The following is a 144,179-nucleotide window of genomic DNA, read 5'->3' as shown; positions in this document are numbered from 1 at the left end:
TCTAGAAGAGCAGGAAGAAAGCAGGCTTTCAAAAATCATAATGGTGTAAGCTTTTGGAGGAAAAGGAAGGAGCCAAAGCTGGTGTCACTGCTGCCTCAGGTAGGGTGCTTCTCTCTAATTATCAGAGAAACTGTTATCAAATGCAATCAGTCATATTTATGCGTTGATGCTCTAGATGAGTGAGATGCCCTCCTTTCTGGACAGTTTAAAAGTCAGATTGTATCTTCACAAGAATATAAATGTCTAAGAAGATGTTTCCCAAACAGCAGACATGACTAAAACCTAAGAAAAGCCTTTAGTAAAACAAAGCTTCATCGAATGTACAGCATTCAGAGCCAACAGTGGCCCGCGACAATGACTGCAGCTGCTCAGGAGATTCCCAGTGTCTGAGATTCACTCATGGTTCATATTTGAGATTCTCCTGTGGATAACACTGGTTTAGGATTGAGCTAGCTGCAGAGCAAAAGAACAAAACAAATCACATCACTTTGTGAGCGACTGAAACCAAATCCTTCGAGTACTGCCCATCGTTTGAACTCTCTCACCACAGAGTTCTTCAGCAAACAGCTTTTGTTGCTAAAGTCACAGTTAAGTAGTGTTCCTATTTGTCATTTACACTTCATAGATGTAAAGGAGCGTAGATAAAAATCTGTTAGTACTGTATGGCACCCAATCTCCATTCACTGGCAGTAATTAAATCCTGTTGCAAAACTGCTACAAATGCTTCTCAAAAGCAGGAACAGATGTTTTTTTGCAACCAAGCAGTGACGAAAATCTGACAAGCTCTATAAACCAAAGACAGGGGCACTTCAGAGGAAACTTCCTCCATGATTTTGCTACCACGCTGTCTCCATTTGCCAGCAATATTGCAGAGATAAAACACAACCATTTTCTGATATTATTATTATTTGTCTTTAGTAACACAGTAAGTGTCAGAGGAACTGTAGAGGGGGAAAAAAAAGATATAATAATTGTAATAATGAAGCACAAGGCTTACAAATTGAAATTTCTGTTTCCAAAGCATAATAAATCAGCACAATCACTCAGACTTAGTTACGATTCACAAATCAGATCCTCACGTGGCTTTTCTAAACTATGATTGTCTAATTAATGTTGGTTCTTAGAAACCTCTTCTGGTTATTCAGTGCTACCATTAGTCTTTCTGGGGGGCGGGGAGGGGTGTGTGAGTATAGGGTAGGTATTGAATTCAATTACAGCACAAGATGTTCGCAACAGTGCCCAACCTGTGAGGTGTGTTGAGGGCTGCATTTTGCATTTTCCTGTTCGGGTTTGCAGCAAAGACAACCTTGGCCTTTAACACAATCCCATAACAGTGAGAGCTGGAAAGGATCTCAGGTTTGGAATGTCTTCAGAGAAGGAGACTCCATAGCATCTCTCATAGCCTCTCTCAGCATCCAGGACCAGTGTTCTGACATTCACAGGAAGGAACATTTTCCTTATGTTCAGGTGGAACTTCTTGAGTTCCAGTTTGTGCCCACTACTTCTTGCCCTCTCACTGAACAACACAGTGAAAAGAGTCTGGCACCATCCTCTTAACCCTCCTCCAGACACACACCTTAGCTATAGATATGCACTGAGAAAATTTCCCCTCAGTCTTGTCTTCTCCAGGCTATACAGACCCAGATCGACCAACCTTTCCTCATCAGAGAGATGCTCCAGTCCCCTCACCATCTTTGTAGCCTCCACTGTACTCTTTTCAGTAGTTCCCTGTCTCTCTTGAAGTGGGGAGCCCAAGAACTGGACTCAGTAGTCCAGATGTGGCCTCACTAAGGCAGAGCACATTGCTGGCTCATTGCTGACTTGCTGTGCAACAGCACTCCCAGGTCCTTCTCCACAGATCTGCTTTCCATCAAATCAACACCTAACCTGTACTGGTGCAGGGTGCTATTCCTGCCCAGGTGCAGGACTCCACACTTGCCCTTCCTGAACTTCATGAGTTCAAAACACGTTACTAAGCCGCCCTGACAAATTGCTTTCCCATAAAGCAAACCTCCCGTCCAATTCCAGAGTGCATATATTCACCAGGGAGTTGTCAGGATAGTTTGTCAGCAGGGTGAGATGAAGAGAGATGTTTGCTCTGCAAGGACGTAAACTGATAGCAGAGATACCATGTTCCATCAAGAGTCACACAAGCAACTGGAAAGCGAAATTCTCATCTCCGCTGGCTTCAAGCCAGTGAAATGCAGCTTAAACAATGAGGGACAAGACAGCAAATAGATTTGAGAGAATGCTCAGCACCTCCAACTGGGCTAATATTTTTAAAGAAACATCTCAGCTCCGAGACAGACACCTGCACAAACAAAGGGCTCTGCTCAGTGTCAGGGATTCATGAAAACTGGGCCACTTGGTCTAAATGTCTTCACAGCAGCTGAGCTGCCTAGAAAATCTGACACATAAATTACCCAGAAAATATAGAGTCTGCATAGGTTCTTTATTGAAAAGCATGATGACACCAGCTACCACTTATTTAAACTCATGCATTTCATTATGTCAGGGCAATTGCTACCCTGGTGCATATCTTATTAGCACTTATTTATTATCAGTGTTAAGGAGGTTAACTGCACTGTTATTTCCTCTGCTACTGGGCTTTATTGCATGTCTGAGGCAGAGAGTTCTGACTAAGCTCAGGCAGCAAAGGAAATAGCAGAGGCCGTGGCTTAACAATAAATATCCTCTAAAGGAATAGAGCAATCAGGTAGGGAAAAACAAAGCAAATTTCTTCTGAGGAATATCAAGAGAGGAAACCCGGAGCACCCGCCCTGATGAGAGCTAGATGAATAACCCACAAAGGTCATTTAGCCAAGAAATTGGATCTTTTCTAGTATTATTTTTTTTCTGTTGCAAAATATCTGTACAGAGTGTGATCTTCACTCGTTTGGCAAATTCCCAGTATTCTTTGATTTAACATAATGGGTCGATTCCTATCAGTTGTTATGGAAAGTCATTTCTCATTGTACAAGAAGCAGTAATGAGTTGATGCCTGGTCAGAAAAGTTACCTTGCACGACTGCTGATCTGTCATTGTGTGACCTCAAAAACATTTCCACTACCAATACTCACAGTCAGTTTGAGCATTCACTTGTTTAAAAGCTTTCCCAGCACACCTTCAAACACTTGTCAATGTGATTACAAAGGAAGGTGATATCTGTAGGAGTCTGTGTCTCAGAAGAAATCAGTACAGAAAAGAAGTGTGTTGCATTAATAGTAGTATTTTGGTGTTATCAAGCCCATTAAGAGGAGCTCTGGTACAGGAAAACACCAAAGTTACTTGCACACAAGTAGAGCTACATTAAATAGACCATAGAACTTTGAAAACATTAAGGAGAATAGCTACAATGTTAACCAAGCAGTAAAGCAACAGCTGTAATTTTCTGTGCGTTTCCAAAGGGTTAATTGTGAATGCTATCTACTAAATTCCTTTACTTACTATTGAAGTTAGACTAAACACATAATTTTTTGGAAAAAAACAATAAATCAAATACAGTCTTCAAGAGATAGGAAAACATGGATTCACCAGTTCACAAAATAAGCCTCCTGTTTATTACACAAGATGCTGTTTATTCACATGAGCAGGCTCCTCCCCACACAGACAAACAGCAATCCCTTCCCTGGTCACTGGAGTCCCTGAAATATCTGAGCCAGGAGCTAGGTCTGCCAATGACAGAAAAATCCCAGTTCTGAATAATATTTGCTGCTTGTATTAAGACAGATACCTTGCAGCTTTCTGTGTTTGCTGAGACAGAAGCAAATACAGGACACAGAGATGGGAAATGGGAGAGGCCACCTTAGCTGCTGCCTGTGGTTCCTGTCTAAATAGACATTTTCCTTCACAATAACATTGGGAACACTGAAGCCCAAAGCACGTATCAACCAGCAACTGATACAATGACTGCTTTAGCAGTTGATTTTCACCTAGCATAACATTTGGGAATATAGTTGTTGGATTTACTGCTACACATTCAGAAAACACTTTTTCGCTACACACCTCTCAGCGTGACTCCCTTAAATACACACCCCCCTATGTCCACAGACACAGTTTGTATGCATGCCTGTAAAACAGCCCTTCACTTTCAGCTCTGCTCTCATCAAATCCTAAGAGAAATATAAGCAAGAGAAAGTCCTCTGGCCTGAGGAGAGTTACCCACTGCTGGGAAAAACCTGGCAGGGGGAGATGGAGACCCCCAGAGGGGCCTGTGGGTCCATGGCAGCCCATGCACCCATTCAGAAAAAAACAGCTGAAGTAGAGGCTTGTAGGCAGCATTGGTAGGGACAGATAGAGGCACACACTGTACTCCTAAGCAGATTTCTGTCACTTTTCCTCTCATTGCTCCTTCCCTTGCAAAAGACATTGCTCCACTTTGCTCGCTCCTGCCTTGATGAACCTCTTAGAAGAGCACAATATTTGTACTTTCTGCTCTTCTCCCCTCAAAATGCTTCTTCTCTTAGCCCTTTTCCCTTTGCCATCTGGCAGACTCGGTATTTCACTGATGGCCTGGTTACCGCCTGCACTGGAGATGTTGCTGCTGCTTTTGCACTTTCATCTGCATAACCCAGAGATGGTAGAGACTAAAAAAGCCTGCACCAGTTATTCAGCAGTCCCTCCAGGAGAGATAAGATTGCAATCTACTGCAGATTTATTAGTTCTTTAATTAATACCTATAGGATCAATTCTCAAGAATCCCCCACAACATCATCTGGGTTGTTATTTGAAAGGCTAAAGGCAGACCAGAATATTTTCCCTAATATTCAAATCAGCTTTTTCTTTCTATGTTCATTCTGCTGCTCCTAATCACAACATTGCTTCTACACTGTGGCTGAGTCCTTGGGTTTCATCTATATGCATCAATGGCATTATTTTACATCATTTTGCTCCATAACTGCTATCCTGCTAAGCATGTAATATTTACCAGAACACTTAATGTTTGTCTCCATACAGCAATCCTTCCATTCCACTTTATTTCTCTCTTATCAGTATTTTTCAGGTCTCTGATATCTTTCCAAGATATCCCAAACATAAGCGCAGGAGGACGCATGCAGAGATATCAAGGCCCCAAGATACCACTACGAAAGACTGAAGGCAGCTAATCTGAGGAAAAATAGATGGCATTAAACCCTCAAGGAGTTAAAGCAAGACCCAGCTTGTGATTTATTTTCTCCAGGACATGTTCCAATGAATGTTTTTCCCCCTGTTATATCATTATTATATCACACTGCAGATCAAAGCTAATTTTATTAATCAATCCCGAGTCTTTTTGCTACATCTTTTCTTGTTATATCCCTCCCAATTTGAAGCACACTGGGGAAAGGTTTTGTTCTCATATATATTAGTTTACATTTTTTTCCACAGTGTATTTCATTTTGTTTTCAGCTCAAGAGTCAAATCTACCTGTGCCACGTAACAGTTTTCACTAGATAAATTAGATTTTATCTGTAGGCAGATGTGGAGTGGAGTGGCTAACGCAAAAAGAATGCAAAAGCTCTGAAGAAATAAAGACATCTTGTAAGAGCATTCATTAAAATTTAAACACAAATATGTTTTATTTTAATAACCACCCATGGTACCTTTGCTTTCTACAAATATCCTCAAAAATGAGTTTTCTAAGATTTTCACTGAATATTTGAGAAGGCAAATCTTAACTTTCTGTACATGACCCTTAACACAGGAATCTGATTAGGAGGATTATGTTCACCTACTTAAGAAGTAAAAATAATATCATACACATGGGGGAAATCTGTGCTGTAGAGCCCTGTAAAGTAAAGCATAGAAATCAGTTCCTTTGACTACAGGACTGAATAGAAAGGCAACAAACAGCATGAAAGGGACTGCTGAGTATGGAAATAGTTAACTAAATTGCAAGTTAAATTCATGAAACACTTAATCAAACCATCTTAAAATATGACTGAGCTTTAAAAATAATCAGAGGCTGTATCCAAACACTGTGGAGGGGAGAAAAAAAGCAAAACAACAACAAAACCCTGAAAACAAACAACAAAAACCCAAACAAACATTGGGAAGGTAATGTTCTTGGAGATTCAAACAACTTCTTCTGTGGGAGAGTAAGCTGAGCTACACAGTGTAAGACAAAAATCAGGTAAGAAGACTTCTGAGAGGAAAGAATAGGACTGGGGAATAATAATTTGAGCTACTTGATCTGGATGAAAAGCATGAGAAGAAATAAATGAGAGGAAAATCCTGGTGGAAGTCTGGACAAGAAGTTCCACAGGGAGTTTTCTAACCACAAGAGGTGACCAACCAAGACTCCAAGGAGCACAAAGATGCGAGGGAGTTAATTTGTCCTTGCTGGCATTGCCAGAGATCGTGCAAGCAAACCCCTCCCTTGCTTCCTGCCTGGATATAGGGAACAGCTGTGAGCCCTGCTCTGGATGAAGGCAGATCAAACTCATTTCTAGATGCAGGGCCCAGACTTCCAAATTTCTTGTCTTGAGGACACCTGTGCTCTGCTTGCCCCAACAGGCTTATGGACTTCATAGCTTGTGTGCTGCACCCAGCTGCAATGCAGTAGTTGAAATCCAGTTTTAAAGCAACAACTCTTTCTGGGATTGTGTAATAGGAGAATAAATTTGGAAGCAAATTCTCCTGTCCACTTCCAGGCTTTTCTTTCAATAGAAACAGCCCAGCATATGGATAGTGTGATCATGTTCTCCTATTGTTCCCCTTCCCTATTTCAGTGGACACTGGATACAGAGAATGTATCTCTCAAGCCACTATGGATACTATATGCTGTAATAGGATACTACTCCCATAACATCTCAAGAGCACACCATCATTAAATAATGTGACCATCATTAAATAATGCACAGACAAATGGGTGGATTGCCATACAAGGGGCAAAAATATTCTTGTTCCATAACTTCCAGAGTTACTTCAGTGAAACACTCAAAGAAACATTCAATTGCTTTTAGAAAGTGTCTGAACATGCCCAGCCAAGGAAAGAATAAACTGGTGTCATCTGGAAAAGAAGCTCCTGAGATAGGGTAATCTTGAATATTATTCAAGATGTGTCCTGCATTTTTCTGTCTTGCCAGCCTAGTGGGAATGCATTGCATTGCAACACAGGTGATTCCAGCTTTGATTTTCATTTCTGCTTCCCCATGTCAGATGAAGGTGCCAAATCTGCTTGAAGATAGTAATCGAAAGCACGTCCTCACTTCCAACCACATTCTCAGCTCATTCAGCTTGCAAAGACCAGTGCACCTCACTATGAGGTCAGATTGGCAAAGGCTTTAGGAAAAGGCCTGACAGGATGAGAAACACCCTGCTCGTAACAATCCAGAATCAGCCAGTTACTGGAGTCAAAGAAAAGCCCAGGAAAACCAAAGCAACTCACAACTGGTTTGGGGATGTGCCTTGCTCTGTGCAATACCGAGCTGAGGAAATCCTTGCTGGAAGCCCAGCTGATAGCACATAGGTTAATCACAAGGGTATGCAGAAAATAAGTAGGTGCATAAATTCTTCAGCTATATCCTGCATTTCCCAGTGCAGCCTTCCTTCACTTGAACGTTGACAAGCTGTTGATTTTTTTATTTTTAATTATGAACTGCAATCCCTTTTGCTATCAGTTATAAATATAACAAACAGTCTGCTGTTTCATTTCAAATTCCATATCACTCATGCAAGTTGTAAGTTTAGTCAGCTTAGTATCTATGAAATAAAATATTTGCCAGCAAGAAAAGGAAAGGTTATCTCATATTAAATAAATACATAGCGATAGGACTTGCTAGTGAAAATTCCAGCCAGATGACTCCTGTTGATCTTGTAATACCATTAAACAACTCCACATTCATAAGGGATTTCTCAGCCCATATGAAATGGTACAAATGCAGAAGGAATGATATCTTGTGATTAAAGAACAAGTTTGTGATGCTAAAAATTGTACTTCTGTTCCTGGCTTTGTCACATACTGTCTGGGTGACCTTTAATAAAACAACTACCTCTCAATGTGCCTCAATTCCTGCTTTGAAAACTGGGGATATTAAAACATTCTCATTTTATAAATAGACCAGAGCATCTTTGTTAAAGAGACCATAACTGACATGTTTAAATAACACAAGGGGAGGACCCAAGACTGAGACCTTCTGACATCTTACACAAATAGTAACAAAATTATCACTGTTTTCATCTAGGACAGGGGGTTGTTAACTGTGGAAGTTAGGAAGCTGCTAAATGACTTTTTATTTCATGCATTCCCAAACATCAGCCTCGGACAGAGTGATGCACTCTACAGCTGTGGTGTTTGCTTCTGCCCTGCTCTGAGAGCCAGCACTCCTCCTCCTCCTCCTCCTTTCCCTGCCCTCCCCTCAGGTCCTTTACCTCTGTCTCCTGCCTACGTCTCCTTTACTCTATTCTCAAGACTGTCAAAGTTACCAGAGGTTCACGTCTGAACTTCTGACGCACTTAGAAGCCATAAACTGAGGATGCCTGCCCTGTGCAGAGAGGCAGGTAATCTGTCTTTTTTTTCCTAGGACAGCAGTTTTAGAAGAACTTGGTTTAACACACCTCGTCAGCTGCAGGGATCAACCAATCCGTGAGAGGGAAATGCTGTTACAAAAAACATCTTTGAAAATCTGACTGGCCTCTTTTTTTCTTTTCCCTTTTTTTCCCCCCTCCTTAATTTAAGGAGGAGGAACAGAAAGTCTAGCCAAATGCTTTGGTAACTTAACAGGCGTGCCGTAGGATAGAGAAAATGGTTCCAAAAGTGAAGCTCTGCCGAAAGGCAGTACTCACAACGGCGGCGAGTGGCGATAGGCAGCGTGCAGGGAGGCAAGCTTCTCTGGAGCTCATGCATCGACAAACTGGTTTTTTGTAATAATTATGAATCATCATAAACTTCAACCTTCTAAGTCATTATATATTATTAACTGCTAATTCAGCTTTTCTCCTTCTTGTCTTTTGTCTCTTGGGAGAAATGGGAAAGGCGTTTCAGAGCTTCCTCGGAACCTGTGCCTTACAATTGATTACTCCAGTGCTATCCCCAGGAGTGTTCAGTAACCGCCTGAAACAGCGTCATTACTCTAATTTAGAATGGTATTAACAATTATGTTAATCCATCGATGTGTCCAGAGAGTAACTGCTCATGCTAATACAGAAGTTTTTCTAGCAGAAATCTGCTTTCACATACATCATTCTGTTCCGAGCTTTCGAGGGCGGGTGAAAGCCTGGCTTTATTATAGTCCTGACACAGGAAATAAAATATTTACTAAGCAAAGGTAAGGCTTCCTGGGAATTCACATTGTTAATCATCAAACCTCACCCTCACTCTAGAAAAATCCATGCCACAGAGCAGCTGAAGTTCTGTTTCAGTGACAGCAAGGCACAACCAGGTTTATGAGGTCTCCTGTAGCCTCAGAAGTGCCTACAATCTGTAGCATCATCTAAGAAAGCAAAATGTACAAAGACAAGGAAAGAAAAGCTATTATTTCCACTACAAGTGAATGCATTTTCTTTAGAGAATAATTACTTACAAAGTTAAGTAACTCCATGACTTTTGTATTTTAAAAGACTTCTTACAACAGGTATGCTAAGGAAAGACCATTTCCTGCCAGTGAAATCTAGCAGTAAAAAAAATGTGTTTTGGCAACTTCAGAGAAAGGAAGCAAGACCCAAGACCCAGATCTTACATTGATTTAAGCATCTAACTCCCAAAAGTCTGAAACTCAGGTGGGGTTCTTACAACACCTGAAGTGTTCACAGATCTAACCCAACAGCTTTCTGATGAGAGAAATCATTTAGGTTCTTTCACTATCTGTATTGCTTTGTAATACCTTGATAACATTAATTGTTCTTGGTGTAGATCTGCTTGGAGATGGAGCTGGAAAGAGCCTCTTGGACATGATATCTTTGGATCTTGAGTGGAAGAATACAACTCTCACAAATAGGCTGTTTAGAAAATTATTAAACTTAGTTGCAATCCTTTACCCTGCCCTTTTAAAATGAGCAGCAGAATATAGCATTCAAATCCCCCAACCAAAAAAAATAGTAAGTCAAAGCCCCCCCAACACCTCTTTAGTTTCTAGAGACCACTGTGCAAAGTATCTCAAGAAAATGCAGAGAGTAAAACTTCATTTCCCAACCCTGTCTGTATTTATCTGAACCTAAAAATATCCCTGGGAAAAAGCAGTTCTGAAGGTCTGCAACAAAGCATTACACTTCTATTAAAGCTGGGTGAAAACAGCAGAAATGAAGCTAGCTTATCCCATTATCAATGTGTGCTTCAAGAGTATAAGGTCAGAGCCCTGCCCACCTGTACCAACACTTCTGTAATTGATGCCTACAAGTCCTCACGTGCTTCCAGGTCCATTTAAATGCAGATGGGGACTAATGGAAGGGCTGCACATTTCTGAGCAGAAACTCGGGGAACTTACCACTTGCCTGTTCAGCCATCTGAAGGCTTTGATTCTTTTCCTTCACAGCCTTCATTTTGTTGTGTGCATTTCTAAGTTTATTATTTTTTTAAATTTAAACATGCTCTCTTAAAAGAGGAAAGGGGGGGGGGGAAAGCTAATTATATCTGAACTGAAGTGTAACCATGGCCCTATTAAATAGGTAGCAGTTATGGGCTATTGATCGCAGTTCACAGGAAAAGCTTGTCATGTAGTGTCAAGAGGTTAATGTAATTACAAGAGCGGGCAGCAGGATCAGCTGTGTCCTCGAATAGGCGAATAACTAAAAGCTGCTTTAGAGACACATAATGTTGTCAAAGCATAAATAATTCATCCCAGCATTCGAGAAGAAATTACTGCTCTGTTCCAGCGTATTATTCAGCCATTAAAATCCTGCCCTTGTAAAGTCTTTTGATGTAGTCATATTTTCAGTCCTAAGAGCAGTTTTGGAGCGTTCAGCTTTTATTAAGCCTTATATTGTGCAGTTTTCAAAGTATTAAAAAGGATATGAAATAGACTTACAATTTGTTTAATAACTGCATTGTGACTCAGATAAGAAGGAGAGACGAGTGGATTTATGGAGTGCCTGTGCAGCGTGAAGAGGAAGCTGTGGTGTGATGTGATGGAATTTTTAACTCCCCTAAGCTGGCCAGAATTAAATGGGCTTCAGCTATTTACTAGCATCGATAGCTGCGGCAGCCTTCGCAGCATTTGGTGACCCACTTCAAAAGAGCCAGCTAAAAGAGCCATGGGAAGTATCAGTGTGCCCAGCTCTTCTCCTGTTACAGCTTCCTGAATCCAGCTTTTTGCTCATCCTTGTCAAAATCTGTGGCAATTTGATAAGTGAATGTAGCCAGAACTGCTTATCGACATTGGTTGCAATGTCTACAGTTGCCCACGTTTTCTGTCAGGGGTTATGGTGCTGATTTATCCTAAACTACAAGAAGAAGATGCTAAGTAATTGGGTTTTTTTCCCCAGCCTGTGGCTAGTCCTGTGCAGCTGGGGACTTTGGTGGAACAGGAAAAAGTGAGGAAGGATGGGCTGTTACAAGGAACTGCTTTCTCCTTCACCCTCCCATCCCCATACCGAGCTAATCTGATGCTCAGACACTTCTGTTAGCCAAAAGCCCTTCACTAACAACTCCTAAATGCAATTCCCAATTAACATTTGAAAATGAGAGATTTGGGATCTCAACTTGTCTGCTCACAAATTAAGGGTTTCTGTGACTTTGACACCCCCCCCTCCTTGTATAGTAATATCCAAGCACAGAAACAATTGCTTGTCTGAGAACAGCCTAACAGCTAAGAACTTTAAGGAAAAGCCACGTGGCATCACAGAGAAAATAGGCTTGCATTTGGTTTTGTCCATAAAGAGGCTTGGACAATAGCAAAACTTTCTTCAGTGAAAGGGTTGTCAAAGCCTGGAATAGGATGTCCAGGGAAGTGGTTGAATCATTATCCATTAAGTTAGTTAAAAGACATGTAGATGTGTTGCTGAAGTACATGGTTTAGCTCCAGACTCAGAAATGTTGGGTCAACAGTTAGATGCTATGATCATAAAGATCACTTCCAGCATAAATGATTCTATGGTTCTGTGATTTTAAGTTGACTAAAAGTTCTCCTCTGCAACCAAGCTCTCTTCATCATAATTGCTCATCAGCAATTCAAGAGAGAGAGTGGGCTACTGGAAAGAGTCCAATGGAGAGCTGCAAGGACGACTGGGGGACTTGAACATCTCTCCTTTGAAGAAAGGCTGAGAGAACTGGGGCTATTTAGTCCCAAGAAGAAAAGGCTTGGAGGGAGTCTTATTCATGTCTATAAACACCTGAGGGGTGGATATCAAGATGAAGGCACCAGTCTCTTTCTGGTGGTGCTCAGTTACAGGACAAGGAACAACAGGTACAATCTGGAACACAGAAGGTTCCATCTCAATGTAAGGAGAAACTTCCTTTCGGTGAGGGTGATGGAGCACTGGAACAGGCTGCCCAGAGAGGTTGTGGAGTCTCCTGTTCTGGAGACTTTCAAAACCTGCCTGGATGCATTCCTGTGTGGCTTGCCCTAGGTGATCCTGCTTTGGCAGGGGGCTTGGACTGAATGATTCCTAGAGGTCCCTTCCAACCCCCAACATGATCTTACTCTTCTGCTAGAGCTTAGTTCTAATTATTCCTCTACTCACAAACATGGAAAGCTACAGCTGGACATACAAACCTTATGCTCCGCTCTGCCAGTATCTCTTCTGCAACAACACTTATATTAGGATGCCTGACATGGGCTCTCACGTACTGATGTCTGTGAATCACTGTTCATTGCTCATCAAACAAACAATCAGGCTATATTTGCTATAGAATTACAGAAAACAATTACAGAGCAGGTGCTGATCTCACAGGTAATTAGTGATAGAACAAGAGGGAATGGCCTCAAGCTGTGGTAGGATAGGTTTAGGCTAGACATCAAGAAAAGGTTTTCACTGAAAGAGTAGTCAAGCATTAAAACAGGCTACTGAAGGAGGTGGTTGAGTCACCATCCCTAGATGTGTTTGAAGGTCATTTAGATGTGGCACTTAGTGATATGGTTTAGTGGTGAACTTGGTAGAGAGACCTGATGATCTCAAGGGTCTTTTCCAACCTGAATGATTCTATGATTCTGGCCATCTGATACTACAGTGATTGGCAGCAATCTGACAGAGAGAGGAATAGAAATGTGCTTATAAAGCCAGGACAGGAAAGACAGAAAATAAAATAAACTGAAGGTAAAGCTGAGGTCACAATTGCATGAAGTAGAAGCTTAGAAGTTACTTCAGGGGAATGGTTCACCAGCAGAAAAGAAACACACAGAAAACACAAAGAAACCAAAAAAATAAAGATTCTCCATTATCTTTTGCCTTATGAAAGCTCTTAGAGCATCACTATTCTGGCATAGCAGTTACTCTTCTGGCTTATTTTCAAGAAATAGAAACCAAGTGAAGTCCTGCCAAAAACTGCTTTTCTAATTTTAAACTAGCTTTTGAACAAGACATCCCCAAAAGTCTGACATTTTGCCAACAGCACCTAAGGAACCCATATTTCTATGAGAAAGAAGAACTAGCTTTTATCCAGACATTTCTTTTCAACAACAAAACAACAAACAAATTTCCATGGAAAAAAAAAGGCTCAGAGCAAGCAAGCTGGTCCTCACCATGAATGTTCTTGTCTGGAGGCATGTATATCCTGCTTTTCTGTGCACTAGGGTACAGATGTTTGCTGTGTTGTGAGGGGAGTTTGTCTTGGCTTTGCGTGTATCTCTGTAGTGTTGACAGTGGGATTTTGGTGTTTCTTGCACTATTTCATTCAGAGCCTAAGGAACAGAGCCAAGCCTATTCCTAAGGGAAGTTGAATTTACTATCTTAAATTCACCATACATGAGTAAGATAATTAGGAATGTGTCAATATCCTGTATACACAGCTTACAGCTTCACATAGTTAAACAGAAGAGGAGGCAATGCTGGGGACTGCAATAACAAGCCTGAATAGCAACATAAATGCAGCTTTCTGATGGTTCAAAAGTAACCAGCTGTGGGGGAAAAAAAAACTATACAAGATGCAAAATTAGGAGCTTTATGCTGTTTCCCTGTCCCCGAGGGTTTGCATGACATTTGGCAGCTCTGAGATCACACCAGTGGGCACAGGAACAGCAAAAGCCTGGTCCCACAATGATTCCATGATGTGGAGGTTTAGTCCAAGTGAGGAGTGTGTTTTTTGTCATTCTTTTCTCTAATCCTCATCCAGCCCAGTCAGCTGGCCTGGTTCACACCTTACAGCGCTGTTTGGCTTCCTTTAACTTATCCTGTGATAAGCAAAGCTCAACACTTGCTTCCCCTGCATGCCACATAGTAAAAATGAAATCTCTGCCTGTGCTCCTGTGTTTGGTTAAGAGTAGCTCAGTCATCTAGCAAGGCTGTGTGAAAACATGTTATGGTAGGAGTGACTGACACACTGTCAGGCTGTGCTACCACTCGTTCAGACCTGCACAAGCTGGAGAGTTGGGGGCAGGGGAACCTCATGAAGTTCAACAAGGGCAAGTGGCCCTGCACCTGGAGAGGAATAACCCCATGTACCAACACAAGTTAGAAGCTGACTTGCTGGAACGCGGCTCTGAGGAGAAAGACTTGGGAATGATGTTGGACAACAAGTTCAACATGACCCAGCAATATGCCTTCATGGCCAAGAATGCAAATAATCTCCTGTGGTGCATTAAGAAGAGTATGGCCAAAAGGATCAAGGGAGGTTCTCCTTCTCCTCTACTCTGCCTTAGTGAGGCCACACCTGCAGTAGTGTATGCAGGTCAATGCTCCCTTGTTCAAGAGAGACAGGGAACTACTGGAAAGAATCTAGGATCTGAGGAGACTGGAGCACCTCTCTGATGGGGAAAGGCTGAGAAACCTGGGGCTATTTAGCCTGGAGAACATAGAGAGAGGGATCTTATCAATGCGTAGCAACATCTAAAGGGCAGGGGGCAGGAGAATGTGGCCAGGCTCTTTTCAGTGGTGCCCAGTTACAGGTCAAGGGATAATGGGAACAAAGGAGAACCCAGGAGAGTCCATCTGAACATGAGCAAAAACTTCTTTTCTGTGAGGGTGCTGGATCCCTAGAATAGGCAGCCCAGAGAAGTTGTGGAATCTCCTTCTCTGGAGAAATTCCTAACCTGCATGGGCACTGTGATCCTGGGCAAGCTGATCTGGGCAGCCCTACTTTAGCAGGGGAGTTGGATTAGATGATTTCCAGATGTCCCTTCCAAACCCCACTACGCTGGGATTCTGTGTGATTGCTGTAGGATGGACATAAACCCAAACTCTTCTCAAGAAACAAGCCAAGTCCTGATGTTTTCACCTGGATTGAATTTGAAATTGGGTCAGTTCAGCAGTTTTGAATACTATCTGTGGAAGAAACACAAACCACTAAAATTAGACAGTTTAGGCTCGTTCAGAAGTTTTTATGGCAATCTCTCCAGAAAGCTAGTTCCACGTTTCTAGCTCACAAAGCTGTCTGAACCCTGTCCTTCATGCAGGGCAGCACTGGCTGAGCAGAGCTCTTTTACTGCTAAGATATTCACTAGGTGACAATAAAATAACACACAGGTTAAAATCTTTCTTCTTTTGAAGACAAGGATAAAACTCCCAGTAGGGCTGGGATTTAACGTGAGGATTACAGCTGCGGCAAATCAATCCTCTACCAACTTTAGAAGAGTTAGGCCAATTAACACCAGCCAAAGGCACAGCCCTTTTATTCTACCCAGAAAGCAATAATATCCATTATTGTTTTTCCCAGCCAGCACTCTGCCATTCTTTTTCATCACAATTTCCCTTCCATCCCTCACCTTTTCTCATTTCCTTGCCCTGACATTTGACTTCCAGAGCCCTCTGAACCCTTAAAAAATATTTGTTCTCTGAAAAGCAATAGAAGGAAAACTGGATTTTTTGCTTTGTCAGGAATCTGCTTTACTCATGTCCAATTAAAACAAAGATAAAAAGCAATCTCCTCATCCTCAGCAAGGAAGGAGCAGGGACTTTTCAAATATACAAGTCATGTGGAATAACAGCACAGGCTGCCAGCTCCAAATCAGATGTGCATGGAGAGATGGACGCAACGCATTCCGAACATCCCTGCTACATCCAAGGACGTCTCAGATCTGTTGTCCGTGTTCTGAACCCTTTAACACTCAGACTTTGTGTTCTTAGATTATCTTTTGCAAATATAGTTATCTGTTTCTGTTCATCAGCCTGAACATTGTTAATTTGTGCCTGAAAAAAATTATCAGAACTTCTTTGAGAAATCTTTGTGATGTGCTCTTTCTCATGGTTTTGTGTTGCAAGTTTTCCTTTTCCTCCTTTGCCCCTCCTTATTCCTGGCTTCCCTTTTGTTTCTCAGCCTGGCTGCAGCTCTGCCCCAGCCACCTCCTTCTCCTTTCAGACAAGCTTTTCACAGCCTGGAGCCCAGTCTGAGGCAAACATAACCTCCTAACTCATCAGAGCTGCACAGATTTATACCTGCTTACAATGTTTGGTCAGAACTCAAGTGCTGTAAGACAAACTGCTCTAACTCTGTGCTCTTTCACGCCAGGAAACCCCCAGCTGAATTCCAAAGACATCTTTGAGGTTCCTTTACTCTTCTAGAAGTCTGGGCTTTAGAATATGAATGGGGTTTTTCAGGTTTGTGTGTTTTGCTTTGAAATTACAGTTTCTCACTGAGAAAATTTGGTTGATTCAGGCAGCATAAAATAATCCCACATAACTCAGTTGCCCAGTCACACAATGAATTTCAAAGAGCCATGAATCAAAGAGAAGTTCAGGAGCTGAGTGCTTGGCTCTGCTCTTCAGAAAAGCCACTAAAACTATCCAGTTTGGTTTACAAAAGAACACAGAAACAAAAAGAGCAACACGATATATATATAAAATATGATACACAATGAGCACACAGCTGAAATGCAGCTGCTTTAACCGGGTTACGCTAGAAGCAAAGCCCCAGAATGTAACAATGAGGCCAGAGAGGATGGGAAAAGCTGGAAAATAAACAAAGTAAGATCAACAGCTTCAATGCCACCTGTTCAATGCTGCCCTAGGTAAATACTCAACTGCAAGTCACCTCATCTACAGGGCTAAATGCTAGTTCATGCAGTTACCTATGGAAGAGATATGCTTTACAGACTTTGCAACGATCACAATTTCCTCACAAAGAAGACCTCCAGTTGCTCAGTTTAAGATTCCATATGCTTTTCCTGCTGCTAATGAGATATTTAAGATTATGAGCTAAACCAACAAGACATTCTGATTCACAAAGGTAAGCTCATAAATCCGTGCAAATCCCTTTTTAATACGAGCAGAAAAGGCTTAGCATTGGTACAAGTTTGTTCAATACTTAATAAAAATTAGAACCAGTAAGGAGCAGGGTGGATGAAGAAAAGATTGAGATTCCAGCACAAAAGTAAGACTTAGTGCAATAACAATCACCTGGTGACTTGTGCAATGCTCAGAAGCTGTTCATGTGATGTGACCACTTGGAACTGCCCAGGCAGTCCTGTGCCTGTCGACAGTATCAGATACAACACGCAAGGGGCAGCCATCCTCAGATTATGAAGGACATATATATGAACATGGATGATATTTAACAACTGCTTCCCTTGTAAACAAAGTGAGAAAGTTTTACAGTGCATTGTCTTTATTTCCCCAGTTTAAGGAGAGCTGCTTTTCATTCATTCCTGAAATATATTTGTATGTGCTAGATGCTGTAGCCGTGCTCTCTGGATGCATGTCACCGTGACAAGCACAAGGATCTCCAGGCCTGTAACCAGAATGGGGCTGCCAGGAAATCTCAGTGTGTCCAGGACTTGGGGAAAATGAAAATCCTCACTGGCAGCTATCTTAAGAGTGAGAGACTCATGAGTCTTAATGATGGGAAAGAAAAAAACCTGACATAAATGGGAGCTGGAGAATAGGAAATATGAACAATGTGGGATGGCCATAGGAAGGAAGCAATCAAAAAAGCCAATAAGCCAAGACTCCATCAGACAGACTTCGACTGGAAATTGTCTGCATCAAGAGTGAGTGCACTGAGAAACTGATGAGCCAAGGACAGCTGAGGAAGCCCAGTGCTGGCACTGTGGATAGCAGTGTGGGGAGAAATGACCAGTTCGTCTAATTTTTCAAATGGAAACGTGCAGGTATCTGAGAGAGAATTTCAGGTGAAACTTGCCAAGTATCCCTAGGGATTCTGCTGAAAGCCCAGCCTAGGCCCTTGCTTTATTTATTGCCCTGTCTGGTTTCTTTAATCAACGCAATACAAGTCTGAGCTCAGGCCCAGAACTGGCCATATGCACTTCTGGAACACAAACCAATTCCGTGAAGCTTTTCTTCTTCCTCCACTGTGAATAAAGAATTCAGTTGGCTCAGAGCTTGACAACAATTAACTTTGGGAGAAGGGAATGGAGACCACATCATTTTTCATCAAACTATAAAACTATAACCTAAAAAACCCCCAAAAAAGTAGTTTTGAGTTAACTGCTTTAGTTAAAGCACATACACATACAAACCCAGCATGAATTTGAAGGTGATTGTGATTTAAGCCACACTTTGTTGTTTGTTTCTTTCTCCCTCCCTTCAAAAAGCAAATGACAAGCTAAAGATTTGCTATGATACAAAACAAACCACAATACCCTCTACAAGACATCAGCTCTGTTGCTCCCCAGCCTCTGAAACCAGAAAAGGCTGAGCCACTTAATGCCACCTTTGCCTCAGTTTTTAATAGTTGGAGCCAATATGGTCAAGGTATTTGGCCTCCTGATAGGGATGGAGAGCAGCATCAACTGCCCATAACCCAGGAAGAACCACCTAATAATTTGTTATGCCACCTGGATGCTCACAAGGCTACAGGACCCGGTGGGATTCACCCAAGAGTTCTGAGGGAGCTGGTGGAGGAGCTTGGCAAGTGGTTCTCCATCATCTATCAGCGGTCCAGCTGCCAGGCAAGTGTAGGCTTGCCAACACAACACCCATCTACAAAAATGGCCAAAAGGAGGATGCAGGCAGCTCCAGGCCTGTCAGCCTGACCTTGTCACCAGGGAAGATTATGGAGCGGTTCGACTTGGGTGCACTCACACAGCAAGTGCAGGACAATGGTGGGAGCAGGCCCAGCCAGCATGGGTTCATGAAAGACAAGTCCTGCTTGGTCAAACTCATCTCCTTCTATGGCCAGGTGATCCTCCTAGTGGATGGGGAAAGGCTGTAGATATTGTTTACCTGGACTTCAGTAAAGCCTTTGATACCATCTCCCTCAGCATGCTCCTCAAGAGCAGCCCATGGCATAGCCAGGTCAACTCGGGATTTCAAACTGGCTGCACAGCCAGGACCAAAGAGTTGTGATAAAGGGGGTGATACCCAGCTGGTGGCTGGTCACAAGTGCTGTCTCCCAGGACTTGGTACTGGGGCTAGTCCTGTGTAGTATCTTTGTTAATGATTTGGATGAGGGGATCCAGGATACCATCATCAAGTTTGAATATGACACTAAACTGAGGAGAAGTGTTGATCTGCTCGAGGGTAGGAGGGCACTGCAGAAAGGTCTGGACAGGTTACATTGATGGGCTGAGGTCAACGGACTGAAGTCTAACAAGACCAAGTGCCAGGTCCTGCATTTTGGTTACAACAACCCCAAGCAATGCTACAGACCTGGGGAAGAGCAGCTGGAGAGCAACCTGGTGGAAAAGGATCTGTGGGTGCTGGTGGAAGGCCAGCTGAATGTGAGCCAGCAGTGTGCCCAGGAGCCCAAGAAGGCCAACAGCATCCTGGCCAGAATCAAGACCAACATATCCAGCACGAGTAGGGAAGAGATTGTGCCCTTGTACCTGGCCCTGGTGATGCCACAGCTTGAGTACTGTGTTCAGTTCTGGGCACCACTTTATAGGAAAGACATTGAAGTTCTGGAGCATGTCCAGAGAAGAGTAAAGAGGCTGATGAGGGTCTGGAGGGCAAGTCATATGAGGGAGCAGGGGTTGTTTAGTCTGGAGAGGAGAAGGCTAAGGGGAGATCTTACTGCTCTCTACAACCACCTGAAAGGAGGTTGGAGCAAGGCTGGTGTTGGTTCTCCCAAGGAACTAGCTATAGGATGAGAGGAAATGGGTTTAAGTTGTGCCAGAGGAGGTTCAGATTGGACATTAGGAGAAAAGTCTTTACTGAGGAAGTGGTCAGGTATTGGAAAAAGCTGCAAAGGGAGGTGGTGGAGTCACCATTTTTAGAGATACTAAAGAAATATGCAGATGTGGTGGATCAGGCTATAGTTTAGGGGTCATGGTAGTTGGGTTATGGTTGGACTCGATCTTGGAGGTCTTTTCTAGCCTCTATGATTCTATGAAATTCTGTCCCTTGGGATGCCCCAGAAAGCACAAGGCTCAGGTGAGTGAGTCCCTGGCTGAGCCTGGAAGCACTCTGTGGTCAGGAAGGGCTTGTACCACTTCCACATTTAATTCACACGGAGCCAACATTTTCCTCTCCTGATACCATAACGATTCCCAGCCCTGCTACCCAGCCCAGCAATATAAAAATGACCTTGTATCCTCAGGGAACTGACTCCTTCTGAGCTCCTTCTCCCTTTCCAAGAGCATGGGAGCACTGGTATTGTGGCTTGCACTTAAGAGATACCTGGCTGCTGGGAAAAACTGGGGTTAGTTTCCACAGGTGGCAAACACCAGCTACACATTGACCTTGCAAAGGTCCTGCTGAAAACAACCAGTTGCATTTCACCCCATGTGGAAACAAAAACACCATAGCTCAAGTCAGCACAGCAAAAAGATGAAATGTTAGCAGTGTATTTGTCATTTCTCTTTAGGCAGACTATGCACATGTGAAAAGGGGCTCCAGAGAAAGAATTTTACGAACCACATCTCCGTCATTTCAAAACCATCACCGCTGCTACTCAAACCCTTAAGTAACGCACCAGAACAGATTGGTTTGACTTACCTGTGGTCTTTTACACAAAGGAAGAGTTTCTTTCCTTTATTAGAATGTGCCCAAGGTACTTCTTATTGTTATTCATGAGGCTGAACTAGGAAGAAGCCTGTGCTTTATGGGAAAGGAGATTGCTCCCAGGAATTGCTTGTGGCAAAAATTCCCACAGCATCAGAAGCATTTCTAAAACGGTCTCCATGGACCCCACAAGATCTCTGGTCCCAGCTAGGCACATCTGAAAACTGAGACTGAGGGGTGAGTCCTGCTGAATGAAGACTTGTACTTTTGTTTGGAGCTGACGGGTTCTCTACATCATACTAAAAGCATCCCTGCATATTATGCACCTTCATTGCCAGCTGGAGTTGTCTTATTGTGTTGAAAATAAACAATAATGACATTCCTGATTTGCCCTGCAACACACACTGGCAGCAGCACTGCTGAGGAAATCTCACTTCAGCATTTGACAGGTTCAGTTTCAATTGTGCAAGTAAAAGTAATTGCCAGCAAAGTAAAAGTAAAACCTGACACTGGTATTACAAAGTCTGTCTGAATTGTCTCCTAAGGGTGGTCCCGTATTCACAGGTTATGTCTCCACAGAGAGGTTTTATACTACCTTGTTGAGATGAAAGACACCTGTCTCTGAAAAAAAATCATCACTGGATGCTACTTGGCAATACAATAGCAACTTTTTGCAAACTCTTTCCAAAGGATCTATAAACTTATTTCTCCTACTATTAAACCTGATACAAGGCAAGAGAAAAAACCCACCCACTCTAATCTAGCACAGCTCTTGCACACCCAGCTGTATAGTTTGCTTATAATCCTCAGTACTACTGAATTCAAACACAGGTTTAACACATAACTTACAAATTATTCCCAGAATTGAAACAGTTGTGTAGACTTCCTTGGGCTTCAGAATAGCTCCTTCAGAGAAATGCCACAGTCAATCAATTAAGCAAGCTAAAAGTAATCAGTCACCCACGGTTGATTGGATTTAGCAGTTGGTGAATGCTTTTTGTTCCTGGATCAACTACACCCACTTCCAAAGCTGATTAAAAAATTTTTGATGATCTCTTCCACCTGTTCTGGATGATGAACTGGCTCCAAAACTAATAAGCTCCAAAACTAATGAACTCTAAAACTAATCACCTCCAAACCCATGGGTAAATCAAGAGTAGCTCTTAACAGGCTGCAGCCTGGTGTAAAGACAAAAGTAGGTGAAAAGTGAAGCAACATTTGCAAAGTTTCTAGACACCCATTTTTGAAGGCAGTGGCACTGAGGAAAGTAGCATCTCTGGGCAAGGCAGGAGCAGAGACTCTGCCTGCACATTCTCAGTAGCTACCACTGGCTGGAGCTTACCTCACCCAGGGCAGCAGGAATCCACTGCAGAAGTGAGCATGGTGTAGAACAGCATCGTTGTGGGTGAACATACAAAAGCTGAACCAACAGAAATTGCACTGCTGGTACTTCTAGAGAAGTAACAGCCATACTATCAGGTTGCTTCCCCTCTAGGAAGGACCAGCAAAGTCAAACAACCCTGAATCCTACTTCTGCCATTTCCTGCAGGTGAAGCTAAGCAGCTGCTACCCATTTGGACTGGCGGATGATTGGGAGCAGCTCATATCCATGTGTGCCTACCCAAGCCTAAAGCTCATTTAATGGCAGAGTGGGCAGTTTCATTCTCCATTTCTTTCCTCCATCTGTGGATACCAGAGATCAGAAGTTGGTGAATGAGACAGAGTTTTCCTGCCTCTTCCACAACCACAGTGGAGCACTCAGAGTCTGCAGAAATGACAATAAAGGTCTCTAAGGACACCCTGCTGCAATCCTAACCATTTGGCCAAGCAAAACCCATATGCCATCATAATATGAATCTGAAAACAAAGCTAACAAAGAGGAGCTGTGGCTCCCTGGGAAACCTCCCTGTCTGTTGTTGGATACCAATATTTTGTCTCGTTAAACATCTACTTCAAATATTTGCACGAATAATGGCCACATAAAAAACCACAACAGGCAAAAAGACCAACCCGAATGTGCTATTGCAGCTTGAGTCACTGCCAAAACACACTTTAAAGTGTATTTTCTGCTGAAGAATATACACACAAAAACTGCCTGAAGTTTTATGTAGCTGAAGAGCACATCCTCAAGCCGATGCAAGTCAGGGCAATCCAGGTGAAATCAGTTCACCTGTGAGACTAAATCAACTCATTTATCCTTATTGTCATCTTACTATTAGCATCACCCTACCTAGACCTTTCCTATTATGCTGCTTCAATCAACTCAGCAGCCTCTTTAAGTGTGGAAAAACTCATCAACCTCACTCCCCGCCCCCCCCAGAAGCATTTTTTACTCCAGTAGAGTTTTAACCACTTTTTCAGACAGGTGAAAGTAAGTGTCATACATTACCAGTGTACTGGATGGAAAGTCCCAGGCAAGCGCTCAGGCAAAGCTTAATCCGGTAAAATGATGGCTGGGCATTCCTTTGCTTCCCTCCGGATTCTAGTGCTGGATTTCTAAGTGCTGAAATTTCCAGGCACCCCCATAGGCATGTGGCAATGAGATGGCACTGAGCTCCACAGTCTTTCTGAAAATTTGAGGCCAGAGTTTTAGAGAATTTTTGCATTTAAACCTACTGAAAACTCTCTCTCTGATGCTCACTCACCTCCCAGATGTTTGCATGTTCAAAGCATGCATGACCTGGCCAGCCACAAGCAATGAACAGCCTAAATGATGACACTGTCTCAGAGCAAATGACCTTTCCCCAGCCCTCAAATGAGCAGCAGCTCAGAGAGCATTTCCCAGGAGAGAGGGCATCTACCCATCCCCTCACTCGCTTGCTTAAGGACCTTCATATAACTTTGACCCTGCTCAGGCCAGGCAACAGGATGCCAAGGTCAGTCCACCATTGCTGATGAGGAGGAAGCAAGACAACACGTTTTGTGAAAGACACCATCCCAGTAATATTTTTATTGTCAAGACTGATTGTGAAGGCCATGAGAGACAGGAAAGAAAGAGCACTTGCAAGGGCAGGATCTGCCTTGACAGCTCTCACGGCAAAGTTTTCAGCAGGCTCTGAGGCATGAGAGGCATCAGAGCAGCTCAGCGGACCCCTCCATAGCCTCCCAACCTGCTTATATGGCTTTTTTGCTGGGATGGCTGGCTTCTGAAAAATCCCTTCCCCAGGTGATTATGATGGAGACTTTTGGGGAGCTTCATGAGCAAGGCTTAATGCAAAGCTGAAAATCCAGCCAGGAAGCAGGAGATCATTACGTGAGCTGTTGCACCCCTCAGCTAAGCAGCTCCAAAGCATCACTACAAGTTGGCAGTAGGCACCTACCTGCACCTGTAATTGCCCAACAGCCCCAACTGCCTAGCCCTGAGAGTTTCATTATTGACCCCAGGGGAGGCAGGTTACCTCGGCAGAAATGAGAAGCGAGCCAGGGTGTTGGTTGTGTTGTGCTGACCAACAACTTCTCCTTTTACTCAAAAAATGAATGCCAAAATGCCCCAGCCCATTTAATTCCTTACAAGATTTTATAGGCAGAATCATGAGTACCTTCAAGAGCACTATAAAAACAAGGATTTCATTATCTTTTGTTGGGCTGGTTACAGGCTAATAAACCACAGCAGATCACTGGAATATAATTGCCTTATATATATGTACATGTATATATGTATAAAAGTAACCTAGTGTAACATATTCCTGTGGTGACTCTCTCCATCCACCCATGGAGAATACATTTTCCTAAGCTGATTGCAATGGAATGCTTTAGGTTTTAGTTTTATTTCTTAAAGAGAACGGCTACATATTCACGCAACTTTCTTGGAGGCTCCTGTAAACAATGAATTATGTTCAGGGCCACTGCTAGAAATAAGATATGTCAGAGGTCTGTAACCCATTCAACAGACAATCAGTCAATGGCCCAAGGGTACTTCCTTGCAAAGGAAAGGGTAAAATAACTGAGGTCAAGGCCTCAAACGCAGCTCTAGTTCTAATCATGTTGTTGATTTAGAGCGTAACATGCTTTTCTTTCCCCTCCCAATTGTCAAAACCTATTTTCTTTTCCTTGACATGTCTAGAACAGCTCCAATGTCTCTAGATAAACCATGTCTGCTCTTTGCACTACTCCATAGGCAGCTATGAACGTTGTCACCCAGACGCAAATAGATCAGCTTTAAAGTAAATAGGCTCACTTGCCCCATGCTACTGCATAAATATGTGGAAAGAGTGAGGGGCAGAGAGAGAATGTATGTCTTCTTGGTAAGGAAATATGTCAGTAGTATGATATACTTGGAAGAATTAAGCATTGGGGTAAAATATTTTAATAGGATGATTTCTTAGATTTAGGAGCTAAAAGGGGAAAAGAGCAGAGAATCAGAGAGAAGGGAAAGCACCCAAGTGTCCTGTCACCACTGGCCATCTCATTGTTTCTTGAAAAGGTTTTGCTTTCACTTCACTAAAAACTAAGCAATTAGTAAGACTTCTTTGTGTGTGAACCACAAAATTGTTTTGGTTGGAAGATCTAAGATCATGAAGTCCAACCATTAACTGATCACTGCCAGAACACCACTAAGTGGTGTCCTTTTGGCCCCACATCAACCTGTCTTTTAAATATCTGCAAGGCTGATAATTCCACCACTTCCCTGAGCAGCCTGTTACAGATCTTGATAAATAATCTGGGGAAGAAATTGTGCCTAATGTCCAACCCAAACCTCCCCTGGTGCAACCTGGGGGCAGAAATGGAATCTGTATTACCACCCATGATACATTTTCTCTTAATACATCAACCAGCTGGGTAAAGGCACCAGCAAACTCCTCTTTGGCCGAGTTGCTCTCTCAAGCACACGAGGAACCAGCTTTCAAAACACAGTAAAGAACTCAGTGCCACTGTTGGGACTTTCTTGTTACCAACTCTATACAAGTTGGTCACTGCCATCACCAGAACCTTTCCCTAGAAGAATTTGGTTCAAAATGTCTTTCAAATAGTTGTCAAAAGCTTAAGAATCTTTCTAGAGGAGTCACCATCCTTTCTGCGGCACCTGTGAACTGTGTACCTATGTAATTCTGCTGGTCAAAGTGCCAGGAAGCCTCTGTGTACTACACCAACCAGCAGCATTGTAAAGAAGCTATGGTTATGGCACTCCTGGCACTCAGACCATGCAGCACACCCACACGTCACCATTACGCTGCAAGATCCTTTGCACAGCATCCACTCTGGTTTGAAGCCCTTGTCATAGAAACTGTCCTTCTCCATGCTCTGATGCCTCTGGTTTGCATTTAATTCCTCAGCTTCTTCCCCTCTGGCCATGGTTCTCCAGCACAAACCCACTAATCCACACAAATTCAGCCCATGAGCAGCGTAGCAAGTGCGGTAACTCAGCAGCAAGGACACAATTCCCATGAAAGGCAAAACCTTGGCCCAAAGGAAGGTGAGAAAATGGTAGGGTTTCTGCCAAGGTGACATCTAGCCCCAGGGAAGGTTCAGACAGGAGGATATAGGGGAAAGAGACCATTCCCAGATCATCCTAGCAAAGAAAATATAACATTATGATCCTGCTCCTCTGCTCTGCTGAGACCCTCACCTGCAGTGATGGGTCCAGTTCTGGACCCTCAGAACAGGGGAGAGACATGGACCTGTTGCAGTGGGTCTAGAGAAGACCACAAAAATGATCCTCTACTGTAAGGACAGGCTGAGGGTTGGAGCTGTTCAGCCTAAAGAATAGAAGGTCTGGGGAGACCTTACTGTGGCCTTTCAGTACTTCAAGTGGGCTAGAAGAAATCTGGGGACAGACCTTTTTAGCAGGCTCTGTTGTGAAGGCACAAGGGGTGATGGGTGTAAACTGAGGGAGTTTACAAAGGCTAGACAGAACAAAGAATTTCCTCATTGAGGGTGAAGAGACACTGTCTCTGGTTGACCAGAATGAGGTCTGTCCCATCCCTGGAGACATTCCAGGTTATTGTCAGGGCGCTCTATGATGCTATGATCCTGCAGGTTTGTTCCAGGCGTAGTGCCCACAGATACTACCTGGTCTCCAAGGAAAAATCTCTGAGACCATTACCAAGATCAGCCTGACTGCAGCATCCTGCCCACATCACAAACAGCCACAAGGTCAGGGACGGTAGCCTGAAGAGGCAACGGTGCTTTAAGGTACATGTGAGAGCCATGCAGTTTAAATGAACTTCAGGAGCACGTTCCTCTGAAAGCTACTGAGGAGAATTAATCCCTCTGGGACACCAGGACTATTACCCTGAGTTCTGTGGTGGGTAAACACCCAGCTAATACAACATCAATAACAGAAACAGCCTGCTTCAGGTTTGTACAGCAACTACTTTATTATTTTCAAATGCAAAGGTTTGCATTGTTTGCTATTTTACAATTTTACAAACTAGGTATAAAAGACCATAAATAAATGACATAAGTTATGTGTACCTAAAATTCATGGAAAGGGGGGTGGGGGAGGGGTGGGGGTGGGGTGGAAATTACAAATTAAAACAAAAATAGAAAAAAAAAATCTATTTATCTAACCCAGAGATCATTCAAATGCACGAACCAAGAAATGCTGTTAGAGGGGTTTTTTTCTCAGTATGAACTAAGGTATAATATGCCTCATACATTCTAGTTTTAACCACAGTCCTTGCATATTCCAACATACTTGCAGTGATACAAAAAAATAAATGCACTCTCTCTTTATTTGTCAGATTAGTATTTCAGAATTTCTTTTTTTTTGTCTTTTTCTTTTTTTTTCTCTTCTGGTTATGAAAATGTCACGTGAAAGAAAAATACTGCTTCTCAAGTCCTGCTTCCTGGTTACTTACCAGCTTTTTGTATTGTACACATATATATTTTTAATACATCAGGTCCATCACAAAATCGGTACAGCGAGAAACCCAGACAAACATCAAGCAGTGGTGTGTGAACAGGACAACTGCTTAACAAACAGAGGTGTGAGGAGCTCCTGGTGATGACCTCTTCCCAAATAGGAAGCAGCACTGTAGCGTTCACTTCCCTTCCATCTCTGGCTCCATCTGGAGCAGCCATCATTGTTGGCACCTCACTCGCCTTGGCCAACAGTGTGGTTGTCCTCACGTCCCTTCAACTGACCCTGCCAGCGTGCGCAGGAGTATGGTTAACGATGGGCTTGGAGGGTCAGTGAGGAAAGACAAGAGGACGAAGTAGGAGCACCTTTGGGACACCACTTCACAGCTCTCTCTGAATGCATCCAGTCTCCCCAGGTCTGGAGGAGCTGTCCTGTGGGAGTTTGCTGCAGTGGGTAGCATGGCCAATGCCAGGCCCCATGGCCAGGAAGAAAGCAGGGAGCCTGACCAGCCCCCTCGAAATACCCAGCACCATATGTTCCCTGGGCTCTAGCACGCAGCTACACTCAAACCAGCTTATGCTACATTAACAGGGAATTCTCCAATCATAGAAAGCTTTTCTGGATAGTACCAGGAAGTTCCAGCACTGCTCCTTGGGTCACGGAAGAAAGTGTCTCCTACAGCACTTCACCAGCTCCTCATTACCCACATGAGGAACAGGACATACCTCATAACCCTCTCACTGACTACTGTAACCTTGCAGGTCTCATTGCATTTTTGTTCCTTATCTGTGCTGGGAGCAAACCAAGCGTTTGGGTTATTACAGGTTAATCACAGCTTGCACAGAACGAGGTGCTTCTGCAAATGGCAGAATTGCATATATTTGTTCTCATTCAACAAGTCTTCAAAAAAAGGCTACTGAAGAATTCAGTTTGGGGTTACCAGGGGATGGATGCGCAGGTGTTGTCTCCATCACCTTGCCATTGAGGACCTGGTCGCTTATGATCGTGAACAGGGTATCAGGATGAATAAATGCTCCTTGGGAAAGTCTTTAGCACCCTTATGAATCCCCCAATCCACAACTCCAAAACTAACTGAAATTGCCCATCTCAGGCTGCAGAACCACTCATTAAGGTTAGTGTGACAGCTAAAAAGTACACTTCCAGGTCCAGAAATTTAAACATCTTTTAAGGTGTATGTTCTGGCTACTGTTGCAGACATGAGCTACTGGCCTGCTCTCACGTGAGAGGGGACTCCTGCACTTCCAGGGATGTTCTCAGCACATTCAGAGGCAGTTCTGCACAGGAGCTGAATGGCAGGCAAACACATGCACGCAAGCACAGGTACACACCCTTCCGAGGAGACAATCAGCCATTACCCATTCACAGGAAAAACCAAACCATTCATATCACTGCAATGGCAGGTTTTGTGTGTAAAGCCACTTCAGCAAGGGGTACAGGCAGTTCACAGGACCTGGGTTCTTTGCTGCGGCACCTGGCCTGGCGTCCATGGCAAGATGCGCAGTGCTCCGTCACCTGCATTCATCCGAGACACAGCAGTGACAGCAGGATGAGGAAAGAAAAGAACAAAAGATATAAATAAAACCCAAAGTAGGAAGAGAAAGCAGAAGGGGAAGAAAAAAACTCAATCCAGAAGTCTGCAGGGCTTTGACACAGTACATTCCTCAAATGACAGCTGGGTGCTGAGTCTCAACAAGTTCATTATCTCACAATGAAGAAAAAAAATGGAGTGGTGGCACACAAAAAAAAAGTACAAGTCACTTTCTCTTCAGGGACTGGTGAGTGTTCAGTCTGTGGTTTCCAGAATCAGTGCTATGGAAGACACAACTGTGGATCCAGAAGGCTTTATATCTAGTCTGTGTTCCTTCATGGTCAATATGGTCAATAGGATGGGCCATGAAATCAAAATCCAATTTCCCTGCACAGAAAGAAAACACAAACACATTAAACAACGAGCAGCCAGCCAGACACACATCTTTCTGAAGGGCTACCCTTGGAAGTCCCAGCAGAAATGCTGCTGGGTGTAGCCAGCCCCTTCTTGGCTGGTGCAATTGTTGTTTCACATGAAAATGAAAAGCTTGAATTCATCTCTGCACCAGTGAGGAAGTGACATGGCAGCAGCTTCATGGAATTAAACCTTTCCCCACAGAATAGAGGAAGACTTCCTAAAGCTACAGGAGCTGGCTTGGGACAGGGAGACAAACACAACCAGCAGCTGTCAACAAGTGAGAACATGTTGGCCTTCCTTGCCCCTTTTCCTTCTTTTCTTTCCCTCACTCTATTTCAAAGTCTTGCTCCCATTCCTATAAACGAATATGTAGCCTACATATCTGTACTAAGGGACCCAGGGCAGCCCAGACTGGAGAGAAGGAGGCTTAGGGGAAGACCTCCTCGCTTTCTAAAACTGCCTGAAAAGAGATTGGAGCAAGATGAAGGTCAGAATCCTCTCCCAAGGAACAAGCAATAGAACAAGAGGAAATGGCCTCAAGCTGGGCCAGAGGAGGTTTAGGTTGGACATTAGGAACAATTTCTTTACTGAAAGGCTTGTCAAGCCCTGGAACAGACTGCCCAGGAGAGTGGTGGGATCTCCATCCACGGGTGGATTTAAAAGCCATACAGATGTGGTGTTGAGGGACACAGTTTAGCAGTGAACTTGTCAGAGTTGGGTTAATGATTGGATTTGATGGATCTTAAAGGTCTCTTCCAACCAAAAAGATTCTATGATTTCTATGTGCCACCTGCTCTCCCCTAGCAAACATCCCACTCCGGTGGCTGTCCCCTCACTGGCCATATTTTACCACAGGGAACACAACCATCAACAGAAGTTCTGAGAACCTGCTGTCAGAGCTGCCATCATCACCTTCACTCTATAGGGATCCAGTTTTCCATTTTGCATGGAGTTTTGAAGTACTGTTACTAGGCTCCAAGAAAGGCATTGACAGACTGGCCAGAAAACTGACTGGTTGATTTTCGTGTCAAAAGGCGATCTCCACAGAACACAACAGATTTATGGGAAGAGGAAACCTGAATTATCTCTGCCCTTAAGAAGCAAAATAATTTTTGCTGCTGAAAGTCCAAGTGTCAGGTCTTTAAAATGAATGACTGCTTCTGATGTTGCCTGGCAAAATGACACTAAAACCTGCTGGTTTAAGGAGTTTTTCAAAAGAAATCTTAAATTTCATGAAATGGAAAAGCTTTTATAAGTAATGCTGCAGAACAGCTTTTACTGAGCTGTCACGACTTGACAGGAGCCAAATTTAGCATCTCATATTCTGAACAAAACTTGTTTGCTGAGAAAGTTGGGGGTGAGGGAGAGTTAGTGGTTAAACTCAGCAACTTATTGTTAAAAGTGACAAAGAGTGACATGAGTGACAACAAAGTAACTGTGACTTGTCTAACTGAGTGAGCTGGCTTGGATTTAGAACAAACCCAATTATTATTGACATGTAAAGCCACCAAATCGTTTCTGAATTTGCTGTCAGGCACAAAGTGGGACCCAAATATTACAGATCAAAGAGTCAGCCTTAGCACCATCCAAACACAAATGTCATCTTTCTGATGCTGTGCCTGGCTCAGCTAAAACATAATGTCTGTTCTACAGGATGTGTCATGAAAATCCTCCTCCTACCCAGCACAGCACAAGTGGGCCTGATGCTGTCTCTTTTCTAAGGTCATCTCACCACTTTGGTCCTTGAAACGCCTCCAAAAGGAATCCAATTTATAGACTGTTCAAAAGGCACGATAAGTCTTCAAAATCATACAATCATAGAATCACTTTGGTTGGAAGAGACCTTTAAGATTAACGCTGGGTTAGCAGCATTGTCAGGTCATCACTAAACCATGTCCCTCAGCACCACATCTGCAAGGCTTTTAAATCCCACCAGGGCTGGGGACTCCAACATTTCCACGGGCAGCCCGTTCTAGGCTATGAGAACCCTTTTGGGGAAGAAATTATTCCTGATGTCCAATCTAAATCTCCCCTGGCACAACTCAAAACTATTTCCTCTTTCCCTACTGCTTGCTACTTGGGAGAAGAGACTGACTTCCACCTGACTCCAACCTCCTTTCAGGGAGTTGTGGAGAACAAGGTGGTCTTTTCTCAGCCTCCTCCTCTCTAGGCTGACCAACTCCAGCTTCCTCAGGCACTCCTCACAGGACTTGTTTTCTAGACCCTTTACTAGCTTCATTGCCCTTCTTTGGACACGGGACATGCTTCAGCACTTACATCCCTGTCCTTCAAGCCTAAATGTGTTCAGAGATTTATTACATGAAGCTTCACCCTAAGTAACTTAATGAGGACAACCACATTTTGCAACAGTCATCTCCACTCAGTGGATGCTTTCACTTACTCAACTTTCCATCCATTTCTCAAAGGAGTTGGAGGGCAGCTTTTTAGGCACCTTGTGTGCCACACATGCAAGGGGGTGCTTAGACCTTTGCCAAGCAGGCTACACCTGGTCCTCACACCCTGATAATCCAGTGTGTGGGGCTGGTTTCAGAAGTCAACTTGGTTCCCACAGCTGATGAGGCTGGATTACTGTGTCTGAGGCATAGCACTGCTGCATAACAGATCCATCACCACGCCTGAGACTGATATTGGGCCAAACCAACAAGGCGCCATGCACAATCCCACTTCAGTCTGCTCCCCTTCCCATAAAACCCCTGACAGCCACTGACACTGATCCTTCCAAAACACAGATAGAGGTTTGTCTGTTGTTCATGAGAGGACAGGAAAAGTTCCTTGTTCTTCTTGGTGTATTTATGACTATCTGCACTTTACAAGGTTATTCTCAGTTTCTATGGGATCCGTATATGGGGTTTTTTACCCCAAAAATAAGGGCCTTCCTCCTACTCTCAGTGTGAAGTACCTCCAAGCACTTAGGTCAAGCTCTATGCACTGAATGGAGTGAGCCACAAGACATACTCCTACAACTGCTCTATGCACTGAATGGAGTGAGCCACAAGACATACTCCTACAACTTGAGAGCAAAACCAGGTTTTGAAATAGTGCAATTTTTACTGTCATCAAATAGAGCAAACAATGTGAAACACCAAACAATTAGTATGGAAAACCAGCACAGGTTCACAGAAACCAACTAGGAACTCAAAATCCTACACAAACTGCACTTTTGGGGTTTTCTTACCTCAATGGTGATGAAATCCCAGCACAGTTTAAGGAATAAAGCACCATGAACATGTTGGGCTCTGTACTTCCACTGACCTTCTTCATGTGGCAAAGGGAACCTCTTCTTGAAAGAGAAAATAAGTCTGAAGGCTCCACAGCCACGATTGTCACCGCTGACTACTGCCAAGATGTTCACAATGTGTCTTTAAGCAGTAGGCTTCAGCACAGCACACCACCAGCCAACAAGCTCCCCAGAAGTCCAGTTTTGCCCAGTAATCCACAAGGTGGGTCCTTTCATTTCTCAAGCCCAAAAGTGGGTACATCACTAATCGGCAGGCACTGATGAGCCACACAACGTTCTCGTTCTCACTGAGGTTTCTGCAAGGTATCAGTGATGCATCGAGTCTGCAAATAATATCCTAGGGCAAATTCTTCATTCCAGTGAACGATGCACAACGGTGGTTTCACCCACAAAGAAAACACTATGGTTGTAATCCTACAGGTCACAGGGAGAAGGGAAGTCATTCTGGTTTGGGGGGGGGTTGTTTTTTTTGTGTTTTTTTTTTAAGCACAGTATCTGGCAGCAAACATAGCATCAAAACTCGAACGTGACTTTATATTTATATAGATACACGTATTTTACATATCGTCGATCAACAGAGAAGCGTGTTCCAAGAAACAATTTGTTCCAGGTCTGGTTGAAAATGACAGCTTGTCATTTTCTGGAGGCCCCCCGCTCCCGACACACATGCTCGCTTTCCCACAATCTGTACATCAAGCAACGCTGCAGATCTCGATTCCGACGGGCGAGGAGACGAAGTAAGAAAAGTGCAGTTCTTCAATTAAAGTGCATGGATGAGGTAAACTAATTTCAAGAGTTTTGAGTTTATTCAGTGCTGGCTCAGACGGGAACCATCCTGCCATGCATCTGTTGCATTTGGGTGCGCATCGCTTGAACGCTGCTCAGGATCTTGTTCTGGTGCGCGATGGCAGCGATGCCGATCCTTGCCAGGTCTCTGTGGAAAGCAAGAGAAACGGCAGGGGGCTGAGAAACGTGGATCAGACACTGGTGTGGAGAAAAATGTTAAGTCAGCCACAAGCAACACAGCAAAAGCAAGGCAGATGCACAGAAATGTTTAATTAAATAAGCAAAGGCATTGTGGAGGCATTTGAAAGCTCTCCTCCGTCCAAATGAAAGGCATTCCAATCCTTTAATGAGTGCAACGATATGCAGCACAAAGCGAAAGAGGCTGATTAAATCCAGATTTACCAGTTTTTTGTTATATCGCTGAGTACTTACTCCTGGTTCATGTGCACCACAGCCTCTAGGGTGGTATAGCCGGCAGCTGTGAAGTTATCCTTGTATCGCTCCATTTTGATGGCTTGGAGCCAGTCACCAACAGAAACAACCGCCGAGAACTCTGGGGAGCTGGGATCCAGGAGGGCTGTGCTGGGTCTGGGTGTCAAACAGGAAAAGGAGAGAAAAATGGTGTCAGCTGGATCAGGAGTCACAAATCAATGTTTGGTTGTTGCAACAACTATCCTCAATGATTAGGCAACACAGAGGTGAGATGTTGTGCCCAGTGAAACTGGTGGCTCAGCACAGCAGCGCAGATCACTGCAACAAACTAAATAAAACCACAGAATCCCAGAATGATGGGGGTTGGAAGTGACAGCAGTCAACCAGAGCAGCTTGCCCAGGATTGCAAGGTCCAGACAAGCTGGGAATCTCTCCAGAGAATGAGACTCCACAACCTCTCTGGGCAGCCCTGTTCCAGATTGTGTCTGTTGCCCCTTGTCCTGTTTTTGGGCACCACTGAAAAGGGGCTGGCTCCATCCTCTGGACCCCTACCCTTTAGATATTGATAAGCATTGAGATGCCCCCCAATCTCCCCTTCTCCAGGGTAAAGATGCCTAGGTCTCTCAGCCCTTCCTCATCAAAGAGATGCTTAACACCCCTCAGCATCTTCATAGGATCCACCAGACTCTCTACCATTTCCCTGTCTCTCTTGAACTGGGGAACCCAAGAACAGGATTCAGTACTCCAGACATGGCCTTACTAGGGCAGAGTAGAGGGGGAGGAGAGCCTCCCCCAAATACCAAGTAATAGACCAATTTCTGCTAAGAATTAATTTGACCTTAGGTTTCTCTTTTTGCTTTCAGATCTAATTTGAACCACAATGCTGCTTACAATTTCCACCTCAGACAGAACCAAGTTCACAGAAAGCTCTTTTACTTCATGAGACAAAGAGGATGGCAGCACTGGAAGGCGTTCAGCCAGCTGGGTCTGTATCTCACCGGCAGCAATGCAAGACCTTGCCAATCCCGCATGTGTCAGACCTCAGCTCAGCAGCTATAGAAACACCACTGAAGCCTGTGCCAAGGAGCTGGGAGCTCACAACCTGCCAGACTGGTTTGGAGGGCAAAACTCAGGGCGGGTTCAGATAAATCCTGTTTCTAGCCAGGTTTGCAGGCGAGCTCAGTACATTTAATCAAACCCAGGACAGCAGGGAGTTAATCCTCTCTTTAATCAATCCATTCCTGACCCGTGCATGTGCCAGGAGTGGCAGGAATCAGGCGAGCTTTGATCTTTGTTTGCACCATGGAATGTGCTTCTCATTTTCCCTTACACAGATCTGCGAATAATTATTTGCACAGAATTTGCTCCTCTTATTAATATCTCAGTTTATGATTTCATGTATATTGTAAATCACAGGTGCATGAAACCATTGTAAATCACTACTGCCTAACCAAACCAATTATCATTTAGCAATTTATTTGGGAGCGCACATCATCAAAGATTAGGTGTGCAACAGCATCGTTATGTCTTGCCTAAGGCATGGAGTACGTGCTGCTAATACTTGGTACAGCTCTTTCACTGTGTTATCTAACGCAAGACCAATGATGGCAACCTAATTATAGACAATTATGCTTCACCTATAAAGTCACATAATGCATTCATAATGCTATAAGCAGATTTGAAATTCATATTCCAAAGAGAAGAAAAATAAAGATCTATAAATACCCATGAACGTGAAATGACCTTGAACAGGCTATTAACTCACACACAGACACACAGAGAGAGAAAAATGACCTTGGAAAGGCTATCAACTTCTGTAAAATCTATGTATTTTAAAAGAACACCTGTAAATTGGAAATAAAGCAAGATGGAGGACTTCATACTGTGATCCTGAAATCAAATTATCACAGCAGATCCCATTGTGATTCTCACCATGTAAATTATTTAAGCCTCAAGGGTAGATACATTTTTGCCAGGCTATCAGTGTGATTAAGGCAATCTAGGAGATACCACAGAATTCCAGCATTTGTGGGGGTTGGAAGGGACCTCCAGAGATCATCTAGTCCAAGTGCCCTGCTAAAACAGGGTCACCCACAGTAGATTGCCCAGGATCACATTCAGGTAGGTTTGGAATCTCTTCAGAGAAGGCAGCCTGGTTCAGGGCTCTAGCACACTGACAGGAAAGTTTTTCCTCATGTTCAGACGGAACTTCTGGCATCCCAGTTTGTGCATGTTGCCCCTTGTCCTGTTGCTGGGTACCACTGAAAAGAGTCTGGCTCTTGCCCCCCACCCCTTAAATATTGATAAGCAATGAGAAGATCCATTCTCAGTCTTCTCTTCTCCAGGCCAAACAACCTCAGGGCTCTCCTTTCTTCCTTGTCAGAGAGATGCTCCACCTCCCTCATCATCTTTGTAGGATACACTGGACACTGTCCAGTAGTTCCCTGTCTGAACTGGGGAGCCCAGAACTAGACACAATAGTCCATATATGGCCTTCTAGGGAAGAGTAAAGGAGGAACCTTGTCCCTTCCCTTTTCTTGAAATATAATTTCCCATTATCTTCCCTTTGTTTCTTTTCTTTTCATCTTTTTTCCATATTCACTGTAAGCAAATGTACCTGACAAAGCAAAGTACGCTTGGAAAAACCCGAGCAAACCTGGTGTGAATTAGTAAGGCTCCTCTTACTTCAGCAGTGTTTCACCACCTGAAACAAACCGCTGATCTGTCCCAACACAGACAGCTCGGTTTTACCCTGCAACTCTGGGAGTTTCCTTCCTACCACACTTCTTTTGCACGTACCAGGTACACCACACTCAGCAAACAAAACAAAACACAGATGTAATGCAGGATCGGTGGAGACATGAACCTGGCTTTCCACAAAATTAAATTCAAATTCACATAAAAATTAATCCACACCTCCCCAATGCCTGCCAGGCATTGGCTCTAATCCCGTAACGCTCATTTGCAAATCCTACACAAATCTCGTGTTTATAAAACCTGATGATGTACTTTTCCTGCAGTAAACCACACCACTCCTGTTAGCCACACTGCACCAAGGCTGCCCGTTCAAGCCCTTTCACGAGGGGAGAGAGGGAAAAGAGGCAGCAAACTTTGCCTTCTAACAGAGCTTGCCTGCAGCAGAACTTCTTTGGGATGTGCTTAAGGCCATGCTGTAAAGGTGCTCGGCATTGGTGTGCTACAGTAACAGCTCTGATTGTTCAGTTTTGCTTTCTCACAGAGCCAGGAGAGCCTGGGGGGGGTTGAGTACTGTCCCAGCATGACCCCATTGCTCTCCTGTACAGTGCAATATCTGCTGTGTGACCTGGCTCTGCAAGCTTTAATCCCACTGCCACAGAGCTTTAGGTGACTTGCAGCTCTTCCTGTCACCTCCACTGCACTCCCTCATACATCACCATTACAGAAGCCCAGCTGACCTGGAGCTCTCGCTGCCTGTCCTCTTCAAGCTGTTGGGGTTGCGGATGAGTTTGTCCAGCATGTTGACGATCTGTCCAAATTTGGGCCTGTCACTGCGCTCCTTCTGCCAGCAGTCTAACATCAGCTGGTGGAGAGCGATGGGGCAGTCCATTGGAGGTGGCAGCCGGTACCCTTCCTCGATGGCTTTAATAACCTATAAATGGCACAATTAGGAAGGCATTAGAGAACACTGGACACTACTCACATCTACCATCTGAGTATCATTTATCCTAGGGCGATCCAAAGTATGGAAACAAATCCACAATTAAGTGAAACAACATGGAAAATTGCACTCAGACTCAGGCAGCTGGTGGTCTCAGAAGTGTCATTTCTCCTCAGCAATTCAAAAGTGAAAGGGTACGGCGTCCAAAGCCAGCATCAGACACAGCAGGGCAATGCATCACAAAAGAACGCATGGGATACAGGGATGGCAAAATAGCCCAGGCTAGAATTAAGCAGCTCTTCTTGCTAGACTGAGGGTTAGAGAAACAATAGCTCCAACAGCAGTAGAGCCAGCCTTTAATACCTGTCAGTCTGGGAGGCGATATCTGGAAGCTGAATTTTTATCTGTTGTTTTTAGGGTACAGCCGATCATCTCCAGCTGGCCTAGCTCATCTCCGGCAGTACTGACGGCTTTGTAGAGAACCTGCTCTTTTACCATCGTATGCTCTGAACTAAGAAATGCAGCAATGGGAACACTTCTCTGCAGCTTTTTATCAAGGAAGTTACAGAAGTCCAGCACATCAGCTTAAGTATGAATTTCATATTTAACAGAAACCAGCAAAATTCATAAGCTAAAGCCATTTCAAGCCCACCAAGAAGGGCTCCAGAGCTGTGATGATTTCTTAGCGCTCTCAGGAGAACAGGACATGGCCAGGACTCAACTCTGATATGACAGGGACATGACCCAGAAGACTTCAGATCTTAATTAATCGATATGACTTTGCTGGCAGGATTCACGATGAGACTAGAGACCAGGAGTGCACAGAGACTGAATTGTGCTAAATTCCCCCATTCTGGTCTTGTCCAATTAGTGGCTAAAATCCCCTGGGATGACAGGGCAAGGGATATGCTTGTGCTATTCAGTGGCTCTCACCACTCCAGAAAGTAAGAACCACCTTTTGTTTCTTTTGGTTTAATAGACACTGAGAATAATCTGAACTCCACTTCTGATGCACTGTGAAAAGCACTGCTCTTAACATCGCTAAAGTGGAGAAAATGCTTTGTCTATGCCATGTACTAAAGAGAGGCTGCAGAGAGAGAGATGTCAGCTTTCACTGTCCAGTTCAAGTCAGCTTTGAGATGGTCCAGCACCAGACATCAGCAGTATACACAGGCCCAATATGCACTCTCTGCATTCATTGCACTGAGCTCTGCTGTGCTGTGTAGACACGTCTGATATAACTGAGACACATCTGGTGTTTTATTTTCTTGCAAAGTCTTGATGACTTCCTGCTAGCAGAGGAAGGCAAGACTGGGTGCCAGAAGAGACATTTCACATCAGAAGGAAATTAAAATTACATCCCTCACTTAGATTAAATGCCATCCACATCCAGACAGTCTTTGAAAACATTCAGCTCCACATAAGGAAGCAGATGACTTGTAAAATGACTTAACCACTCCCATGACCATATATTCAGATTCACATTTTCTTCTTGCTTTATGTTTGCCAATCCCCTGGGAAAAGAATTATGGATAATCTATGTCTCATTTTCACTATAATTCTTTTTTTTCCCCCATTTAATAAAAATTCTATTAGCAAAAGCTCTTATTAGCATTATTATTAAATACTCTTCTGGAAGAGCAGCCATTGTGCATGCTCCCTCTTGGAATCCACCGAAGTAGTCCAGATGGTACGGTTAAACAGGACATGCATAATTTAAGAATGGTCATTTAGCAAAGCTGCTTTTTAATATCCTCAGGAGGCAGCAATGCAATTGTCACTAGGATGCTCTGACTGGTACACAGAATTGGATTTCACATAGAATCATAGAACCATTTACGCTGGAAAAGACCTTCAAGACCATCAAGTCTAATCATTAACCTGACACTACCAAGTCCGCTGCAAAACCATGTCCCTCAGCACCACATCTTTTAAATCCCTCCAGGCATGGCAACTCCAGCACTTCTCTGGGCAGCCTGCTCCAGGGCTTCAAAATCCTTTCAAAGAAGAAACTTTCCCTAATGTCAAACCTAAACCTCTCCTGGTACAATTTGAAGCCATTTCCTCTCATCCTGTGACTTGCTACTTGGGAGAACAGACAAACTCTCACATCACTCCAGTCTCCCTTCAGGGAGTTCCAGAGAGTCAGAAGGTTTCCCCTGAGTTTCCTTTTCTCTAAGCTGAATGTACCACCAGTTTCCTTCGCTGCTCCTCACAGGACTTGCTTTCTAGACCCTTTACCAGCTTTATTGCCCCAACACCTCCATGTCCTGTAGTGAGGGGCCCAAAACTGAACAAAGTTCAGATATTCTAGATAGCCTATGAGAAATAAAATCATATATATGAATTACGAGCATACTGGGGGTTGAGAAATTAACTACTAGGAAGTCCCATTAAATTCAAGTGGGTTTTTTTAAAGACTTTCAATAAAGTTGGTATTTAGTATCAACATTCAAATCTTTCCTCTCCTGACAGGATTACAAGCTGACAGTTTAAACAGATTAATCTCCCTTTTTTCCATTCTTCTCTCTTACTTTAATAGTTTACAATATTTTTCCTAAAGTTAAAAGAAAACAAAAAAAGGAGAAGTTATAGATCCTAACTGGAGAATCACTGACCATAGTCCAGGATTGATGGTTTCACAGTCATAGAATGCCAGCATGGTAGGGGTTGGAAAGGACCCGTAAAGATTATCTAGTCCAACTGTCCTGCTAAAGCACGGTCAGCCAGAACAGGTTGCCCATGCATTTTCCATGTGGGTTTGGAATCTCTCCAGAGAAGGAGATTCCACAACCTCTCTGGGCCAGCCTGGTCCAGGACTCCAGCACCCTCACAGAACAGAAGTTTTTTCCTCATGTTCAGATGGAACCTCTTGTTTTCAAATTGTGCCCATTGCCCTTTGTGCTGTCACTGGGCACCACTGAAAAGAACCTGGACTGCATCCTCTTCACTCTCACCCTTTAGATATCAGCACTGGTAAGATTTTCTGCTCTCAGCCTTCTCCAGGATAAACAGCCCTAGGTCTCCCAGCCTTTCCTCCTCGCAGAGATGCTTAAGTCCCCTTGGCATCTTTGTAGCATCCACTGGACTCTCTCCAGTAGTTCCCTGTATCTTTTCAACTGCAGAGTCCAGACCTGGACACAATACTCCAGATGTGGCCTCACTAGAGCAGAGGGGAAGGAGAACCTCCCATGACCTGCTGGTCACTCTCTTTTTAACGTTTCTCAGGATACCATTGGCTTTCCTGGCCACAAAAGCACACTGTTGGGTCATGATGAACTAGCACTTCCAGGTCCTTCTCTGCCAAGCTGCTTTCCAGCAGGTCAGCCCCTAATCTATAGTGGTGCACAGGGTCATTCCTCTCTAGCTGCAGGACTCTGCACTTGCCCTTGTTCAACTTCATGAGGTTCCTCTCTGCTCAGTCTGTCCAGGGCATCTGGAAGACCTCAAGGAAATCTTAGTTCCATAAATGTTCCCTGAGAAAACAGGAAATCTATCACCCATATTAACATTTTGAAATCATGGAGCAAATGTCTTACAACTACACAGCAATTGGCACAGAAACACATCAGCAGACATCTAAGGACTAAGATAAAAGTGTGGGGGGAAAGGGAGAGAGAAAGAAGCTCAGGAGACTCACATCTTGATTGGACATATCCCAGTAAGGTCTTTCTCCGTAGGACATCACTTCCCACATGACAATGCCATAGCTCCACACATCACTAGCTGATGTAAATTTTCGGTAGGCAATTGCCTCTGGTGCAGTCCATCTGATGGGGATCTTGCCACCCTGGCACAAAGAAACCACAGGCTCGTGAGTCACTGACGCAGTAACGCGTGCGGCGGTCACTGTCCTTACTCTGCCACTACAAACGGAAAATGGCTTGCTGCACGCAATCCCAGAATCCCTCAAAAGGCACCCAGTTTCACTTTTTTCTTGCCACAAACTTGTCAGATCCAACCAGGAGGCAAAATTGCCCATCTGTTTTCTTTAGTCACAAGGAGGAGAAGCTACAAACTGTTAAATGTATTTTTACCAGCCCTCTAACAGAGCTCTGCTCAGAGCTCTGCTGAAGCATGAGAACAAGCTGGGGCTCTACAAAGCACATATTACAGATTTAGTTGACAAAACAAATAAGTACATGCCATTAATTACTATTTCCTTGCCTGCCTGTCTGACCTGTCTAGCCTGTTTCAGAAAAATAGGATTGCCAACATTTTGCTTTTCAAAAAGGTAAAATGAAGAGAGGATAAACTGGGAAGATTTCTGGATACTCTGGTGTTTTCCACGGGCAATATCCCAACTTCTATCAGAGAGGGAAGAAGGTGAGCAAGCCTCTGCGCTCTCCCAGTGCCTGGAGGAGCAGTTCAGCATCAGAGAAGGGTATGAGGCTGCTACCTGTCAGAGAGAGCTGCCTCTTGTTACAAAACTTTATAAACAAATAAAACCACTTGGGCATCTGATTCGGGCCACAGGTCCTGCACTGTTTCAGAAGGAACTCACTCCATCCTGTTTAGCTGATTTTGCCTTAGCTAAACGATCCCAGGCCTGAGATTTTGCCTTTTGTTTATGCTAATATGCAAGGTGTTTTTAATTGAGCTTTTGGTTTCCTGCAGTTCCATCTGGGGAACAACTTCAGCTGAACAAAGCTTTTAGGGTTTTTTCATTTTCTTTTATGCTTTTTTGATTAAGTTTATTTTGGTAGGTTTTTTCTCAGCGATCTTCTGGATAGTTTTTATCCCTAAGTGAGTGCAGCGTGTGCATACTTAATGGTTTATTGTTCTAATCTTTCCCTCAAGTGTTTAATATGGACTGATTCCAAAGGCAAGTGAAATCAAAGGGGTCCTTCTCCTGGCTTCTTGGGCCTTTGCATCAGGCCCTTTGTGAGTCAGGTTATGGCAGTATGTGCCTGTGTGGCTATAGGGTGCTCTCACTTCAAAGAGTTATTATACTGGGAGCAGAATATATAATTTACTTTAAGAAGGATGCTTTAAAAACTGCATTCTATTGTATCATCTCTGGTTATGAAAAAGCTCTGTTCTCCTTTCAGACACAGATGCATGGACGTTGTTTATATGTGGATGTCGTTCTAAAAATTGTCAATAAGCTCTTGTCTTTAGCTGCTCAAGTACAGTGGAGTTCATCCAAATTTTCCTGATCCTTCATTACTGATACCAGAGGAAGACAATGTGCTGTAAAGCAAATGTCATTGATTCCCTGCAGTTTACTCTTGAGAGCAAACATAATACTATATCTCCTCTCACTAAATTCAAAAGGAAGCTTTTCAATCATGTCTGTCTTGCCCTTGGGTGTTTGTCTAAACTTTGATTTCCCTGACTACAGCTTTTCAAACCTCTGCTTCTGCTCCTTCCACTTGCCACCCTGATGAGAAACTCCAAGGCTGGCCAGCATTTAATACTACACAAGTCTATCCTCCCCTGTAATAAACTGTGAATCCATTAAAGGATGAGTGTCGGGATTAAACGGCAAGATCTGAGTGCTGCAAACAAACTCTGCACTAGGGAGAACAGATGGAGAATGGCAGATATTTAAAAACAAAGAAAATAAGCAATTAAAAAAGGAGACTTTATAAACTTCAACTTTTTTTTTTCCTTGTCTGCATGTTAATTACAGAGGTGTTGGTACAAAGGCTGGTGTAATGGTGGGGATGCTGTTTTGTGGCCAGAAGTACCTGCATTAGTACTAGTCCCCATGTAGCGTATTAAAATGGCTTTACCAAAACTAGTTAACAGTGGGGTGCTAAAATATAGATGAAACAGAAGAACAAAAAATGGGAATGCAGACCTCAAACTTATCCCAGCCCAAACTGTTTAGGTCAAATTCGCTTTGTGAGGGGCAAAAGTGGATTTAGCCTTTACTTTTTTGTGGTGTATCTACACTTGCATCCTCCGTGGGAGTTGTCACCTGGAAATCATTAAGCATTTCTGTAAACAGCAGAAGGAATAGAAGCCTAAACTCTAATGTCTGGCATCAGAATCCTGTCATGGACTCCAAGACACTGAAGGAACCAGAGGAATACATGGGTCACATCCTCAAAGAAATACTGCTGCAGTCACTGATGTAGCAATAACACTGCATCAATTTATAGCAGCTCTGAAGGTGAGGCCATTGTTTATTATTCGGTAGTGACAGCGGCCTTCACTTAGGACTGAGATTGGTTTAAAACAAACCATTGTCACCTCCCATACAGTCAGACAAACCCAGCAATTAGGCAAGAAAACTCATTAGACATTTTCTTTCCCTCCTTACCCGTGTGGTATAAGCTGCTTCGGGGTCATCCTCCAGGACCCGGGACATGCCGAAGTCAGACACTTTGCAGACCAGGTTGCTGTTGACCAGTATGTTTCGAGCAGCTAGATCCCGATGCACATAGCTCATGTCAGACAGGTACTTCATTCCCGAACCAATGCCACGAAGCATCCCTACCAACTGGATGACTGTAAATCTGCCATCATTCTTCTGCATATGGGGAAAGGAAGAAAATCACAGAGCATTAAGCTGAAAGCTGCATTATTGCCATCGCTGGAACTGGCAAAAAGCATATCTCTGGATTGCCATCTTCTCTCAAATAAAATGAGATGTTATTTCCTCGCTTTCCTGACTAGTGCCTATAATTCAGCAGCAAAGTAAAAACCCAGAGGTTCTGTCACAGCTCCCAGTGATGCTGTATCCAGTTTGCAATGCATCTGCTTTTAATGAGCCTGTAGCACTGCGATGCTTCAAAAGTGGAGCAAATCAAAACTGTTTCCATTAAACGTGGATTATTTAAGGCCTTGCTATTTTAAACATCACATTTAATCCATATCCCTTCACATTTATTTTGGGTTTCAACAGGAGCAACGCTAGAAAACAGAGTTTCCCAAGTCCAAATATAGTTTCTTTAAAAATGCTGAATTTTCGGTCTCGCTCTGCAAAAAAAAGGAACCAGCATAAAAATGACAAAAATGCTTGCCAGTATAAAATCTCCTTAGCTTATCATGAAGAAAGCACCTACCCTGAGGAAGGCATCCAAGGAGCCGTTCTCCATGTACTCAGTTATGATCATTACCGGTTTACCTAGAGTTCGCAGAAAGAAAAACACAATTCCTTGATGAACAGCGATGTTAATGGGATAAAAATGGGCTGCACATGATGTTACTGCCAAGACACCTGGCTTACACAATCTAATTTAATTTGAAAAGCACCGAGCTTATGCCTCAGCTGTGGGGAGCAAGAGAAGAAATATTATAGGACAGGAACATTTCAAGGGCTCCATCTGGAAGGTTAACCCTTTGGTTGACTCATTGACAAGGTCTTTAACTAAAGTGGCTCCTGTTCTCTAAGGAATACACCAATTGATAATTGAGAGCAAAGAAACAAAGATCTGTTCAAACTTGACAAAAATCTTTAGGGTAATTAAATTGCTTGCAGACTAGAAAGGCTTCTTCTTTCCAAATGGAATTCCAGAGTGCTTTGGTCTCTCTGCCTCCTTTGAATGATCAACGCTTTAGGCGAATTAGAAACTGTCAGCAGCTACAAGGTATTCCAGGACAACTGGATTCAAGGATGTAAAATCCAAGCTGTTCCTCTCAACTTTCTCTGTCCTGAATTTGTATTCCATGTCTCTAGTTATTTATAAATGAGCCAAAGCTATTTGCCTTGTGAAGTCAACCAGAGGATAAATGATTCAATGAATGGTGTCATATGTGGGGCACAGTGCTTCAGCAGCACTCAGCTTTCATGCTGCAATGCCTAGAGCCAAGCTGGGCATTCTGAAGAGAAATGTGATGGTATCAACATGGGGATGCTTGCTAGGCACTCTTATGCCTAAACAAGAGCAAATACATAAGTAATGCTTAATGTTGTCTTTAAGAGCCTTACAAAGTAATATGACACTGAGACTGAAAACATTTCGGTATATACAAATAACATCCTTTGTTTCATGAGGTTAAATCATGCTGGATATTCAGCATCTAGATATTTTCAGAAATAGGTCCAATAACATCTCCATTCTACAATATCACCTCAATTCCACAATATCATCACCATTCTACAAATTAACAACAAAAGATGCAGAGAAGTGACTTATCAAAGGTCAAATGGCAAAAGCCCAGTCCCAAGATGAATACTGTTAAGACCACCTGAAACCAAGGGAGCCCCTGATGATCAGCACCAGGCTGGCATGGTAACCCTTCCTCCCAGTTCTGCTCCAGCTACAGGAGCTATAAAGTTTCTTCCTAAATAAATGGCAGTGTGCCAGAGAAACTGTGCTTTTGTGCTTCCTGGAGGAGCTCTGAATAAGGGAATGTTACAGGGGAAGAAGGGTTCAGTGGACATGTCATATAGACTGTAGATAGTTCAGTTCTGTTTTGGCATGAGAGTTACTCAACTTTGTTTCTGTTACCAGTCTGCTCCAGAACAATCAGCTATCAAAATTACCCTACCATGAAAAGCTGCAGCACTGGAAGTTCCCCTAGTCATTTCTACCTCAATGTTTTTTGACCAAGATGCTTTTCTCTTCCTTTGTCAGGGATTTCTGGTTTTGAAACAACCTTTTTATTAGAAAACAACATTCTGTAAGCACTGACTGTACTAAAAAATTTATATCATTTCACTTAGGCCAAACACCTATGTGCAATACATCACTCATTACTTGTTTCACCCCAACCTACCCCTTGCAGGCCCTCTACTATTCCTGCTTCTCCCCCTCTTCCCAACTGGTCCCATGCAAACTGACATACACACAAAATGCCTGTCTGGCATGTGGGCCCTTGCTGATCTGCATGTGATGGTGTTACACAAAGCAAACTGCTCTGGCTGAAGGACTGAATGACCTTGGCTGAGTATATGCACCCTTAAGGAAAGGGATGTGACAAAACATCATTCTCCCTCTAATTCACCTTTGCAAGCATTCTTTGGTAGGAAGAGGAAAAACTCCAACCAAATCTGCATGTCACTGTTTCATTTATCCTTTGCAGCCATGACTGGAACCTTTCCACTGAACAAATACAGCTAAATGAGTTTTAATTAACCTTCCTCAATCAAAAGATACTATGTCAACGTAGAAAGGAGGGAAGGGAGACTCTTTCAGTGCATTAACATGTAATTTCATTACTCAGGCACTTCTTTAGCAGGGGAGGGAGATAGAGAGAGAAGTTACCATCAGTGAGTCAATTATTAAAGTACTTGACTAGCAGCCAATAATCTATTCATGGCTTTCTGCTGCCTCTCTCAACCCCCATCTCCACCACTATTTATCTCACGTTTTAATTTTCAGTTTATTAAATGCATTCATTTATCACAGCACTCAGAAAACCTATGGAGAAATTAAGATAAATGCCTTCTTAAGTAGCCCTGTTTACCAAACACACCAGCTCAGAGGTAATGCAGCCAGCTTGCTGTGGAAGCGTCACCGACTGTGAGCCCGGCAATGGAACGCTCTTGGGTCAGGCTACCACCCCCTCGGTGAACATTTCCAATCATTTTCACTTAGTGACAACTGCATTATGCAAATGCAGACAGTCATTTGTAACTGCTCGAGCTGGCAAGAGGGGATCCAGCTTCAGTGGGATTTCAACACAAAGATTCCTGACCACAGCTTTCCCCTCTCTCTTTGTAACAATAATAAAAAGAAAGAATTAGACCTTCAAAACACCTTTTAATTTCAGTTCTGAGGCAGGTCCTCAGCAGATGATAGGCAAAATTACTCCAAATCTCTGTTTTCTCTAGTGGAATTTGTCTTTCAGTCAAACACCAACAGACTATGAGCCATTTTCAGTGACTGTGGTAGAAAGCACAGACTAGGAGAGGGGAACACAAACGAGCATAGGTAAGATTTCCAGAAACAGGAGGAAGCATCCAGTTCCCACCAAGCCCAGTCGGGGCGAGGGGGGCTAGGTTTTGGAGTGCTACTGGTAGCTTTGACAACCCTCTACAGGACATATTTTGTTCTAGCAATATTTTATTTTTTTACCTTTTCATCCATACCTAATTTTAATTCCTTACTCGATTAATACCCTGCATTCATGTTTATCCTGCACATCATCAGCTGCAGAAGGTCATCTCTGCAAATTCTACCCTCTAACAGCAGCTTACAAGATCACTGCCTGCTTTCTTTGCTACCCTGAGCAGGAGCCCCTGTGTCTAAAGGGGCTTTTGGGAGCTGGCTTTGCCAACATCCTACCTAGGGCAGACAGAGCTGGGACAACATCCACACCATCATGGTGGTCCCCTAACAAGTCAGACCCAAGCATGTCTGTCCTGCAGGTGTATTTTGAGTTCCAGCCCTACAAACAGCACGCAGCAAGCACTGTTATTCTCTTTCTAAGGTGGGGTTCATGGCACAGTGAGCACAAACAGAATTAACACAAAACCCAAAACCAAACAAACAAAGATCAGCCAGGTACATTCAGCAGAGTGAAATTATCACACCTGTATGTCAGAGAAAACAAATAACCAAGTTTCACACTGTAATAGTCCATTTCATTTCAAAGGCTTGCTCCTAACATCTGTGCTTTGTACCTTAAACACATGACTCCCTAGTTTTGTTTTGGTATTTTTTTCCCCCAACCATTTAAAATCCTTTGCTCACCATCTGCTTTGGCCTATCCTGTAACAATCATCTCAGTCTAGCATAGATGTGAAAGATGCTGCTTGGCACAGCAAGAAGCATGGGGATGGGGGAAGGGAAGCCAACCCTTGCAGTATTAATTCCCCCTACAAAATCTTGTACAAGCTGCCTACAGATAGAGTATCAGTTGAAACCATAAACCCATTTATAGCTGACAACAAGATTAATGACTTGTCCTGCACTGATTTCCTCCTATTAGCTATCAGTGGATCTGTTCCATCTGTCATTTCACAGGAGAGAGGGGAAAAAGGAAAAAAAACTCAGCACACACCAGCAGAGCCTTAATTTCTCAGTGACTTCTAAATTGGCCTTGTCATGAAAATATCCTACTTACATTTAGTAACTACACCTTCCAAGTGGATGATATTGGGGTGGTCAAATTGTCCCATGATGCTGGCCTCACTCAGGAAGTCTCTCCTTTGTTTATCAGTGTATCCAGCTTTTAGAGTCTTGATAGCAACACAGATCTCTCTTTTTCCTGGTACTTTGAGTCGCCCACTGCATACTTCACCAAACTCTCCTTAAGGTAAAAGGCACAAGAATCCATGGTGACAAACATGAAACACAAACTTGTGCTGTCAAACTGTTATGTCAGCTCATCTGGATGAACTGGCACACAAAGCTCAGAGGATCAGGCTGAGAGCGTTGTTCCGCCTGAAGGGAAGGCTCCCTTCTGGTGTTTGAAGGGAGCCTACAGGATAGCTGGAGCAGGACTTGTTACAGGGGCACATAGTGACAAGGTGAGGGGTAATGGCTTCAGAACTGAAAAAGCCACATTTAGATTATATATTAGGAAGGAAGATTTTTTTCCCCATGATGGTGGTGAGGCACAGGAACAAGTTGCCCAGACAAGCTGTGGAGGCTCCAAGACTGGAAGAGCCAGGTTTGACAGGGCCTTGACCAACCTGGCCTAGTAGGAAGTGTTTCTGACCATCACATGGGGTTGGAACGAGATCTTTAAAGTCCCTTTTAACCCAAACCATTCTGTGATTCCATGACATCATGTATTCTAGACACAAATTTAAACCTATACTTAGAAACAAAAATGCAAAAGTCCTGGCACTTACCCACACCAATAACTTTTTCAATCTTTATGCAGGAAGCATCAATTTCTTTGGCAAATTCCCTCACAGCTTGGTTCGGATCCTCATATGTAAAAGGATCTACATATGTTCTAACACCTGCAAGGCAGAAATGTTTGATTTGAAGCCGCTGATCTACATGCTGCTGAACACAGAACATATGAGACTGAAGCCTTAATGATATACAACAGCAAAGAAAGTGTACAATAAAGATGCACTGTAAGCCAGGAATGACTTGATGAAGAAAGGAAGGACTTGATGTATTTCTCCTCTGATGCAGTATTTTTTATGTAAAAGTTTAATATTTCCCAGTAGTGATGTAAGGAACCAGGCTTTTGCCAACAAATGAGCTTCACAAATCACTGCCATCACTAAGAGGCCAACAGCCTGTTTATGGACCTGTGAGACTAAACCACATCCCATTTTCCTTTGGAGAGCCAAGAAATTCTGAGCTCAGGCCCCAGGTTTGGTGCCTAGATGACTCAGTAGGATTCAATCTGAGGAAAAGGGCAGTAAAGTTCACATCCCCTTTCCTTCAGGATTGACTCCAGCCCATCCAAAAACTGATTTATCAGGGTATTGCGGGGAAAAATCATTCTGAGTTATCATGAGCCAACAACAGATGTATTTCAGTGGAAAGGAACAGTCAAAAAATCTGATGAGCCTTTCTCCTGCCTGTCCCCTTGAAACTTTTTACCCAGATGCTTCTATTCTCCTGGTTACCAAAGTACATAGTATTGAAGAAGGATGTTTGCAAGAGAGAAAACCAGAAATACATTCATCTCAAGAGGAATGTCATCCCTGATTCCCCAAGCATCACAACATGGGACATGTTTTATGAAGCAAATCAAAGAATTCAAGTACTGCTGTCTTTTTTACCTTGGTTCAAATGTTTCTCTTCATCTGCCTCTTGCTTAGCTTTACTGTACTTACTGCGCCTGTCAGAACAAAAAAGAGCATTTCAGTTCAGAACAAGTATCTTTGAGACAAGCTAAATCTTCTTGACCTGCTCAGACTTGAGCTGCTTGCACCTGCCATGACCTGTGCTCCGCAGCTTCCCTCCAACAGCCCGTGACACACCATACACCTACCACTGGAGCAGGAGACTCCTCGACTACTCTTAAGTGTTACTGGCGTCAACAAAGCACTGAGAAAAACACAAACCTATTTGCACCTCAGCATTTAAAGAAAGGCAGCTTGTGCTTTGGCTACTTTGCCTTCAAACAAGTACTTGCAATCCTGTGCAAAAGGGGGCCAGATTGATTTTTAGCCCTATTTTATATATGGATTTAAAAACTATGACAGAGGTGTGCCGGTAGATTGATTTTCAAACACAATTAGGAAATGCCAATTCCAACCCACTTGTGGAACTGTAAATTTAAAATGCAAACAAGTCTATTAATCCAGAAATCAGGATGGCAGCAAAAAAACCCAAACCCAAACCAAACACCCTTGATCTTCAAAAATGCAGATCCAGATGATTTTATTTTTTATCATTGTACAATTGAAGGGAGTGAAGAACTCCTGACAGCAGAGCTCCTCTACTAACCCTCTCAGCTAGAGACTACATAGTACGTTAGCTCTATAGATGACTATTTCTACACCTGAAGACACAATATTGGGGATGTTCAGCCTGGAGAAGAGAGGGTTGCAGGAAGACATTCCTGTGGCCTTTCAGGACTTAAAGGCATCAGTCAGAAAGATGTGGACAGACTTTTTAGCAGGGCTTGTTGCAACAGGATACAGTGTGATGGTTTAAACCAAAAGAGAGATGGTAGATGTCCCATCCATTGAAACATTCCAGGTCGGGTGGGACAGGGCTCTAAGCAACCCACTCTAGTTGAATATGCCCCTGCTCACTACAAGGAGGTTGAACTAGATGACCTTTAAAGGTTCCTTCCCATCCAAAATCATTCAGTGATGCTGTGATATTGCACCCAGTTATGTATTTAATTAGTTCAGTAGGATTCAAAGTTCCCCATTATCTAATGGTATGAAGATGCAGATTTGATTTGGGCTTTTACCCATCAGTCATTGAGAGTTCAGAACCATACATAAGAACAGACACTGCTGAAGAGAAGGGCTTGGTGGTGTTTACTCCTCAGTTTGCTTGTTCCTATGGAATTTCAAGTCTCCCAGTGCATCAGACCCACATTAGCTAACTGGCAGGAGTCTGGGTTGGAGTGAAGAAAAGAGAAGGCAGAAGGAGATATCAGTTATGGAGACCAGAATACAAGATTGGCGCTGCCTGCAGCATAAAACCACTACATGGAGCGGGGCAGGAGATGCCCACACTGCCAGGGACACTGGGCTGAGACTGGGTTGATACTCAGAAAATGGTGAATGGGTAATGGAGGAAAAAGAGTGGGTGAGAGAAAGACCTGTTGGGAAATGTGAGTGAAAAGGGCTCAAAAACTCAGCCAACAGGAAGAGAACTTATGACTGAGAGCCTCACTTGCAGCAAATCTGACTGGGTCTCTCCATCCCCCTCCCTCCAGCAGAACCCTCATGCCCTTTAGCAAGAAAGCATCCAGCTTCCCACTCTGTGCCTGGGGAATGGCAGCTTCCCATTGATGTCAATGGCTGTTTCCCAGGCTCTGTCTTTGCAGTCTGTTAGCACTGGTGTTAAAAGTATTACGCTAATAATAAAAACTATAAATTAACCATGAAACAGGAGGAAAATAAATCTTGTTTGACATGTGAAGACTACCAGATCTTTGAACCAAACCCCACAGCTACCAACAACACCAACAGGACTTGAATTTAGACATAAAAAGCAGGTATACGTCCAACCATAACTGGTTGGGAGCTTCTTCTCTTGATGAAAGTCAATTAAACACAACTGGCTCCAAATCACAAGAGCAGCATTATTAAAAACTACACTGGATCCAAACACCCATTTAAAATGTTTGCTTGCCCGAGGCCTTACAGCCCTGGTATAACACAGCTAAATAACAGCTCTCTGACAAGGAAAAAGCCACAAGATCTGAGACTGTTTAGTCTGCAGAAGAACACACTGAGAGGGAATCTTCTCAATGCAGATCAATAGCTAAAGGACAGGAAAGCAACAGGATAGGGATCAGGCTTTTTTCAGTGGTGACCAGCAACAAGACAAGGGGCAACAGGCACAGACTGGAACCCAGAAGGTTCCATCTGAACATGCGCAGAAACTTCTTTCCTGCGAGGGTGCTGGAGCACTGGAGCGGGCTGCCCAGAGAGGTTGTGGAGTCTCCTTCTCTGGAGAGATTCCAAACCCACCTGGAAACTGTGATCCTGGGCAACCTGTGGATGACCCTGCTTCAGCAGCAGGGTTTGAACGGATAATCCACAGAGGCCCCTTCCAACACCTACCATGATGAGATCCCATGAGAAGGAGAATGTTCTGCTCCCAGTTGCTGAACTGGGCGAGAAGGAAGAGGCAGCACAAATCCCACCCAGCACCATATGGGATCAAGTCAGCTACAGGAATACAGAGATTGTTTCAGGTATTACACTTCTCTCAGAGGAAAGAGAAAAAAAACCAAGATTCTTCATTTTAAGCAGGACACCATTAAATTGATTTTATTAAAGCTCAGCCACAGATGGGAAATGTGAAACACAAACAGGCTTTGCATGAAAGCACTTTAAGTACGAGGAAATGTTCTTTGTCTTAAAAATACAAGCACCCTAACAACAGATAAAAAATTCACCTGCCCCCACTAAAACCCAAAGACATGCAAAAAGCAAAGGGAAACAAGGGGATTACTGTTCAAGCAATATAATTGCATCTTATTAAGTTTAAATAATACCTTCCCAACTAACTACCTACTTCCACTTCTCCCTCTGTCACCTGTTGACCTCTCCTCCTTGGCTGGGGGTCAGACACTCCTATCTCCTATTGTCCCCAAGCCCCGCACCATGGAGCACAGGGGGTGGGAGCTGCCTCCTGGGGTAGCTCACCTGAGGGGCAGAAGGAGCCTTTGTCACAGATCTGAACACTGTAATTACAGGGATTATGGTGGTGGTGATCAAATAGCCAGTACTGGAGAGAACACAGAGGCTTTCAGAAACTGCAGGGGTCAGAGGCACAGGCAGATCTATAGCTGGGGACTGGTGACAAAGAGGAGGGTATGAGCATGCAGTGTGAGGTGGAGTAGCTGCTGCTCCCACCTCACCACCTACTTTCCATGCAAAAGAGAGGCTGGGCATGCTGCAGGGCTCAGGCATCAGGCTGGCAGAGTACTCAATCAAACACCACCAGCAAAAAAGTGGACCACATTTGTAGCATTGTGTCTAGTTCTGAGCTCCCCAGTTCAAGAGAGAAAGGGAACTACTGTAGAGAGTCCAGATGAGGCTGCAAAGATGATGAGGGGACAGGAGCATCTGACAAGGAAAGGCTGAGCGACCTTGGGGCTGTTTAGCCTGGAGAAGAGAATGACTGAGAGGGAATCTTCTCGATGCTTATAAATACCTGAAGTGTAGGGCGTTAAGAGGATAAGGCCAGTGGCAGAAAAACAGGTAATGAGCACAAACTAGAACCCAGAAAGTTCCATCTGAACATAAGGAAAATGTTCCTTCTTGTGAAGTTGCTAGAGCCCTGGACCAGGCTGCCCAAAGAGGTTGTGGAGTTTCCCTCTGCCTGGACATTTCAGTCCTGGGCAACCTGCTGTGTGTGACCCTGCTTTAACAGAGGGCTTGGACCAGATAATCTCCAGAGGTCCTTTCCAACCCCCACCACAGCAGCATTCCGTGACTCTGGGAGACGTTTTCAGCCACTGATGGGAGCAGAAGACAAATCAATCTATCCATTGGAAGAATTTCTGACAGACACTTTTTGATGACCAGAGGATTCTGTAGGACCACCTTACTCCACCCAATCTGTCTTAGAAAGCTGCTCTTTTCTGGTTTAGACTTTGCCAAATCCTTTGCAACTCTACTTCAGACACTAGTTTCAGTCAGTGTTCCTGCAGTGCATAGTTAGGAAAAACACATGCTATCTCCTGGACTCTGCTCTAGGGATACAATCTTAACCTCAGTAAGTTTAAACTGAGCTTGAGGCAGATCAGGTCTTATGTTAATACAAACACTGTGGTCACAGGACAGAACCAAACAGCTTGAGCTGCCTGAAGACAAAGTCCTTTAACGAGTTGTGTTGCAAAGATGAATTTGGAGACTTGGGCAATGAAAAAGTGTAGTGTTAAATCAGTAATAACAACCCAGGGTTCAAAAGTGGGCACCTAGAGCATACACCCCAGCTTCTACGTTTGGCTCAGGGATACAGAGGGCATGTCTGCAGGCCAAAGCACAACTTTGATTCTACAAATAGGACTTTCAGGTCATGGCTAGATTACAAAACCTCCTCCTGGGGACTGCATGGACAGAAAAAGCCTTTTCTCATCTGAAGTAATTTTGGAACAAAGTATAATTATTTTGCTATTAACTTCTGCTGGTGTAGGAACATCATGAAGCATCCCCAAAGCCCACACCTCTAAATGACATGAGTAAAGTGGTTAAAATGGTGAATATTAAAGTAGATTCTGTTTATTGAGAGCTACTGGAGGGCTGTGCATTGAGCAAGGATACTAATTAGCAAAGCACCATGCATTAGTATGCACAAAGCAGTTTCACTATCCTAGTATTTCATTCTTAGTACTAAGTCTTTCCCCATTCACAGCCTCTCTGAGACCTACCAGTGCAGAGCTGTATGACACCTCTGAACCTATGCCCACCAAGAAATTTTCATCTCGACTCCCACCAGGGCTTGGACCAGGATTTTGTCCCAAGTGCCCACATGCTCTTTGCCATGTCTTTGTCCAAGATGAAGACTTGTGGGCACATAACTGAGAAGACAGCCTGGGTGGTGAGAAGACCTGGCTGAGTGCAGACCCACATCAGCGAGTCTGTCAGATACCTGGCTCCAGGCAGCCTTTCCCCTGACAGCTTTATGGCTGATACTGAAGAGAATCAATATGAGGGCAAGGGGTTGACATTTCATTTTCTAAGGAGTGATACATTGAGGGCCAATCACCAAGCAGTGTTTATCAGCCTTGGGAAACGATGGGTTTTTATAGGGGGAGGAGAAGAAGGAATCATCTCAAAGCAACTCAACAGGCTCAATTCTCCAAGGTGGCGACTCATAATTAGAAAGCCAATGTATCCTGCTATCAATCCTGCCTTAAATAATAAAGTGATCAATAAAAGCAGAGAGGAGATTAAGTCATCAAGCTCAGTGGTGCTATTTGCTGTTGCAATGACTTTTAATAAAGCTGTCTCTCTGCATCACATTTTCATATGTTCTGCTCTCCTTTCCTCCTGTCAGCATTGAGAGCTGAACACCCACAGAAAGCTGCAACAATACATGTCTACTTGCCAGATATTATAATCACAGCGACTTAACTGCTCTTTAAGACGATTTAAAGCAAGAGCAAATCAAGAGGAATTTCTGCATGTTTATGGCTGATGCCATTAAGCTGATCAACAGCCTGACAAAATATGCATCTCTCAGACACCAGGCTTCAGATGCAGCAATGCTGTGTCCACTTTTATCTCAGAATTACACTGAAGCAAAATCATGCTGACCTTTCAAAATGAGTCTGAACACAAAGATGAAGACAGAACGCTCATGCTGTGCTTCTGCTACATTCTCCTGCAAGTCACAGGACTGTTTCTGATGCCTGGGTTGAATGCAGGAGATGGAACAAGTACTTTGGAGAAGATTATGGTCCCATTCTGATGAAATAACCATCGATCCAGTCTGCTTGCCACTGTGTATGATGCTGAATGACTGTGACTTCTGTTTTACAGTCATACCCACTCACTCTGGAAGGACTAACCCAAAAGACTCATAAAGATTCATACAGACTAACACAAAAATCACACGCAGTCTGATGGCTTAGCTGACAACAGTGCAGTTGTTTATTCCCTGCCTATGAGGAGTCACTCCAAGAAAATCTTCTGTACCCATTAAACTTAACTTCAAGTTCCACTAACCACAAATCTCTAGCTGGCTTGCTCCTCAATACCCAGTTATTGCAATCAGTTTTGCATTTGAAGGGCAAATAGAGCTGGAACTATTGCCATTACATCACATGCTGCTTGGTACTAATGTTGAGAAGATCAAAGCTACATGTGAGAAGGCTTGTAATGCAAATTCACTGTTTATGATGCTAATCAAAGAATTTAGCTTTGTTTGGAGAAGACAAAAAACTCCTTCATGAAAGAGAGAAGGGGAGACAGAAGCTTAAGTTCTTACCTCCTGCTGATGACAAAGGCTGCAATGAGAATGACCACAAGAACAACACTGCCAGCCACTGAGACAAGCAGCACTGTGGGATTGGTACCATCGCCAATGATGGGGGAAGGAACTGGAAACAGAAAAGGGAGCATTAGTGTCAACCTAGGTAGCACTGAGGGAAGTTTTCTGGCTTGCAAAGGCAGTCTAGAGTAGCCTTTCAGGCCTTTATTATATAGTCATTCGACATAACTTTCCAGAAGGGCCCTAATTTGCTGAAGACATGGTGTTTGATAATGATTTGGTGAACATCAGTTCACTGGGAACAAGTGAACACTCCCCTGCTTTCTACCCTTCAGTGTTGTTTAGAGGGTATAGTGGCTATTTTGGGTTTTTTACTCCTTTCTAATGGCTTTCCACTCTTCTTTCCTCCTCTTTTTTCTCTCTGTGGGGCCAGCTGATCACTTGCCAGCTGACACAAAGAGAACAAATTATTTTTAAATATCCACCCTCTTCCTGCTGAATTATCTTCATCTGAAGGATGTTTCTACTATTGTGCATGACCTTAGATTCATATAAGCAGACCTGTATGTACAAAATAAAATCGACTTGGTCACATTGCCCTCCTGACACTGAAAAGCAAATATTTTGTGGGCTAAATTCGCATGTTTCCTCAAGCAAAGTGAAAAGCTCTATTGACAACATAATTCAAACATTCTGTCTTCATACTACTCACTAAGGAAAAGTGCAAATATGTGAGCTGATGCAGGACACTTAACTGATTTATTACAAGCTCTTGCAAAGAGGACTAACAGGGTTCTACTCTCCTGCAATGGAGATATTCCAAACACATGTGCAAAGTAGATATAAGCATCAATGGCTTCCAGGTGTTTATAGGATGCATCTCCTAATGCCACAATAAAGTATTTCCATTGCTAGAATCCAGAATGTAGCACATCCAAAAAGAGGTCTCAGGTCAGATTGACGGCATCACCGGCAGTCATGGAAGAACAGCATCCTTGAACATACATGCCAACATACAGTACGAGAAACCATTGGTAAACTCCCAACACACAGCTCAGTTACATCTGCACTCTTTACTTAGGGAAAGACAAAGAAATCAATGGGCATGTCATTACCTGTGTTAGTTGTGAACTCAAATGGCCCACTGAAGTCTCCATAGCCTGCTGCTGTCCTTGCCCGCACATGAAATACATATGAAGTCAGGGGGTTCAAGCCTTTGATGTCCGTGTTCCTGGAGGCTGTCTTCACAATGCGATAGCTGCGCTCATTTTGGTCCTACCAACAAAGAACAGGAGGGTGATCAAGTGAAAATGGCTCGCTGGATGTGAACCATGGAACCCTGCTTCCCTGCCAAAACTGTCATGATGAAAGAAGGTGAGTAACAGGGTTGGAATTCTCAAAATACATCCTGAGGGCTCCTGCTGTTGGCCTTGCTCAATACCTCCTGAGCTGCGTGCTGCAGGGAGCTCTGAGCAGGTCAAAAAAGGAGTTGAGGAGGTAGGTCTGATGCTCATATATCACTGATTATTTAAGAAATCCTGTAATGAAATCCTTTGGAAAACAGCCAATCCTTCAAATAGAATCCTCTTGATGAACAAGCAATATTTCACTCACACATGCAGGCACTTTCTTTTTCGTCCTACCAGGCAGAAGCCATGTAAAAAACCAAACCAAACCAGCCCACACCAAAACAAAACAAACCCCAAGGCCTATAAAATATCTTCCAGAAAGTCCAGTCTTAAAAATTGCTCTATTTTTGGATGCAAAAACCCATCAGAAAATGTAATCATCTAGCTTCCCTGCAAATCAGATGTTAGGGAAGCAAACAGGGATTATCTTTATCAAAACAATTCAGCAGCATGCGTGCACACGTGAGAGAGTCTGGACACAAGCAAGACCAGGTAATTGTTCATTTCTGCAGAGCACCTTCAAATAAAATAGCTCTTTTCATAGATCCATACCTGAGAACTCGTTTGTAGGAATAACATCTCCCTCTACCTTGGAAAGGATGAAGAATGTAATTTTCTTTCCTTATTCTCTATTTGAAGCCATCCAGCCCACACTATCGCTCTGAGCAGAAGCTATCGGCAAACGTATCTAATTATTATTACTGTGTTAGATACTTCATTATTATACTTCTGTCTATGAAGTAAAGCTAATGTCTCACTTCTGCCCAACATTATTGATTCTCATTATTAATCTGCTTGCTACAAAAGATGAGTTCCTAGGCAGGAAAACATAACAAAATAAACTCATACCATACAGCTGGAACGGCCTGTGAATCTTATTCTTTCAAGGAACCATTCAAGTGCATGAAATCCTTAATTGGATTTTATGAAACTGAATCTATTTGCTTTCAAATGATGGAATTCTATCTGGAAATAAAGTGTAATGGAATAAAGTAAAAAGCCCTTCCCAAACCCAAGTAAAACTCCTTGCTTGTCCGTTTCTGAATGGTACCTTTTCATAGTATTTGACTTCATACTCCAAGATGACTCCGTTTGGCCTGTCAGGTTCCAGCCAAGCCAAGGCAACGCTGTGCCTGGTTATCTCCTTAGCCTGGATCAAAGCAATAGGGGATGGAGCTGCCAGAAAGAGAAAATAAATAAATATAAGCAATATTTTAATGAGGAATGTGTATTTTGAATCAGTCCTTTTCTTCAGGGCTGTTCTCAAGCCAGTCACTGCCCAGCCTCTATCAGTGCTTGGGACTGCCCTGGCCAAGACGCGAGACCTTGCATTCGGTTTTGTGGAACCTCATGAGGTTGTCATGGGCCCACCTCTCAAGCCTGTCAAGGTCCCTCTGGATGGCCTCCCTTCCCTCAAGCACTGCAGCTGCACCACACAGCTTAGTGTCGTCAGCAAACCTGCTGAGGGCACACTCAATGTCACTGTCCGTGTCACCAACAAAGATGTTGAACAACACTGGTTCCAGTACTAATCCCTGAAGGACTCCACTTGTCACTGCCCTCCACTTGGACATGGACCCATGGACAGCCACCCTTTGGATGCGGCCATCAAGCCAGTTCTTTATACTGCACCAGCCTGGAGACCAGGATGTGGTGCAGGACAGTGTCAGAGGCTTTGCTCAGCTCCAGGTAAATTATGTCAGTTGCTCAGCCTTCATCTATTAATGTTGTGACCTTGTCATAGAAGGCCACCAGGTTTGTCAGGAAGGATTTGCCCCTGGTGAAGCCTTGCTGCTCGTAGCCAGTCACCTCTTTGTTATTCTTCTCCAGGAGGATCTGCTCCATGATCTTACCGGGCACAGAGGTAATAGAAGCTAACCAAGACTGGTCTACTGTCCACAAAAATGGCATCATCCGACCCTGTCCCACGTGTCATTATTATTGATGCAATGAATAAAACAAGCAGGATTATGCTGCCCAGGGTAAGGACTACCCAATCTCTGGGAAAACTCTTCCTAGCAACAAGATGAACTCAAAGATCCTTTAAACTGTATCTGTGCACAATAATAAGGGCTGCAACGAAGATGATAATGGAAAACATCTCATTGTGTGCCCTACACTTTCAATAGAGCCCCTGCTAATGCTGAAGTTCAGGGTTTTGACTGGCTGCAGGACAAAGCGTTCTCCCTTTGACTGCGCTAGCAGAGATTCATGGCTGCGCTGGGGGAACGGGTTTTCTAAAGACTCATGAACCCGGCTGCCCCTTCCTTGCTGTTGTGTTGTTGTGTGGTCACGTCTCTAGCCAGCTGTTATCAAGCTCTTTTGATGCTGACAATAGCTGGTATAAATGCTGGAGTCTCCAGGGATAAAAAGGGACATTCATGAAATTTTTAATCTTATCTAACAAAGCTGTCCTGTATAACCAGAGATTAGAGGTCTTCCTAAATTGAATATATTTCTTCTTTTGTCCCCTGGAGCTGTAGCCATGTTGCTCTTTTTTTCCTCCCCTTTGCCTTTTTTTTTTCCCTTTTTGTTTCTTTTCGTGCCCTTAACTTTGGGATGAATCTCCACAAAAACATTAAGAGAGCAAAAAGTATCCTTGAAAACTACCAAGAAAGGCAAATAAATAAACGAGTCACAATATATGAAAGGAAAATTGAATGTTGAAAACCTCAAACCTACTTGACCATATCAGACAGTTCTGATGGAAGGGAAAATCACCAGTAGACGCTGCACAGTCACAAAAGGGTGTCTCCTCTTGATGTGAAACCATCAGGGAGCCGCTTCCCGATTTACTGTTTGACAGTTTGGCATCTCTGTTAGAAATGCCTCCAGAATCTCTCTCTCTTTTCCCTTGTCTGTCTCTCACATGCAAAGGCAAATACTGGATGACAGAGGAGACTATATATGCAGCCAACAGGGAGGATCCTGGTGTGCTCCATCACGTTAGATCCATGGCATGACTGAGAACCTGCTTAATAACTCATGGTTCTTCACAATCTCTTTTTTTTCCTTCCCATTTACAGCAAGAATACTGCTCAGCTAGTAAGTTACAAGTCAGATTTGTTACCTTAAAACGCATACACATTACTGATGAACCAACAGGAGCAAAACCTGCTTAGTTAATCAGTACCTCATAGAGGGCAGACAGGCAATTCTTTTTACTGAGCATCTGTCACTTATGCTGGTCTGAACGCAAGAATTGCAGAGAGAAAGTTCCCTTTCTTCCTTTTATCCTCTTTTCAACCTCCTTGGTTTCCCACTTTATTTCTGCAGGCATTTATATTGGAATTTATTGAGTCCCTCAATATTGGGCTGGTAAGTGCTGTATGAAAGTGCATTTCTTCTCTGTTGTAAAATGGCTGGTTGCAGCAGAAGAATATCTATTAACTGCTCCTTTGGGTGAAAGACGCTTAGTTTTATACAGTTTAACAAGCGCTTTCTCATCCCTCTCAAAAAAAGGACAGCACCACACGACACTGGAATAAACAATGCGCTCCTGTCCTCCAGGACACAAACAGGACTTGTGTGTTAATTTCTCTGTCACAATTACAATTGTGTGCCCCTATTTTTAACTTTCTGTCCTTTATATGCAAATTCAGCCTACTTAAATATTGATCTCTTTTGTCCTGTATTCTGCAGATGGAAAATGTGTTTGTGTCATTTTGTTCTGTCCATTCTGCCTTTTCACATGCTCTATAGAAATCCTTAGAGTGCTGAAGTCCAGCAACAGCATGAAATATCAGAACCACATGAGGCCATCCAGAAGCTCTTTGACATCTCTGCATCACACACAGTCTGCATAACGGTCTGTGCAATAGGATACTGAGCTGCAGGTCTGCAGACCTGGAGGCACTGGGCTCAGTAACCACAAGGTGTACCACAGATCTCACTGCACAGATGAAATGTTACAAAAATTTCTCTTGCTTCTGCAAATAGCCCTAAAAAGCAGGGTTTTCCTCCCACCCCTGTTTTCCAGGATCCACCAGCTGACCTGAGGAGCTGAAAGACTGGAGTTCTGGAAGAACACCAGATCTGGGTCTCCTGGGACATATATTACCAGAAAGATGTAAGAGTTTAGTCGGTAGAGTCTAGAACAAAGAAAACCACCACTGCCAGCTCACCATGGCAATTCAGGAGGCAGGCAGAGCCTTCTGGGTGAGCTTGTGCGAAATATTCACATTCTTTGTTCTTCTCCCTTATGCCTTTATATTGTCTCTTACAGGTGATGTGAAACTAAACACGTAACAGGTTGTAAAATGATGCTTTGATCATGAGCAGAATAAAAGACAGAATCTTCTTGTCTATGTGCGTGGGGTAACAGCTCATTATATACACACATTCCTACACAAACCATTTGAAGACAGCTTGACCATGTACACAATTCAGATGTTCACAATAAAATCACACAATACTTCAGAAAGAAAGTAGGAGATTGCTTTTTCTTCCGCTTTTTGCACATTCCTCCTCCTCCCTATTTGGAAAGGAGAAACTTCATTGCTTAGGACAGCAAGTGTTTCTGCCACACGCACAGATCCTACATCTCAAGCTCCAATTCTACCAGAACAGCCCATTTCACCAAGACAAATGACAAGGTATTTTGGTGTTTAAAAGAGGTCCCCTTGAACAAAAGCACCAAGTGTGACTTTCCCTAGTTCAAAGCTCAGCAGTTCCACTCCCTTACAAACCCCACTCTCTACTGATGTGAACGTTGCAATTTTCTTTTATCTACTTCCTCAATAACCTGCCATTAAACACCTACTAGTAGTTTTATTACTGTGGTTCAGAGCTTGCGGCCTACAAAGAGAGAAAGAGCACAGCTGTACTCCAAAAACTTCACCCAAATGCCATAAAGCCATGTCCCAAGGCTAATAAGTGCTGAATTGTAACAGTTTTGGGGCACTTTAAAGGATGGTAGAAGCAGAGTGTCAGCTTTTCATTACTGGTTCAAATTAGGAGAGGGAAAAAGCAGGAAATAAATAGATGCAATAAAGTCCCTGCCATGTAGGCATCCGTGAGTGAAAACAGCCCTTTATGAAGCCACAACACATGAGCACTCAGATATCAAAGATACACAATGCCCAGTGTTTTAGTGAAGATGCCTTCTTAACCACAGCAGGGTTTACTTTCCACTCCCCATGATTTGAATTTAAATGGATCGTGTTTACTCAAGGGGTCCTTCACTGATTGAAAAATATACCCACAGTTTGTACATTATCTCAGCTAAATTCAAATAACATATTTAAATTTAATTACTTGAAGCTTAGGGGTTTTCATGATTTGCTTCTTTTATTCCCCCCCCCCCCCCAATTGCACACAACACCACTTATTTGTTCTTATCAATGGCTGTGTGCTTTGTCAAGCATCAGAATTAAATGCTTGAAAGCGCTAATGATGTTACTGTGATTAAGGGGTTTTACCTTCCAGGGTAGATACTAAAAGCCTGCTCCATTATTAATTACTTAAAAAAAGAAAATATCCACCAAAAACCTGAAAATTTAACACTGAAGAAAAGTCCTCTTAGAAATCAAAACAAGACAATAAAAGATATTCTCTTAATTGAGACAAAACACACTCAAGGGAACCCAGCACATTTCAGCTTTTCTTTCTATGTACCTCGTAATAGTGAATTTTACATGGGATTCTCTAAATTATATTCTCAAATAATCTCCCAACACAGAAAGGATAGACAACACAGAGAATCAAATATGGTTTTATCATGTCTAAAGGCAGCATTCTCTGGGCCAGATTCTGGCAATTTTATTCACGTAAGAGAACAACTTACTCTACTGCCTGTCACACTGACCCAAATCAAGCTAAGGGAGAAGCACCCAGCCCTCTTTAGTTACACTGTGGTGGGTCGAATCAATAAAAAGAAAGCAGCTTTACTCTTTCCTAAAAGGTTGGTGTTCATTTCCTCTTGTCCAGGCAGAAGTGCTCCTGTTTCTGAGCACCGCCACCCCGCTGTGCTCCGAGAGATGGCTTTGCAAACGAAGGAGAATGCATTTTGGCTTAACCAGCTCTCCGAATGTATGCACAGCATATGCACAAGTCATGGATGTACACAAGGATAAACCATGAAAGGCTTCTGCATGTGTGAATCTATGTGCATGCACAGACTAGATGCCTGTGCACGTCTGAAGAGCTGAGCTAGAGGCTGGCATCCCAGCTCTTCTCTGCCTGTATGACAGCTACGCCTTTCTCCTCAGGACCAGCAAATAAGTGGGCTGGAGATTCACTTTAAAAACTAACCACAAGAATACTTGAATTTCTTTCATTATTCCCTCTAAGTGGAGCAAACATTTGTACCAGTGACAATTGGGCCAGGTTAGGCCTTAGACAAGGACCTAGAGGCTCGATTGCTCAACTGAGCCATTGGAAGCTTCCCAAGACATTCCCAATCCTCTGTCTTCCCACCGTCTGCCTCTCCCTCCCCCAGGAATGATGACTGGCAAGGAACACCTCCCAGCTTGGAAACTGAGACACGCCAAGATCCAGGCCAGCATTTCCAGGCTTTAGCATTTAAAGCAAAGACTTTAAATCTACACCAGTGGAGTAAAGTGCCCAAGGTTATCCACCCACACGTGAAAATCCTGGCCGAGGCAACGTGAAGCAGCATGACAGCTGAGCTTGGCCTCTTTCACTCAGTGCCTTCCATCAGCCGTAATACTGCTGCACTAACCCTTCCCTCCCCATTGCTAGAAATTGTGCTGCTCAAGAAAAGCACTGGCTCAGCCACAAAATACTCATAGGACACTTTCATCCCAAAATGACAGGCACAAAGGATCTTCCCTTTCTTTCCAAGCTCCACTGCCAAATTGCTCCGAGAAAGAAAAGCAACAAGCTCTCCAACCTAGGGACCAGCTCTCATCAGTTACGTCTGCAATGATGTGTTCATCAAGACAGGGGCTAGAAAATAAGCTTTTTCAAGGCTGTTAACACAACATTATTATGTTTTAAACATTTCCTCCATTTTCAAGTTCTCATTTCTTGCCTCTCCCAAAAGAACCTGAGCTGCAAACCCTGCCAAACCACAAAAGCTGGCTTCAACTTGCATCAAGTCAAAAGCTTGAAGGAAAACCCAGGCTGTTAGCAGTAACAAATAGTAGTAGCCGAGGACTGAGTGCAGCATTTTTGCCACCCTACTCCTGCTTCAGTTCTTGGAGACATGCAATGTCGGCTGAGTACCCACAGAGAGCCTGTGTGTTTTCTGAGTTGCCCATCCACTTCTGTGTCAGTTTTAACACAGACAGCTTCAGCATACCAGAAGTGCTCTAATTTAGATAAAACCAATTACAGAAGCTGAGGTCTGACCACAGTTCCTTGTGGTTTACACCAGCAGCTGCAATGAGACAAAGGATGATGAAGATGATTTTTGCACGTCCAGGAGATGGCTCGTTCTGGCTGTTAATTTCCAAGGAGCAGCTCTTGACAGCAAGACATTATTTTGAAGTACTGGCCCTCCAGTTCTGAAGGCCAAATAACAATGTCAGCTAATGCAGTGCAAGTCTGGAATAACTCCAGAGACCTGAATCTGCAACCTGCAATCCCAAAGATTGCCTTAATCCCAAGGACTATAGAATCTACATAGCATTTAGCAAGAGATCTCTATTACAACTCAAGCATGGGGGCTGTTTAGTCTGAGAACTGCTTGTTTTCTTTCTGCTAGCTTGCTAAGAAATCCTGTTGGCATGTTCAGACAAGGATAACTTCATAGCTGCCAACAGAAACATGGCAGAATATTGTGTTTCCTGTATGTATGAATGCCAGCTTAAAACAAACAGGAAAACAAGTCTTGGTGTTGGAAGGCAATTTATAAAAAGCTGTCTGAATGCTACAATCACTTAAAAAAACCAGCACTGAAACACTTCTAAATGCTTAAACTGGAATGATTAATGCAGGAAGGGTGAACATCCAGAGCACTGTGAATTGCTCTAAGAAACTCTAGAGCAGTAAACAATTTGAGAAGATGGGGAATTAGTCAGCAACTGTCTGACCCGAGCGGGTTTGGAGCTGCTGGTCACAAAGCAGGTCATGCTGCAGTTACTCTTCCCTGTAGCTGAGGTTAGAATCTGACCCAATATAAACAACAATAAATTTTGTAGCCTAAAGAAACCAGTGTTGATGCTCCACTGCATTATATTGGACTGAGAAACACAAAGACAATGGGCTATGCAGTCCAGACAGTCACAACTGCAGCCAGCAGGAACAGGGAGGTGGTTGTGCCCCTGTACTCAACACTGGTGGGGCCACACTCCAAGTATTGTATTCACTTCAGGGCCCCTCACTTATAGGAAGGACACATTGAGGTGCTGGAGCATACCCAGAGAAGGGCAACAAGGCTTATGAAGACCTTTGAGCACATGTCCTTTGAGCAGCTGCTGAGGGACCTGGGGTTGTTCAGTCTGGTGATAAGGAGGCTGAGGTGAGACATCAGTCTCTACTAGTACCTGAAGGGAGGCTGGAGAGTGGAGGGACCAGCCTCGTCTCCTTGGTGGCAAGCAATGAGACCACAGGAAATGGTTACAAGCAGCACCAGGAGAAGGTTAAGCCAGATATTAGGAAACATTTTTTTTACTGACAGGGTTATCAAACATTGGAATGGTTCCCCCAGGTGACCCAGATGGAGTCACTATTCCTGGAGGTGTTTGAGCAAGTTTTGGACCTGGTGCTTGGGGACATGGCTTAGTCTTGAGCTTTCAGTGCTGGGTCAAAGGTTGGACTGGATGATCTTGAAGGTCTCCTTCAATCAGATATATTCTGTGATTCTATAACCCTCAGGAGTGCTCCTTTAGAGCCTGGACCAGTCACACTTTGAGGCAGGATCCCATGACACAAATTTGAGTTGAACACTTGTTGCACACACTACAATCATCCTCTTACTTCCCAGATGCTGGTCCAGCAAGCAAAGACCACCAGAACCCAGTGATGCTGGACACAACATAGAGCAGCCCCAGAGTATAAGTGGCACTGAGGGAACAAGAATGAGAAACCAGAGAACATAGCCTCCAGTTATTAAAACAGGCAATAACACAGGAAATGAAGCATTCACCAATCACTCCAAATAAGTAGTCTGGAGCAATCTAACCCATTTACACCATCTCCTCAGGGTACCTACCTCATCACCACACCCTGCAGATTCCTCTTGGGAAGCCTAAGGTAGCCACCAGAACTAATTCCTCCCCAGAAATAGCCAATCCTCTGTAGTTTGCTGGAGTAGGTTCTGCCAACCTGCCTTTGCAAAACAAACTACCACTTCCCTTCCAGAAGGACATTAAAGCTACATCAGATCCCCCAAAATGGGATGAATACGAGGGAAACACAGTGACTAAGGATGAGGTACTTAATGCCTTCTTTGCTTCAGTCTTTAGGAGCAGGACTAGCTGCCTTCTGGGTAGCCAGCCCCTTGAGTTGAAAGACAGGGATGGGGAACAGAACACAACCTCCATAATCCAGGAGGAAACAATGAGTGACCTGCTGAACCACCTAGATATACACAAGTCTATTGGGCTAGATGGGTTACACCCAATAGTGCTGAAGGAGTTGGCAGATGTGCTCACCAAGCCACTCTTCGTGATTTAATCAGCAGTCCTGACTAACCAGGGAGGTCCCAGCTGACTGGAGACAAGCAACTGTGACACCCACCTACAAGAAGAGCCAGAGGAAGGATCTGGGTAACTACAGACCTGTCAGTGACCTTGGTGCCAGGGAAGGTCATGGAACAAACCAGAAGGAGTGCTATAAATACCATTTACAAGAAAACCAGGCCTGTCAGTATGGGTTCCTGAAGGACAGGCCCTACTTAATGAACCTCATCTCCTTCTATTGCAAGGTGACCCACTTGTTGGATAGGGAATGGCTGTGGATGCTGTTTACCTGGACTTCAATAAAGCCTTTGATACTGCCCCGCCCCCCAAAGCATCCTCATGAAAAACTGGCTGCCTGGATGGGTGTCCACTCTGCTGGAGCAAGCACTGGCTGGATGGCTGGGCCCAGGGAGTGATAAGGAATGAAGCTAAATCCAGTTGGCAGCCAGTCACAAGCAGTGTTCCTCAGGGCTCAGTGCTGGGGCCAGTCCTGTTTGATATCTTTATCAATAGCCTTGATGAAGAGATTGAGAATACCCTCAGTCTGCAGATGACATCAAGTTAGGCAGGAGTTTGATTTGCTGGAGGGTATGAAGGCTCTTCAGAGGGATCTGGACAGTCTGGATCAATGGACTTCAGCCAGGCGTAAGGGCTTCAACAAGCTCTGAGTCCTGCATTTGGGTCACAACAATGCAAAGCAGCTGTTAAGCTGTTCAGCAGAAAGGGACCTGGGAGTGTTGAATGACAGCTGTCTGAATATGAGCCAGTGTGTATCCAGGTGGCCAAGGAAGCACACAGCATGCTGGCCTGCATCAGGAACAGTGTGGCCAGCAGGACTAGAAGAGTGCTTGTTCCCCTGTACTCAGTACTGGTGAGGCCACACATTAAATACCAGGTTCAGCTTTGGGCACCAAAGTACCCAAGAGACATTGACATGCTGGAGCAGGTCCAGGGAAGGACAATGAAGGTGATGAAGGGTCTTGAGAATAAGCTTTATAAAGATAGATTGCAGGAGCTGGGGGTGTTTGGTCTGAAGAAAAGAAGGCTCAGGAGAGACCTCCTCACTCTCTTCAATTACCTAAAGGGAGATTGCAGAGAGGTGGTTGTTGGTCTCGTCTCACAAGTCACAACTGTTAGGACAAGAGGAAATGGAATCAAGTTACACAAGGGGAGGTTACATAGTGGGAAAAATATCCATAGCCAAAAAGGTTATCAAAGACTGGAACAGGCTCCCCAGGAAAGTAGTTGAGTAGCCATCCCTGGAGGTATTTAAAAGCTGTCTAGGTATGGTGCAGTAGCAGTCCTGGTAGAGTTAAGATAATGTTTGGAACTTGATGATCTGAAGGTCTTTTCCTACAGACTGTGTGGTTTTGTGAGATCCCTGTCCCACTCCTCAAGCCTTTCTTCACATGAAGCAACCATCCAGCTGCTACTCCTCCTTTTCCCATCCTGCCCAGAGTTAAAGATATGCACGCCTACCACTGATGACTCAACAGAAAAGAGAGGGTAGAGCTGTTCTTAAATTATCAATGACCAATAACTTGTGTACCTGTGCCTGAAAACCACTTCCATGCAGCTTTCCAACCACTTACAGCAGTGTATCATGACACATAAAACAATACTGAAAATACTGACCTTCTATTAATATCCCAAAAGGTGCAACCCTTTGTCTCAGCTTGCGAAGGACAGTTCTCACCTGCTGCCTCATGTCTATATCTGTCAGTGTAAAGTCTCATTTCTGCTCCTTGGTCCTTTCTGATAGTGAGAGGATGGGGGTCACCCCAGCAGCTATGGAATAAATGGGGCAAAACAGGGCAACTCATCTCCTAATGCTGTTCTTGGTTCTTGCACAGTTACTTTTTATTTACTTGCAACACAAATGTCTGGATGATATATATATATATGTGTGTGTGTGCATGCTAAATAGCTTCCTCTGTCACTTGCTTTCAGCATTAAGAATATTGGATTTTGCAAAAAGATCTGCTTAAGAGCCTTTTTGAAACCCAGACAAATAAAAGCCTCTGCCCTAGGTATGACTTAGATGTTTTGGAAACAGTGAAGTATCTCCTAAACAAAACAGATGTATGTTGTGACTCACTCTGCCAAAGCAGCAGTGACTGCTATTTTAATAAATAGACTGGGCTACATTGTCTCATCCTGGCTTCTCGAGTGCTACAGTAATAGCAAAGTCAGACTTTGCCATTTGGGTTACTCAAATCAACCACCTGAAGTGAGAAATTGCAAGAATCTTGGAGGAAGAAAAACTAAATTAAAAAGGTTTGTAATTTTATTAACTGCGATACACAGCTCCAACAGCGACCCCAGGCTAGGTCTCAGACATGCCCTCCTGATCCCACGCCCTGGTTTGAGCTGGAAGAGAGCTAATTCAGTTCAGGGATTTGATTTCTCAGCCACAGCACTTTCTGAATTTCACTGCATGTTCTCACAGACAGAGACTGCTTCTAGCAGTGAGAGCGCTGATGGTTACAGTGCCTGCCCACAGCATCAGTGGTGAGGGTGATGTCATTACCATCAGGGGGTTGGGTTTGATGTTGGTTTGTGTCTATTTGCATCTATTTTATTTTATTGGTGTTATTCCCATTAAAGCTGGTTTGGTTGTCTTTCCCAAGCCATCAGTCTCTCCCTTATTCTCTTTGGGAAGGGAGAGGAATTCATAAAGAAGAGTATCTGTCACATACACAGTGGCCAACCCAGCCCTCAGCCTCAACCATCTTCACCACCCAGAAGAGTCAAACCCCAGGAATAACCCAACAACAACAAAAAATAATAGAATACCACCATCACCACCCCAGCCCCCAAAAAAGAAACCAATCACGATTGCCATCTCAACTCTTGAGAAGAACAATTGGTTTTGAAGCCACCAAAGCTAAGGAACTTCACCTTTCTTTACTTTCAGCTCCATCAAACAGAAGAGGCTGGAGCAGAAAATGTGCATTTACACAGGTACCTTTCAGCTGGAAGGCCTCTAAATTGTACTTGTAGTTGATATTCAAAGCATGCAGCTACACCTCTGGCAAACTACCTGCTGCACAAAGAAAGGCTGGATGGACTCAACATGCTATCATCTCTGCCGTCAGGATGTTGAGGAACTCTTGAAACGGAATCAAGGCTTAGGTTTTCTGGGCTCAGATTAGTAGTACTTTGTGAAGGACACTGGTGTGATAGCACTTGGGACATCCTCAGGGCTTCCCAGACACTGCAAGACGGCCAAAGCTCCTCTACTTCACTCTGTGCTTTTGGAAAAGCTGAACTGCAGCACACCTAAATCTTACACTTTGAGCTCTTCTGGCAAGTCCTCTCACTAGAACAGAATTAAGCTCCCTTTCCTTCATCTGCAACAGGCAGAGTTCTTCAGGAAATTAAAAAACATTAATAGACCCAATGAGAGAGAAGAAAACATTCTGCACACAGTGTGGCTGCAAAAGGCAAAACTACCTGAAGCTTGATAATAATGGGGGACAAACTGGGGAAGAGTCCTGAGCTTCCTGAAACACATAAACCTTAAAATTAAAGTCTTAGTTCATGATGTCAGCAACAGATTACATCATAGATGGCACATAATTAAACTTACAAAGGGGTTTCATTATTTTGCTTTTATGCTGGATACTGAGAACTAGTGCATTATTCATCTAAAAAACTGTGTCAATTAGGGGGAAAAAACCCAAATGGAATAAGCAATTAAATATTAAAGGTGGCTGCCTCGGTGGAACACAGTCAGAAAGATAATTGGCAAAGTTTCCTGTGCAGTGCAAGCACCATTACACAGTAGGAACAACATCAAATCCTAAAATAAATAACAAAATCAAGCCCATGAGGTTGCAAAGAGTTGTACAAAGAACCCAGCCGTGTTCAGTGTCTGCAGGAGCACTGAGCTACGGGCTGGGGAAGCCTGTAAAAACAATAATCATAAAAGCATAGACTCATTAAGGCTGGAAGAAACCTCCAAGATCATCAAGTCCAACCGTTAACCTAACCCTGCCAAGTTCACCACTAAACCATGTCCCTCAGCACCACATCTGTATGTTTTTTGAACACTTCCAGGGATGGTGATTCTACCACTTCCCTGGGCAGCCTGCTTCAGGGTTTAAGCACTCTTTCAGTGAAGAAATTTTTCCTAATATCCAACCTAAACCTCCCCTGATGGCACATAAGGCCATTTCCTCATGTCCTGTTACCTGAGAGAAGAGATCAATTCCTAACCTCCTTTCAGGTAGTTGTAGAGAGCAATAAAGTCTCCCCTTAATCCCAAACTAGCTCAGCAATTGCAAAGGTGGGTCTGTATTCTGAGACTGAGCCATCATGATCAGTTCTAGATTGGCAAGAGGACATAAAGACCCCGTGGCAGCTCCCGATGAGAAGATCTCTGCAGCAGGTCATTCCTCCCCACCAAGACTAGGACCCCAGAGGGAACCCAGAAATGCATAGGCTGGGTACTGTAAGGAAAAATACCATCTTCATTCAAAACCTGCCATCCAAGATTTATTCCTTCCTTCCAACAGCATGCAAAGCACTATTTGATGCTGTATCTCTCCTCACTGTAAGGTTCATAGGGTTGATGTTAATTCCATTTGGTCATCAACTGATGCAAAACTTCAACTCTCTTCTCATTTGATCCAGACAAAGCTGGTCACTTCCATTAAGGATCAGACTGAACACTAGGTAGGAAATTCCTGTGATACAGAGCCCCTCTAACACCTAATGTTCACAGCTTGTTGGGTTAACAAATATCGACACAAATATTCCCTGGTTAAAGACAAACCTTTGATTGAGCAGTGCTCAAGCCTCCCTTTGAGCCCAGTCCACCCTCTTCAAATCAGTTCTTCCCAGCACTTCCCTAATTGCCATTTTAACCTTAACAAAGACAAAGAGCTGCAACGCTCTTGGAAAGGCCCTGCCAGGTGTGCACATCACAGCTGAGTAACACTGGAAAGCCCACAAACCTCTGTAGCTCCTGGAGGACTCCCCTTGGCTGCTCTGCCCCAGAGTGCCTGGGGAGCTAGAACACTGCAAGATTTAACACTCAGCCACTTCCATATTCCAGTCACTTTGTCTTATTGATGTGCACGCACAATACCCTGATAAACTAGGAGGGAGGCTGCAGCCATTCCATCTGCATTCCCTTTCATCCTAAGAAAGATAAATGGAGACTGATTCCGAGGACAGATTTAAGGAATGCAGTATGTTATCGAGACAAGTGCAATCTTCCCAGGGAGCCCTTGTAGTGGGTTGTCTTCAGATCATGCCTTTATTTGTTTGCTAAAATAAATAGACACCACACCAAACTCAATCTGTACATGACATCTCTCCCAGCATGCTCTACCTCCCTATTTGGCTTAGGCAAAACTGTCCACTGCTATTATTTGTTGACAGGACCATTTAATGGCACAGAGGAAATTAAAAGTAACAAAAAGCTAATTAAAAACTTCAGTGCCTTCCTTTTAGTCTGCCGTGATCTATGGAACAGAAAGACATTTATATCCACAGATTGCAGTTTAAAGGTTCTTCTGTTTGTAATAATCCACGGCTCTTCTCAGTGGGTTTTAATGCAGACAAAACCAAAAGAGGTTTTATGGAACTGTAGAAGTATTCCATAAAAGAAAAAAAAAATATAAAAAGGAATCAGTCAATTGTCTTTTTAGGACTAGGCAATAGAATTTGATAGCAGAGATAAAAGTTCTAATAAATTCTGCAGGAACAGTTCATACAGCCGAGACAAAAGTTGTAATTTCCTTTAAATTAACAATAGGACTTTTCCATAAGGGATGATTTGACATATAAATGACCAGAGGAATAAAATGCTAATGTTTGAGGGTCTCATCTCTCTCTAGATTAGATTTTAAAAGATAAATCCAAAATCATGATCAACTTCTGTTGTTGCCAGTTGGTAACTTTCAGTGAGACCCAACCCATTCTCAGAGTGCCTTACTAAGAGTTCTGGGACTCTGCTTCTTGAATTTAGTAGTGAAGGCAGATTACCTTAATTGAAGGTGACGCCATGAAATCCTTCAAGTAGATGCAGAGAGAAGCTATGCATTTGCCTGCTTTGTTTGGGAGGGGAAGCCCACTGGAGCCCTGCCATGATAATAAAGGGCTCCCTGCACACCCGTTCACACGTGGGGCTAAATGTGAAGTGACATTTCTCAATGAAAGGAGCAGTATTCACTCGTGTGCTCAGCATTCTGATGGCCACCAAAAGCTGGCAAACATGATTATAGAGATCCAGCAGGCGTGCCACAGCTCTATTTAGCCCTCCTGGTTTACTGCAACACTAAAAAAACCCAACCAACACAACCAAAACTCAAACACCACACACCCCCACCACAAACAAAAACACACCACACCAAAATAACAAAACACCCAACAAAAAGCCCCCAACACCACCCCCCACAACCAACCAACAAACACTAAAACCCCAACAAAACCAAAACCAGGCCACCTTGAAATGGCACTTTGGAAGCATGACTTCATGTATATGGATGGACTTGACATACTTTGTCCCTGTATCAGGAGCTGTGAAATATCTGAAGCGAAGAGGGTTGCTTTACCCACCCTTGGGGTCAGTTCAGCATCCTGCCCCCGAACTACAAGCCAGTGCAAGGACTTCAGGCTTCAGGGACTAGTGATGTTTATTTGTGCTACTCTGTATGGCATTTTAATTAGTAACTGTACGGGTTTCAAGCCTCTGAATGGACACACAGGGGCAGTTGTGCAGTCCAGCTTTTGTGCTTCCACTCCCTCAAAAAAATCTCATTTGAGGACATCAGCAGGGGGTTAATGGAAGCTTTGATAAAGTTCTCCGAAGCCTTTTATTGTTGCTCAACTCCAGACTGGACTCTGCTGTCTCTCTGGCTGCTTCCCAATTAATTTAGTTAGCTGCAACAACAAGAAAATTTAGAAGCCAATCTAAACATTTGATAAGCCACAAACATTCTTGGGCAGAATCTCCTTCCGCATGACAATATTTCCTTGCCAGCTGTTGAAGAAAGGGTTCAGACAGGACAGCAAGTTTCATGGATGTGAAATGTCAGTGAAAGGAAACATGCAGTTAGTTCAGAGCAAATAAAAACTGCAGGACCTCTGCAGCTTCACCTCTGTCAGTTGGGTAACTATTCATCTGTACCAACATCACTGAGACCAGAATTTGACCCAATTTGATGCCTCCTACAAATAATTTAGTGTCATTTAAATATAGTCAAAGCTACTCAGTCCTGAAATAAAACACTTTGGTTTCCACACCCCTACCTCCCTCCCCCCCCCCCCCCCCCCCCCCCCCCATTTTTCCTAGCAAACCCTGAGATCTTTTCAAAAATGTGACCAAACTCTTACTTAAATGCTGCAATTATTTCTCAGCTCTGACAAGCAACTCGTCTAAGCTGTTCACTGAACCCTGAAGCTGATTATTTACTAAGGATCTTTAGAAAGCACTACTTTTTTGGTCTCCCTTCTGACCAAGACTTGTATCCCCCACCTTGAATACAAATTCATGGAAATGGGTGGTGCAGGCAGCTTTGCCAGCAAGCAGTCAGTTGTTAATTTCATTATTATTTGTGGAAAGCTGTAGTTACCTTAAAATAAAATTTAATCCCTCCTAACAATAGTTTTCCCAGATTTGTTTGTAAGAAGGGAGCACGTATGCATGGGACGAGTCATTTATTACAGACCATCAGTTAAAGCCTGAGCAGCGACACAGAGTTGTTAATAAGAAACTCCCATTTGCATCTGCCGCCTTGGAGAAGCTCCTTACTCAAAAACATTATCTTACACACACAGTGACAGCAGTTGACACACAGTATCTCTGAGGGTCTGAGAAACCTCACACTCAACTCTGAGATCTGCCCATCGAAAAGCATTCCCAAAGCATTTGCTCCCATGAAATTCCCAGATTTCTTGCACTGGAATCACTTCTCTCTCTGTATTTCCCACCGTGTTTCTGTTCAAAAGGCTTGTGGTTTCCCAAAAGTCATTATTTGTTTTGCTCCAGAAGTCCTCGCAGTAACTCCCTTCCATCCAGGTATTCAGACAGCAGAAGCCAAATCTCAACTCTTTTGGAGAAGCAAAGCGAGGAAAGAGCAAGACAGGTCCTTGTCCTGCACAACCTGCCAGGTCACCTCACCGACCAGGGCAGGGGAAACACCGCAACAGCTGACAACGTTCCAACCCTTCTGTTTGAAAATGTGTGTACAGGGAGGTGGGAGGAACTGTTACTTGTATCTGGCAGATAAAGTGAAGCCTTAGAAACCACACTGATTTAGATTCAAAACGAGAAAGTTGCATATAATTAGCCTGGAATTCTGCAAGATGCTGCAACAAATCACTCGGAGTGTCACGCTCACTGATCACTCCTTGTTCAAGTCCCTGCTTACTAGTTTTGAATCTCTTTCCCTGTTGAATTCATGCCCGACAGTTCCATCTGAGGAACAAGGAGACTACTGATCCATCATCCTTAGCACAAATACCTCTAAAGCAAAATAAAACCACCCCTTTGCAACTCCCCTTTTCTATTACCCTACCATTCTGCAGGGGAAAAAAAAAAGGAATGCAACAGTGAGAAGCATCATATACACCCCTCCATGCTCTGGACATCTGGCACAGATCCAGATGTTTGCTAAGAGATTATTGTAAAGCAGGCCTAGGGGAACTGGGTGGCCAGGGTTCTGTGAGTGTTTATACACACCCAGCTACGTGCACGAGTTTCCTCCTGGGTTTGTGTGCCTATAAAAGGACTCCTGGAATAGGGTATTTGTATCTTTTGGCCACAGGGAACAAGTAACTGGAAAGGGTGGGACGATGCTTATGGCAGAGACTTTGAAGAACAACAGAATTGAATTGACTCCTGGATATCTGGGAAGGCTACATGCAGGCATTGCTGTGTCCAGCATGCTTGGACAGAGACACAAGCTCACCCACCTTCACAACTTCCATGTTGGACCATCCAACTCACTGCAAACCTCATCACTTTCCAACTGGAACAAAACACTCCCCTAGAAACAGCCTGCCCCAGCACCTTAAGCCTGCCCTCCACAATGCCCTAATCCTCACCAGCCACCACCCCATCATCACATCATCCGAAGGACCCCAACAGAGAGCTGCATTGGACAATCAGCAGCCGTGAACAGAAACCTGTGTTGGCCTCCACATATCCTTAGCAGACACTAGAGACAGTTGATGTTAGAAGAGAAAATTTACTTATTTTGCCAGCTTATGCTATTTCAGAGAGCCTGTGAAACCATTTTGCAACTGTATGATGAATCCTGTCCTCAAGATCCCCAGCTCTTTGGAGATGAGGTCTTCCTTGGGGTTGTACAGCTTTTCAAAATCACGTTTCAACACAACAGCTCACCATCAGGATTGCATTAAAAAAAGAGCAGTCTGAACAGCTACAGATCATTTGAGAGCAACATTAATTTCTTTCACCTATCAATAAGATTCTCAACATGCACATAAATATCACCACATAAAGTCAAAAATGTTATGTTCGCTCTCAGCAAACTGAAATGATTCACTGTTATTTATACTGAAACCAGGGCTAGACTCAGAGAACACGACAGAGTTCAGAGAATCAGATGGATCGATCGACCTTCAGAGTACCTGTTAATTTTATTTTGCAGCTGTAGTTTGAGGGTATTCATGCAGTCACCCAAGGAAAGCTCTGCGACTGAAATCAGCTTAACAATATCTTTTGATGTTTCACTACCGAGCAACTCTGCATAGAGAGGTTATAAATATCCAGGGAAGCAGCACAATGAAAAGAAAATAGTGAGAACCTTTGCTTTCCTGGACGTGGCATGTGCTGCTTTTGATCTGCCTGAGCAACTATTACTTTGTCAATACGAGGAGGGCACACTGACCAAGGGCAATGTCTGCCCGGGAATTTTTACTGCTGGCGCATCGAGCGCCGCACAGGCTAAACCACGCCGGCAGAATGTGAGGCCTTATATGCATTTTCTGTGCTGTGCTGTACAACACGTGAGGAATGCTAATCAGCCTTTGAATGCAAACGTGGGCTTTCAAAGATGACCCACTGAAATGCAAAATGGGAATGTATATTCCCTTACCAAAAAGGCCAGAAGAACTTGTGAGTCATCTAGAAGCAAGTAATTCCCCATTTATTTCCTCCTCCTCACCATTTCTAACTTAAAACACAACAACACTCAAAGGATCTGGTGTTTCAGATTAATTTTTTTTCCCCTTTCAGTAATGGAATTAAGCACATAAACAACAAACACAGACAAAGGCTAAACAAAACCAAGCTGAGATTTTTCTTCCCTTCAGTGTACGTCAGTATTTCGGGTTCATCACAGTTTTGCCACCACACTCAGCCTGTCCCAGCTGAATACTGGATTCACATGTGTATTTTCAGCGCTGCTCAAGTCCTGGTGGCACCGTGACCCATTTTAGCTCCTGCCTGGCGATGGATGCTGAACTACCTCAGGGCTCTGAGTGATGCTGAGGGACCAGGGGAGCATACAAAAGAGGGGGGAGGATAGCAGCAGAGACAACCACACTGCACTGTCTCCAAGATGAAGCAGCTCTGAGACAAGCGAACAGACAGGCAGACAGGCAAGGTGTGGGGATCAGAGACAAAGGAGTTGGGGAGAGGAGCAAAAAGAGAAAGGGGAAAAATGGGATTGAGAGCCTGAGATATTCATAAGGAAGATTAGTTCTTGATCCTGAATATAGGCATCTTGAAAACATTCAGCCTGATGCAATGGGAGAAAGAGTAAGTTTATTTATTTATACTGTATTTTCATCCTAATTGGCACATCCTCCCTCCATCTAGCTGTGCTGGCCCACTTAAGGCAACGCTGAGCCTCAGGTAACCTAACAAGGTAACAAATCAGCAGGCAGCCTGTTTACTCAGAAATACCAACCCTTTCAACTCCAACAAAGCAAAGGAGCAAGGAGGACACCCATCCCTCATAAAACACAAACAAAAAGCAAGGAACCGAGCAAGCAGCATAACAAGTTTGGATGTTAAATCTCATTTAGAGCTTGTGTATGCTCTTCCTCTCCTCACACTGCCTTACAAACAGAAAGCATCAGTCCTTGTGGTACTTCCCCCTCAAACATGCACATAGCAGTGAACCTGGCTGGCAGGCTAGAGATCAAAACAGCACTATTGCGATCATTAATAAAAACAGAAACTGTTGAGTGTCTCTTCAAAACAACCCCAAAAGCTTTCTGCTTGCTGTGAACAAGCTCTTTTTATTGAGATTTAATTTTGAGTGGCTTCACAGCCTTATTCTTAGCGGAAAAATAAAAATAAAAGGGAGCCCAAGATTTTTTTTTGAGCTATTCATCTACCTGGTTGAGTTTCCCCCTGAAATGAGCTTCTGCCAGCAGCACAGCACGAGCATTGCTGGTTTGCATCTCTTCCACAAGTCATTTAACATTTTTAGAAGACAGAGTGCTGATTTCAACTGAAAACCACACAAGGCACCACTGCTGGTGGAGACCCTTGATATCAGCATTTCCCAGTGCTATGGGCACTAGCTTCAAGTTTCAACAGCTCACTATCCCATTCCTCACTGGTTTAATTTCTTTTGAATCTTATATGGCAAAACAGTGCAGGTTCTCATCTCAAAAAAAATTATTATACTAAACATGTGGAAGAGTGAGCTGAATTCAACACTCAAAATTCTTACTTCACAGCACTGAAGCATTTCACAGGGTTTTGATCCCGATTTGAATGGCAAAAGCTTATTTTCATTTAAACATTTTTCTACAGTGCTGGAAGCTGAAGAGTTTCTACACAAAGGGGATAAACTGGCATATTTCATTATCTCCAAGAATAAAATGGTAAAAGCAAATACAAACCCACCTGTGCTTTTCAACCACACCTTTTATGTCATTGCAACACATTGCTTCAATTTGTGCGGGATATACCAGTAACTGATTTCTCATTGCTTTCTGTCCATCTCTAAACACACACTTTCTTCCAGAGGGGCTAGCATCAATGTGAGCAAGCACACAAATAGGATATCCAAAGCCATGCTCTACAATGTCTATGTATTTTATTCTGATTATATGGTTGCATATTTGGAAGGTCGATTTAAGAGTGCTGCTAAAAGGAAGGATTCTCTGCTCCCTTGCACACCCAACGCTGCTGAATTTAACTCAAAGATGCACCTCCTGCAAACAATTCCAGCAGACTCCCTAGGCAACGACCCAAAAGCACTTCTCATATCTAAAGAACTACATTAACAGCACTTTTTTTTCCCCTATCAAATATTGGAAAGCACAAGCATAGACAGCAAAGCCATAAAGTCATTTACACATTTTCAGTGTTGGCAGTTTCATTTTTATTAGCAAAACAGGAAAAAAAGAGTGCTGTTAAAGGAGGAACTTGGCTCCAATCTGGATTAAGAAATTGCTGCAAAGAATCCAAAGTGCCTTTAAATTAGTGCAAGAAAAGTGCAGGATCAAACCCCAGCCTTGTGGCCGTGCCCTGTTGCGACATGATTTCTTTCATTATAAAATGAAATATGGCAAAAGAAAATGAGTGGCACAAGGATTTAAATGCACCCCAGATGCACATTGACAATGATTAAACAGATCAGCACTTGTAAAACCCAAGGGTCCAACTTAACAAACCTTTACTCGGGCAAGCAGCTTCCCCGAAATCAATGGGGGTATTTGCATCTGTAAGGACTATTTATCTCAGCTGCGATCTGTAGGTTTAGGCCACACATTTCTAGTTAAACACTCGCTGCGGCAGAACGCACAAAGTCAAATGAAGAACGGAGAACACCGACACCTCAGAGTTAATTTCCATTTGTACCAGCAGAGTTTTTCTCCGGCCCTCTGAAGCATTTGATAGACTGGGCATGTTTCTAAATTGGAAATGTTGGCAAAAATACAAATTGCCTGACGTGAACGAACTGCTACTCATGGATAATAAACAAAATCAATTCTTATTTGCATATTCAATCAGATTTTGGTTTGCATATTAAAGCAGAAGATGGTAGAATTTTCACACGGTAGATGGATCCCACTCACTTATTCATGCATGTATGCATCCTCTAATCCTTACACATGCTAAAATGAGTCAGAAATACTCTTTGCTGGGCTTTCACAGCACAAAAACACTATCCCTGCTGCTGTTCTCAGCCTTCTCTTTTCATACCGTGTATGACAGCATTCTCCCAAGGCTCTGGAATAGCCCCTGCTCTCTATTAGTGGCCTTTTCACTAGGCAAAGTGATAGTTTGAATTTTTGAATCATAATTTAGAAGGGATGCTGTCAACTCTACATGTAAAGAACAAAACACACCGGAGCAGACTTTTAAAGGAGCTTCAGCGTAGATTTAACAATTCTGCTTGTAACTGTCACTGCAAAGTTGACTCTGTCTCCCACTGTTAATAGTGAAGTGCTCTGGAGTGCAGCTAAAAATGTGTACAGTTGGACTATGCATGCTGGGAATTCAAAACCAGTCAAATACTGCAATTCAAGCTATTTATATAGTCCAGTACTAGCAAAATACACAATGTTAATTGTGGAGATGGAAGAAAACGAGTTAATCACTTTTGAGTTTGAAACACTGCCACAATTAATATTATCCCATACACAACAAGTAGAAGGATAACTGATAAGCCTGTAAGCTACCCTCTGAAGTAGTGAACGCTTGCAGCATCTGTGGGACTTGAAGGCAATCAGCACTGTGAGCAAGGCAACAACAGGTTTGACAGTCTTGGAGACAGTCTGACAGTCTGGGTATCTCATCTGCATGTAGAAGGGTGTCATATTCAAATGTATATAATTTTGTGCACTACGTTAAAAATTGCACTGGAACCCTGTGCTAGCTGCAAACAAGGAAGGTTTTCATGTAATTACAGAATAAAATCATACAGATGATCAAAACTGAGCTGCAGTATGCTGCGGCAGCCTGCACTAGATCAAGCACGACTGAAGAGCATCACTGCCTAGGGTGTGTGAAATAATCGGGTATGAAATAGTAATGCACTCTCCCAGATGAGTGGCATGCAAAAATCAGCCAGCAGGAAGATGAAAGCTCATCTTCATGCCAGCTCTGATCAATTGAAACGTAGTTAGTGGCAGTTAAGGAGGTGTTTATTTATCAGTGAGATAGGATCTGGACTCTTTCCTGTGCAATCTGCTCTGGGTGACCCTGCTTTAGCAAGGGAGCTGGATCTTCAGGTATTCCTCACAAACCCCATCACTAATTCTTAGATTCTGTGAATTTGCAGAAGACAGCAGGCAGGCAGGCAAGCAAGCACCCACTCACTTTTCTTTCTGAACACTACACAGTGCTCTTTCGACGGAAACAAAACCCTGTGCTCCCCCAGTGAGTATTTTGCCCTCTGTAAACATCAAAGGTATCTTCATGCCCTTGTGGAGGGTCTCCCCCACAAAAGGCAGAGTTGCTAGTGGCCCAGGCTCAGCCCTCACACAGCAGCCAGGGCTGCCGTGCTGTTCTGCTTCTGCAGAATGCCTCCCAGTGTCCCTGCAGCGTGCTGCAGCACAGCTCTGCTCCCAGCCACAGGAATCAAACCCTCTGCTTTCCCAGCTTGAAAGAATCTAAACTATCCATACAAACAACCAGAAAACGAGGGTTTGACCCAGTTAAGCATTCATTTGCTAGTGCTAAATGCAACGGAAATCACAGATTTCCTAAAAACAAGCCGAGGAGAGGCAGAGTGTTTGTGCTTAGGCTCCTACCTGCTTGGTTAGTTGTCACAGTGACCGACACAGCTTGGTCCTGGCTAGGATTCTGTTTGGACACTCCATTCACCGCCCAGACTTCAAAGGTGTAGTTTGTGTGTGCCAGGAGGTCAGTGATGGAGACTTTGGTGGTCTTCAAGTCATTCTGCTGAGGGCTGAAGTGCACACCGCTGCCACAGGACCGGCAGCGGCTAAGGTCGCCGGCACCACACCTCTTGCATACCACGTTGTAGGAGATGTCCTCCCGACCACCTTTATTCTGGGGGGCAGTCCACTCCAAGTTCACCGATGTCTCATTGACATTGGAAATCAGGTTCTGGGGAGCAGATGGAGGGCCTAGAAAGAAAAATTCCACATGGTTTTAAGTAACTGGGAAAAGAAAACCAAAACCACAGCTTGACGCTTACAGAGTCCTGGTTGATATTGTGAGTGTGCAGCTCCCACTTGAGTCAAGGACAGAGGGGACCACACAGAATTTTACTTCTCTGTGTCAAATGAAGGTGAAATATTAACAGGTAGATCAAACTCTGATATCTTTACTTGATAAATTGAACAGTATTTTCCAACTCTAAAGGAACCTGAAAGCCCTGCACTGCAATTAAACAAGAGTGGGTTTTTTTCTTAATTATTATTTACATTTCTTATGAAAAACTTAAAATCCCTGTATTTTACATTTATTTCTCATTGTCTCCCAAGCAAAGCATCAAATGCACAAACTCGTGCTTCACTTGAGACTTTTAAGGTCCCCCATTACCTACAGGCAGATTTTCCCTGGAATTGTTGATTTGCTGATATTTTTCTCTTAGTAATAGCAGCAAAATGTTTTGTGGATATGACATCAGCTCACATACAGTGAACACTTCGGCCCATTACGAAGGGAGCTGAACATGATATTTTGGGATGCAGAAAGAAGATTTGAGTATCATGCTGGACATAGAACTAAGGCTTTGAAACAGGGAGAATAAAGGCCACAACAGGGGATTGCTAGAGAATGTGAAAGAAGTCAGGAGGAAAATAGAGCAAGCAGCTGACAGAAGAACTGATGAAAGAAAACTGGTCAGGAACAAGAGACCCTACAGAAAGCTTGGAAACAAGACTGAATCACAGACACAAGGTCAGCTTTTGCACCATGGGGATGGGAGACTTTAAGACTCATAAACATGCTGCCAAAACAGTTCCCAGCTGGTTCCAGCATGGGAACTATGGGATTTAGGAACAGAGACAAAGGCAGGCTGCAGAGCACCTCTCTGGGCAGAGCTGGGTGCAGAGAAGGGGGGACAGAGGTAAAGCAGGCAGCTCCTCCCAGCACTTTCAGTAACTTGCTGCAGGGACTGTGGTGGTTGTTCTGCCTCCAGTAGTGCCCTATGTTGCTCTGCAACCAAAACACAGGCAGAAATCTTATTTGCTTAAATTCCTGCAGGCCCCAAACCAATAAGCACACTGAAAATGCGTAAGAGCTAAATCCTGTGACTCCATCTAATTTCAATACAGCTGAGATGAGAATTTTTACTATCCTTAAATTTAACAAGGATGATTCAAAGCAACCCCATGAAGTAGATGGGTGCTTTGTGCATCACAAAAAATGTCACTGAGCATTAAAAGGCAGCTTATTCTGGGGCAAAACACAAGGACTTCACATGCAATACTTTAGGATTGGACATATGGTAAAACTGCATCGAATAGAAATGAAACAGTGAAAATGAAGCTCGAAAGATACGACAATCCAAACAGGAACACAGGAAAAATAGCATCCCTTCGTAATTAGAACTTTAAATACAAATAATACTAGCAGAAAGATACTGGCAATAATTCTGTAGGAAGTCACAAATGCAATTTTTATTCAAGACACAGGAGAGCTTGTGAAAGCTTCTTAAATCTGATCAAAGCATATCTGATGGTTGGAATTTGAAAGAGGTTCAACCAGACCTCCGAGCAGAAGAGGAAGGGAAAGAAAAACTGGCAAATTTCATTCCAGGTGTTCCATTTCTGTTACTTATAAAGTATCATGAAACTGGAAAAAGATTCATCCAGCACCAATTATTTTGCTAAGTGTATAATTAACTTATTTATAATTTCTCATATGCCAAAGGTATCAAACCAGCCATCAGGCTGAGATGGGAACTGAACACCTTATGGTAATTCCAGCAGAATTTCACCAAGTGACTCAAATGCAGCAGTGAAAAGGTTGAGCCATTAAGAGATGACTATGCTGAAGATGAATTTTGGCTGCTGCAATTCATCAGGCACATCTAAACAGAAGCTTGAGACCTGAGCACTCTGAGGACGACAAGGTTTGGAGGGCTACATTGTGTCCCTTGGTTTGTGCTTGAAGTCACCAGAACCTAACACATTCGACAGGAGCAGAACTTGTATTTCAGGAGAGGCAGGTAGGTTAAGAAAAGAGTCTTAAATTACACAGAGGTCAGATGTATTTACTTATCTTCAGTACCCCAATGAAATGACTTCTAGCTTGAGTCAGGATTGCTCCTCTGTGCTCACTTCAGAAAAAGGCAATTAATATATTCATTTGGAAAAGAGGGAAATCCTCCCTTCCTGCCAAACCTTTGAGTTAATCAGGGCTGACAGGTAGAATTACTGCAAGGAGAAGAAAGCCCAGGCAGCCCCTGTGCTGGGGGCCCTCCCGCCTGCTCCACCACAGCCCTGCCATTCCAGACTTTTATTTATAGGCTGGCAACACTCAGGACAAAACCCTTTGAATCAAAGATCAGTTACCAAACACAGCAAAAGCCATTCCCTGCTCAAAAAATGCTTAAGGACCAGCAGAGAAAGAAAAGGGAAAGAAATGGCTTTTAATCGCTGTCCATCACATGGAAACTGAGGTGTAGAGAGGTGTGGTGAGACAACACGGGCATGTAAGTCATACCCTGCACACCATGGCATCAACGACAGCTATTCCAAGTTTCAGCCTGGTACCTATGCCCCACAACCAGCTCACTCTCACCCAAGAGGTAGGTTTGCCAGCTCCCCTGGGCAGCAGAAAGTGGTCTCTGTTCTGCCTACAAATACACAAACCTCCTTTGCAAAACTACACCGAGTGCAATAGGGTGGAAGACACTCCAGAAATCATCAGCTCAAGGGGCAAGACAGGAAATGCTGAACAGGAACTCCTCTAAACCTTGTCTATCCAAAAACTCCCCAGACTGCCTTACTAAGGCTCTCTCTTCCAGACAAGTCAGTGCCCAAAGCTGGTAACATTTGTTCCTCTGCACTACCAAGGAGGCAGAACAAGCTACAACCTCTGAAGGAAACCAGCAGCCTCAAGAGACTGCAAGCCCAAGTCCACAAAGGTCTGGTCTCGCCAGAGCAGCTGTTGAAACCAGTGAGAGCTGAGGATGCTGTCCCTCCAGAGGACCTGGCAGCAGCAAGCCCTGAACAGAGGCTGCTCCTGTGAGAAATGGCAAGAGCTTTACAATAAGAAAAGGAAAAGGCATTTTCTTATACTTGCTGCAATCACACCAGTAAGAGCACGGCCAGGAGAGCCGAGATAAGGCAGTGCCAGCACAAACACCGCCTGTCCCCGAGCAATGCCCACCCCTGCCAGGGCTGCCCACGTGTCAGGCGAACCAAAGCGCTCCTCGGGAGGAGGGCTCACACTGCCACACTCGCAGCCTGAAAGAGGCGCCGTTTAGCTCAGATACAGCAGGCAGCTTGGGGTTAAACTCAGACTTGCTCTGATGTCCATTAAGATATTTTCCAAGGCTCTAGGTCCAGTTTCACATGGGAAAATGTGCCAGAATGAATCAAGCTCCCGAGAAGCCAGAAGTCAGTAATTAGTATGTGGGACAGGGCATTGCAGTGTCTAAACAGAGACGCAACCAAGCGGAAAACCAGGGAAGCAGATGCTTGCAGGTCACGGAGATGAGTGCAGCACCTCCAGCATGAAAAGGAAGATGTGGGGGAGTCTCCCAACACTGGGCTGACAAGCAAGGGGAAAAGCAATTTCTTTTCTTGCTGGAGCATAGTTATCAGTGGAGCTGTTGGCACGGGGAACAGGGAAGAGTTTCAGATTGATGGGCCTCGTTTCAAATGTTGAAACACAGGGCGTATCTGCTCTTTCAGCGGCCATCAGGATTTGCTTTTTTCTGACAGCAGAGCCACTGCCAATAGATGAGATGCAAACCCTTTCAGGGCCATGGCAGGCTGAAAATGCCGGCACGGTTTCAAGAGGAACCCAACTAGCAGGATCCTGCAGGAACAGTGTCCTGCAGCCAGACCTCCTCCCTTACACAAACCTTTCTGTCCTCCTGCAAAAAAACCCAGCCATGGGGCAAGTGAGAGGGAAGACAGAGCTGCACCACTTAAACTGGTGCCAGCAGTTGTGATTTTGTTCTGAACCTCATGATTTATAGCATTTTTCTAAAACTCCTGCTGATGGAAGGATGCTGTTGCCTGAACCATTTGGCTCTCTGGATGCCCAGAAGAGCTTAAAAACATGGCACTCCATACAGGAAAAAAAGAAAATAATCTAGAAGTTTGTAAAACAATGAAGTTCCTTTTATAAGGTTTGGAAGCCAAGTGCTCTCACTTTCCTTGCTCAAGAAACAGACAATGAGAGATGGATCTGCAGAGCTGTTTGCACCTCTCGCTGCAAAGAGGACATGGGGCCTGAAAGCTGGATCCCTCACCCAACCCCTTTACCGGGGCACAGGAGAGCTCCTCTGTGGGAACACAAGGATCGGAAGTTTTTCATTTGATTCCTTCCTGCAGGTCCATAAATCTTGCTTCACAATAAACTCATCAAAATCAACTGAGCCATGAAGCAAATGGAAAGGGCCTGGGTGGAGCAGTTCATTGTGTGTTAGGACTGAAAGAAACACTGAAAAGTCTGTTTAGCAACTAATAATCTTTGTCAAGCTAATCTTGCTACCTTCCTCAACCCTCCCATTAGATTTACCTAAATGTATTGGGCAATGTAGGTTGTTTGCCATTCTGTTGCTGCAATAAGCTATAGCTGTGATAACTCTGTCTCCTTGAGCCACAGACAGATCTGTCTGTCTTAAGGACACTGCTTGACCCCATGCCAAATGAATTCTCAGGAAAACTAGAGCTTTTAGGAGGTTAATAGTATGAGTACACTAAAAGGACTGATGTGTTTTAGCACTCACCACCATCTCAGGCTGCATTTTAACTTTTTATCCATGAATATGTCTTTCCCTTCCTTCCCATGAAACACTCCAGTCCCTCTCCAGCCTCCCACACACCACTACCAGTCTGATAAGAGGCTTGATGAAAACCATGACAAGGACACATACTAATCTCTGATGAGCTTCCTCCTGCCTTCCAGAGCTCAGGACATCTCTGTGTGCTACACTACCTGTGTGCCAACTCTCCATGGATTACAGGTCTCTGTGGGAAGAGTTAAGGACCCTCTGTGATTCATAACCAGGGGCCAAGCTTGGTCTAAGCAGTAGAGCGACTTACCTAGCAAGCTCTTCACTGTGGAAGCTCTATGTGGGACTGAACCAGCATGTGGGGAGGTGCAGGTGGCAAGGGCCCATGGCTGCAAAGCAAAGTAGGCTGCAGACTAACCCTGGGCATAATAACATTTCATCAGCAAACCGTTCATTTGCAAGGAAAATAGTGTTTTGCATTTACATCAGCTGCCCTTCAACTAAGGGACTGCCAGAGGTTGTTGGCTCAAAGTTTGGCTGCTGTTCAGATGCCATCCTGCTGAGGAAGTTATCCCAAAGCTCTTTTCTTCCTGACACCAAATGATAAGTTACAGAAAGTAGATTTAGTTTAGATGCAAAGAAGCTTTTTACACTGAGGGTGGTGAAACACTGGCCCAGGTTGCCCAGGCACGTAGTAAATGTCCCATCCCTAGAAACATTCTGAGTTAGGCTGGACTGGGCTCTGAACAACCTGTTCTAGCTGAAGATGACCCTGCTGACTGCAGGGGGGTTGGATTAAATGAATTTTAAAGGTCCCTTCCAACCCAAACTGTTCTGTGATTCTATGAACTGAAGGCGATTCAGGCTAGTGGAACTGGCAAAATCATTCTCCCAAGGACAGGGAAAGTCTATCCTGAATGCAAGGAACAATTTCAAAGGCAAACAGCACAAGGATGATTAGCTGCAGCCAAGTGAATATTCTTGCTGCCCTCAGGGGTCTGTTGAGCCCGGCCCTTCATGCATGCCAAAAGGAAACTGCAGGAACCAGGACCCTCATGTGCCCAAGGATGAGGTTTAAGCAGGCTGCACAGGGATTGCAAGTTCTGTAACACTGCAAGAGGGCAGCTCTTCCCTGACAAACTCCATAGGCTACAAACCTACGTCAAAGGGCCTGCTGGAGCTGGGCTCCAAAAGCTGGAGGAGCTCCAGCAAGACAGGCACAATTTGTCAGGCATTCAGACAGACGCCAGCCAAGTCAACCCCCCCCCCCTTTCTCCCTACAGCTGTAAACCTGACCCATCTACACAACTGAGAAAAACCTCTGGAAACTGACCCTGGGAGCTTGGAGAAGAAATGCAAGCACAATGTGCTGGGGAGCTGTATTTAAATGGTAATGACAAGGGGTTTAATATCCCTGGTTTTACATCTTCCTTTTTTATTACTGATCTGCCCAGCAAGGTGCTGCTCTAGAAGTCTCCGTGGGTGTATGCAGTAAATTCAATTACAGTTCTCTACAGCTGGACCAGACAGACTTGTTTGACATAAAGAATACTGTCTTCACTAAACCAGTTAATTCAGTTCAGCAACAGTGTATGGTTAGGAGGCGTGGATTAAAGGACAGTGAAAAGAGAAGAGAAAGAAATTATTCCCAGCAAAACAGCTCCCGAGTGACTTTGTTGACCAATAAAATGCCAAGAAATAAGGCAGTTTGGCTCTCTGCTGCCCCACAATGCCAGAATCCCATGTTTAGACAACTAGCAACTCCAAATTTGGGGCCAACAGCTTTTGGTCACCAAATCTATGGGTAAAACAAAACTAAACCAAAAATAATTTCTCCTTTTCTCAGAAGTCCTGAGGACAGAGCACTGAAGATGAAGTACTGGGCTTTAGTTTGGCCAGTTTTATCAGGCCTAAGTATCCATTAATTTACTACTTCCTCAGGTTGAAAAAACAAAACAAAACAAACAAAAACTCCACCACCAACAAAAAAACCACCCCAAAAACCCAACCACCTCAGAACAGGGTTCTGATCCTTAATGCCTTTAAAGGGAATTTAGCACTCATAAGAAACCCATTCTGATGGCACTCCAAATGAAGCACACTCTAGCCCTGAGCAGCCACCTGCCCACGTTCTTCTGCCACAGCCTATCCCCTGGCAGCAGGCTCCTGACCAGGAGCTCCTCTTTCTGTGCCAGCTCAGTCCTCAGCCATTAATAGTGGTAGCGGACGATTCTGGCAGCAACATCACCCATTAAGAACTAAACTGATGTTATCAGTGTTTGGACTGTAACCACATCTTTTTACTACTAACCTATGGTATGGTTAATATTTATTACCTTGAAAGGTCTGTCTGGGGAAGGAGAGCTATTAAAAATTCAAGCTGAAAGCCACACTCTCCATGGAAGTGCTAATGGAGATATTCCAAATCTACACCCTTCAGAAGGCAAGCCTTCGTTACGTGCATCCTGCCAGTCAGTCACCAGAGCAGTGCATTTATACCCTCTCTTAAAAGAGAGGCCCTTTCAAAAGGTATGTTTGTGACTCAGTAAACAAGCAGGATGAAGCTTTCAAGCCCTGCAAGGAGAAAATTATGAAAAAAATCATTTACACAGACTGTGTGTGCACACATGTGTAAAAGCACATTTATCAGGTACCGGATGTCCCTGCAGCCAGGGCAATGGATAATTATTTTCAAGCAGGTTGTCACCCTGCATTCGGTCTGGGTTTGCCTGACAGTGTGAAATCGGAAGGAAGCTTCATTGGCAATTCCCACCAGACATCAGAAAACCTCAAGCATGTAGAAAAGACTTTAATCTTCTTTAACCATTCCTGCACTCTCCTTGAGGAAAATATCACCTCTCTTTTCTGAGGCAGAAAAAAAAAAGTCGCCCGTAGTTTGATAAGGATTAAAAATTATTCTAACCAAAAAACCATAATTCTACAATAACCTTGGTTCACCCTCAGACTGAGAAAACCCTGCAAACACACTGTTAAATGCAGAAGAGTGCCAGCTCCGGGTGTTTGTTAATCCAAGTCAATCAAGGCAGACCAGCAGGCTTCAATGGGCTTGGGACCAGGGCTGACAAAAGGATCGTCTTTATGAGCCTGCTCCAAAGACGCTGACCCACTTCATCTCCAGCGCTTTCAAAGGGATCACAGGGTATTCAGAAATCTCGAGCTAATTTGCTACATAATAAACAAGATTCATACAAGAGGGAAGGCTGCTATGACTCACCGTCGTTTAAAAGGAGCCTGGTATGAACTGGCCTGTTTGGAATCAGCAGCTTGGCCTTGGCTATACTACAGAGGAGCAGTTAAGTCTTTGATAAGTTACAGCAGCAGCAGGCACCTGGGAATAAGCATCCAACTGCCTAATAGCAAGAAAAGCTAATGAGAAATGCACTATTAGAAGCAGTGGAAAGTCAAGCACATCTGCTACACAGGATCTGAAAGGCAGCTTTTGTGTACAATGCAGCAGGAAGAAAGAGAACAAATAAAGAGGTGTGAAAAAAAGAAGAGAGCCTTACAATAATGAACTCTACAGATCTTTGGGGCACATCTACAGAGAACAAGGAGATGTCACTGGAAGTCCTTCACATGCCTTTGAGTGAGGCAGACTCTGCTGAGGCTTTCAGTTGTGTTGCCAGCCTTGCCAATGTGAGCACACTGCTCCTACTCTCTCAACAAGATGCCTTTACTGTACAGATCACCTTAAACAACTCTAATCAATACTCTCTAACTTGACCATGATGCTAAAATTCGCCTCCCGGAAGGCCGGGCTGAGTGTGAAACAGAGTTTGCTATTTTCAGAGTGAATGCAAACAGTAATTATTAAAGAAGCAATCTCTTTAAACCCTGTAAGTTCGCCCACTAAAAGGTCTGGCAAAGCAGTGCCAGGCACAGTCTTGAAGAAAAAACACTTTGGCATCTCCTCTCCATCTCATAAAGCTTCATTAAACCTGTTCAACTGTGGAGCTGTCAATAATGCTTCAGGATGTGAGCTGTGAAGCCTTCAGATAAGCCTTCGCTGTTGATCTTTAACCATCTGAAAGGCAACTCATAACACTAAGTAAACACCTGGGCTGTGCAAGTTTAGGCTGAGAAATAAGGCCCATACTTTGCTGTGACAGGTGTAGATGTTGCTGACACTAATTGCTTCTTGAATCAGTTGTGGATGGGGCTCCTGTTGCTGTGGGTTCGTTTACACAGGCACTGACAGTTCGGACAACCTTGCTTCTTGTCAGACTGGCTATTCATGACCATTTATCATTATAGATTATGCTTTTAACAACTGTTGAGACCAAAGTCAACAGACTGCAAGATGCAGAGGCCACTTAGAGTATCAGTCATCTGCTCTACTTCCATCCCCTCCTCCTGTCTGCACATCACAACTGGATTTTAAATACAACTAATTTGTTAAACAATTTTTAAGTTACTCAGGCAGGACTCCTTTGACTTAATGGGTGAGAGACAAGCTGGGCATCTTGGGCCAGTGCCAACAATAAAATGCCCATTTCACTGCCATGTATGATTTCCTGTTTACATGCCAAAAGAACCACGCTTACCAGCTTCACAATAGGCTTTGTCCCTTCCACAACCCAACTGATGTTTCCTCTTCTCTCCAAGTTAAGCAAAGAGGTCCAGTTACCGCTAGCAGAGCTGTGGGAAAACTGGTGTTTGCAGGTGCCACCCCACAGGATCTGGGTTTCTCTTCCAAAGACCATCACAAGAACAATTTGGATCACCATATATGCTATGTCTATGAATCACCACACAGACAGCACCTACTCCAACATGCTGTGCTGTAGACAATACCACCTCTGCTCACTCACCCTCTTGACAAAGAATTCCACTGTGGATGCCAGGTTATCTGACAGTCTGACAGGAAAGAAATCCTACCAGAAAAATAAGTTGTTCTGTCATTGGCCCAGCAGCTGAACTTCTTATTCTGTTAGACCTCTAATTTACTTCAACAACTCTACAGAACAGGGCCTCGACTAACCAAATCAAAGCCCCCATGTAATTGAGTAAATGTCTCTGTTAATTTAAGGCTCTGGCCAGAAAAATCAGAAGACAGCTAATAAACAGTCACTATTTAAAGAAGTGATGATTTTAAGTCTGCTGATTATAAACACACGTTGTCAAATCACTCCTGTCTCTTCTCTCAAAGCCATAACCACTCCCCTTCTTACTCAACATCATCTCCGTTCCTTCAGCCCATCACCCCAGATGAGGGGAGACAGCCCTCTCCTTTGAGATTCCCGTCACTCACAATCCCTTTCTTTCGCTCTGGCAGCGATGGATGGTCTATTTTCCCAGCCTATGAGGGGAAGGAACGAACAAAAAAACCCCACAAACAAACAACAAAAAATTGATTCTCTTCCTATTACCTCCCCGTCGCCTCTCACAACTGCCATGTTGCACCTTAACAGGCATTCTGACATCGATTCACACAGTAAACAGCCTTATACGATGTTTTAACAGCAATTTATATAAGGCAGAGACATATAAAAAATTTGAAGAATTATGCCATAGATTTATCTTCTGAAGATCAGAGGCTGACTTGGCATATACTTCTTGTTATAGAGAATGGGCTCCAAGAGCAGAGACGGGACTGAATTAGTGCCAGAGTGCAAACCTCAGGCAGGAAGCGGAGCAAACCCAGTACAAAGCTCCCTACAACAGGCTAGCCAGCATGACAATGCTTCATACCTTGCTGTTTCACTCTTCTAAAAGCTAAACCAGCGATAATCAGCGTCTGTCTGGAAATTCAGAAGAGGCATGAGAAGTTAAGCTGAAGGAAAAAGAGCACATTTGTTTATTTAGAAGTCTAAGCAATCATAATAAACATATGCTCAAATAATCAGCTCCTGTGTAATGACTCATTTGCAAGCACAGTTATTAGGTAGGTAAATTCAGTCTTTTTTGAAAATGCAGGCCAAATATTTATCTCTGAGATATATTAAATGCAACACAAGATTGCATTAAGGGCACATATTGGGCTGCAATGCTCACAAAACTCAAGCATTCAGATCTTTCAGACCTTTCTTAAGGCCTTGACCTTGGAAACAAATGAAGGACAGTGTTATTTTAATGCACATTCAAATTTTAACACCACAGTCACACAGCTCTAGTGGAATCCACGTTGGGTTTCCACTGTAGATTGCTCATCATTTCATTATGGTTCATTATGCTGATAACTGTCAGAAAGCATTAGAAGCAGGAGCCTTGAGTAATGGCACTGAAATGGTAATTTAAAAACAATATACTTTCTGGAGGAAATACAGCAGTGCCCTAAATTCAATTAGAAGAGGCGAATATAAAGACAAGTAAGTGATGTTTGCTGTTTGAAGTCTGCCTCTTTGATTTCTTGATAACCTAGAGAAAGCCCTTTTAAAGCAAGCACTTTTCTCTTGCATCTCACTAAATTTGCTCTCATTATCTCTAAATTTCTCCAGTATAAGCCATCTTAAACACAACTGCCTTGGAAATATTTTGGGCCACGCCAAAATATCAATCAATCGGTCACCGTTGGGGTGGCACAACGGACCGAATTATTCAGGGTCATTTACTGAGACAGATTTCAAGCTGGACAGTCCATGCTGGTAATCTCTCTTTTGTAATGGGCTCCCAATTAAAAATCATTAATAATCTCAATCGAACAGACAATCTAAACACTACAAAACTGTCCTGTTCTCACTCATAATGCAAGCATTGTTTGCTGAGGAACAGTTAGAAATCCTAACTCATTAATGGTGAGGACCCAGGACCAACACCCATTAACTTGGGTGAGAACTGCACCTGCCCATACCAAACCACCACGCACAAAGCATCTCCTTACAGAGAAGGAAATCCAGGGATAAGGACCAGGATTGAGACTGATTGATTTCCAGCCTCTTGGATTTGTGTGTTGGTAAAGCAATTTATTCTCCATTAGACGGGTAATCTTGTGAAAGAGTCATTCTCTCAGCAAGTACTCAACTATAATGAAGGTCTTGAACCTTCTCTTGAACAGTTGCCTTAACATTATCTTTGCAATGCTTCCAGAAAGGAAACATGTCTGTGTTTTCCACACTTTATGTTCAAGTGTTACAGGTCAATCACATCATCTCCATGCCCAAGCACACAGCTGACGAGCACCCTGTGCTTCACAGCAGAAAGCCTAAACTCTCAAGTGAGGCCTAAGAGGAAGATACCATGCAGCTCTTCTCCTCAGTGGCCACTGACATGCAGATACCTTCCCCATGAGGCAAGTCTAAGGGTAAAAATGCATAAGGAAACAGGTGTATATCCATGCATCTATGTCTGGCCTTCCAACACAGCCCACTCCGTTGTATCCTATGCTCATATCCTGCCATGTTCTACTCCTATGTATACATGCTTTAAACCAGATATAACTGCTCACTATAGCAGAGCTAAAATAGAGCAGAATACTACAAGCAGAGTTTGAGTGATTTGTTTGGTAGGATGCCTGATTCTTACAACTCCACAACGAATGGAGATGTCAATGAGAAAACTGTGGAGAACCTCTCTTGACCAGCACATCAGTAAGCAGGTGTTGCTTTTATGATTTACCATGGGAATTGTGAGAAAGGAAAAAGAAAAAGAATGCTCCAATTTCCTTTCATCCATGAGCACAAACAGGCTAATGGAAAATCCTAACGGTCTTCCTCCCTCAACCTAGAAGGCAAGGTAAGTGATGAGGCCAGCTAGTTTATTACTAAAGGAAATCAATAACCAAGGGTCAAAGCTTTACAAAAACACATCCTATGAAGGCTGAAGTTCTTCCTCTCAAAAAGTGTTCAGAAATAAAGGAAGGATCAATCCCCAGTCCATTCCAGGTGTTCTCTCCAAATGACCCAATGTTGCATTTATTCACCCGGTCTAATAGCTCGCCAAGTGAACAGAAACCTGATTTTACAAGCCAGTGGAGCAGAGTCTATCTGTTTGCTAGAAGAATGGATCTCAGATACTGTGTTTTATTTCTTCATTAGTGCGCCGTCACACTGAGTGATTACCAAATGCAGGGCTGAATGAGAATACCCAGGTTAAAGAGAGCATAATGAACAAAGAAGGTGCCTGATTACTATGGCTGTCAGCACAAGGGAATTGGGTTTGTCACCTGGTTTAACCAACTGGTAAGAACTGATTAGAGCCTGAATCTGTCTGAAGGAACCTTTGATGTTTACGTTCCCTTGTGTCTCCACACCTTGTCAGGAAAGACAGACAAAAGGGAGGAGCTTCTTCCAAAGGGGCTTCCTTCAGCAGAGGCCCTAAATACTTTGTCACTCATCTTAAGTGCATGGGTAGAAGGCTACTCAGTGTGGGGACCACAGCAAATCATTTGGGAGCCTCCTGCATCCCAATGCAGAGGTGCACCAAACGCAGGGCTCCATTCTGTGCCTGTGCAGGTACCACCATCACAGCAATGTTCAAACACTGCTAAGGTAAACCTCAAAGAGGAGGCATCAGTGAGCACAGCAGAAAGTGAGGGAATAAAGTGGCCCTACAAGCTAGCTCAGAAATAACTTCCAAATCTTCCTTTACCTTGAATCACAAACAAAGAAGCCCTTAAGCTGCAGGAAAACTCAAATCTGAAACGGGACTTCCAGAGACAGGACTGTGGATGAGATTCTGCACACCAAATCCTCCGAGAGTGCTGCAGAGATAAAGACTGAAGCCAGCACCATGGTCCCTGCCTTTTATTCCCTCTTTGTATTTTCAGGGTAAAAGATCAAGATCAGGGACTTCAGCTTTAAGTAGCCTCCAATAGCAGGAATGGGGAAGGGTGCCAGAAGCAGGCCCAAGACTTGACAAAAGAAGAGCTCATTTTGCAATATAAGCAAACATCCATCTCATTTGCTCACAGTTTCCCCATCTGGAAGTGTTTTGCTCTCTCCTCATACATTTACTCACTGCACATGTCTATTTAAATTCAACCAGTTGATTACTAATTCGATTTCAATTTGATCAGGATATCACTCACAGGGCTGTATGAGAAACTTTTCCTGGTATAATGTTATTTAGGGTGCATCATCCGAACAATAGTTTTATACTTGCAAAAAGACATTTTTCGTATCGTAATGGTCAAGCTTTGTATCTCCTAGTGTAAACTATGTTACAGAAAGTGTGTTCACTCCCCACTTCAGGTTTCACAATACAGACCTCCATCCCCAGTCAGTGTTTGGCAAAGGCTATACGGACCCCTCTACTTTCCTGCTAAGCCAAAGCAGCTGCTCCTGGCTATGCCCAAACCTGCTTAACCACCACCCAGCAAAACTCACAGCTGAAAAGAAGATCACTGAATAAAAGCTAGAATCAAGGGGGTATGCAGAAGGGATGAGTGCTGGCTTAGTTATAGACATACTCTGTTTCTGCCATGTAAGGGAGAAATTAAGATTTATTTAAATGTGAGTCATCTGTCCAAAATTAATTTGGAATATATTAAAATGTTACAAAAGAAATATCTCAGCCTTCCCTCACTCAGAGACACACACAGAGAGACTTTCTACATAAATATACAGCTGAACTCCCCAAATCTGGAAGCATTTCCAATAGCTTTCAGGGAAAGCCACACATGGATATCCTCTGCTAAAATACAGCCCTTTCACTTACTGCCTCAAACCACTCTCCTGCTATAGACATGAAAACTATAGATGATCATGACTTAACACCAAGGCATGCCTGGAACCTCAGGTCTTTGGCTGTGTGAGCCATTAACCTAAACAGAGGACAAGGAATTGTTGCAGAGACCCCATGCATGTGCTCAGTGCACTGTGCTGCCTCTTCCTGAAACTACAGCAAATTCCATTTGCTGTACATGATGTGTATTTATTAAAAGGATAAAATAAACCCTACTTTGGGTTTTTGATTCATTAAGGCTTAAGATCTTTTTATTACCACCCCTTTCAGAGGAACACTGATGTTCCTAAGGGTCAGCAGCTATATTTTGAACAAAGTAGACAAGTAATGAGATTATAAATACAACCAATTTACCCTAGGTCATACAAGTAAGGGAAAAGCTTTCACAATTTTGATAACTGTCAAGTCGTAAAGAGACAAAAGGTGACGTGATGCACTGGACAGCTCCTCAGGCATGAACTTGGACTTGTATTTTATTTCCCACTCTGTTGCTAAGGTGTGCAAGTCACTCCTCTTTTACAGTCCTGTCTCCTCCCAGTCTCCTGGTTTATTTAGGCCACAAGCTCTCAAGGGCTGGTGTAGCCATCTCACTGTTAGAAATTCAGTGCTGAGGACTAACACTTTCTCTCCCAGAAGCGTGTGCCATAACACAAACTGCATCTGCAAAGGGCTGTAAGAGCTACTGAACATTGCTCTCAGAACAACATAAGACTCTTCTCAGAGACACCCATCTCCAGGTAGCACTTCCTGCACACATACTCAAAGACGGACAAGAGAGGAAATGGTTGATCAAAGGGGAAGAGGCTGTTCAAAGACCAACTTACGAGTGCAGGGCATGGAAGCAGCATCATTTTCAGCTCGGAAGAAGCCCCGATCGCAGGTGCAGGAGGTAGAGCCTTCCCAGATGGAGTAGCTGTGAGGCGGGCATTTGGCACAAGCCACATCTGTCGAGAGAGCCTTGTAGTATCCGATTTTGCAAGCTGGATGGAGAAACAGGAAGGGAGAGTGTTACTTGTCCAGGCTGTGATGATAAATTGCTAGCTCATTCAAAATCAAGGCAGGAGACATTTCAAAGAGATCTAATGATGTCCTCTTAGCCCCAGGTGAAGAATTAACAATCATCACATGCTTAATGAGTAATCCTGTGTCAGGGGATACTGATTCCTAATTCCAACAAGAGCCATTTCAGAAGCTGGCTTGGAGATTGCAAAAGAAAAAAATATAAAAATTATGCTCTTTTATTGACACTGCCAGAAAATCAGCTGCCTCTTTGTGCCTGCTGTGAAGTTGCCTGTTGCTTAACCCATGTCCACCTGCATTTACACACACACACAGAGCACAACAAAAAGGGAGCAATTGGTTTATTCTATGACCACTTAAGGAATGGCAGCTGACAGACAGACACTGCCAATTTTTAAGAGGAAGTGGGACAGGAACCCACTGGGATTGGCAGCAAGGCCCTCAGCCCAACATGCCCGGAAATGGCACATCTCCTCCTGGCAAGGCTGCATTTATTTGGCTGCTTCTTCCCAGGGGAGGAAATCAGCCATACTCTCTCCTCCTCAAAGCCAGGCACAGCAGTGATTACACCACTGCCACCAGTCCCATGTGCAGCTGGCAAGCTCTCGGTGACATCACCTTCAGAAACACCATGCTTACATGAATGGCTACTTTAACACCACTTGGAAAAAACTCAGTAGCATCATTAATAACACATTTTATTGGTGGCTAACAGGTATGTCATCCTAGAAATGTCTCCCTTGGCTAGAGATAAACTACCAACATCACCACTGGCTTTCAGCACTTCACAGTACAGAGAAAACACCCAGGCAAAAAGGAAATGTTGTTCCCAGTATTTACCATGTCTCACGTCACGTCATTTATCACCTACACAGCTGTCAGGGTTTCCCTTCTCTGCACAGGCTTCAGTACATGGGGTGCAAGCCTCACACAGATGGGGCTCATCCATTCTGTTGCAGAATCACAGACTGGTTTGGGCAGGAAGGGACCTCTAAAGGACCAATCCCCTTGCAGTCAGCAGGAACATCATCAACAACATCAGGTTGCTCAGAGCCCCAGCCAACCTCACCTGGAATGTTTCCAGGGACAGGGCATTAGCATCTCTCTGGGCAAACTGAGCCAGTGTCTCACCACCCTTCTGCTGAGCCTAAATCTCCTCTCATTCAGTTTAAAAAAACTACCCCTTGTCCTGTCCCAAGAGGCCCTGATAAAAGGTCTGTCCCCATCTTTCTTGGAGACCCCCTTCAAGTACTGAAAGGCTGCAAATAAGTCTCCATAACCTGTTTTACCTTTCTCTTAATCCTTTCTTCTTTCCTTCTGTTATGAAGGCTCTCCAGTGGGAAATGCAAAGGGATTTTAGCCACACATTCAATAAAACAGTAAAGTTACTTCACTTTTATTAACCAGTATGGAATTTGCTACATTCACCATGTGTATTGGGGAGTCTAGTCCACTGTTCCTGGACCAGAGGGTCTTAACACAAACATTGCTCAACCAACTAAGATTTATGCTTCCAGAGTTTACCAGCACCATGCTATTAGATAAGGTTCAACTTGCAAGGTGCTTCTTGACCATGCTTCAAACCACCTTGGGGTTTCAATTAAAATCAGAAGCCACAGCTTTGGCAGGAAGAGTAAAGGGGGGTCAAACCCAGGGTCTCCCCACACTGGAGACAATTAGTCCCTGAACATGAACCCACTGCAGCCAAGCAGTCACAGTGACTTGTGTGAAATAGCTTGGTCTGCTCGTGGCGTGAACTGCTCAGAAGAAAAAAAAGGACAAAGGAAAAAGAGAAAAAAAACCCAGCATGGAAAACCACCTTTCATTTTTTGACCCAATTTGCAATATCTGGTTGTACTATTGCTGCACATCATCTTGTGCCTGCCTTAACAGCAGCAGCAGCAGTCAAGGGGCAGACGCTGATCTGAGATATTATTCCTGGTTTCCTCTGTCACAGTTCAACTCAGCAATACAGATAAGCCTCTATGTGACCAGGAACGATCCCAACAAGCAGAACCTTGCTGCCATAAAGACACGGCATGGAAAAAGAGAATAAGGGGAGACCAGGCTATCTGGTCTTACCCACAAAGTTCTTTCTATTATTCAGTGTTTTAAAATACAACACAGAACCTCTAATATCACTGCTCACAGAAATTATTAAACAGATATCTGCCTTCAGCGTCTCCCTGGTAATAAAGCATGCAGATGATAAACAATCCAGTACAAGGCTGAAGGTCCTGCTTGAGCTGTAACATACTGATGGAAAGGCAGGAAAATACCACAAGTTTTGTGACCATTCCTCCTCCTTACTGTCTTTTCAGGCTCAGTATTTTAAAAAGAAATAGATGGATTCAGTGGATACTCCAAGGTCAAGAGTCTGTAATGCAAGGATATATTCCTCCCACCTTGGTTTAATTTACTGTATTTTGTTTTCTACTATATTAAGCCAAGATCATTAATATTTCAAGCCCTGAATAAAGCTCTCCCAATGCAGTGGCTGTTCCTGAAGCACACACAGCCATTTTGCTTCAAAAAGCACCTACTCCCAAACACTTCATTTTCTTCATTTCAGCCTGCTCCAAGATTCACCCACCACATGTCAGCACGTGGCATAAAAGACATTAGAGAACGTGTTGTATTGGTTTAATGCTGTTGTATTGGTTTAATGTTGTATTGGTTTAATTGGTTCTTTGCCCTTAAGAGCTCTGGGGTGCTATGCCTTAAGAACTCCAATCTAATCCTGTAAGTAGAAGCTGCTGGTTGCATGAAGTACTGCTGACACACCTATTACAGCCAGCACTGTTACAGCTGCAGATGGGCTTCTCTGGAAAGTTGATTTAGTAGGCAAAGGAGAAGCTTGCACAGAACCTGTTCTCTGAAAGTCTTTATTGCTTGCTCATGACAAATCTTCCCGCGGCTGCTTTTCTAAGAAGGATTTGCTGGGTGAGACCTGGCATGAATGGGCTTCTTACAGGGCTTTCGAAAGATACCATTGTCAGAAGATTGCTTCACATGTGCAATGCAAACTTGGAATTCAGTTCCTTAGCTTTGCCTTAATTAGTTCTGTTAGGTTGGTGGGCTCTGGGGGGGTGGGGTTTATTGGCGGGTGTTGGTTGGGGGTTAGTGGGGGGGTGTGCTTTTTTGGTTTGGGTTTTGTTGGTTTGGTTTTTTACTATTTTTTAAATAAAATCTTTTCTCACATTCTGATCACCCACAAGATTACCATGATCTGTGCTAGATCCAAGGAAAACTCAAAGAAATTATTTCCTGCTGGAAATACTTCATGATATCTTTGGTTTCTAATGTTAAAATCGATTTGGCTGCTGTTTCTCTCAGAGGGAGACAACATTTGTCAGATGCTGCTGGTCATTATTGCATACCTCTTTCTTTTTGAATTTACTACAATGCTACATGTTAAAACTGTGAACTCTGCTCTGAAGAATCTTGGTACTTCAGTGTAATCTGGAGAGCAGTTACCCCAAGCTGTTCTTCCAATTGTATTTTCTCATTAAGACCTGATTTTCAAACTTGGTTTGCTCAAAAAAAACCCCAAGCATTAAAAAATAAAGACCAACACATGAAACTAAAAGAATGTCTCTGTGGTCTGCAAACTCTGCTTCCTTGGGTTCTCCAAATGCTGAATTTTCTCTTGGAAATTTTCAGGAAGCAATTTCAGAACTGAACAACTCATCTTAATGGAAGAGGCTCTACTCACACTCTGTTTAGTCACAGATACAGCAAACTATATGTATTGAACTGGATTTAACTCATTTTTTACAAGCTTTTCTCCCTTTTGTGTGTGTGTTTGAGGTGTTAAAAAAATTACTCCTGCTAAATTGAAGCTGTTTAAAAAAAAAAAATCTTCCAATCCATGCTCTTAAAATTGTTCCTTCACCCTTGTTAAAACAGCAATGCATCTTTCCATCAGTTTGGAAAAGGCTTGGCGTGCTTAAGAGTTCCTCACACACACAAAGCATAAAGCTTTGCAAAAGCAAAATCATCCCAATCTCTGTTGATGAGTTCCTAAATCATTAAAACTACACTGCACAATAACAACTGATAATAAAAATCTGTGAGCTCAAAACACTCTTCCCTAGTCCCTGCTCCTCACCCATGACAACGGGGAGGGAAGAGATTTAGAGTCAGGCGGGGCTGGCTGAGCTCTGAGCAGAAAGTCGAATGGGGACCGTCACAAAATTGCAGCATGGCAGAGGTTTGAAGGGACCTCTAGAGACCTAACCGCCCTCCTAAAGGTGTGTCACACACAGCAGGTTGCCCAGTATGCCATCCAGGCAGATTTGGAATCTTACTAAAGACGACTCCACAACGTTTCTGGGCAGCCTGGTCCTGGGCTTCAGCACCCTCAGAGGAAAGAAGTTTTTGCTCATGTTCAGATGGAACCTCCTAGGTTCCTATTTGTACCCATTCCTCCTTGTTCTGTCACCAGGCACCACTGGAAAGAGCCTGGCCCCATCCTATTGCCCCTCACCCTTTTGATACTGATCAGTATTGAGAAGATGCCCTCTGAGTCTTTGCATCTCCAGGCTTAACGGACCCAAGCCTTTCAGCCTTTCCTTGGAAAGATGCTTCAGAGGGTCCAAGCAAACCAGCCCAAAGCTGGCAGCTGCTGGGAAGCAGCTCCTTCAGCAGCCCTGACAACCAGGGACCACAGGCAGAAGAAACAGGTCCTGCTTGCTGCCTCATCCTCTGCTGAAGAGAAGAGCCCAAGAAAAATACTGACTTCCAGATTAAGAGCTAATAAAGAGGTGGGTGAATAAACAGGCAGAGAAACAGAGTTTTTCTCAAGTAAATCTAGTTAAGTCTATGAACTTAACAGAAAATTTGACATGGATGTTCTAAAGTGCTTATTTGCAGCAGCAGCAAACAGCAGCCACGTAGAGAGGGGAGGTATAGAACAGGCAGGAGAAGAGGCAAAACATTTTTAAAGCAATGATTGTAGCCAACTTCAATGAAAGCCCTGAGAGCGGCGTTCTTGGAGAAATGAAGAACAATGCCAAGAATTTAAGAAAAGATACTTCAGTGTCAGGCTTGTAAATTCCAGGGGGCAAAAAAATGTGTGTTTAAAGACTAGGGAAAAGGAGATACTTTGATACCACATTTCATGTTTTTCATCACTGGTTACTTTTGCTACCTCTCTTCCTTGTCTGGAAATATTTTAAGCTCATGTTTTAACTGCACCCCCCAGAACAAAAAGTTACTTTTAATTTCCACCCCCCCTCTTATGTTCTTATTCTTGAAGAGGATGGATTTTCTCTCTCAGCTTGTAACAAAACCACATCTGCCAGCAGCATCTCCTCAGCTCTCTTTTACTGTTATTACCATTTCTGAGCAGATTCTTGTGTGTTAATTATAGAACGCAATTGTTTGGATAGTCTCTTTTGATGAGCTTTCTGCCCCGCACCATGAACCCCTCTGTTATTGTACAGCTGTTTTACTTCCAAATGCTCATCAGGGTTGTCTAATTGTCAAGCTGTCCCAGCAACTAGTTCTTTTGACCTAGAAGTCAAAGAAAGGGAGTCACCCTTGTCTCCCCGACATGAATACCGCAGGAGTCCCAGTGGCCCCCTCATACCGACAAGACAATGCCTTTCCAGATCATTGCCACTACAAGCATAATTGGGTTTGGGGTGAAATGAGAAGATTTTAAATAGGATGAATTAATGAGTTTCTTGTAAAATTAAGTCATTCTCCTGGTCCAATCTAATTACTCACTGTAAGGCCCCTGAGGGTGACAAATAAAGATCCTTAGAAGCCAGGGGGGAGAAAAGAAAAAGGGGGGGAAAAAAAGAAAAAAGAAAAAAGGAAAATCTTTCTCTTGAGCCTTTCTTAAAAGTCAAGTTGTAGAATTGGATGTGATGCACCAAATGCTGTTTCCAAATAATGTCAGGCTCCTTTGAAGTGCACATTGTAAGATCTTTGCCTCCTGCTAATGGCTGTGGGATTGCTACAAATTAAAAGGAGTTCCCCACATTTAACTCCTATCCCTGATGAGAAAAACCAGTATTTCTGCACACTAAGAGTAAGTTTCTGTTCATGAATGACACGAGGAAACACAAACTAGGGACAGAGCCCAGACTGATTTTGGGGTGCTTCTGCTCCATGACTAAGTACAAACATAGGAAGTTCAAAACAGAAATAGAATAGAATTAACCAGGTTGGAAGAGACCTTTGAGATTGTGTCCAACCTATCATCCAGCACTGTCTAATCAACTAAACCATGGCACCAAGCATCCCATCCAGTCCCCCCCCTAATCACCTCCAGTGATGGTGACTCCACCACCTCCCTGGGCAGCCCATTCCAATGGCCAATAACTCTTTCTATGAAGAGCTGCTTCTTAACATCCAGCCTTACCCTACCCTGAAATAAAAAAGGGCCTCAAGAGCACAAATCTTCTAGGATGTGAAAGCCAAACTCTGTTTAAGACACTTACAGTGCACAGGGGTACACTTGCAGGTATGCATGCAGGCCTTCTGTGCAAAGCTGTAGTCCTTGGTCACAAGGTCTCCCTCAGGAGCAGAGGGACACTTTTTTTTTCTCCTCAGCAGCAATCTGCTCATGAGAAAGCTACAGGCACAAGCAAAACCACGAGGTGTATGAATCAGGGGCTAGAAAGGGTTGATTAATTCCAGCCATGGAGGCCTGGGGTGCCCAGGGATCATTATCTTACCAACCTTCCAAGTCAATTACCAGACATTTTCACCTGCACTTGGACACCACATACTGTGTGCACAGACCTATGGCACCACTGGCATCATTGCATCTCTGAATCCTTGCTGTAGAGGTAGTGTTTTTTTGGAGCAACACTGTGTCAGTCCTCCTGGGATGTACACAGAACTGCTATGGTTATCTGCTACAGAAACTTCTCAAGCCAACTTCTATCTCATACAAAGAGAAATAAGAGTTATGCTGATAACCCATTTTAAAAGCTGCAACCTACATTATCAGTCACCCTTTTCTGAGGAAACTAAACAGTCAATAAAAGAAAGCATTAAACACATATACAATTGCTATGTTAAGTAAGTTCAACAGGCATGTGTGGGGGAAAAAAGATGAAAAAAATCGCATTTATTCTTAAAACCAAGAATTGTTCTGAACTTTACTGCTTGGCTAATAGATCACAACTGCTGAAAAACTCCACCCTTTCCAAAAATTACATAAGCTTCATACCAGGTATATGAATTAATAATTAATAGCTTTTATATTCATCAGCCAGCTTTGCTACAGCTCTGGTATTGAGGGAAGAGGATATAGTTGGGGGCAGGTTTGACACATTCCACAGGCTGATTGCTGCTGATTTTTGACAGGTGCCTGATCTTGCATCTGTCAACACTGCTTGCATACACTGCTTCCTGCTCTGTGTTAGAAGGCAGCTGAAAAGTCTCAAGACACAGTAAAACTAAACCTAGTCCCCAGACAGAGTATTTGCTGCGCTGGGGTTTAAAGTGAGTATTAGGAAGCTAAAAATTGAGGGGCAGGGTGAAACAATTCCTGACTGCGGAAAGAAACAACCCACCAGAACTCCTCTCTCTGTGCCAAGTCTGTGCTTTGAGCAAGGAAGGAAAATCCCAACCTGCTCTGCTCTCTACAGGAAGATCTCTGCTAGGACTGGCAATCGCGAGCGAAGCGGCCGGCGCAGGAAGGACTGTTTATCCTTCAGCGGACGTCTCCCTTCCCTTCCAGGGGGCTGTAGGCTGTAACTCCGCAATTACAAGCAGACAAAACTCCACCTTTCAGTGCTGTAGTACAGGGCAATTCACTGCTGAACAGGGGACTCGGCCCCTCAATGGTTTGCATTGTATTTTTTATGTATTTAAACAATACGCAGATGCTCTGGGGCGATAAAGACCCCCTGCTCAGAGCCAGCAATTGTGGCTGCCTCCTTTTTCAGAGCGGAGAACTGACGTTGCCATCACACTTGTGCAAGTGCTAAAGGAGCTTTAAAATCCTCCCGCTGGAGCCAAGCATTTGGATGTTCTCCATTTCGTAGTACTCAAGCTGTCAACCGTGCCCTGCTGCAGACTTCATCTAACCTGGAAAGTTTAATCACCTTGAGACAAGCTGTGAGATTTAAGAGATGAGTCAACTAATCGGTTTCAAATAATTATTCCATTAGAAAGCACGAGCTGATGGGTTCCCCTCAAACAAAAGCAGCACCAGGAGTCTCAGCTCTAACAGATTTGTAAACAAACGAAGAGGTTAAGTGTTGTTTCAAATAGGTAAAATACAGAAAATCGTGGGAGTTGGTGTTTAAACAATGACATTTTACGGGGGGAGGGGGCGGGGGGAAAGAAGAAGAATCACCGCTAAAGTTTTACAACATACTCATGTGCAAGCCGATTAATTGGCCTGAATATCCACATTAACAAGCCCTAATCCTCCTGTCAGGAGACCTGCTCACAGGCTTCTCTCCCCAGCCCGGCGAAAGCACTGTTCGGAGGAGAGATCAGTATCTCAAAGCACTGTCCAGCCAGCATGTGATTATCTCCCATCTCCTAAATCTTAACAGCTCTGTCAAAAGGCAATTAAACTTCCAAGGTGAGATGAAGGCAGTGATAGAGCACAGTAGCAGCCTGAGCAGTTTGACATGGAAAGGTGTAACACGTAATTGACATTGTTTAAAATGTTTATTTGCTCCTCCAACGAGCAGCGGCTGAGCGGCTTGGACTTGGAGTGCTCTGGTAGGATATTAAAGAGCATCTTGTGGCCAAGAGCAAATGGTACTCCTGGGTACCCTGGGGTGCATTAAGAGGAGTGTGTCCAGCAGATCAAGGAAGGCTCTCCTCCCCCTCTACTCTGCCCTGATGAGACCTCACCTGGAATATTGCATCCAGTTTTGGGCTCCCTAGTTCAGAAGGGACAGAGTTCCAGCTCAAGAGAGTCTGAGAGAGGGCTGCAAGAATGATTAAGGGACTGGAGCGCTGCCTGATGAGGAAAGGCTGAGAGACCTGGGGCTTTTTAGTCGAGAGAAAACAAAAATGAGAAGGGATTTAATAAATGTTTATAAATATCTGAGGGCTGGGTGTCAAGAGGAAGGGGACAGGCTGCACCCTGTGACAGGACAAGGGGTAATGGATATAAACTACAGCACAGGAGGTTGCACCTGAGGACAAACTTCTTCACTGTGAGGGTCACCAGAGACATTGTGGAGACTTTTTGGATGTGTTCCTACACAACCTGCGATAGAGTCTATGATCCTGTTCTGGCAGGGGGGTTGAACTCGATCTCCTGAGGTCCCTTCCAACCCCTAAAACATGACCTAAACCATTCTTTTCAGCTACTTTAGAAATTCTTGTATTTTATACATGCTGATGAGCCACTGCAAGTTGGCTGAAATAATTATTCCATTAATACCCTTCACAAATTGTCTACTGTCAAGCATTTGTGGATTGATCCTGCACACAAATCCTTTAATGCTGTCTCCTTTGTGCAACAGGAATTTCACTTCACAGCAGAACTCGGCATTGCTGTAATGTTTTCTCTGTTTGCACTCGGCTCATGACTGAGGGAGCCACGTCATGCCAGCAAAAGAAAAAGTCACTTTTTCTGGGATTTTTTTCACTCTTGGGTTAACTGTGAACAGCCCAAACATAGCTCAAGCTCCCATCTCCAGAGCTATAGAATGATGCCTTAATATGGTTTAATCACCACATCCTCTCTAAATGGCTGTATAACATTATTTAAAAGGAAAAATAAATAAAGAAAAGCTATTTTGGTCTCCACAGAGTGTTGCCTGACACAAAGGTTTTAGAAGATGCCTAAATATAGACAGTTCTAGGGAGATGTGGGTCTAGGCAAGATAACAACTCCGCACTATTTCGGACCATTTAACAAAGATGCTGGAAATACAATGGCTTCAAACACACACTGTGCATTTTCTGCCACGCTGGGGAGAGCCAAAGCAGAGGTGCTTCTGTGAGACTCCCAGCAACATGACTGTGAAAAACCTATCAATCCTCTTGTAAGTAGTACATCAATCAAAACAGTGGCATGCAAATCATGATCCATTAAGTACTTCATACTTGATTACCCAGGACAGTTTAGAGAGGGTCATACATAGATGAGTCGCATCTCTCTTCTTTGCCCTTTGCTATTTGGAGCATGTGGCCACTATGAGCTTATTACCAAGGCAAAGTTTAGCAGGAAGCTTAACTGCATCAAGAAGAAAACAGCAGCTCAGTCATTTGTCCTTTTCTCCTTAAATTTGCTCAGGGTGTATTTTCCTTTATCCTGCATGGATCACACTTTTCAGAAGAATCACAATATGGTAGGGAGTTGGAAGGGACTTCTGGAGATCATTTAGTACCAACTCCCCTGCTAAAGCAGGGTCACGCAGAGCAGGTTGCCCAGGATCTGTGTCCCAGTTTGTGGCTGTTGTCCCTTGTCCTGTCACTAGGCACCACTGAAGAGAGTCAGGCCCCATCCTCCTGACCCCTTTCCCTTACATATGGATCTGCATTGGTAAATCCCCTCTCAGTCTTCTCCAGGCCAAACAGCCACAGGTCTCTCAGCCTTTCCTTGTCAGAGAGCTACTTCTGTCCCTTAATTGGCTCAGAGATGGGGCATGTGCAGGTGCACCCTTGTTTAAATGCAGCATCATTACCAAAGACATTCTGAAAGACTCAAACCACTCAGAATTTCTCTAGAAATTTTGTACTGTGCCATGTAATACAGAATTTTTTCCCTTGATTCTTTCCTAGGTGTGGCTGGAGAGCTCCCAAACAGTGAGGGACCTGGGGGTGCTAATTGACAGCTGCCTAAACATGAGCCAGCAGTGTGCCCAGGTAGCCAAGAAGGCCAATGGCATCCTGGCCTGCATTAGGAATAGTGTGGCCAGCAGGAGCAGGGAGGTCATTGTGCCCCTGTACACTGCACTGGTTAGGCCACACCTTGAGTCCTGTGTCCAGTTCTGGGCCCCAGTTTAGGAAGGACATTGAGACACTTGAACGTGTCCAGAGGAGGGCAACAAGGCTGGGGAGAGGCCTTGAGCACAGCCCTGTGAGGAGAGGCTGAGGGAGCTGGGGTTGCTTAGCCTGGAGAAGAGGAGGCTCAGGGGTGACCTCATTGCCCTCTACAACTACCTGAAAGGTGCTTGTAGCCAGGAAGGGGTTGGTCTCTTCTCCCAGGCAACCAGCACCAGAACAAGGGGACACAGTCTCAAGCTGCACCAGGGGAGGTTTAGACTCGAGGTGAGGAGAAAGTTCTTCACCGAGCAAGTTGTTCGTCATTGGAATGTGCTGCCCAGGGAGGTGGTGGAGTCACCGTCCCTGGAGGTGTTCAAGGGGAGATTGGATGTGGCACTTGGTGCCATGGTCCAGTCATGAGGTCTGTGGTGACAGGTTGAACTCGATCTTTGAGGTCTCTTCCAACCTTGGTGATACTGTGATATTCAGGATGAATATTTGCTCCTCGCTGGGCTCACCAAATCCCAAACATGCATCTGGAAGCCATCCTCCTACACTTGCTCTCATTTATGGCCCGATGCCTCCACAACAGGGCTGAGACCAAGAGAGTCACCCAGGTCCAGCTCCTGGCTCTGAGAACAGCTTGCCTGATCTTCCTCTGTGTGTCTGTCAGTATTAAGAGGAAAAAATCATTCAATCCCTTCCAAGGAGGTCTGGTTTCACCCTCTGCTCATTAGCTTCCAGCTACTCAACTTCCATCTCATCTCCTTGTGGTTCAGGAGAGGTTCTTGTGCACAGACAACCCTTTCTCACAGAAGTTAATGGCAAGAAAGCAGGAGGGAGCAGGGCAAGAGAGGACTGTTCCTTCAGGCCCTTTTATTTGAAGGGTGTAACAACAGTGCATAAACTCCAATATCCCTGCCTCAGTTTACCCACTTAAAAAGTGGCAATACAACTCACAATAGATACACCTAAAAGCTGTCGTGGGTTTAATTGAGCAATGAATGCATACGGAGCACTGGGAAATCTCCAGATAACGAGGTGCCTGTGCAAGAGAGGAGGTGATTACTCCTGATCAAACAAAACCTCGTGGCAACAACCTGGCACGCTCAGCAGGGAATATCCAGGGCTGTCTCAACTCTCCTTCCACCAGCTTCCTCTACTGCGGCTGTGAAGACTGTTTACCTGCTCTTTTGCATTGCAGGCTTTGGCAGGATGTTGGAGAGGATGCAGAGAAATGCTTGCATGGGCCAAGTGCTCAGAGCTGTGAAATACAGTCCCTACTTAAAAATCAAAGAGCTGGGAAGCTGCCCCTGTCAACAGGCATTTTAATAGAAAAGAAAACTTTAAGAATAGATGAAATCTCCCACCTTAGGGTGATCTGGGTGGCTGTGAGGAGAAACACCTTTTGGCAGTTCCCACATTCTTTTGTCAAACTTCTGTTGTCTGGGAAAGAGTGGAGTGCCAGAAGCCCTTGCAGGGGAATACCTTGGCTGTTTCAAGCTCACTTGATTCAGAGCAATAGCATGTTTATCTAGATGTTTGGAAAGTTATTAATGAGATCAGCAAATCCTTCCCATGTGTAAATTATAAATCACCTTCAGCAATGCCATGTAAATTATCAAGTCAAGTGAAAACATGCTCATTTATCTGTGACAGTCTTTTATCAGCAGTAAATAAAAGCAAGAGAGGGAGTTATCTGGGAAGAAGCATATCATTCATAGTGCTGAATCTACTGGGGCACAAACCTGTCAGGAGCATTAAGAAGACTACTACCAGCAGGTCAAGGGAGTTTCTCATGCCCCTCTACTCTGCCCTAGGGAGGCTACCTCTGCAGTATTGTGCCCAATGCTGGGCTCCCCAGTCCAAGAGAGACAGGGAACTACTGGAGAGTTCAGTGGATTCTGTAAAGATGCTGAAGGGACTGGAGCATCCCTGACTAGGGCAGGCTGGAGCTGTTTAGCCTGCAGAGGATAACATTGAGAAGGCATCTCATCAGTGCTTATCAATATCTAAATGGTGGGCAAGAGGATGGGGCCAGAGTCTTTTCAGTGGTGCCCAGCCACAAGACAAGGGGCAATGGGCACAAACTGGAACACAGAAGACTCCATCTGAGCATAAGGACAATCTTCTTTCCTCTGAGGGTGTCAGAGCCCTGAAAGAGGCTCCCCAGAGAGACTGTGAAGTCCCCCTCTCTGGAGACATTCCAAACCCACCTGGACATTGTGATCCTGGGCAACCTGCTGTGGGTGACTCTACTTAGCAGGGGGGGAGGGAGGGTTGGACTCCAAAAAAATCCCCAAAGGTCCCTTCCGACTCCCTGCCATGTGGAATGCTGTGAATGGAAATAGGCAAATGAACAGCAGTGGTACTGCACTGCTATCTCAATATCCTGAAGGGGATGTCAGCAGTAGCAGTGCACCAATCTAGGAGAAGGAAAGCTGCATGCTTGCTGTCCAGGCTGTGTTGCTGAATGGTTTCCACCATGCTGACACTTCTGTGCTTGCTCTGCAAGGGACAGAGATTTCCTCCAAGCCTGCACTCAGTGCCTCTTCTCATCAGCACACCTCCCTGAAGAGTGAAGTAAAGCACCAGATGGACAGAGGCTGGTCTGGGTAACCTGTTTTAGCAGGACCAGCAAGCAAGAGGTTCAGAATAAGAATACCCAGAGAAACAGCAGTTCTGTGAGTAGCTGCTGTAAGTTCTGGATAAAAGGAATTACAATGTGAGCCAGACTTAGCTTTTAAATCCTCTCCTATCCTGTATTCACAAGACACATCATGCACCAATTCCTTTTAGCTGATGTATGGTATCTTTACATCACAGCTCTGCCCATCCATCTTCAGGGCCCAGATAACCCACAGATTTACAACACCCCTGCCCCTCTGATGGTAGAGGATTTGGCCCAGCTGTGCAGTGAGACATCACCTGATAAGATTTAAAAGGAAGCTTGTTTCTTGAGGCAGGCATTTGATGAATGCTCTAAGCCAAGGTTTCCTTCCAAAGTCCCATAGAAAACATCCCTTTGCATGGGAATGTACAGTAAAAAATACACAACATTAAATAAAATCATGAAGAGCTGCAGAAACTGATGTTAGGCATGAACAAAAAGAGTTTGGGTAAGTGTCATCTCGCCCACCTGAGGTTTTGCCAGGCAGCTCCAGGGAGGCTCTGAGGCAGACACATCAGGGTAGTGATGGACACAGTGAATTTGGAGAGGAGTGACAGGGACCCTCTGGCTCACCCCAGCCTAAAGATCCACAGTATGAATACATCCATACTAGAGCAAAACCACAGGGCCTGAAAGCTTACAGAGTGGAAGTACCTATTGCTCCCCCATGAGATGGGTGCTGCAGGGAGCACATGGATCTAGGCATGATAATGCAACTCCAAGACAAGACAAGACCCAGCATGAAGAATGAGCCCATGGCCAATCCAATCAGTAAAGCAAGTTAAGACTTCTCCAGTGGCAAGCACTGATGTCCAAACAATGAGTTTCCTCCCTCTCTCCACTCAGATCACTGGAGGCCAGTCCCATACCCAGCAGGAACAATAAGCTGTCCCCAGCAGGGCTGTCACATTACCTGAAGCCTTCTGAGCCCCTGGGTCACCAAAGCAGGTACCCAGAGGGGTCAGCACATGACCTGGGACACAGACCAATCTCCAGAGCCTCTGCCCTGGAAGTGGTGAACACACAAGAAAAATGTCTCTTCAAATTCCTGCTGGATGTCACCCAGCTGCTAATCAGGAGAAAGTGATAAAACACTTTTGCCTCTAATCTGGCATAGCCTCCATCTCCAGCAAAACTATTGGCAAGTAAAGCAAACACCACTCCGTTTTGGCTCAGAGGCCCTCGTGGCTGACATGACAGAGCTACTTATTCAAATATCCACAGGATACAAATGAATGCAAGATAATAAGCAGAGAAATTAATTGTGATAACCACAGAGCTATTTAGAAATGGCCAAAAGCACCACTGACTTCAGTCCAGGCCACAAAAATTTACTCTAGCAAAGGCATCAGGCAGTGAGGCTCACCAAGGCTTCACTCGCTCTGGAGCTGACATGTGACTCACATCTGCCTCCATCACCCTGCACTGCTCCTGACATGAGTTATCAGCTCATGTTTCTTCACAGAGCTACTTCTGTCTGCTCTCACTATACAATATTGAGACTTAATTTTGCCTCAGTAATTAACAGGATGCTATCGGCAGCATCCAAATTAGATCTAAGATAGGTTTAGGAGATTGAGGTTTTAGAGGTTTGTCAAGGAAGTGATCTTATAGCAGATAAACAACTGTACTTGGATAGGAAAGATCTAGTTTCAACACACCTTTCAATTTCAGGGGAACACAAATTCACATGGAACAGCCTCCACTTCCAAGCTTCAGCCAAACAGACCTGAGGCAGAAGCATTCCCTTTTTCTCTCTGCCTTTGTCAACCACCAGCAAATTCACCCAAAACTAGAGAAAACCACTCTGCAGAACTAGACTGCTTTCCTGATGTTTCTGTGACTGTCAGCTTTCAAGGCACCACACACTTGTGGTGCCTTGATGATCCTTAAGAGCAGCCCCAGCAGCCACCTATAACCAACAGAAACAACTTCTCCACGCTCACCTCACAAGGGCTATTTGCACTCTGCTTTTGACCACTCAAACGGAGTTCATCACAAATTTAAGACTTCCCCAGGCAGAAATCCTTTCAGGACCACCATTTGTTTGAGTGTGATTACCAAAAGCTTCATTAGCCTATCCAAAGTCATAGGAGAACATGCTCTTTCCAAAACTAGACACCAGATCAGCAGATTCTTTGCAAGCAAAGAGCATGGTAAATTACTTAACTCTTTTTCGCCTGCATCCAGTCATTAAGAAACAGACCCACACAAACCCAGGATTCTAACAGAACCAGGACTTGGAATTTGCACATCATCAGAACTTGAGGCAGTTGCATAGAGCAGGAGGAAAAGTGCTGGCTGCAACAAATTGGTTATTGAGTGCCTGATGTGTCAAGTTTACTTTCTAGATGTATTTTCCCTTTACAAAGGTGCTTCCACTAATGGGTCAGTAAATTTGCACTGTGCCAAGCAGAGCCCTGAATACACAAGACCAGCAACCTAGAAGGGTAGATGGGGTTTTGGGTATATTTTATTCTTATGCACTTGCTTATGTCTTGTGAATGTGCCACTTAGTGGTTTGGGGTTTTTTTCCCTTTTAGGTTGTGTCCAAGTCATCATGGGACACTAGCAGTCTTTAGAAAGACCCATATAAATCAGCTTGGCAACATTAAGTGGATTTTGACATTGCAAATGTTAGTGACTTTATCCAGGAATACACAAACAGCTCTGTTCATCCATACAGTGATTTTAGGGATTCAGAGGAACACAGGGTTTGAATAATTAACTAAAGGAGAGCAAATTCCAGGCTTGAATTAGATCTCCCCAAGCCAGAGTGCCTTAAAGAAACAAGGAAAGAAGGAAAGTCACTCTCACATGGGAACCTAACACTGGACTCATCCGTGGCCTGCAACGCCAAGACCTCTGGTTAAAGGCTCCTTGGATATGGGAAAGTGACACTAGAAGCCTTTTTGCTCAGGCTGTGCCCCAAAAAGCCAGAGGCACAGGAATCCTGACCAGGCTCCTCCTCCACAACACCCAGGACCCTCAGACAGGACCAAAAGAACCCGAGTCTAGAAGACAGAGCAGCTGTCTTGGTATATTAAAAAACATCCCAGAACTGCTGTTCAGAACCAACTTTAGCACCCAAATACTTTCAGTTACCTGAACGCTTGCAGAGCTGCTGCTGACTCATCAGCAAACCTCTGCAACCAGGGATGCAGCGCAGTGCCCCAGAGCTTGTCTGCCTTGTTACATACACAGAGCCCAGGACAAGGAGCATTTGCAATTCAAAGCACTCCCAGACTCAAGGTCAGTTTTCCATTTTCAAGCATTCTTCATATATGCAAGTCTAAAGCACTGCGACCAACAGACTGATTTGCTAGCATCTGCCTCAAGAAAACAAAGAGGAGAGCAAACCTTTCGGCTTCTTGAGGGGGACTTCCCTGTCAGTGCGAGTTACCCACTTGTTAAACAAAGTGTTTTGCAGTAAATCACATGGAAATGTGAACTCAGCAAATGCCAGAGGCAATGACAGGCGGATATAAATGACAATTAGGAAGGTGTGTCCGGATGCTTGAGGTATGAGCCATGATAACACGCTTGCGAAATTTCACCTGCCCAGATCAGGACAGAGGTTGTGGCCTTCGGAAAAAATGAAATAAATCAGCTGTGCTAATTAAAAAGAAAACTGTCTGAAGAGACATCCAAATATTCCAGCCTCAGCAGGGAATAAAATCTACAGATTGTGGGAATTAGTCTGAATCAGACCTCATTAAATGGTCACAGCGAGGCTGGAGAAAGGCAGCACAAGCCAGTAGTTACCACAAGCGCCTCTTTAGCTGGTAAGACAGATTTCTTCTCACATAATCATTCATTCGCACTCAGGGGCTGCTGTAATGGATTTATCTGTTCATCTTCTCTGAGCTGGTTTTGACTTCAGAAAATATATAGAACTGATAACAATCCTTCAAAACTCTGCGGAAGAAAAGCAGACAGACATCTTTTAGCTGATTAAATGTTTAACATTAACCGCATCCATTACCAGCAGCAGCAGCTAAAGATGACTAACAAAGAAGAACACGAAATCACATTACTGCATTCAGCAAACCTTCAGAAAAATGCTGCTTTTCACAGTCAAAAATAGCATACCTTACCAGCCCAGATTTCATCAGCTCCTTCTGTCAGCAGTAAAAGCTGTTTTCTAGGCCACAGCGTTTTCCATTAATGCAATCTGATTTGCCACTGCCTTTTCAGAAAGCTAAGGTGAATGTGTGATAGGGAGAGAGGGCAGTCGGGAGTCTAGAAATGAAAGTCTGAAACTCCTCATGTAGGGCAAGGTCAAAGAGCTGCCTGTGGAAAACCCCACACAGAGGGACCTGCACACCACGTTCTTCTATCTGTGCATTCCCAGGAGCTTTACACTAACAGTATTTTAAAGAAACAGGAAGCCATTTCTCAACAGATGATTTTCAAATGTGGAGATAATGACTTCTCATAGGGCTTTAGTACTGCTTGTGCTTATAAGTCAGTCAGCTGGGTAGGCTTATCTCCCACATTATTTGGTCTTTAAAAGTTCTGATTGTTGCTCACATTGATCCAAGCATTATATCAATTTCTAGCCACAGAGAGAAGAAAACAAGCAGGTTGGGGTGGGGGGGGTGGGGGGGAAGGGAGGAACCAAGCAAACAAACTATACACCATACAACCACCTAATAGAATTCTTTAAGCTACAGTATCATAGCTATCCAGGATAAAATCCTGCCTTCATGTTCCTAAGAACTGTGGTACTACAGAAGTGACAGAAGAGCTGGTGGAGGCTTTTCATAGAGACAACTATCATTCATAAGCTACTGGCAAACTAAACAAAAATTAACAAGCTCCATAAAGCAATTAAAATTCGAAGTGTAAAGCAGACATGACGACTCAGCAGCCTGATCACTGCTCTCATAAAACCAGCCTAGTAACACACATGGTCTGAGTCTCCTTGCATTGGCATCAACATAAATTTAAGTAGCAAGTGGAAATTCTCATCATTAGTAGAGTTTCACTAAGAAAATTTGTAAGGCAGGGGAAGCAAACCAAGTCACAAGGAATTAGATTTGTGCGTGGCACCACGAATGGTTATGTGAGGTGTCCCTTGACGGGCCAGAGAGCAGCTACCAGCAGTTTGTTGCACAATCTGTGCAGCGAGTGTTGGTTTACCAATATCTCATTTTCTGAAGACAATTAAGTGAGCATACGTCTCCTTGCAGTAAAAAAACACCAAAACACCACAAACCTGGAATGGTGGTCTAGATATTCTCCAGTGGGTTAAAAAATAAGCAAACAACCCCCTCCAAACAGCAGAAGAGAAAGAAAAGCATGAAAACTCCCATTTTCTGGATTTGAATCCTGTCTTGTTACTGGGAGTACAGCCTCCATCCCCCTTCTGCATCAACAATACAACTTGCTTACAACTTGCTGTATGCGATTCAGTCCTGGAAAAATCATTCTCATTCTAAACTTGTAGCCAGCTGAAAAGTTTCAGAGATGTTGTAAGACTCAGTACAATAAAACAACTGTCCCTGGTCTCCTAGATAACAAGCAAGGCTTTTTTAGTGTTTAAAATAATTAATATGCATTCCATGCATATCTAAAGACATCTTTGTATCGTTTCTTTATAAAGACAACTTTGGCCCTCACAGAAGAGGCTGCTCGTAGTCTTAGGTAATGCAGAGGATATGAATTGGGCAATACCTCACACGTATTTTGGAATGCTAATTCAGATAGAGCCCAGCTCTCGCTGCACTGCCTGGCCACTCTAGAGGGGGGCCACACCAGCATGTTCTGACCTGAATTTCAAGCACCCTGTAATGTCACAGTGTGGCTCGAGTGTGGCCCCTGAACCACAAAATCTGATGGGTTAAGTTTTAATAACCTAGTTTATGTGCCAGATGTCATTGACAGCTTGGGATTAGCTTTTAACTTTGGACGGAAGAAGAGAGTTCAAAAATTAACTAGACAGTCCCTGCCAATATCCATCACCAAGCCTCCGCCAGGAATGAAGCAGCTATTATTAATTGCTTATGCAGCTCATATCAAAGTTAGCCCTCAAAGCCATGGTATTAAAGAGCCTGTGCTACATAGTCATGTGGGACACCACCTGCCTTCAGAAAACGCAAGCAGGATGTTTAAGCAAATGGAACAGCCTATGCATCAGAAACCTCTGCAGCTCAGGTTTGAGCAGAGGAGCTCAAAGCAGCTGAGGATTTGCATGACTGCCACTGCACCCTTCCCTCCCTTCTTCCCACCTGGAGCCCTCCCTGAGGCTGTGCCCTCAGCAATGCCTGAAGGACAGCTGAGGAGAAAAAGCCAAGCCTGGCTCCAGCACCACCCTGCAGCACAAGCAAGTGAAGGAAGCAGAGCAGCGGTACCCCTCTGAAGTTGGAAGTTGCTCGTTGCTCAAGGAGCCCAAGGCTCCAGGATCAAACAAGGCAGCCTCAGGCTTTTTCTGATGCGTGCTCGTTGGTACCAGGTTTTCAAGACGATAAAACCTATGGGCCTCCTTCCTTACCATTGGGATTGCAGTGTTGAATCAGCAAGGCTTAGGGTGCTTCAGGCAAAGGAGAGCCCCGTGGGAAGAGGCATGATTTTATACCACTTCAAAACCCACATTTGAGCAACGTCTAGTCCATAGTTCCACTCCTTCCCTTCAGTGTTTTCCAGACCAGGACCCAACAGTCAAATGCCAGCCTGAATACCCCTCTCTGCACTGCTTCTGTCGTCCCAGCACAGCCAGCAGCTCCTTAGTAATGCTTGCAACATTACCACCCCTCACATATTCACCCTTACGCTGTCTTTCCTTCCTCAAAATGAAACTTGGTTAAGTCACCACAAAATAAACACTAATGACCAGACAGTCATCTCTTCCCTTTAAACACTTTCCACAGGCAAGTATTTTTGGTGACTTCATTTTTCAGAGCAGAGCAATCACATGGCAGTCTACAAAAGACCACTTTCACTTTTTATGTGCTTTTCTTGCACACATAAATAGATATACAGAAATTCAGACATCTTGGTGGCCCTCACGCTCCCTGCTTGTCCAGCACCCACCTAGCAGCTCAGGTGAGGGCTTTTGGCACCTCCACTCTGCTGACACATCCCTTTGTCCTTTCTCACTGCTTAGCAACATCACTGTTGACCCCAACCCTCATTTCCTGCCTCTCCTTCCCTGTTGCAATGACATTCCCAGCAAGAGCTTTAAATAACAGCCTGGGGTACAAGCACAGTGACTAATTCTTTACATTGCCAGTCATACATGGTGATCTCCTCACAGGCAACGGCACTGACAAGCCCTTCCCGCAATACCCTGTTTAGCAGACATTTTTCTCCGGAAAGGTGTTCCTCAGCATATCTTAGGGCAATTAGAAACCCAAATTATCTTCTCCTTTCTCCTCCCAGTCAACAAATGGCTGTGCCCTTGAAGCAGAGCTAATCCAGCTGCTGAGCAGCAGAACAAGTAAGGCCAGCTGCCCCACAAAGCAAGGAAGCACTACAGGACCTTGGCAAATGTCCCCAAAGGATTCAACTTCAGCTGAATCTACCTGGATATGGCAGGATTGCCCTGCCAACAAGGTCAGGCAGAAGTGGCTTGGTCAGAAACGCACAAAACTAGAGAACCAAGAAAGATTGAATTTTAAATGTGGAAGAATATCCCAATGGAATACACAGCTGATGACTCAAGATGTCACCCTGCTGTCCCCATAACTGTTTGGTGGTTTTCAGACAGGGTTAACTGGAGAGGCACTACAGAGTAAATCACCTTCACCCACCTCACACAATAGAGTCAGATCCTAACACCAGGTAAACAGGGTCACTGTGAACTTGTCATATTTTACTGCCATATTTTATTACTTTGGTATTGCAGAACATGTTCAGCCTCCCATGAGAGCACTACAATAGTCTTTATGAGTTAAGAAACTTTAAAGTGTTAATACTAAAATCAGTGGGATCTCTCAGCTGAAAAATACACTTCCAGTTTATTAAAAACTAAAGCCCTGTGATTTGGTAGCAGTCACATAATTCAAAGGAATAATCTGTCTCTGGCCCTTCACTAAGCTCAGGAGTTCGCACTAGCAAACAAAATGAGTGCTGTAGGTTGAAGCTACTCTTTGATCTGGTAAATACATCCATAGTGAATTCAGGTTCAATTACAGTATTTAAATTTATGACAGCTACAGTGCTGTAACAAGTTAGTGACAACTGCCAGTTTCATAGAGAAAACATGCATTAACACGCACCAGCTACAAAAAGAACAGTCAATTGGCTCTCTCTATATATATCTCAAGTATACTTTGGCAGTTCTGTACAATCTTCTACATGTGTTTGTTGCTACATTTGACTGTAGTTACTATGACCAGCCCACTATTACCAGTCTACAGTGCTGAAATGTATAAAACGAGCTTTACCAATCCTTGTGCGAGCGCTTCCATGGGCGCTCAAATGCAGTCATCGTTGCTGCTGAAATTTCATTTGCATGCAAAATACCTCTGGTGCAAATTACCAATAACATACGGGAGCCCATGAAATGTTAAAGACTTCAAAGGATGAGAGAAAACACTATTTGCATTTTGGGCCTGATCCAAAGCACATTAAAGTCAAGGGGAGTCTTTCCATTGGCCGCAACAGATGTTCTGACTTGAGGAAGTTTTGATGCAAGTTACTGACATAACAGTAGACCAACAAGACCACAAAATCCACTTTCTGAAGAAACTGAAAGTTAACTTTGCTAAATGCTGATTTACTACTCATTGTCAGGCAGTTGTATCTCAGCTGATCCTGGACAGCCTTTGCTCCTCTCCTGCAACACCCTTCTGTTCCATACCTCGCATTCACTCAAATTTTTATAACGCATTCTTCTCTTACTATGGTTTTTAAATTCTCGCTCTGCAGATACTTTATAGTTGGCAATACTGTTATTTAATTCCATAAAAGTGACTTAAAACCATAAAGAACAGACAAGACCTCCAGGATCAGCAAATTTAACAATTAACCTAGCACTGTCAGGTCATCACTATACCATGTCCCTTAGCATCACATCTCCACACCTTTTTAATCATTCCAGAGAAGAGGACTCCACCACTTTCCTAGGCAGCTTGTTCTCTATGAGGTAAGGATTTAAAGGATGCTATAAAAACTACCAAAATGTTTGGATAGATACTCCCTATAGAGAATATAGATATCAGCTGGTTTCAACCTTCAGCCTCTGCCAAGATGCTAGTGGTTCTCCTCACAGGAGTAAACTGCTAGCTGAGAATAATCAATATTGCTTCAACAATCTCTGTTCTATTCTGTCAATGATTTAATTCAGCTTCTCATTTGGTCTGAGCATAACAGTGCCCTTTACACCAGGGCAGAAAAAGAACCTGTCCGTGTAAAGGACTGAAAACACACAATGAGATAAAAGCAAGCAAGTGACTGGACTTGCAACGCTTCATGTACCAGGTTAAGAAGTAACACCAAGTTTATTTAAATAAGCCTGAATGATTTATTCCTTTTAGAGTGGAACATTTTTCCTTTCAAGACCCAAAATGAAATGAACTAGTAAAAGGAGCATTTCTGTAGCACAAACATCATTAACAAAAATACCATATCCATTCTCTACATGGCACCAGTAAGCAAAATCAAGCCCACTGCAAGAGAACAAATAAAATGCACTAGGACTTAGTGTACATTTTTCTTCCTCTCTCTACTTCAAAGCCATAAGCACTCCTCATATTTCACAGTAAAAGGTTTTATTTCTTGTTTCCCGCAGCTCAGGTAATGATATCGTAATTCAAAGGTGGTGCAAAGCTGCCTATAGCTCTGACCTCATAAACAATTCTAATATCCCTTCTCCACATCCCAACAGATATAGGACTGGCCCTGAGCAGCCAGTATCTCCTTGGTAGGTACCTGCTTATTCAACCTGTACATAAGCACATAATCAGCACATTAAAACCAGCCTGGATGCGAAGAGCAGGTTTCCCTCTGTGTGAGGGAGGCCAGCTTTCAACAAGGTAAGATCAAATTTGCCAAATATCTGAGGTGTGTGGGAGGGAAAGGAAAATGAAGCCAAAACACAGCCCAGGCTCACAAAGAAAGGTGCACAGCTCTGTCTGCTACACATCTATGCTGGGCTTCCTGAAGTGCCAGAGATAGAGTTTCACGATGGTGAAAGCAGAACTGATGCAAACAGGGGTGGAGAAAGGATCCAGACAAGAGCATCATTTTTCTTTGTCTTTCTTGCAAGCCTGTACCAGGCAGAGCTCCTTGAGAGTATTCCACAGCAGGTCTGCCACACTGTATTATCACCACATATAAGGAGAGGACACTAATTAATCTAAAATCCTCTTATGCAGATCCACAGTCCTTTGAAAAAGCCATGGTTTGGTTCATGAAATCATATAAACAACCCCTTCCAACCCAACACATTCTATGTCATCTAGTCCAAACCCCCATCAGTGACTAGGGACATCTTCAACTACAGCAGCTTGCTCAGAGCCCTGTCCAACCTGACCTTGCCTATTTCCAGAGCACATATCACACCTCTGGGCAACGTGTGCCAGTATTTCACCACTCTCAGTGTAAACAAGTTCTCCCTTATATCAAGCCTGAACCTTCCCTGCTGGAAATTTCTCCCCTTGTGCTATCACAACAGGCCCTACAAAAAAGATTGTCCCCATCTTTCTTATTGGCTCCAGTGTCAATTTGCAGGGACTGGAACAAGCTGACTGGGGGTATGCAGGATGCCTAAAGAATCCTCTGAAACTAGCTAGTCAGTTAAGTGCAAAACTGAAATGCAGGTAAAGAGCTCTAGCAGCCAAGAGACCTCATGGGGAAGTAAGAGGTCAGGAAACAGCACAATCAAGTCTCTATTTCTAGGTCAGTGCTCAAGAGCTATCTTTCAGTACAATGATGGTGATCCCACAGCAACTGTGCAAGAGCATTTACCACAAGAGATGAGGTTGGAGACTACCCCAGCTCATCTATTCCCATGCCCCACAGGAAGATAACCTGTACTTAACCATGCTACTAGATGTCAGTAACTAACTCTGAAAATTCTCCAGTGCAGAGATCCCCCCATATCCCCAGGCAAACTGCACTAGTGCTACAGATCTGTGATTTGCCCCCCCGCCTCCCTTAAGGTCTAGCCTAATCTTCTCCTTTTGCAATTTCCTGCCATGTTGCCAGCTCCCTCTTCATAACCATCTTCTACACACACTTGGGTTACAGAAGTGTGAGACATTTCAAGGTATCTCCAACACTAAGCAAGTGCAAGCTTCCAACTCCTTTAAGGCAGCTGGACAGTAAGTGCTAATGTAAGTGGAAGGGAAGCCTCAGTCTGCATCAGGGCTACAAATCCATCCGTCAAGGTTTGGACTACTTAAAAAGACACTGCCTAGTATTTAAATTATTTCCTTCTGGAATAAGGCCAAAATACACTAGTTGATGTGAGCAGGTAAGACAATCTACTACTTTCTCAAAATCCTCTGAGGAGCCAATTGAAAAGTGCTTTCTAAGAAAACGTATTTCCCCTTATCACATGTACTCATTTGTTATTGAAGGTCTGCTTGCAAGATTCATGATGCTGAGCTCAAGGCAATAAACAGTTTATTCTGAAAACTCACAGACTGAATGAAAATAGAGGAATTACAAGCTAATACAGAAAGAAGAGGCAAGTCAAATCAGCACTGGTGTATCTTAGTAGTATCCCTATAGAGCATCAACGATGCTTAATGAAGTTCATTTTATACCAGGATCCTGGTTCTTTAGATTTTTTTAAAACAGAAACTAAGAAGCAAACAGCTAAAATCTGCCTGCAAGAGGACAAGATTTATTCACCAAAACCAGCTGTGAGGCTTGATCTTCTGGGTCTTTGGCACAACCCACCCATAGCCTCACCTCCACAGCTGACAACTTCCCTGTACAGAATCAGAGCAACAACCAATCCAAGCCTACAGACCATGGAAGAACTCCTGGGAAACATCAAGAGCCTTTTTCCAACACAGTGGCAGGAAGGAGGAGGAACTTTCATCTTTTTCATCATAAGTTGCCAGGGCATCACATGTCTGTATTTGCTTCAGACTATTCTACAATGGACAGATCCTGACCTCTGCTAGATTTCGGCAACCCCTTTCACTCCGTTCAACTGCTATGGGTACAGTATCTCATAGAATCATAGACTGGTTTGGGTTGGATGGGACCTTTAAAGGTCATTTAATTCAACCACCCCTGCAGTGAGCCAGGACATAAACGAGACCAGGTTGTGCAGAGCCTTGTCCCGTCACAACAGGCCCTGCAGAAAGGTCTGTCCTCTTTTTCACAGGCCCCATTTAAGTACTGAAGGGCCATAATAAGGTCTCCCAATTTGACCTAATTGCATTTTAAAGCCCAAGTAAGTTTCTCACACCCTGAGCTGAGACAGGCAACTTTACCTTGCCCCAGCCACAAGTCCCTGTGACATGATACTTCTGACAGATAGCACATTTCTGGAAAGTTATTCCTTCCAAACAAGCCTCTTCCTTGTTATTTGGCTGGGCCGAAGGGCAGCTCGCAGTCATTTATGACAGAGGCGTGGAGACAAGCGAATTGCAATTACTCAGCAGTCGTTAAAATGAAAGCCTCACCTTTAATAATTGCACAGTCACATTTCTTTGCACAGGGTCAACCAGAACTCCGGAAGGGAGACTCACTGATTGACACAAATATGTTTGTATTTCAAAGGGCAAACTACAAAGTCAAATAAAAGCCAGTGTTTGCACAAGAGTTAACTTGGCCACTTGGCATTCACTGAGAGCTCACCGATCCCACAGAAAAAGGTCTCTCCTTCCCTGTGCTACACTGCATTTCTAACTCAGCCTTTAATACAGGTATACAGAGAGGTCAGAGTACCACCATCCCTGCAGCAGGCTGAAGGCACAGCCACAAAAAAGAGGAGTTAGTGACCTTTGAAGTAGAGCAATATGGTGGGCTGAGCTCCCTCACCCCAGCATCCCGAGCGAGGTGGCAGTGGGCAAAAACTCAGTGCACCTCAGAGCTGCAGGGGTACTCTGACTGTGACAGAGGCCAAAGCAATGCCCAACCAAACAGGAAAAGAGAGACTTCCTTTCTCACACTTTCATACCACAATTACAGATCATACTGAACTGCTATGTTCCAGTGCAGCCTAAAGGGAAGATGATGTGATACTTAACAAGGTCACACACTGCTCTTAGGACTGTACCACTCCTGATGAGACCAGGGCAGATCTCTGCAGCACCAGGTTAAGACCCACAGTGTTTCTCCTTCAGCCAGCACTGCTCTTCCACAGTGGACAAGGTCTCCTGCATGTTTCTGGAGCTACTTTCAGCTGGGCCTATGCTCTTCCATTCTGCTGCTGCTCCACACTACTGCAACAATGATAGGCAGATTTTCTTCTCTTTTCTCTCACAAATTAAAGTGTTCTATCCGTCCTAAAGCCATAACTGGGTGCTTTCAGAGTGCCCACAACCCTTTGAGCTTGCTTTCCCAAACAATTATTGAGTGTGTTGAATTCAAGGTTACCCAAGTACATTAATTGTGGGTACATTAAAACTGGGTATCAAGTGCATGTCTTCAAAGAGCCAAAGAGAACTTGAAGGTGAACCAACTAAATAGGTAAAGAATTTGCACATGGTTAGATTCAGCCAAAAAAGGCTGGAAATAGTCTCGAGGGTGATTAATGAAGCACTTTAGGTTATGTACACTGACTTTACCTCCTTTCAACCTTTCTCCCCACACAGACAGGCCTTTGAACCTCAAAGCATTACGAACAACGTACATTATCAGCCATGTCTATACATATGCATGTGTGCCCAGTAACCACTGATGGGTCATGTCCAGCCTAAAGCACTGGAGCAAGCATTTTAACCTTGTATGGATTTCTAAGTAGTCCAAAATTGGGTCACCCTGACAGAACCACATCTGGGATTAATACAGGAGCGTTTCTAATGTGCCATGAGAATGACTTCAGCAACCAACCTGCACAGAAAGTTTTCACATTAAGTGTAACTATTGCCACTCTGAGATTAAATATTACCTAGAAAGCACTCTCATTAACTGCAGAGTCCTTGATTAATGAGCAGGTGGAACATGTACAGGGACCTGGTCCCAATTTCAGCTGTCTTATTAGCTCTACCCTGGGCACATCTGATCACCACAAAAATGAGGAAATCCAAGAACTAATTATGAGTGGACAAAATGTGTCAACCTAATAACTGTATTATGGTATTTCAGAGATTATGGGGAGGTTGGCAGGTGTGCAAGATGCAAACTAAAGCCACTAAAATGAAGCTACAACACAACTCAGCTATCTTCTAGCATCTCTGGTGTGCAAGACCACAGGAAGCCTCTCAAGAAATAGCCTCTACTGCAGTAGTTGAAATTGCACTGAGCCATTCTGAAATCGTTCGTTCATTGTTTTAGTGTTGATGCACACAGGAGGAATCTTAAGGGATCACCCCACTCCCATGGAGGGGTGGAGGGGCTGTCTCACAGACATTGAGCACTAGCCTTTGGCCCCAGGGAGGCTTTCATAGTTCAGCATCCAGAAAGCCACAGACAAGGGAGAGTATCCCATCTGGAGTTCCCGGAGGATGCTGCTGCAGGTCTGCAGGGGCTGGGGCTGCTGACTACACACTGGGGAAACCAGAACCAGCTTCTTGGGTTTGTCGGCAAACAGTTGTATCTAAGCATCTCCTGCTTTACTTATCCAGCAGCCACTGCCCCCAAGCATTTCTGTGAAACAGCAGGGACTGCCCACACACCCTCTTTTTAATCTGTGTTTACTTGTCTCTCGAAAAAACCCAAAGGAATCCTTTACACACAGCAGCTAAGTACAACAAAACTGAATGCTCCAGCATCTGAAGAGAGGTTCAGACAACTCCCGCCCTACCATTGATCTCCTACTTCTTCCTATGCTTCTCTAATCATCTCCATAATTACACAAGCTGCCTGATCTTCCCAAACTATCAGCTCCCCCCAAATCCATTTTAAAATTGCCATTCTTGAAAAAGCCTGGACACTGGATCAAGCCATCTCAGCTCAGTGTGACCCACATAACTGTTGATGGCTTCCCCAGAACACAAAGGTGCAGCTGGCCAGACCCCAAGCAAGGGCTACCTAGATCCAGTCACAGCCAAGAGAAGGAAAGGGAAAGGTATTGATCTGTCCCTTTTAACATGCTAATTTGCCCAGCGGCTGCTTCGGTTATTGCCAGGCTAAACCCTTCAAAAGGAAACCATTTTCAAAGCAGTGATGTCTTTTTCAGCTGGGAAAAACTCCTAAAACCGAAAACAAATGAATTCAAGCGCCAAGTTCACAGAAGCACTGGCCACTACTCTGTTTCCCCAGACAGAAATGTTTTATGTATGGAAAGACAGACTTCTTAATTAAGGCTATTAAAATGTGGCCTGGCTAAAATCCTCTGGGATTTAGAATAAGAAAACCCACACCCCTTCAGTGCACGCTATAATATATAGATTGGCTGTATTAGTATGAAAAAAACAGCAACCTTTTGACTAGAACCTATTGAAGTGCTCCACTGATTTCCTCCTCAAGCACTTCTCAGCAAAGTTAAATGTTTCTGTAATTCAGCATCGACAGTGGAGAACATGTTGGCCTTTCTTCACACTGCTAATGGGGAAAACAAAGCCAATTGTTCACTGCCTTCAGAGAGCCAGAGCTCACGGCGAAGGCCAGACAAAACCCTGGCTGTGACAAAGGCATTATTAAAATATTTCAGAAAGTAGCAGTTTTATTGACCAACGCCTCTGCAACCACACACAGTCTTCAATCTCTGGCTAAGTACAATGCAAGGCATGGATACAATGGCAGGATTTAACTAACGGTGTGTGGAAGTACCAAGATGCGTTACGCACACAAGATCCGCAGACAGAACAGAAATCGATTGAGTGTTTCACATCCGTGTTTGTGGCTCACATCACGCTGCTAGTAAAACTGGAGATGAGCTGTGAAAACCAGGAGAGCTCTCCAAGCTCAGGGAGAGAAGTTGTAGCTCTGACCCACAGCATGTTACGCTGCTTTCAAAGATTAAAGGGCTGAAGACTCGAATTTTCCTTCAAGCATGTCACTACTTCCAAGACTGAAGCAAGCCTTGGTTAGCAAGCAAGAAGGGCTAAACCCACATGAAGCAACAGCCTCAGCCACCAAGCTCAGGCTACTCTTCCAGACCGAGCCAAGACCCAGCTGCACCTGCAGCATTAACTAACCCCTCCATGATCATTTGCCCCACAGCTGGAGGGAATCTAGGATGCTGCTGACCTCTAAGTCCTGACCACAGGGGATAAAAAGCCCATCAGAAGCCACGGGATAGTGTAGGCAAATGGAGGGAGACATCTGTCAACTTGATGCTGGCTTTGGAGCAGGCATCATTGGAGCAAACTTATTCACAGAAACAAGGCAAGGAGAGATAACACCAAAACGTAGGAACAAAAAGGAACTTGTTTCCTTGCCACTGAATTGTTCACTTTCTGGGACTTCATGCTGAACGGTATGAAAAAAATCCAATTTGCTTTGAAGCACATTAGTCTAACATCCTAATTACTGTTTACATTGCCATTTGCCTTCTATTAAGAATTGAATAATTACCCAGTGCTCCATAGTTTAAAAATACAAGCAAACAGGATTATCTGGGTAATTAAGACACTGTACTGCAGCTCCACAAAGTATTCACATCTACAGGCAGCAGCAATAGTTATCGATTGCCTTTGTTCAAATGATGTCCAATGTGCAAGATAGGAACTCATTAGGGAAAGGTGACTGATGCCTTTTGACAACATGGAGAAGGGAAAAGCCACCTTGAAGCTAGGACACTGGGCTGAGTCTTCCCTCTGGTCTCATCTGAGCCAGACATCCTGTGTGCCTCTAGGAAGTCACTTAGTCTTCCTCCCTTTATGCCCCAGCTGCCACAGCACAAGAGCATCCCTCTTTCTCCTCCTGTGCAGAGCTCCACCACGGCCCAGCCTGCCAAAACCACAGCCCCTCAGCAGCCTACAAGACACTGCACCCCAGTAAACACAAACCTTGTTTCTGAGCCCACCTCCTCCAGTGGTTTTGTACAGATTAATGTAATTGTACAGGTTGCTTTAATGAGCTTTAAACCCACACATCTAAGAAAAAAAAAAGCAGAGCAGCAAACCAAGTTTTCTCTAGGCACCCACCACTAAATGAGGCAAAGCAAATGCAACTGTACAGCATAGCTCCCCCCCAGCCCTTAATAGCCCATCCATATTGTACTTTAAACAGCATGACCTCCCTTTCTGAGTGACTATTAGGACAAAAGCAAAGTTTTTGCACGTTCCTTTGTTGTTTTAAAGAGCCTTTCCTCCATTTAATTACAGCACCAGATTTCACACTGCGCAGTTTACTACCCCTGTGAAATTACCTTCAAGTTAAACACTAATTGGACATCCAACAAAAATGAAAACCCCCCACAATCTTGTTTTTCCTTCTGGTTTCTTATAGAATGGAGTCCAAACATGATCTGGGATCCCAACTTCATACCACTGATTTATAAAGACAAAATGAAAAGCAAGACTTTGAAGAAGTATAGTACATTTCTGCAGCATGTGTTCTAACTTACATCAATAAACCTTTCAACAAATCTGTCCTGAGCAAGCCTGTGTTTTGGGAGCGTTTAATGAGTTTCAGCTTTATTCCAAGCCAAAGGCAATTTCAAGTAAAGTTGAAATAAAGAAAGTTAAAAAGGAAAGAAAGCCACTAAAACCAAAAATAAAGCAAAATGTGGGTTCTTGTGTAATCATGAGGCTTAAGAAAGCAGAACTTTCCTTGCAGATTATTTTCTTTCAATAAATAAAGGCAGCAGATCATTTGTGCATGTTTACCCAAGTGCTACCAGCCCCACTGCACCAAACCACAAGCACAGGCCAAGTCCATCTTTGCTGCCCGCCCAGCAAAGCGGAGTCCTACACCAGGGCTGAGCAGGACACCTTAACATAGAGAAAAGAACACAATGTAGTGCTTTTTTCATGCACACACCTTCATACACAGCAGAGAAGGATCCCACATCCCAAAGATGATCACTCTTCCAGTTAAGGCTGTAGCTACAGAAGGGCTTCAGGGTCACAAAATCCCACCATGGTGTACTTTGGAATGGACCTCTGGAGATCATCTAGTCCAACCTCCCTGCTAAAGCAGAGTCATCCAGAGCAGGCTGCCCAGGACTGCAAAATCCAGGTGGGTTTGGAATCTCTCTGGAGAAGGAGATTCTACAGCCTCTCTTGGGTAGCCTGGTCCAGTGTTCCAGCACCCTCACAGGAAAGTTTTTCCTTAATGTTCAGACAGAGCCTCCTAGATTCCAGTTTGTTTCCACTGCCCCTTGTCCTGTCGCTGGGCACCACCGAAAAGAGTCTGGCCCCACCTGTCCTTTATATATTGGTAAGCATTGAGAAGCCCCTCCCTCTGTCTGCTCTTCTCCAGGCTGAATAGTAGCAGGATTCTCAGCCTTTCCTCATCAGAAATGCTTCAGGCCCTTCAGCATCTTTGTAGGGAATGGACTCCCCACGGCACACTCTCCAACAGTTCTCTATCTCTCTTGACCTGGGAAGCCCAGAACTGGACACAACACTCTAGATGTGACCTCACTAGGGCAGAGTACAGGGGGATGAGAAGATCCCTCAACCTGCTGGCCACATTTCTTAATGCACTTCAGATATTACAGGTGAACATGCAGAAGGCCTGCAGCCGCACCAGCAAGAGAAATGGCTCTCCCTGCACATCCAGCCATCGTGTTACAGACAAGACCATGGTTTGGGAGCGCCGCACTTCACACATCCGCTTGAAGCAAGCAAAGAGGCTGCAGAGATTGCAGAAAAAATGACAATCAGATATTGTCTGGAGGAGATCTCCAGACACCACGAGTTGACTGTGCAAATAGGACAGTCTCTCTTAAACAAAATATTCAATAAATAAATGAAACCAGAAGCCATTTGCATAAAATCCAAATCTTTGAGCTCTGCATAAACAGAAGGAGATTCTGGCGGGCACTGCCAAAGGAAGCTCTTATCTCCTTTGTGAGATGGGGAAGTGGGTGTGCTGCTTTGCATGAGGGTGTATACAAAAGATGCTAATGAGGACTTTGCTGCATGCAAAAGGCGAAGCGGCAGACAGCTGCCAATCCCCTTTCACAGGGAGGGCTTCCTTAGTCTCCAGCAGGAGGAAAGAGAAGAGAACCAACATGTTTGCTTCCCAGGGAAGTGAAGCAGGCTCTGAATATTCATAAAAATGGCCATTTAGTCATGGGAGTGTTAATTGTCTCTGATTCACAAAACGGGGTGACCTCACCTGCTCCCCACAACGTATCAAAAGGATGTGGCATAAGGGAACAAAACCAGATAAGGTATTTATCTCACAAATATGGGGGGGGGCTTTTTGAGGCAGCCTTGAAAGACTCAAGTGTACTGCTGAGCATTTCTTTAATCACTTTTCACAAGGCCAATAAAGACCAAGCTCAGTGGAGCATATTATTAGAGAGATAATAACCCTCACCCAGACAAGACCTAAATACTGAAGTCACCACACAGAAGATATCTGGAAAGTTTTGCTTGCTGGTTTGGGTTTTTTTCATGGTTGGTTGTGTTTTTCATTTGGCTGGGGTTTTGGGTTGGGGTTTTTGTCGGTTTCTGTTTTGTTGTGGGTTTCTGGTGTGTTTGGGGTTTTTTGTTTGTTGTTGTTTGTTTTGTTTTAAAATAAAGAACACACACACACGAAGCCCAGAAGAGGGTCTATATGCTCCACCAAATACTAAGAAATTCCTACCACCAGAAGAGCTCATCTGGCTTTGATTCTGAGGACTGCTTTTTTTTTACTAGCAACATGGAGAATAAGAAACAGATATTGCTCCCCTGTGCACCACGAATTCAGAAGGAAGCAATTCCAGCCCTTCTCCAAGGGATACATGAAGGGACAATTGCTTGACAACTGCAGCTGGGCTTCTGAGGGGGCCGCAGAGGAGGAAAGCAACAGAGCCTGCAATGATGTTTAAATGGAGATTTTTTAAATGCACCAGGTGGTATAAAAATCATCAACCCCTGGAAGATCTATTGAGCTACACAAGAACACAACATAACCAAATCATTCCTTCGGCAGAGAACCAACTAAATTTGGTTCAGGCAGACTGTTTCAGCACCACTCCCATGTCCCTCCTGGGAGCTTCCATTTTCTCAGCTCCTTTAAAAATGTAACATGTTGAGTCTGTACATTTTTTATCTTCCTCCCTGCCAAAAATAATCAACCTGGAAGAAAAAGAAAAAAACCAAACCTTTCTGAAATCTCAGATCTGCTCTGTCTTAGTCACCCTTCTGATTACCCTCTTGTGCAGCCAGACTGTTCAATGTTATTCTGACAAAAACCCCCACCACACACACCACAACTTGTCTAAGACTAAAATGGGAAAGCACAAATTACTTCACTTCCCCACCCCTACAAAACCCACCATCCAAAAATCTTATCACAGAAGAAAACATATAATTAGACTGCATCCTTCTGATGTAAACTGAACTGCTGCTCTCAATGATCACAGCCACTCTTCAAAGCATCTGAGATAAGAAGGATCTTATCATTCAAATTACTACTTCTTAGGGATGCTCTTATCAAAGTTTGAAGGAAAATTCTAAAAACAGCAGTGATAGGAAACTAGGACTGAGCCATATTTTACAAGGCTCTGGATTTTCTGCCAATTGGCCAATTCACAACTCAAAAAAGCAAGTGTAGATGAAGACAAAGCTGTTGGCTCTCGTAACCTTTGCAATATCACAGTCAAAATCTCAACTGTCTCACATATTTATACAAAATGGCAGGTCTAAAATTGAGATTTGTAACTTCACAGCAACAAAATCATCACAGATGGCTACAGTCTATTGCTTCTTTAATCCATCTTTTCTCTCTTCCTACTTGTTTTCCCCCCCTCCTCCTTTGAGCTCCAAAGATATGTGTTTTATCATAAGGAAACAGCAACTAACTCCAAACCACATCATATTAATGTGTAACAAAACAATTTACATAAGAAAGATGTATACAAGTGCAATTTAAAATTGCTTTGTCTCAAGTCTGCCCTAAAGCACTAATTACTTTTGCCTTGAGATGAGTATCCCAACTAGAGGCACATGTTCCACCAACAATATTTCACATTTATGCTCTCCTAAATAGACAGCCATTAACATGAGGAGTTTGGGGGAGGGGGAAAAAAAGGGGAAAAGACAATATCAAGCTGTGGGGTTTTAGCATCAGTTCACAGTTACAAAGTCAATAAAGTCAGATGGGGAAATAAAGAATCACATAGCAGAGGAAGAACTGTTTTTGTCACCATATTTCAATACCTCTAACACCACTGCCTCAACTCTTTAAGAATCCTGATCAAGGTCAGGGAGTCATTAACTTCCACTACAAGAATCACTTTAGACAAAGTGGCTTCCCACATGCATCAGAAATTAAGCAAAAGCAGCTCAAGGAAAACGTGTTATTTAAAAATCAGAAGGTTGAGAAAACTTGAAGCAGGTTTTAGGGCAAGCCAAGCAACAGCATGTCTGTCCCAGGACTGTGTGGCAGTAAGCAGGTCCCAGCAGAGCACAGGGAGCTCTCAGGTCTCCCATGGATCTCCCAACAAGTGCAAAGTGATCCACTGGCCTAAACTATTCCTGCCTACTGAGCTTTTGTCCAACATTTAAGATCTTAATCAATCCTAACTCTGACCCTAAGATCACAAGGGAAGATGGATGAGGAAGCAGACAACCTCTGACCCTTCCTTGTATTTGTCCTGCCACAGTCAACTTATTGAAAAACAATTGAGGTGGAAACTGCTCACCAGCTCCAGCCCAGTACCCTTTTACAGCCTTTCCCAACTCAGTCTCTCCCCCCGCCTCCAAATCCTCCATACCAAAACCACAGGAATCTTCCTCACTTCATCCTCCTCCTTTCCTCTAAAAACCTGCTGGAGCAGAACATTTGCTGAACTATGAAGTAAAGTGGGGAAAGAAAAGGGGGAACCTCATTCAGCCATGTCAAAGGCCAAATTGCTTTAACAGTCTCACTGGAAACCAAAGGACAAGCTGCAGAGTTCTGTTAGACACAATGAATCCATGAAGAGGACCTTCCCAGCAAACTGTTCTGGCTGGAGAATGGCAAAAGGAGAGAAGGAAACCACAACAAACCACTGATGAAATAGGTCTAATGCTTTTAAATTACATGCTGGCTCGAATCCTCTCAAAATGACTGGTACAAGCCAACTTCACTCTGGACAGCTCAGGAAACAGAGCAGTTCCATCTCCATTGTAAGTGCAGCACCATCTGATCTTCATTTTACTTGGATGGAATCGAGCGTCCTGAGCCCAAACCTCCCCGAATACAGCTGAGAGCTGGTATGCAAGCTGATATTCAGCCTCAAGGTCTAGTCCAACACCATAAAAATAAATTAGAAAAGCAGACCACTATCACCACTGCCCACCAGCAAAACCTCAAGGGCTTTCCCCAAACAACACCGGATTTGTTAGGCAATTAGCTCATCATCTCTGGGCCACTGATGCTGAAAAACAGTAGATCTGTGTCAATCAGAGTGACCCAGAACTGACCGAATAGGCCTTTAGAAGGCAGAATAATCTCTCTGCAATAAACCACGATGCTTCCTCCCACCTCATTCACTTCCTCCTCTCACAAGCCCTTAAAGGTGTAAGATTTACCCACGAGTTAGAGCTATTAAACAGTAACAGCATCTCCCCAGTAGTACCCAGTCAGCACCACAGCCCCAGTTTCGTATGTTTAACAATACACGGGTGTTTTGAGTTCCCATCTCAGGAGGTTACAAAAAAAACCAAAACAAAACACCAGAGTAATTTATCTCAGGCTGCCCTGTCATCCATGCTGCTTGTCTTTCAGCTCTCTCTACAGCCCTCAGGAATATGGTGCTGATACGGCACGCTTAAGTTTTTTGCGTGTAACAAAAGCACTAGAAATTGATGCTCAGGTTCGTATTTAGCAGTTCTTTCCTGCTAAACCTTAATTTCCATGCATAAAAAAGCAGTTCATATTAACAGCAAATTATCATTTAAAAGAAATGAAGGAGGACATTCAAGAGAGACTACTGAGTGCAGTGCAAAAGCAGTTACTTGTTCAGCGAGTTCTCAGTCTCAAGATGAAGAAACACAACCTAGTGAAAAACGCACCAAGAAAACACAAAGCAAAGTTGTCTGCCTCCAAAGAACCAAAACATAGCTCCAAACTCACTAAAGGACCATCAAGCACCATCAATTCAGCACCCAGAAAAATTAAGACCACTGACCTGTGCAAGAATCCATTTAAGTTTGATTTTAATTTAAGTCTACATGAGCAAGAGTTTAGAATCCGAGGCTCAAACTGTTTTATTTATAAACTCCCTTTTCTAACCTTTTACAACTTCTTTCTCCAGAAAGGGGAGGTGAAGAGAACGTAGTATTGAAGCTTTTTCTTTTCAAGATAATCTCTCTTTTATAGGAACTTTAATCCCTAATTCCGTGGCACACAGGATAGTGTGTGTGGGAGGGTGGGGTGGAGACTTTTTAGCATTTCTAAGAGTATCCTAGCACCTCTATTATTAAACTGACAATAGAGACCCTCTGAGAAATTAAAATATTTAACAAAGGCAGCAGTGTCAAATATCAAAGGGTGTTTAGCACTAAAAATTTGCAACAAGTAAAACACCAAAGACTTCCCCTTCCCAAAGCGGGAAAATAATCCAGCTAAAACTTCAGCTCCCCCCTCCCCAACTGCTTCTTAGCCCGCTGCATTATCTAAAGGAGACATCACCAGAATTTCCTGTGCTTTGCAAAAATTCACTTCAGCTAACACGAGAGGTTTGTCTCTGACTGCACTGTTTCACAGCCATTCACATTTTAGTAACCACCGTGAGCCAATTCAAATTCAGGTGCCTGCTACAAAATGCGTTTTGCCTTCTGCCCACCATGGCAGCAGCATTTGCTTTGCATTAGATAACTCTTGGCCTTGCCACCTGGACCCTTTGGACTCCTTCATCAAATCCCTCTGTCCCACCACATCCCACAGGGACTGCTAATTACTGGCTTTACTCCATTAACTCTCATTGCCGATTCCATTACACATTCGACTAAGCCCTAACAAAGAGCACAATATGGCTTATCCTACCTTGGCATTCTCCATTGCGTTCTTCGTAGCCAGCATTGCACAGACAGTTGCCAATGGGTACCAGCCACTCGCCATCTGCCCCACAGTACATTTTTGGCACATCCTTCTCTTCAGAGTTGTTGACACAGGAGCCACGAACCTCCACTAGAGAGGAGGTATCAGCCCCAGTAATGGTGTCGGGAAATTGTGCCAGGTTTCGTACCGTCAACGGGCACTTCTTGTAGAAGACACGGACAGACACCAAAGCAATGCAGGCACCAACGTCCTGAAAAGCCAAGTAAAACCCTTTCTTGCTGAGTGGTCCCACATCTCTTATCTCCGTATTCAGCTTCATGATCCTGTCACCGATGTCCACCTGGGTGAAGCTCTCATCGGCAGCAATGGTGTCAATCTTGGCAAACTGGCTCTCTCGGATAAAACGCTCCTTATCGTTGTTGGATTCATAGTAATAAAGGTTGAAAGTCTCTTTGCAAGTTCCCATGACACCCGGCAGGCTGTTGCAGTCTCTTAGAGTGAATTTGATTTCAATATAAACCCTCTGAGCCCCCTCACGGGGAATCCAATCAGTTCGTAACCAGTTGTTCTGACTGGGCTCCATCACATTGCAGACTTGATAGGTGCGGATCGGAGTGTTCTTCTCATCCATAATGCTTACTTCCTCCCACTGCCAAGAGGGAAAGGGAAGGAAAAGCACATTGGTATTAGAAGGAACAATGGAGCTGCAGAGCAAGTGATTTGCGTTTCCACAGCTCACATGGAAACCATTTTAAACAGGGTAACAAATGAACACCACCCACCAACCCAGCAAGACCAAGCCATAGCCAGGACCTCAACTACGTGGACATTGAAAGAAGAATCCATTCAAGAGAACCAAACTTCAAATCAAGCAATGTGTTTTAAGGGCCCTCTGAACCAATTCACAATTGTCACATTGACCAAATATGTTTATTTGCACTACAGTCCACTGAACCCTGCTGAGATCTGGGCTACATTCAACACTTCAGACTCATGGTGCAGCACCAACTCTATGGTGTGTCCCCTATGGCAGACAAGGCAGGTAACACACAGAGCCCACCTGTGTGCTGAAGTAACAGTGGAGCCTCAAACTTAAAGGTCTTACAACGAAAACAATTCTGTGATTTTAAATGGAAATATCAGTGAGAACCCAAGGCTTAGTCATACAAACAGCCTGGAACAGAGAGAGTAACATCCAGGTTTCTGGCATCGTTACTATGAATTTTGTGCTCTTAAGGCACTCTGTACTATTTCTCTAAGCTGCCAACTACTTTTCTGGGCTGGCAATATCTCAGACACTCTCAAGCTTTCCTTACTTTGGAGTTGGGCAAAAAATAGCTGCCTGGGTTCTTGACTCAGGTGGCGCATGGAGATAGAACTGTCTACCACCAACCTTGCTGTAACTCTGCTATACCAACAAAATATCAGTGGGAAGGTGGGAGAGAAGAGTATTACACACCTTGCCTTAGAGGAAACATCAGGAAATAGCTAAATTCCTATTCCCCAAATCTCAAAAAGATCAGCAGAATAGGTGAGTGCTGAAAGATTAAGGCTTTAAAAAACTCTTATAATTCTTCAAACCAAGTTCAGGCATCTTCAAAAATGACAAACTAACAGGCAGCATAATTAAGAAAGAACACCACATGCAGGCTAAGGAAGGTATGGAAAGACGAGACCTAATTCAGCAGTTCCACAAGATGGGCTTGGAAAAGGAAAGCACACATAAGCACAACAGTTAAAAACGAAAATCATTCTAAGGTTTATCACAGACAGAAGAATGTTTTAGAGTGCTCTCAAGGCAAGTTATCTTTGAAGTGAATTTAAAAAAGCCCACAGTGCATCATGGTCAGAAAAATCCTCCTTAAAAAAAATAAATTAAGGACAATGATACAGTGTCTGAGTCTGCAGGCAATGCAAAATTATCCTTGAAAACAGCAGTAACTTTAAAGTGCTTTTCAGAATTACTGCTGCTGTAGCTTTGATACACAGAAGTCTTCCTCACGTCGAGGGGCTTCTTGTATGGCATCCTGCATTCTTCTCCCAAGGCCTGCTCTTATGCAAGTGATTTTTACTTAAAAAGACCCAAACTTAGCTGAATCTGTTTATAGAATGACAGTAGTTGGCACCATGAGTCACTAGGAGCAGAAAGAATAATATTTCATTTGCTGCCTAGAGAACTGCAAATTAAAATGAAGGAGCAGGAGGGGAAAAAAAAAGATTACCAAAAAAAAAAGTAAAATCAATACCCAGCACATCACTCCTTTGCACAAGAAGAGGAAAAAATACACCTTAAAAAGTCATCTATCAATGTAAAGAGTAACATGGTGTTAGGAAGGAGACAGTTGTTTAATTTAAAGCTGCCATGGAGGTAGTTTACTGTTACAATATTGCCTTTAAGATCCATCACTTTCCATTCAGCTTATCTTCAGTCTGTCTATGCTACCTGCATTGTGTGCTGCAAGAGAAAGGAAGAGGCAGGGGGAAATAATACTTGTTGATGGGATTTCCTTTAGTGCACTCAGACAATGGAGGATGCTGCTGGAGGATTCAATAAGCAGAGCTCCGAGGTCAACGGACTGACTGTGAAATCAGAACGTTTGGATCAGGTTCTCAATGCGCCATTACATACAGCCGGTGTGATCCCATGGACACATGCACACAGAACAAACCTAACTGTGTCTTTATTGTCAGACCTAAGAACAACTACAGCCCAAATTTCCAGCCACTCATGATTTGTAGCTCCATGTATGTGGTCAAATCTTTATGCTTTCAAGCTGAGCTCAACTTGTATAACTCAACTCTTCCCACAGCGTAATGACGCAGACTAAAACATTCTGAGCACAAAACCTGCTTTTCGACTGTGAAATGCTACCATAAACCATTAATTACATTTATAATGCAGTTCATTAATTCCTCCAGGGCTACGATAGATTTGATTACTGCTAGTCACTGCTAATTGACTGTGTTTATCTCCAGTCCTTCTCATCCACACAACCCTCATGCTGTGTTATAGAAATAGCAAAATACCTTTTTTAACAAACAATAAGATACATATGGTTAAAGAAAAAACAGCACTGAAGGACAGAACCTTCCCAGGAAGCTAGAGGAGTTAATTTCTGCTGCTTCAAATAAATCTGCAGCATATGAAGTTGAAAGAAATGCTTTCCAAGCACTGTATCTCAGAAACAGACCATGTACTCTTAAATTTTTCACCAGTGGGCTTAAAAATAGAACACACGTATGTGGGCTTAGTGAAACCAGTCACGTCCACAATAAGCACACATTTCCTTCTCAAGCTCTCATGGTGCTTTCAGAGAACATGGTGGGGAAAGGGGGAATTCATCAGCCATTAATAATTATACAGCTATCCTCTGAGCAGCAATTCCACCACTGACTTGTATTTTAGCTTGTTTCATTACACAGTGTAGATATCCCTTGGAAAGCCATACAAAAGACCTCATCTCATTAACTGACCTTTCCAGGGGATAGGATTATGAAGAAAGCCAAATTTTCACCCAGATAGAGCTGTACCTTTCCACCCTGTCAAAAGACGAGGGCAATTGCTGCAATCAGCAGTGGACATGCACTGCCAGAGGCCTGCCAATCACCGTCCCACTCTGAAAAACCGAGTTCTGGGGACAGCCCAGCATGCATAAGCCAGGGCCGTAGTCAAGTTCACCCAGTCCAACAACGGGAGAGCAAAACAATTCCCCATTCTCCCATGTTAAGGTTATTCAGATCTTATGCATAATGCATCACCAGCCAGCGCACCCTCGGATTCCTTCCACTCGCTGCTGGTTCCTTAGCTCTGCTCCTCCTCATTCCAAGTGGGAACACATTAAAAAGTAAATTTGTAGGTTTCCTGATGAATTCAGTGCTTTGTTGTGCCCAAGTCCTCATCTTCTATTTTTCAGTTTGGCTTAGATCAAACACACTAAGTTGCTTTACTTACTAAAAAGACGGAGACGAGTTTTTATGTATATATGAATTTTTAGTGTGCATTGCCAGCATTTTTCTTACATTGTTCACTTCAAGAAAAAAAAAGGCTTTCTAATTACTTAGGTTAAAGGGGGGAAAAAAGCCCCAAGAGATCCCAGGAAATACAGCCTCCACCAACTCCAAAGTGCATTACTCAGAAGTTGCCCACAAAGGCCCTGGGCACACTGAAGGATGGGGCATAGAGGGAGCAGCAAGGTGCCCATTCACAAATACCAAGCTGAATTAGTAAAGATATCTTGCTGCAGCTCAATAAGCAAAGTGGCTCTAAGCCCCACCAATGGATATGTGAACATCAAGACCAGCACATCAGTATCAGTGAATTCAAACAATCTTCTCTTACAATTCTTTGAGTAGTATGTGAAAAGAGACACCAAGGAATCGCCGTCAAGCACTGGGTGCTTCAGTTTGTGCTCAGATGATGTTTACACCCTGAAGTAGGAAAACCATCCCGTCTCACCAAAAAGTCTACTGTGTATATCGATCCCGACTCCTTCATCCAGAAATAGAGCAGCAATTGCCCTGAACATCTCCCAGCCCACAGATATAACAATTACAGTCAAGAATGCCAGTTCAGTCGCCAGATCACATTTCTTGTTGGTATTTCGGTTTTAAATAGGCATCTAAACCCGTGCCTCCACCAATCTCCTAATCCTGAAACCTCTTTTCTGCCCTTTTGGTTTCCACTTCTTCCATGACAGAGCTATCCGAAGGGAGTATAGAGTTTCTCCAACAAAGAGTAATTCACTCGGCAAGCCAGGGAAGAAATCTGACCTCCTCGGCACAATCAACAATAATCGAGCCATTAGGACTCTCTGAAAGTTACTAATCACCCCCTTTACCCTTTTGATCAGATAGCGGTTAAAAACTCACCCCTCCTTCCAAAGGACTTGCTATCCACCCCAGTTCTCCCTGAACTGATCTGGAATCCAGCAAGGTAACTGCAGAAAGAGACAAATAAAAAGAGATTAAATTCCAGCTGCCAAAGGCAATATTAAACTACATCGTTCACCTGCGAGGAAACTACATCGTTTCCACATGCGAGGAGCGCGATGGCACCCACCCTCAACTCTAAACGAAATGTTATTTCCGACCCGAAACAACGTGAAACTCTGGATTCTATCTGAAGAATTGCACGTTCGCTCCGCGGCGGGTTCGAGCCGCTCTCGGGGCGCGAAAGGAGCGGTGAATCCCCCCGGCACATCTCGGGGGGTACCGAAGGCTCCCGCTTCCAAGAGAGTGGAGGCGGCAGCGCACAGCTGGCCGGAATCGGCGCGCTCCGCCGGGGAGCGCCCGGGACACCGGCAGATCCGCCGGACAGTACAGGCGCAATTGAGGAGCAGAAAACCGTCACTTATCGGCACCTCGGGAGTTCGGCCGGACACCGGGAAAAGCTCCCCAACAGAGCCGGTGCTTTCTGCCCGCTTGGATGCAATGCGGGCGTCCCCCGCGGAGCCGCCGCTGAACCGTCCCGCAGCGCGGCTGCGGCACAGCCCCGGGGAACAGCGCATAGCTGCCAGGAGAACCGGTTTAATGAACCACCCTCCCCGGTGCGGCGCTGCTTGGCCCGTCCCGGCCGAGAGCACTGGTAGCGACGGGACACTAGGGACAAGTGAGGACCTCGCCGCCCCGCGACACCTGTGCTGCTGTGAAGCGGGACCCCATAGCGCTGCCAGGGCAGCCCAGCGGCTGCCGAGCTCCCAGCCAGCGTCCAGGATAGTGCAATCCCAGCTCCAAGGGGGGAGCGAGAAGCGAAGTGACGAAGGGACCGTCGCTCGCCCTGGGGGGCACCGAACTTTTCCTGCCCGGCCGAGGGAACGCGGAGCCCGGCGGCGGGACGCGCCTCACCTTCGTTGGCGGGATAGACCCGGGAGCCGGTGACGGCCCCGCAGACGCCGACGAGGAGCGGGAGGAGGGCGCAGAACGGGACCCCGGCCATGCCGCTGCCACCGCCGCTCCGGCCGCTCTATCCCAGTGGAATAACTGCCTGCATGGGCGCGCGGCGGCGATAGACATTGCCGGGGGGGCGGGGCCGCGCTGCCCGTCACCGCATGCCACCAATCGCCGCCCTCCCCGCTCCGCCCGCCGCGCCCCCGCCACGCCCCCGTCGCCGGAGCAGGGCCGGGTGGCGGCGGGGGCCTGGGGGATTCGCTGTGCCGGACGCGCGGCCACGGTCCTGCCGGGAGGAGGAGGGTCCCGCCGGGAAGTGTGCGCTCCGCCGGGAGATTTAACGTTAATGGCGTCCGAACCCAAACGAAAAAAAAAAGGCAGAGAAAATACCCAAAAGTTGGGAGCAGCCCTCCCCGTTGTGCCCCGGTTCTGCGGAACGGCGCGGGGGGAGCAGCAGGCGGCCTTCGCGCTGGCTGAACCTGGGGCGGCTACCGGCAACCTAGCCGGCTCTGGACCCCCTCTCCGGCTGCGGCGCCACCGTTGAGCAACAGCGCCACCTGGCGGGGCGGCGAGGCCGGCTCGGTGCCCGCTGCCCCGGCGGCGGGAGGGGTAGGGGGGTGAGTGGGAGGGAGGGGAGCTTCAGTAGTCACAGGCTGAGACGGTGTTCCCGGTGTTCCGCTCAGTCGAACCTGCAGCAAGACTCGGCGGAGCTTCCCGGTCATGGCAGCAGTAGTTTACCGCGAACACGTAAACCGTTAATGCTTTGGGGCGAAATAACACCGGTATGGGTTAAATTCTCAGGTTTCAAAGTTCTCTCGATTCTCGGTATGTCAGGTAAACGCTGTCCTTTACACGGTTCCTTTTGACAGAGGTGCCCTCGGCCCCCTCTCGGTACGGTGCCGAGGGAATCCGGGGGTGACCGACTCCCGGCTCCGACCCTCTAAAGCTCCGCCTGGCCGCGGATTGCGGGCTCCGGCTCGGCCCTGCCGTAATCGGTGCCGCTGCCAGCAACAGCTTGCGCGGCCTCTGTTCCAAAAACCTTCACAAACGGCAACCCCCTCGAGAGGGCAACCCCCTTCTGTTAACGGGGATCTGCTCACGCTGCCCTGGACAAATCCTTCGGGGCTGCATGTCTGTACTCTGCCTTCACCCAGCACTCTGGCTGCACGCCTGCACCCTGCTTTCACCCCAGCATCTTACTCCTTCCCACTGTCCTGGCTTCGTCCTAACACCATATTTCATCCCACTACCCCACTTCATCCCAGCAACCCATGTCATCCCAGAATGTTTATCACCCCAGAATGCTGACGTCATCCCCGTGTTCCATTTCATCCCAGCACCCTAACATCATCCCCACATCGCACGTCATCTCAGGATCCCACTTCATCCCTGCCTTCTGCTGCTTGCTGGCACCCCATCTGCATCCCAGAATCCCACTTCATCCCAGCACTCTGGTGTCTTTGCAGCATTCCATTTCATCCCAGTACACCAGCATTAATGCCAGCATCTCATGTCATTCCATCGTTCCACTTCAGGCCAGCACTCCAGCTGCATCCCAGCACCCTGCTTCATCCCAGTACCTCGCTTCATTCCAGCATCCTGACTTCAGGGCATCACACCCAGACCAGTGTGGGTGCTGGTCTCTCTCCTCTTCAGACTAAGGGACTCAGTGCAGCTCAAGCACAGAAGTCCACAGAGCTCCATTAGTTCAAACACTTTGAATCCATCTGAAAGTCTGAAACATGCCTGTTGTGGCTCCGCTGTTTGCGTTTTAACTCGCTCCACTTGTCCAAACTCAGACACACTTGCACATATACTCTCATTGGTACATTTTCCTCCAAAGCAGAGCATCCTTCACCTCCTTGAATCTTAGCTCAAGACCTAGTCAGGGTGTATTTTATTTGGGTTTTAAACTAGCTTAAAACAGTTTATGAACGCAGCAGTTACAGGGAGGTTTCCACACTCTGAGGCTCAGATTTATTTACCTTTGCCTCAGAGGTTTATTTTGGAGCACCCACTGCCGAACCCTGCAGATAACTCCGAGAAGATAGCCCTTGGATTTTCCTCTTTCTGTAGAAATGAATCTTTCAAGTGGCTTCATGGGTAATGGGGGTTAGGAAACAGTGCAGTCGCCACAATTGTTAAAAATGGTACTTCCTGACTTTAATTGTGTACAGGAATTATTGGTTTAATGAGGAGGAAGAAAAGGATTAGTTCCTTTTTTATTATTTACCCCAAAAATATAGGCAGGCCACTATTAAAGCAACCTGAGTGTCCTTGGTTTTATGTCTTTGATGCACCCAAT

The 144,179-nt window shown here is 44.1% G+C and overlaps 1 protein-coding gene across 1 annotated transcript; it reads right to left on the bottom strand.

Moving 5' to 3' along the window:
- Positions 1-33,391: 33,391 nt before the first annotated feature.
- Positions 33,392-141,942, bottom strand: EPHA4 (EPH receptor A4). Its single transcript, XM_054175519.1, has 17 exons — positions 141,833-141,942; positions 140,858-140,925; positions 135,974-136,637; positions 98,034-98,189; positions 82,433-82,771; positions 59,197-59,321; positions 57,852-58,011; positions 56,734-56,845; positions 50,382-50,440; positions 49,488-49,601; positions 48,755-48,940; positions 44,806-44,867; positions 44,061-44,270; positions 41,430-41,579; positions 37,587-37,780; positions 34,153-34,308; positions 33,392-33,868 (listed from the first exon to the last, which is right to left on the bottom strand). The coding sequence occupies exons 1-17, from the start codon at positions 141,921-141,923 to the stop codon at positions 33,754-33,756; spliced, it is 2,961 nt and encodes a 986-aa protein (XP_054031494.1). The 5' UTR covers positions 141,924-141,942; the 3' UTR covers positions 33,392-33,753.
- Between the last annotated feature and the right edge of the window lie 2,237 nt (positions 141,943-144,179).

The sequence above is a fragment of the Dryobates pubescens genome, chromosome 32, assembly GCF_014839835.1.
Source record: "Dryobates pubescens isolate bDryPub1 chromosome 32, bDryPub1.pri, whole genome shotgun sequence".
Lineage (NCBI taxonomy): Eukaryota > Metazoa > Chordata > Aves > Piciformes > Picidae > Dryobates > Dryobates pubescens.
Note: the sequence above shows the minus strand (reverse complement) of the source record. Positions and strands in the feature narration are given on the sequence as shown.

Bases quoted from the DNA above. Each gene is read 5' to 3' on its own strand.
- EPHA4 (XM_054175519.1), bottom strand. From the start codon at position 141,923: ATGGCCGGGGTCCCGTTCTGCGCCCTCCTCCCGCTCCTCGTCGGCGTC. The intron at 48,941-49,487 runs GTAAGTGCCAGG...TTTTACCTTAAG, and splicing joins TGAAAAAGTTATTGGTGTGG to GAGAGTTTGGTGAAGTATGC. The intron at 34,309-37,586 runs GTCAGCTGGGCT...TTTGACACCCAG, and splicing joins ACAGGCAGCGAGAGCTCCAG to ACCCAGCACAGCCCTCCTGG.